Source organism: Marmota flaviventris, chromosome 1 (assembly GCF_047511675.1).
Source record: "Marmota flaviventris isolate mMarFla1 chromosome 1, mMarFla1.hap1, whole genome shotgun sequence".
Lineage (NCBI taxonomy): Eukaryota > Metazoa > Chordata > Mammalia > Rodentia > Sciuridae > Marmota > Marmota flaviventris.
This window is the reverse complement of record NC_092498.1, coordinates 151,944,722-152,088,900: the sequence shown is the minus strand read 5'-3', so window position 1 is coordinate 152,088,900 and position 144,179 is coordinate 151,944,722. Positions and strand designations below refer to the sequence as shown.

The following is a 144,179-nucleotide window of genomic DNA, read 5'->3' as shown; positions in this document are numbered from 1 at the left end:
ATTTTTCTCTTCCAATCCCATAATAAAAATAATCATCTTAGAAATTCTTGTGTCTTGAGGTAGCTGAAAAGACTAGGCTTAGATAAAAAAGCTTAAGAGATTTTACAGAAAGTGTCTTCCATCCATTTGCATTATAGGAATCACAATTTCCAGGTATTTGCAGTTGTGTAGGAGTTAAGACCAGAAGGAAACTCAGAAGTGTACCCTCTCCCTGCTCACATTCTAGCACTGCTGCTTTATGCTATTTCACTTTTGGCAAGTTAATCTCTATGATTCCATTTGCTTATGCATACAGTGTTTGAGAATTGAACTAAGTAATATTATAGATCTTTACACAATGGTACCTAGTAAGTTTTCAGTAAACATCAGCTATTATTTTTAGTAGATAACAGAAAACATTGTCATACTTGCTAAAAGCACATTTCTTGACATCAGGAATGGACAACTTTGGTGCTTTTTGATCTAGAGAAAGGAGTATTGGAATGACTGTTTCTAGGTCAATAGATATTCAAGTTTGCAATGATATCTAGTTCAGAGATCTGAATAAAAACTAAATATGGAAAAAATAGTTTTCCACATATTAGAATTTTAGTTTTTCTTTTATGCTACCTAGATTCCACCAAGCAATAAGATTTTTGTTGGTAATCAAGTTTATTTCAAAAAACAAAAAATACAAACAAATAAACAAACTACAGATTAACAAAATGGGGTAAAAATATTAAAAGAGAAAGGAGCCATTGTTCACAAAGAACTTTTGTCTGATATTTAAAATAAGTGAACACTATGAAAAGCATAAATGTGGCTTTTAATCTGTTAACATGGACATATAGTTTTTCCAAAATCATTTTTTATTTTTATTTTTAAATTCCACTTGCAAGTTTTAGCATTAGATGTTCTATTTAAAAAATGAGGTGTAGGGCTCTTTCTACATAAGGTTACCTTTGAATTTTCTTTATCTTTTATCATTTACTCAAATTGTTCTGAACACTAGGAACTTCCAGCCTTTTCTGATATTTGCTCATCTCTTGGCCTGCTATGAATTTAAGTCTTTGATCCTCATGAGAATTAATATGCTGATAAATCAAAAGACATGGTGGTTTCCATATCAATGGCATGATAAAATTTGATAGAAATTGTCAAAAAACAGTTTTTCTGATACTTTTTAAAAGTAGATTACAATTAATCTTCCCAGAGATAAAAGATGATTGTCTCAACTCTATTCTTTCTATTTTATTTTTTTTGCCAATATATAGGGGGGAAAGGTAAATGAAATCATAAGAAGTGAAATTGAAAGTATCTTACACTTGTAAATGTTACCAAATCTTGCAACCATGAAGTTGAAAAGTACAATACATTTATCTAATTAAGTTAAAGTATTTTAAAACATCTACCATAAAATCTATTTGTAAACATCTTAATAAATCATGGTAATTAGCCAACTGCTTAAGACTTTCAAAAGTAACAAAGTTGCAAATGATTCATGAATTTTTATAACCACAGTAAATTTCAATTAGGTATTTAATCCAAATGTACTACTCAACATACAGAAAACTAAAATAGGTAGGTTAAAAAAATTAAAAACAAAGCTGCCATAAACAGAAGCATGAGGATGAAAATGTTCTTCAAATATTTCAAAAGTCTACTTGGGCCTAGATATTCAAGCATGTTACAACTTACTCTGCTAGACACTGAATATAAACACCTTGAGATATTCTTTGACCATGATTATTGGCTAATGTCCCGTTATAACAAACAGAGAGGTTCCTGTAAATTTTAAGAAATGATATATCAAGAATTACTGTTTGGTTTTTATCTTTCTAGACATAATAACTCAAAGATTTAAAGCAATAAAACTAATGGATATGTGGACAGTAAGCTATGGGGATGAAATTTTAGAAGCCAACATCAATTCCTTTGGGTGGGGCTGGCCCACATGAACTACATGGACACTTTAGGTAATAACTGTTACTTCTTCTATATTTGCCTGACTTCACTGCTGTGATAATGTCAAGAAAAAAGAGAAAAGATTCAATCAAATTTTGTTGCTATAACTTTTTGAAACATTTTATTCTATTTCAATACCTTTTAACCACATCCCCCAAAATACTTAAGCACCTTATGTTTATCTTATAGCCCTTTTTATTAAAATCTATGAAACTCATGTGTCAACATGGGAAATTTACTTACTTGGGTTTCAACAGTGCTTGTAAAAGGGTTTAAAGTGCAAAAACAACTTGAATGAAGAAAAATTTTTAGAAATATAAACATGAAATTAGTGTGGTAGGATCTCTAGAAAACTGCCTCCACTGAATCCTATATTTCTAATGAATTGTTGCTTTACACATTGAGATTTTAGGATCTCGTCAGTCATTTCAACCTACTGTTGAACCCTGATGCAAAGAAAAGACCACCAACTCCAATTTTAAATCAAATTAAAGCAAGCTTGCATTTGTGTACACAAAGAGAGCTGATCAGTGACTGTCTCCCCTAACATGGGCTAGAGACCAGCACCCCAGCTTTCCAGGAACAAGATTTCATAGCACAAAAAGTTGTAAAGGGGGGTGTCTTGAGAACTTACAGATAACAGGATTTTGACAAGCACAATACAAGGGCAGATAGTAGGTTAATGATCTACACTGCATAATATTTTAAGGTAGGGAGAAAATTCATATCCCAAAATCTGAATTTATGAGGCACAACTAAGTTTTTAGAGAGGTTTGTTATCTGGTCAGGGAAAGCCAGGCATGAGTGAGAAACTCAAACAACTTGTCATGAAACATTAATTTCTGTTTTACTATAAATTACTCTGATTTCATGACTATGTAATGAGATGGTTCCCAATCTTGAGATGGAATTAGGCTGGATTCATCATTACAAGGACAGACCTTCACTGAGGCAAATTTTATAAAATATTATTAAGTTTAAATAGTAGTTTATACTATTTACATTTTAACAAATTGTTTTTAATATATAAATAAAATCAATATTATGAAATACTCAATTTTCTTAATTGTATCTCTAGTTTTGATTTGGTATATATGAAATGTACGAGTGAAAATCAAATCTAGATTTTGGTTGGAAAGAAATTTCTCAAGTCATTGCTATATGAGATTGTGAAGAATGTATAAATACTGAATATATATATATATATATATATATATTTTTTCCTGTCCTGGGGATTGAACCCAAGGCCTTGTGCATGCAAGGCAAGTACTGTACCAACTGAGCTATATCCCAAGCCCTCATATTCTTATTCTGAATTTGTTTAGTTTGAACTTTCTGGCCCAGGGTGAGCATATGAAAAATCTTACCTATAATTTTGACAAGCTATGCCCAAACTCAAGTGTTCATATACACTTAAAGAGTTAGTGTTCATCACATACACTTGGGAATTTTTATTCTTCTTTTCTTCCCATTACAATCAAACTACCTGGGCAAAGTCCTGGAGTCAGATAACTATAAAAATCCAAACTGTTAGTCTTCTAATAAAGAACAGACTTGCCATTAAGTATTGTAATGCACTACTGATGTACCACATTATTTATTTATTTATTTATTTATTTATTTATTTATTTATTTATTTATTTTGTTTTACTTAATAGTTCAACTTTCATTAAATGGAGAACCATAAATTTAAAACTGGGACTGTGTGAACCAAAAGATCATAATGTAGCATGCAATCATGCACAATCACAAAGTGTAACTAGTTCATGACTTCATGTATAGCTACTCTTACTGTAAATGAAGTTTGTCTTTCAATAGGAACAGTGGAAAATGATACATTAAATTTGTGGTTGCTGTCTGTGTCAAGGGTTTCTGTAAGAGGCCACTAGATGCTAGTATATAAGCATCCCTCGAAAGCACTGTGGATTTTGTTCCAGTCTAGTGCAATAAGGTGAATACTAAATTAAAGTGAGTCCCACATTTGTTTGGTTTTTCTTTGGATAAAAAATACATTTACAATATATTGTAGTGCATTAATTATACAGACATTATGTCTTAGAAAAGTGTGTACATTGATTTAAAAAAAATCTTTATTGCTAAAAGTAGCAGTGATCATCTTAGCTGTTTGAAAAATGGAGCTGATAGATTTGCTTGAGACAGGTTTTACAAAAGTCCATATAGGAAATATATGCAATATTTGAGAAGGACAATAAAATAGATTGCAATAAAATGAGACATCTCAGTACTGAAGAAGGCCCAGCTATATCCAGAGAAGCACAGTCAGAATTAACTAGGTTGTACTTAGAAAATAAACACCCTTCCAATTTATAAAATTGGGACTAAAAAGAAATCTAATGAAAGTTAAATGGCAAAGAATATAACTACGCCATTTACTGTTTCTACTGGTTTTTTTTGTTGTTGTTGTTGTTTTTGTTTTTGTTTTTTGACACTGTGGCTTTTCTGACCCTAAAGGGCATAACTTCTTAGGCTGTTTTGTGCATGAGTGTGTGTTTGTGTGCATGTGTGTTTGTTTGCACATTAGGAGTTGGAACTCTGATTGAACCCAGGAGCATTCTACAACTGACCCACAACAGAACTATATCTCTAGCCCTTTTTAAAATTATATTTTGAGGCATGGTCTCTCTAAATGGTGCATGCTGGACTCAAGCTTGTGATCCTCCTGCCTCAGTCCCTTTAGTCCCTTTGATTACAGACTTGTAACACTGCATACAGGGCATGCTTTTCTAGAGAAAGCTAAATCCTAGAGAGTCATCATATTTCCAGCATCTTTACCTTTATCAAATTAACTTATATAGGTCCCACATCACCAATCTCTCCCCTATTGGGATCCCACACTCTTAGTTCACTATCCAAATGCCCTAATTACACCAGGTCCAAGTGCCAGAGAACATGTGATTGCCCTTATCCCCTAAAGCCAATTAAAATTATTAATAATTTCATACTAATCCCAAACCTGCTTTTGCTGACTCATCTTTTCTTTCTGCATAAATAAAATAAAGTCATTTTTCCATGTTTTCCCTTACATTCCATGCTCTCTGCCTTCAGACAAATGCTGGTGCTTCCCACATTCCCTGGTACAACTGTTTGGAAAAAACTGTAGCAGTCTGTGAGAGTCAAATTTCTTTCTGTGAGTCTTACTATACTGGATTAAAACAAACTGAAGGTATACTTCCAATGAGACCAAACTTGGATTCTCAAAAGAACCAGGGCAATTACATCCATAGCTTGAACCCCTGGGCCTGGGTCATTAGGGAAGCCTGTCCTCTATTTTCTGTTAACACATTCCCTTTTAGTGCTGAGGAACAGGAAAGACTGCCAGAGGTGGGTAGAGGAAGGCTGCAGGAACTCGGAAGGAGGAATTGTGCAAGCACTATTCCTGTTGCACACATTCTCTTCTGTCATGTCTACAAACTTGGGATACAGAAGAGGCACAGGAGCAGAAAAAAAGCCAACAACAGTCTGGAGAAGGGCTAGACTTGGACACAAGAATCAAATGCTAGTTCTTGTCTCACCTACTCAGTTACCTTCCCAATGAGCACTTTTTATATATGTATCTTTTTTAAGTTTTAGGTGGATACAATACTTTTTATTTTATTGTTATGTGGTGCAAAAATCAAACCCAGTGCCTCATGTGTGCCAGGTTAGCACTCTTATGACTGAGCCACAACATCACCCCCCACCCCCCATCAATGAACACTTTACAGCATCAAAAAATGCAGGTCATTTTCTTTTCTAGTTGTCCTTACAACCATATTAGCCTAACCACGAAAAAAAAAAATAGCCTGTCACAACTTTATGATGCCTCATCCTATGGATTGCTGTTATTGGGGCCTGTGACCAGAACTCTGCTACCCCCAGGACTAAGAACTGTGGGGAAAAGGCCAGCCTGCCATGCACAGGAACTAGGACCTGTAAAATTCTAAAAGATTTTTCTACTATAGTTCCATGGGAATTTCTCTCTAATCAATACCCCTGCTGCATATCCCTTCCTGGACACCACAGTAAAATTAGCCTCAGCACTCTGACACTTTAGGGTTTCTGATGAGACTCAGAAAAGCTGATAACTTGGCTGAAGGGTACCACTGGGATGCCAGTAGGAAACTCTCTCACCATCTAGTGATTATGAGGTGCAAGTACGGGTTTCTGCACACCATGACATAGGATCTTCCATGTAAGAAAAAAATGTCCCTTCCAATAGTAGTCACAGCACAGTGACATGGCTTTAAGAGATTTTTAAACAACAGATTAGCCAATGCTTCCACCTCTGGAATAGAAATAAATGTCAACATTTTCAGGCTGGTTGAGGATCTTAAAAGGTACACTGCAACAGGATTTTCTGGACTTCTAGGCACTAGAGAACACAGTGTGTAGCACTTTGGATCTCAGCATCTGTCTATCTAGACTGGACCTAGACAACCTTGGAAGCCTGTCTGCCTGGGGTGTCTATCAATGAGGCCAGCATTAAACGTTTTTTTCAAATTGGTGAAAAAGATCCTGCCCTTGAAGGAAAGACCAAAACAGATTGTCAGCTCCAATTGTGAACCTGGAGGGATTATAAAAATTAGAATCCCTGTGACTGCTACTGTAGATCTGGACTGTGGCTTGAGAATCTGTATTGCTATAAAGTTCTTCAGTGAAACTCATGTTGGTCTGTGACCTATCTTTAAAAGATTCCCAACTAGAGTGTGACTTAGGCCATACATGCTGCTTTATCTTTAAAGAGACAGAAAGATGTGAGTTGTGAGAACATGAGATTTAAGGGAATAATTCTATGCAGTGAGCCCATTGTGGTGATTCTCACATGCTTTTTTTTCAAGAAGCAACTTGCATGCATCTCTGCCTGGCCTCAGTACACAGGGCATGTCACATACCTCAGGAAACTCTCTGTTTTCTGTAGGAGAAATACAGGCCTGGAATAATGTTGATAAGGGAAACCCAAGTGATCTTGAAAGGCGAGACTTCTATGATCCTTTCTATGGAGCAGATTTTGAAACTCAGGAACATAAAGATAATTCCCTCTAATCATAAAATCTGTAAAATTTTATGATTAAGAATCTAATGAGAATCAGTCTACAAGGGCCAAAGTGACCGAGAGTGGTTATGGCAGTGAGGACTTGACAGTCTGAAATCATACAGCTATCAGTCAAAAGCCAATATGTGGTCATGAGTGGGACTCTGGAAATTTTCTGGGACCCTTAAATAAAACTGGAGTTCAGAAGACTCACACAGACTCTCTCATTTCTGAGAGAGTTCCCACTCTTTCCTTTAAGAGTATCCCTTTCCCTTGTTCTATACCTTAAATAAACACATGCCTGCTATTCTGAGTGACATAGCTGAAATCTTCTGACTTGATCACAGGAATCAGGGTTTGAAGGAAAGTCTGCACTGCCCCAGTTTCCCAGAAGTCACAAGGCCTGTGACACTAATTTAAGACATTTACATGGTCTTTATTGATATTGCTCCAGATACACTGTCAAGATTTCTGCAACTTCAGTCTAAAGCTATTTCAGGAAATCCAAAGATAGATAGTGTTAGAATAGGCATAAATGCCAGGACTGTCTTTTCCTTCACACACTCTAGTAGATAGGTTTACCAGGAGAAAAAGTTGAATCTTTTCCTGAGCATCAAGGGCCCTTGTTCTCCACTGCAACATGCTAATGTTCAGTGATGCCAGATACTCATCCTCCGCATTCCCCAAGGCCAGGTTTTATATGTCTTCACAAGATAGATATAAATTTCTATTTGTTTTATGCAAAGATTTGCATGTGAAGTTTTCTATGTAAGAGATTTAAAAACACAAATGGAAAGTCTCTGCACCATACAACCAGCATAGTTTTTCATAAGGTAGTCACTGACAGCCTGCAGTCTCCAGAATAATGTGTTAATGGTTTCTTGGTCCAATAAGCAAACTGTGCTTTCAGCCAACCAAACATGAGCAGTGTTCTGAGCTCCTCCCTCCACCTTGTTTACCCAATCAAAGAGCAACTACATTTGGCCAATCAGAAATGATCATTGCTCTGACACTCCACCAATAAGAATCCACAACTAGTTATATTATCTGTTTATTCACTTATTTGCCTCTGTTGATGTGGTTTTTAATATGCTTTGCCGATATAGTGAAAAGTGATTTTCCTGAAACTAGAAAGAAATTGTTACAGATGTATGCCTCCTGACAAAAATGTTATTTATAATAAAGAAAAAAAGCAAGCACTTTCACAGTTGATATAACAATTGCACACCATAGGCATAGTGTCTGTATCCCATGGGAATGTTTTATTTTAAAATCCCAAAGGGAAAAAAATACAATCTCCCTTGGATTATATTCATCTTTATACCAGGCCAGTAGCAAAACATAATTTTTTTACCTTCTTTGCATAAAGATGAGCTCATGAAGGCAGAAGCAAGTCTCTAGAGCTGTTTAAAACCATGATCCAACTTGTGACCAGTATTAGGTTATTTTCAGGCTTTTTATGGACATATAATTTTTTTCTTACATTTTTTTGTTATCCAGGCAGTATATTTGTGAAACCAGGGCAAAGAACAAGTAGCTGATGATCAAAAAAAAAAAAAAAAAAAAAAAAAAAGAAAAGAAAAAAGAAAGAAATGGGTAGATAGTAACTCCAACATCTGGTGGAGAGAACGGATCACATTTTCAACACAAGTATTCGCCCCCTGGGTGGCTCTCTTCCTACTCTTTTGGTCACTTTGGTCACATAGGCAAAATAAAAGAAGGAGGGGACATAAAAAGAAAGAAAACCTAAAATATATAAAAGGACACAATGACCCCACTTTTTCAGGCATAAGTTCTGGACTTCCTTATCTACAGAGCAGTATCTCACTCTTTCTCTTGATCTCTCTGTCTCTGTCTGTTTATCTCTTTCTTTCTCTCACTCTATGTGTGTGTGTGTGTGTGTCTATGTGTGTGTGTTGTATTCTTTAAATAAAACTTGTTTTCTTCTCTCAGCATTTCTTGGGTATTCAATCATTAACACAGGGGGACCCAATTCTGATTTTCAAGACCAGTTTCAATTGTACATAATGCTGAGATTTGTACTTACATATTTGTTCTTGCACACAATATAACAATGCAGTTTGGCTAATATCACTCCCCAGCACTTTCTCACTGTTATAGATTGGAGGCTAGGTGTCTCCCAAAAGCCCATGTATGAAACAATGCAAGAATGTTCAGAAGAGAAATGATTGGGTTTTAGGAGTCTTAATCCAATCAGAAAATTAATCCCCTGATAGAGATTCACTAAGCTGTAACTGAAGGTGGACAGGGTATGGCCAGAGGAGGTGTGTACTGGGGGGCATGGCTTTTCAGGTCAGGTCTTTCATTCACAGCAATGAAAAAGGTGATTAAAACACCCCCTCCCTCCCTACTGCCCACCCCTTTGTCTCTTTCCTCTACTGACCTTCCTTTGATTTTTAGAAGAACTATCCCCTGCTTTGTTTTCCTTTTTTCTCTCTAGTTTCCATATATCACATATGACACTTAACTTTCTGTGTTTGGCTTAGTTCACTTAATATGATGATCAATAGTTTCATCCATTTTTCCTCAAAGACATAATTTCAGTTTTCTTAAGGTGAATAAAACTCCATTGTGTATATATACCACATTTTCTTTATCCATGCATTCATTGATGGACAACTAGGCTGCTTTTATTGTTTGACTATTGTGAACTGTGCTGCTATAAATGTGGGTATATATGTACCAATGTAGCATGATGACTTTTGTTCATAAGAATCAATAGTGCAGAGTGGTGTAGCTGAGTCATATAGTGTTTCCATGCCTAGGCTTTCAAGGAGCCTTCATATTCATTTCCATAGTGGTGGTGTTAACTTACATTTCCCCAAAAAAGTATAAAAGTGTTTTTTTTTCCTCCACGTTCTTGGCAACATGTATTATTTGTATTCTTAATGGCTGCCATACTGACTGATGTGAGATGAAATCTCATGATGTTGAACAATTGTTCATATATTTGGCCACATTTGAATTTCTTCTTTTGAGAAGTCTGTTTAGTTCATTTTCCCAATTATTGTTTGATTTTTTTTTTTTAGATTCATTATTCTGTTGTTTCTTGTTAGCATTTTCTTGTCCCTCCATTACTACAGAAAAAGAGAAAACAATAGGTGAGTTAATACTCCTGGTTTCAATTGACAGAAAAGCAACCCAAACTAATATAGGTAATGGTTGTGTGTGTATGGGGGTACTTTTACAAGTAAACCCTGAGGGTATTTGTGAATGCAGGCACAGCTGGTATCAGTGATCTCATGGCTTCATTTTTCAGTGCACATTCCATTTTTTGACCACCCCTGTATCTTTAAGATGAAAGTAAGGTTTTCATGCTCACTTTCTATGAGTAATTTGCGGCCTCTGTAATAATTTGTCTGGACCAGCCCAAGCCAAGTTGGCGAGCTAAGTGCCTCCTTATGTATGAGAGTTCAATGATTTGACTCCTTAGGCTTGGTCACTTGCCCCCTCTTACCCCATATGGAGTGAAATGAAGAGGGGAGGATACCAGAAAACTCAGGAGCTAATTCTGGAAGACAAAATAACAATAATATTAATACTGAAGAGAGATAAAAACCTTTGGGCAGACACACTCTGACTTGAAGGGGAACAGCTGTGTTCACCAGAAACCTGGGAAGCCTCCATCTGAAGCATCTGCATCTTCATCTGAGGCAGAGTCTCAGGCTCAGCTTGGAGAATTAGAGCTAGCAGGTCAAACCACAACACAAATAAACTCTATGCTCCTCTTCCACAAGCAATTTTTTTAGGCATTCCTACAGTCTCCCTTGAACACTGAGAGCAAGATGAGAGAAGTCCCAACTCTTCCCAATGAGGAGTCTAGAAGGTTGTATTCCAAATGTGACTTCATTACCAGGCTCCTGGTCTTGGCCACTGAATTCAGCTCATAGAACTGTCCAAGAAATTAGGGACCAGGACATCCTGACTTCACAGATGAGGAGACCAGGGCTGAGAGGGAGTTAAACTCCCTGCCCAAGACCACTGGCCTTCAAAGTGGTATAGCCAGAATATGAAGCCAAGTCCACCCTACAAAGATGGGTTTTGAATCAGTTTTCAGCTTCCAGCGCACTGCTTGTCTCCTTCAGGTACAAGAAAATTCTTAGAGACCTAAAGGAGGAATAAGGGGGAGCAGGAAGGATGAAGGCACCCTGAGAGAAAGAAATCCTCACAGAGACCCTGCACCAATCAGTAATTTGCCAAGTTTGGAAGAATTCCTGTCTACTCACGTCTTCTAGGCATTTCCATATTTATTCCCATGTCACATTTGTAATTTTGGCACATGTATTATTATTTGTTTGGTCACTTTTCTTAACTTGATTTGCCTGTTAAACTTCCAAAAGTGTATTTAAAACCTCAACTATTTATAGCAATTATCAATCAAATGAGTACTAATTGCCTCAAATAAAATTAATTTCTAGCCAGGCATGGTGGCACAGAAATAGTCCTTGTACACACTCAGAGCTCAGAGCTGCCTGGAACACTGTAGTGGCTGATGCTATTAATCATTACTCAGAAGTATATTGTCTTTAAATTCAAGTGTATATTCTACCACACAAATCATCAAACATAAAGAATTAATGCAAAAATGTGTTGGGTGTGCTGGAGCACCCTACCTAGCATTTAATCACAGTAATTTAACACTACAAGCAAATGAAACAATCCTAGGGCATCCACAAGCCCCAAAAGACCTCTGATGATATGCAAGTTCTCTTAGCCAAAGAGCAGACATTGTTATTGTCCTGTGATTCTTTTGGCCAATGGTTGCATGTCAGGAAATGGTGGAGTTATTTGCAAAATAAGGAAAATCTAGAATCAGCTTTCCTGGACTGAAAATGAAAGACAAATATTGTTTTTCTTGAAAAAAGAGAGACACTTGAGCTGATCTTAACAATAAGTCTTCTCTGTATTTGTGACTTTTTTCATCATTGAAACATAGGGAGCAAGACAGCACATTTAGCTCCCATTTGAAACAGATAAGCTCTGTTTGCATAAAAGCATGCAGGTTGGGTTGAGCAGTTCATGATGCTGTTTTAACACTAGGTAAAATTATTCATTTATTTAATTATTTTTCTCTTTAAAAAAAAAACCCAGAGTATTCAGCTATAATTAAAAATGAACATCTGGGCACTGCCTTTGCAGGTTTTGTAGGAAGTCAGGTGAGTGCCTAGTGCATGGAATCCACGTGACTGGCCTGAAATCAGGGCAACCACCCTGGTTGACCTTGGTTTGTGCAAGTCTCTCATCATGTGGCCATTGCATGTATTTCTCACTAGTGAGCTATGGGTCCCAGGTGTCCAGTTGGGTTTTACACTGTCTGAGCTCTCTGATTCATATCTTCTGTAATGATTGCCATTTTCTGCCTGTAGCTAGAATGCATGCTTAAGATGTTGATTAACCTCAGTTGAAAAAAAATAAGGTTCTAATGCTTCCATTTAGGTCCAAGTCTTCTCCAGGCACCTGCCAGGCCTGCTGTGAGCCTCCACCAAAATGGGCAGGAATTCATTGACAAATTTTCTTTTTTTTAAAGAGTTTCTTCCTTTTTTGAGAGAGAGAGAGAGAGAGAGAGAGAGAGAGAGAGAGAGAGGGAAAATTTTAATATTTATTTTTTAGTTTTCGGCAGACACAACATCTTTGTTTGTATATGGTGCTGAGGAACGAACCCGGCTGCACGCATGCCAGGCAAGTGCACTACCGCTTGAGCCACATCCCCAGCCCTCATTGACAAATTTACAAGAGGCTGAAACACCATACCTGTATGCATAATTTTGGATTGATTAGCATTAACACAAGTGACACAAACATGACAAAGGTGAGCGATGGGAAGAAAACCTCTCATTGGCAAGCTTTTCTTTCTTCAGTATTCAGCATCAGAGTCCATCAGTGAAACACCTTATTATAGTTAAAGCTTCATCCCGGGGTTTCATAAACTGACTTCCAGACCACTTATGTATAATCAAATCAAGCCTTTATTGAAGCACACCAGTGGTGGCTGACCAGAACATAAAGCTGTTCCCCTGATCAGCCCTGAACAATTGCAAGGGTGCTCCTTATAAGCCTGAAAAATGCAAAAGGGATATTTGGGGGTCTAGCCAAGGCAAGCAAGCCAGGTTACAGAAGAGGAAGAGTGCAGTCAAGTGATGGGAATCCTAACCAATCACAGTTAGCCCAGTAAACCCAGTTACAGAAACAGAGCCCCATTACTCTAGTTACAGAAACAATGCCCCATTAGGGAGTTCCGTGTTCTTAAAGGTTTCTATAGCAAAAGGAAAAGAACATCTTGCCCTAGTTATGACCCTTCTACTTGGCATGGTTGTTTTACAGAATGGAGTCACAAAAGAAAATGGAGTCACATTTGCTTTTACTGTCACAACCTGGAATGACTTATTTGGGGGGCAGAAAATGGTGGTTGGCTAAAGCAAGAGTCTGGGATACTTAGGCTTTATTCACCATATCAATTTTCTCTCAGAAGCCTATAACCTTATCATGTGCACTCATATCACCACATGCCCAAATACAATATGTCAACTCTTTCTCATCTGAAATCTATATTCCATTCACTGAATTTTCATGGTACTGCCAGTAATTATATGTCCTACCTTAATTTTCTTTTTATTTACAACCTCCCTCTATTAAAAAAAATTCTGCTGCATGCTTCTATACACAATGTGGCGGTACTTTAAATCTCTCTAGATCAGCCTGTTCTCTAGTTAATAAACCTTAATTAAATTTCTCACATATTCAATATTAACTAATATTTTGATATGTAAAGTGGTGTTGAGACAAACTCTAGCTGGTGTTTGCCCTTGACATAAACTGTGAAAGATATGGAAAATAAGTCCAAGCACATTTTCCCTAAGTTTTTGTCATTTAAAATTATAGGACTCAGCCAGAGCAAAGGAACACAAAAGGAACAAGTACCTGACTGGTCCCTGACCCCCCACACTAATGAGTCTGTTGACCCCAATATGATAAGCCCCAAGGAACATCATTTTCACATTTCTGTCCCATGATAATGACTCAGCAAGACCCCAATACAATAAACCCCAGGAATTACCTTCACAACCTAAAGAAAACCTACAGAGGGGTAGGAGATGTGGCTCAAGTGGTAGCATGCTTGTCTGGCATGCATGAGGTACTGGGTTTGATCCTCAGCACTATAAAAATAAAATAAAGATCTTGTGTCCACCTAAAACTAAAAAAAAAAAATAAAATAAAAGTTAAAAAAGAAAGTCTACAAAACCCAGACCCTTTATATTATGCCAAAAAGCAACTCTTAGCAAATACAAAGAAGTAGAGATACTACCATGCATTTTATCAGATCCTAATGGAATGAAATTGGAAATTAATGACAAAATAAAAAATAAAAATTTCTCCATCACCTGGAGACTAAACAATATGCTACTGAATGAACAATGGGTCACAGAAGACATCAAGGAGGAGATTTAAAATTTCTTAGAGGTAAATGAGAACATAGGCACAACATATCAAAATCTCTCAGCCATTATTAAATCAGTACTAAGAGAAAAATTGATTGCATGGAGTTCATTCCTTAAAAGAAGAAAAAGTCAACAAATAAATGACCTCACACTACATCTCAAAGCCCTAGGTGTGTGTGTATGTGGGAGGGGGGGATCAGCATCAAAAGCAGTAGAAGGCAAGAAATAATTAAAATTACAGCTGAAATCAATAAAATTGAAATTAAAAAATTGAAAAAATTGACAACAAAAAGTTGGTTCTTTGAAAAAATAAATAAAATTGACAGACCCTTAGCCCCACTAACAAAGAGAAGGAAAGAGAGAACTCAAATTACCAGCATACATGATGAAAAAGGTAATATTGCAACAGACACTAGAGAAATACAGAGGATAATTAGAAATTATTTTGAAATCTTATACTCCAATAAAATAGAAGACATTGAAAGCATAGATAAATTTCTTAAGTCATACAATTTGCCCAGATTGAGTCAGGAAGATATACACAATTTAAATTGACCAATATCAAGTGAGGAAATAGAAGAAGCCATCAAAAGCTTACCAACCAAGAAAAGCCCAGGACTGGATGAATACACAACTGAGTTCTACAAGACCTTTAAAGAGGAACTAATACCAACATTCTTCAATTTATTTCAGGAAAAAGAGACAGTAATTCCAAACTCATTCTATGAGGCCAATATCACCCTGATCCCAAAACTAGGCAAAGACACATCAAAGAAAGAAAACTTGAGACCAATATCTCTAAGAAACACAAATTCAAAAATTCTCAATAAAGTTCTGGCAAATTGAGTACAAAAACATATCAAAAAGATTGTGCACCATGAACATGTGGGATTCATCCCAGGGATGCAAGGTTGGTTCAACATAAGGAAATCAATAAATGTAATTCATCACACCAATAGACTTAAATATAAGAATCATATGAGCATCTCAATAGGTGCAAAAAAAAAAAAACATTTGACAAAATAAAGCCACATATTTTTTTTTAATTTTTTATTAGTTGTTCAAAACATTACAAAGTTCTTGACATATCATATTTCATACATTTGATTCAAGCGGATTATGAACTCCAATTTTTACCCTATATATATAATGCAGATTCACATCAGTTACATATCCACTTCTTTACCTACTGCCATACTAGTGTATGTTGTATTCTGCTGCCTTTCCTAACCTCTACTATCCTCCCTCCCCTCCCCTTCCCTCCCCTCCCTTCCCCTCCCTTTCCGTCTTCTCTCCCTACCCCATCTACTGTAATTCATTTCCCTCTCTTGTTTTTTTCCCCCTTTCCCCTCACTTCCTCTTATATGTAATTTGTATAACAATGAGGGTCTCCTTCCTTTACCATGAAATTTCCCTTCTCTCTCTCTTTCCCTCCCGCCTCTCATCCCTGTTTAGTGGTGATCTTCTCATGCTCTTCCTCTCTATTCTGTTCTTAGTTGTTCTTCTTATATCAAAGAAGACATTTGGCATTTATTTTTTAGGGATTGTAAAGCCACATATTTTGAACATACAGTTTATGTTCAAAACCCTATAAAAACTAGGGATAACAAAAACATATCTCAACATTGTAAAGGCTATCTATGCTAAGCCTCAGGCCAACACCATTCTAAATGAAGCAAAATTGAAGGCATTTCCTCAAAACTGGAACAAGACAGGATGCCTGCTTTCACTACTTCTATTCAACATAGTTCTTGAAACACTGGCCAAAGCAATTAGGTAGTCAAAAAAATAAAAGGGATATGCATAGGAAAAAAAGAACTTAAATTAGCACTATTTGCTGATGATATGATTCTATACCTAGAATACCCAAAAAAATCCACCAGAAAACTTCTAGAACTACTACATAAATTCATCAAAGTAGCAGGATATAAAATCAACATCCATAAATCAAGGGCATTTCTGTATGTCAGTGACAAAGCCTCCGAGAAGGAAATGAAGAAAACTACTCCATTCACAGAGAACATAGACATAACAATAATCTAAAAAAAAAAGATACTTGGGAATCAACTTAATAAAAGATGTGAAAGACCTATACAATGAAAAATACAGAACCCTAAAGAGAGAAATCAAAGAAGACCTTAGAAGATGGAAAGGTCTACCTTGCTCTTGCATAGGCAGAATTAATATTATCAAAATGACCATAATACCAAAAGCACTATACAGATTTAATGCAATTCTGATCAAAATCTCAATGACATTTCTCATAGAAATAGAAAAAGCAATCATGTAATTCATCTTAAAAGCTTATAGATGAATGTTCCAAAAAATAAAAGACCCAAAATAGCTAAAGCATCTCTTACCAGGAAGAGTGAAGCAGTTGGCACCACTATACCAGAACTTAAATTATATCACAGAGCAATAGAAAAAAAACAGCATGGTATTGACACCAAAACACACTGGTAAACCAATGGTACAGAAGAGAGGACACAGAGACTAGCCCACAAAACTATCATTATATTAGGCAAAGGTGCCAAAAACATGCACTTTAGAAAAGGTAGTATCTTCAGCAAATGGTGCTGGGAAAACTGGAAATCTATATGCAACAAAATGAAATTAAACCCGTATCTCTCATCATGCACAAAACTTAACTCAAAATGGATCAAGGATCTAGGAATTAAACCAGAGACTCTGAGTCTAATAAGAAATAAAAATAGTAGGCCCTAATCTTCATCATGTGGGATTAGGCCCCAACTTCCTTAATAAGACTTCTATAGAATAAGAATTAAAACCAAGAATCAATAAACAGGATGGAATCAAACTAAAAATTTTCTTCTCAGCAAAAGAAACAATCTGTGAGGTGAACAGAGAGCCTACATTCTGGGAGCAAATTTTTACCCCTCACATATCAGATAGAGCACTAATCTCTAGAGTATATAACAAACTCAAAAAACTAAGCACCAAAAAAACAAATAGCCAATCAACAAATGGGCCAAGGACCTGAGAAGACACTTCTCAGAAGAGGATATACAATCAATCAACAAATATATGAAAAAAATGCTCATCATCTCTAGCAATCAGAGAAATGCAAATCAAAACTACTCTAAGATATCCTCTTACTCCAGTCAGAAGACAAACAACAATAAGTGTTGGAGAGGATGTGGGAAAAAAGGTACACTCATACATTGCTGGTGGGACTGCAAATTAGTACAGCCATTATGGGATGTAGTAAGGAGATTCCTTAGAGATATGAGAATGCAACCACTATTTGACCCAGCTATGCCTCTCCAGCATACTACAGGGACATAGCCACTTCAATGTTTATAACAACACAATTTACAATAGCTAAACTGTGGAGCCAACCTAGATGCCCTTCAGTGGATGCACTGATAAAAAAAGTGGCATATATACACAATGGAATTTTAATCAGCCTTAAAAGACAATAAAATTATGGTATTTGCAGGTAAATGGAAATATAATGTGAAGTGAAATTAGCCAATCCCCCCCCACAAAAAAAATGCCAAATGTTTTTTCAGATATAAGGAGGCTGACTCATAGTGGGGTAGGGAGGGGGAGTATGAGAGGATTAGATAAATTCTAGATAGGAAAGAAAGGTGGGAGGGAAAGAGAGGAGGCAATGGATTAGCAAGGGTTGTGAAGTGTGATATACATCATTATCCAAAGTACACATATGAAAATTTGAATTGGATGTCAACTTACTTTATATATAAAGAGAGAGATGAAAACTTGTGGTATATATGTGTAATAATAATTGTAATGCAAAAAAACCCCACCATAGTACATGTATAAAGGCATGAATTGGCATAAACATACTCTATATACAAAGCTATGAAAAATTGTATTCTATATGTAGTATATGTAATAAGAATTGGAATGAATTCCACTGTCATATATTTTTAAAAAATCAAATAAATAAATAAATACTTAAAAGCTTATAGATGAATGTTCAAAAAAAAAAGAATCCTGATCCTTGCCTCAACCCACCAACTTTTCCTGTCCCAAAAATAGTAGCCTCACCAGTGTTCCACCCATTGACTCTACTGCTAAATACTGACTAAACTAAAACTTGCTGATCCCAGATTTTCTTCCCTTCATGTGCCTTTTTCATGTGTGTTTCATTTGTCCTAACTGTTGAAACCAGGATTTCCTGGATACTGGAATTTGAGCCCCAAGATCACACAGATAAATGAGAATGTTCTATATGTGTTTTACTATGTAATTTATAGGACTGTATTTATATACATATATCACAAATTATGCTTTTATGAATAATTTTTACTTTCCATGTCTGATGTGTATAAGAAATGTTGCAAGAGTTCTGTGATCTGGTAGAGGTCTTTTTGCTTTGGAATCAGACATAGCTAATCCTGAATCCCAGTCCACCTGCTTATTAGTTGTGGGAGTTTGTTCAGAGGAGGAAACAGATACTACAGCCTGGCTATTATGGCTAAGCCCAAATTGCCAAATAGGTTTGTATTTTGTGTGTTTAAACAATTGAGTCAAGGCTGGGGGAGATTACAGGCTATGTGTCCCTAATCTACTGGGACCTATTTTTTTTTTCAATGGAAAAAAGCAAGCAAACAAACAAACAAACAAAACTTCATAACCAGTATGAAGTTGGAAAGAATAATCTGTTTGGGGACACTTCCTGTTTGGAGTTTCCTCCTCTCACTCAGGGCATTGTTTCTCATACTTTTGGGGCCTGAGAAGAAATATTCATAGAAAGCATCATCTGTCAACTCTAGCATATAAAGAGAGAGACCAAGCCCTTTAAGTCCCTAACACCAGGTTACCATAGCTCTCAAAACTGGAATGTGGGGGCTGGAGATGTGGCTGAAGTGGTAGCGCACTCGACTGGCATGCGTGTGGCCCGGGTTCGATCCTCAGCACCACATACAAACAAAGATGTTGTGTCCGCCGAATACTAAAAAATAAATATTAAAAAAATTGACTGTCTCTCTCTCTCTCTTTAAAAAAAACTGGAATGTGGGTAGTGAACTGAGAGAATGTGGGTACTGTGATGAAGACAGTCAAACTTGAGTGTGTAGTATTTTATTAGTAACAAAAAATTATTCTAGATAGGCTGTTAATATAAGTTTCTTTTTATGTTGTTAATGTGACTATTAGAAATATTTAAATTATCATTGTGCATTATGTGTTGTTTTCAGTGCAAATTTTTGCTTTAGGGGATTTCTTCCTAGTTCAATGATCAATCTCTCCCCTAACAAGAACAGAGAACATTCAGTCATGTTGGTACATGCCTGTAATCCCAGCAGCTCAGGAGGCTGAGACAGAAGGATCACAAGTTCAAATCCAGACTCAGCAAAAGCGAGATGCTAAGGAACACCGCAACACCGTGTCTTTAACTAAAATTAAAAAAAAAAAAATTAAAAGAGGGGGTGCTAGGGATGTGGCTCAGTGAAAAGTTCCTCTGAGTTCAATCTCTGGTACCTAAATAAATAAATAAACAAATAAACAGGAACAGAGAGCAGAAAAACGTTAAATGAAATTTTATAATAATTGTCATTATGTTATGTTTATTCCTGAATAATATGCAGGCATATATAATCTATAAATTGAAATTACCTTGTATGAAAGGTTAAATGCAAATGCTCTGCTATTTGCGCTAGATCTTATTTCTGGAAGAAAATATTGCCTTAAAATAGGAATAGCCTGAGGCTCTGGGGTGCAATTCCCAGACCTCAAAGGAAAAAAAAATGCAACAAACAACTTGTCATAACCCTATTCATGCCTGCATTGGATACTATTCCCTGTCACTTAAAAAGAAGGCTCACTGGCCTCACATTTTAGGGGCAATGTCCAATCAGCAACACTTAGTGAGAACAGTCCCATCTTGTGTGATGCCAGAGAGAAAGAGCAGGCTTCCTCAATCACTGTTTTTCTACTGAGTCTACCATTTCTGCCATTCAGCTCTGGACTTCACTCTCATTTTTTGGAGTCCAGGGTTGCTTTGCTGTGCAGTTGCTGAACCTTCCTTGGGAGCAGGACTCATTCCTGAGCACCAGGAAATGGTGAGTGTGCAGTGTCCTGGGAAAGAAGGCTGTAGGAGGAATACTTTTGGAACTGCAAAAGTGGCTCTGGTGGGAACAGAAGCTAACACATGGGACTTTGAGGAGTCTCTGGAGACTGCACACCTAAGCCCTCCAATGGGACAGTATGCCCTCAGTTCTATTGGCCATCCAAGTGGGGAGCATGTCAGTGGAAGAGACTCCTCACTGCCTTATCCTCAAAAAAACATCCTCAGTCCCTGCCTAAAATACTATCTGGTGAGTGTGTACCTGTAGCCCAGTGTATTCCCAGATGCTGGCGATTAACAGATGGGATGATTATTATAATCAAATCTCCACAGGCCTTTTTCCTGTGGGTGAGGAGCTGTGGTCTAGAGAGACCTCACATTATCCCGAGATAGCTAATTTTCATTTTTTATCTTGTTTCCTTGCTTTCTTTTTCTTTTGATTTTTAACTTGTTTATTATTTATTTATTTGGTTAATGGAAGTTGAACCAAGGGTTACTTTACTGAGCTATATCCCTGGTGTTTTTATTTTTATTTTGGGACTGGTTCCAGCTAAGTTGCTGAGATTGAACTTGTTATGTTTGATTTATCCAGACTTTTCTATTGCAATTAAGTATATAATCTTTACATACATATGGATTTATATGTGGATTTTGTTTATATTGTGATGCTTTCATGATTATTGTAATAGTATAATTTTGCAATATGCATAAATGCCAGGTAATTATAAGTACTTCTTTTGCTCTTATAATTGAAAATTTTTTTAGCTAAAGTTTTATATATATATTTGTGTGTGCGTGTCATTGTGTTGTGTGGATTTATTAGAACTTTATGCTTAGGTTCCTTATTTCATTTAAAGTAAAGCATGTTGAATTTTTTATTATTGCATTATAGTTATACGTAATGTTCAGGTTTTTTTAACATAACCATACAAACATGAAATATAATTTGCTCCATTTCACTTCTCTGCCATTTATTTATAGATTTTTAAAATTACTTCTTTATAGAATACACATAAATATAGACTTAACTGTATATATTCATATATGTACATGTAATTTTGGTGAAATGTATTGTAGGTTAATTTGGGAGAAATTGTCATCTTTGTAATGATGTTTTATCATCTACACATGGGATGTGTACTTGAGTCTTTTATTTGCTTCTGATTATTTATATTATTTCATAAGTTCTATATATTTTTTCTAAACACGTATACATGTAAATACCACATGCAATGGAACTTATGTAAAAGTTATATATAGTGTTTATACTAATTTTTAATTGGATATACTATGATTGAAAATGTGATTTGACCTAGTGACCATTTTTCTCAAAGATTATCATTTGTCTCTTCTAAGATGTACATTCTTTTGAATTATTCCCCTGGATTTTAGTTGTTTAGATGCATACTGTTGTATTCTTACAAATTATCATGGTCACACATGCTGTAATTTTAGTAAATCCGTGATGGCTAGTATCATGAATCTTCAATAGCACAATAGTTTTCACAAATAGATAACTTAAACTCCTCTTGAGTTTATGAGTATTCATTTGTTTTATATCTTCATCAGTACTACTTAATTTTGTCTATGATGGTGGCTTATTTTATATTCTGTAATTTCTAATGATGTTGAATTTTTTATGATAAATAAACACTTAGATATCTCCTTTATAAATGGGCAGTTCAAGGCTCTTGCCTGCATTTTTTTTTTTTTTTTTTTGTGTGTGTGTGTGTGTGTGTGGATTCTGGCTACAAGGAGAAGAAAATAGATCCAAATATGCAGATGGAGTTTGATTTCAAGCAAAAAAAGTTTTTACTCATATATATATATATATATATATATATATATATATATATATATATTCCTTTTTTTTCCTCAGAATATATTATAGGTTTCTTATCTCTATTGTAAGTGGAGGTTATTTCAAATTGAATTCTAGGGATTTTCTTTGAAATTACAATAAAAAATAATTAAGGAAAATCTCTCTACCCTATTGCTTCAGTAAAATGAATATATTTTTTTCAAAATCATGTTAATTATATTTTTGAATGACACAGTCACTAAAATATCCACTCCTCTTCCTTGAGCATGTGTGTGTGTGTGTGTGTGTGTGTGTGTGTGTGTATGTGTGTGAATATTTTTGATAGTGAATCATACATTCTACTATCTTAATTTTGGAATTTAATACAAAATTATATGGGATAAGATTTGGCAAATTCTAGGAATATTCATATATAATTTATTGCTTAATAATATGTTGTGGAGATAGCAACTAAAACACATTGATTTTTAAAAATAGTACATAATTTTTTTTCAAATTCTAATAAGCCCTTTAGATTAATTTCTTTACTGAGTCACTCAAGATCTCTGATGTGTTTTTTGCACCCTGTAATCTTCAAGAATGTAGCATCCTATGGAATCTGGCTTGAAAGCTCTGTTTCTAAAGAGTTCTTTTACATGAAAGAATAAAACACATTTGTGTTTTTCTTGGAATGCCTTCTCTATGAACTCTATTCAAAATGAAGAGAAAATAATATTTCTCCAGACTGACACCCCTGTGTCAGGAGAATATCAGCATTTGAGGGGCCCTCAAGGGATTTTATACAGTTCTATCTCTGGGTAGTTCTTTGTGTGCTGCTGAATTGCCATTTAGTGTCCAGAAACCCATGTTTTCTAATCTCTACAAGGAGAAAAATTTTAGAGGACACAGATAATTAATGCTCTTCATGGAAGCTATTAATACCTGTAGTGCAATAGTACACAACTGATAAGGCACCTGGAAGACACTGTGTGGATTGTTTAGTCATTATCTGCCACTCTAATAAATTTTCTCTTAAAAGCTTGTAATAATCTTTTCACTATAGACATCCATGTTATTTACATTTGCAAATGTAAAATGTTGAATCTTCCTTTTCTGAATTCCAGATTCTAGTTCTCTTGGGATTCAAGGTGGTGCAAATAATTATGTTTCTCTTTGTCCTCCTTTTACACTGTGTTCCCAATAAAATTATTCTCTGCTTTATGCCTCTATTGCTCTTGTTTAGCTAAGTTTAGAAAATGACATAGAAACGAATTATATGCTGATTTGTAAAGAAGGGTTGAGAATACCTTTGACTGATATCTCTCCTTGATAGAAACTGAACCAGAACTTTGCTGGGTCCTTGAAAGGGAGCCTCACAACCAATCGGGTGTATGAAAAAGTTTTGTTTATGTATTATATATATTATATATGTGCTTGTTATATATTTAATATATATATATATATTATATACACACACACACATAGAGAGAGAGAGAAAGAGAGAGAGAGAAGTAGGGAAAAGTAAATCTCTAGTCTGCATTTTAAAATTAATATGTATTCTAATTTGTTACACATGATAGCAGAATGCATTTCAATTCATAGTACTCAGAGCACAATTCTTCATTTCTCTCATTGTACACAAAGTAGAGTCACGCCACTAGTGTCTTCATACCTGTACTTAGGTAATGATATCCATCTTGTTCCACCATCTTTCATACCCCCATACACTCTTCATTCTCCTCTCTTCCCTTTGCCCTATCCAAAGTTTCTCCATTTTCCCCATGCTCCTTCCTCCTTCACCCATTATGGATCAGCATTCACTTAGCAGAGAAAATATTCAGCCTTTGGCTTTTGGGGATTTGCTTACTTCACTTAGCATAATGTTCTCCAACTTCATTCATTTACCAGTAAATGCCATGATTTTTTCTCTTCTAATGCTGAGTAACATTCCATTGTGTCTATATATCAGTTTCTTTATCCATTCATCTAATAAAGGGCATCTAGTTTGGTTCTACAATTAGCTAATGTGAATTGTGCTGCTATAAACATTGATGTGGCTGCTTCACTGTAGTATGCCATTTTTAAATCCTTTGGGTATAAACCAAAGAGTGGGATAGCTGAGCCAAATGGTGGTTCCATTTCAAGTTTTCTAAGAAATTTCCATACTGCTTTCCAAATAGGTTGCACCAATTTGTAGTCCCACTAGCAACATAAGAGTAAGCCTTTTTCCCCACATTCTCACCAACACTTATTGTTGCTTGTATACTTAATATCTGACATTCCAAATGAAGTAAGACGAAATTGTAGTTTTTATTTGCGTTTCTAATTGCTAGAGATGCTGAACATTTTTTTTCATATATTTGTTGAGCCTTTGTGTAACTTTTAAGAAGTGTCTCTTCAGTTCTTTAGCCCATTTATTGATTGGGTTACTTTTTTTTTTTTTTTTTTTTTTTTTTTTGGTGTTAAGGTTTTTGAGTTCTTTTACCCTGGAGATCAGTGCTCTATCTGATGTCTGTGTGGTAAAAATTTGCTCTCATCCTATAGGCTCTCTCTTCACTTCACTGATGGTTTCTTATGCTGAGAAGAAGTGTTTAAGTTTGAATCCATCCTATTCATTGATTTCTAATCTTATTTCTTTTGTTTTAGAAGGCTTCTTAAAGAAGTCAGGTCCTAATGTGACATGACATTGGATTACTTTTTCTTCTATTAGTGCAGGGTCTTTTGGCTAATTCCTAGGTCCTTGATTCACTTTGAATTGAGTCGTGTGCATGGTGAGAGATAGGGACTTAATTTGTTTTTTCTGTATATTGATTTCCAGTTTCCCCCAGCATCATTTGTTGAAGAGACTATCTTTTCTCCAATATATTTTTGACTTGCTTGCATTTCTTTTAGGTAAAGAATAGAACTCCTTCCAATATTTCTTCTCAGGTCCAAATAAGAGGAGATGCTGCCTTGAGCAAGAACAGAAATCTTTTATTAGAAAGCTTTTATAGTATGAATTTTTCTGGCCAAATGCTGGCAATGGTCCATTCTATTCCAGATACCCAAGAGTAAGCAAAATATATATCTTATTTATATATTTTATATAAATACATATTTATTATATTTTTATTTTATATACGTATATATTAGTAGTGTGTGTACACTTTCTCTCTCACACCACTTTTTTTGATAAATGTTAACAAGTTCTGAAATAATAAGAACAGTTGTTTGTGTCACATTGTGTAGTGGAGGTGTTTGGGCTTCTAAATTTGACACTTTTTTTTTGGTACTGGGATTGAACCCAGGAACATTTAACCACTGAGATTCATCCAAGCACTTTTTATAAGTGGCAGGATCTTGCTAAGTTGCTGAGGCTGGCTTTGAACTTGCAATCCTCCTGCCTCAGCTTTCCAAGCTGCTGGGATTGCAGTTGTGTGTCATCATATCTAGCAACACAATTTATTTTGATTCCAATTCTAAATAAGTCCACTTGCTCATTAAGGGGCATTTGTCAAAGAAAGAAAAAAAAGTCATAGACTGGCCATTAGGTCTAAGGCCAAATACAAAATAAAAAGTTAACCTTAATGCATTTAAATAATAGACTCAAATATATGAATCTGAAGACATAGACCCAAAGTCCTAGAACTTCGTCTTCTTTTGCTTGTTGTTTGATATCTGTATTGAAAGGTCTGTGGCCAGCATTTGGTGAGGGGAAAAAAAGAATATTTTTGGAAACTTTCTGTTTAAATCTCCCTGCCCCCACTCAGGGCAGTGTCACTTCTGTTTTGGATCTGAGAAAAAAAAATATTGGTAAATAATTGTGTCTATCATCTGTAGCATAAAAATGAGTTGTCAGGGCCTCATCTTATAAGGTCAGGGAAATGGTAGCTGTCAAATATAAAATGTGGGTCTGTGAACTGAGATATTCTGGATGCTTAACATGGTTTTCAGGGTTCTATTTCAAAAATAAATATAATTCATTAGTATATGTAAAATAAAATGGTAATATCACATGGTAATATTCTCATGGATATTTTAGACTACATTATTAAACAGAATTTCTACTATTTTTATGTGAATACTAGAAAAGTGTTAATTACATTTGCACTTCAAATAGTATTATCATCATTGGATATTGCTGCCTTAAGGTATTCCTTCCCACTTAAATGTTCAATCTGCTTCTGCAAAAGGGTCCACAGATTAGGTCAAAAATCTTAAAGTCCAGTTTCAGAAACTTGAAATTATCCCAGTTTTCTTCCTGTTTACAATGGAATGAATACTGAAGATAAAAAATTAAATGAAACACCTCATTCTTAAGCAACCAATGGTAGCAAAAGGAAAGGGATTGAGAAAATAGCTGAAGCAAAATTAAAATAAAAAATACATCAAAACTTATGAAATGCAGTAGGGAAAAAAAAAAAAACAGATATCAGCACAGTAAAATTTTACAAGGATGAAGAAAACTCGCATCAACTAACAACACACCTCAAGGAGAAAAGAGTCCAGAAAAGACAAAATAAGCAAAAAGATTGAAAAAAAAAAAAATGAACACTAGAGCAGAAATACCCAGTGTAGAGGAGAGATATTGACCAAACTACATGATCAGTTTTTAAAAAGATCAATAAAAATGACAGAGGATTACCAGGACCATGGCCAGTGACACCTCTTCACATGTTCCTGCCACCAGGTTAGAGTGGGATAGAATCTAAGTGCAGAGGTGAGGGGCTGAGGGAGGCCAAGTGGAGTGCAGGCACACTTGTCAGAGGAAAGGCTTCAGGGTCACAAGAGGCCAGGCACTCCCACACCCAGCACTGCAAAATGAAGGAGACTCAGGATCACCTGAGAACATCACTTTGACTGAGTGACAGCCATTCCTAACCACTTTTCTTTTCTCCTCCTATTCAAGGCTGCTTCCTTAGGTCACATGAGTCATTAAAATTATTCCTGGATGGTTGGAAACATATCCCCTTCATGTACCACAGCCACAACCTGCCACAACAGGAACCTCAGCATGTGAAAATATGGTCCTCACCAACCCACTGCACCAAGGTAAGAAAGGGAGAGTAAACTCCTGCATGAAGGCCCATAGGAGACTTCTGTGACTCCTTTATTTTGGATTTGTTTTCCCTTATGAAGCCCACACACAGGCTGCAGCAAAGGGAAGCTGGGTATGATGGGATTCCCTTCAGAGCACAGCCTTGCTCTTACCAGAATAAACTACAAGCTCAGCCCTCCTCACCTCTCCTGGGATCTGAGGCTATTCTCAGGCCTCAGGATGGATAATACAGAGCAGGGTATTCAAACTACATACAGATTTTAAATATTAAGGTGGAGTACTAACATCACCCCATGAATGGAATGTCCAGTAAGGAGAAACAGACTTACTGCAAAAAGCCTCAGAATGCTAATGGAAAGCCAGAGTTGGGCACCTCCCATAGAGCCAGGCCCATCCCACCATGCATCTTCTTGCTCTGCCCCCTTCTTGGGACCTTGTTCTCACCAGAATCCAGACAGTAGATGGTAAAGAGGTATTGCAGAGGTGGGGCAGGGTGTGGAGGGAGTTTTCACAGGAGCTGGGGAGGTCACAGGAGTCTCCATAGAGCAGGTGATGACAGAACAAAAGCCTGATGTATGGGCCACCTGAAGCCCAGGGGCCACAGATGGCTCTGAAGAGGGTCAAGACCCAGTGAAGGCCCTGAGGCTAGAGCAAAATTGTACTGGGAAAAGGAGAAAGGTCTGTGTGGCTAGAGGTGAGTGAGTAGAGAAGTCACAGGAGATGAGAGCAGAGGCCCTGGGGTACAAAATTCACCAGGACCCACGTCTTTCCACACCCTTCTCCCAAGCCTAACAAGCAGTGTAGACTGAGCTGGGGTTGTGGCTCAAAGGTAGAGTGCTCACCTAGCATGCTTGAGGCACTGGGTTTGATCCTTAGCACCACATAAAAATTAAATAATCAAGGGAGGGGGCAGGGGGTTAGCAATAATGGAGGAATGTGATGGACATCATTATCGAAAGTACATGTATGAAGACATGAACATACTTTCTTGAAAAATTATTCTATATGTGTAATAAGAATTGTGATGCATTCCACTGTCATGAATTTAAAAAATAAAACCAATTGAAAAAATTAAATAAACATATTGTGTCCACCTATAAATAAAAAAATACATTTTAAAAAACGATCAGTGTAGACTAATTTCCTTGACCATCTAATAATTTAAAAATTTATATAATATTTAATAAATTATATAATAAATTATATAATAATATTATGTGATTTTTTTCTTTATTCTTTAAAATATAAAACTTACCAATGTCATAATTTATTATACACTTTCAAGATGTGTGAAGGTGTCCACCTAAGCCCCCAAGTACAGGATTACCCTACTTGAGATGCTGAAGACCACAGGAAAAGTTGTCTGGGAAGTTCAGGAGGTCATAGGTGGACCATGGATGTGAAAAGGCCTCTTAAACATCCCAGCATGGTGGGCTTGTGTGTGTGTGTGTGTGTGTGTGTGTGTGTGTGTGTGTGTATGGTGCTTGAGATTAAACCTGGTGCCTTGTGCATTTGAGGCAAGCACTTTACCAGCTGAGCTATATCCCCAGCCCCTCAGCATAGTACTGAGAATATCATTAGACATGGAACTCTAAGGTTTATTGGAGAGGTCTCTTGAAAATGGAGACTTAAATGATGTCAAAGTCAAGAGAGAAATAATAGGGAGAGACAGAGAGCACAGACAGGGTGAGAAGAGTTACAAGGCTCAAATGGAAGGCTGTCCTACATTCACAGAAGAGGGTGTGGGGCTCACCAGCAGAGGCATTGCCAAGTTAATCAGGAAGGAGACAAAATGAAAGCAAGGAGATTTTTCAGATAGGTAGGATGTCCTCAGAGCTAAGAAAAAAGAAGAAGTCATCAACTGGGTAATATGCTATGGACAAAAAAAGAGATATGAAGACAATACATTTAAAATGGATTTAGAAATGCTGAGATCACAAAGACTATGAAAATTAAACCATCAGCTTAGGCTGGGGAGAAAGCTTGATTGGAAGAGATTACTCCAGAATTAGAAGATAGTGTATAAACAAGTTTTCAGCAGGTAAACAGATTAACAGGGTGGGCCTTGAGAGAGAGGAAGACAGGTTGGACAGGATCTCTTTCTTTTACTAATACAAGAACAATCCACCCTCTTTTAACTAATTCTTCTTCTTCCCTATGTAGCTGGGTTTCACCTCTCTGGAGACTGAGATTCCACATTTCTTAATTTGCTTTTCTCCCTGGTGCTTTCTAGCTTCTTCATTCAGCCTCATAGTCTCTCTTTGCAACTCCCTCACCATATTCTACCTTGCTCTTTATGCTTTGAATATAGTCCTTGCAGCTCTGCTGCTGCAACTTGCTTTGTTGTTGTTTTTAATGGACATATTTTTCTTCCTCTCTCTCTGCTTCTCCCTGATTTCAGGAGAAATAGGGTTACTTTCCTCCCCATCCTAGGCATAGTCACTTGTCCCTGAATACACACCCACCATAGGAATGAAGTAATCCAGACTATGGGCATTACACCAGGATATCTCAGAAATGATTATTTCCCAAATTGGCAAGTGAATTAAAACTCCAGACAGAGAACACAGCTAATGTAGACTTGAGTCACCACTTTAAAAAACCCCTCTTCCTGAAAACAGGCAGAATCACAGCTTTTAACACGGAAGTCTCCTGTGTTTCTCCTTTGCTACCAAGACAATAAACCCTTTTTCTTCTTCTTAAAAACTATGTTCTTGTTATTGGATTGGTGTTAGGGAAAATGACCCAGCCTTCAGCAACAGCCCCAGTTCTTTAACACTGTAAACATTCCCCCTCAGATACCAATATATGTCTAGATGTTGTTTGGTCTGTATATTGTCTCCCTTAAGATAAATGCTTTTAGTGAAAAAGGAGAAATAAATATTATGTAAGCACCTCACAGAGATGGTCACAGCATGTGCCTAAATAGATGAGAGAAATTCATTTAGAAAAATAAATAAATAAATCTGGAGTAGGGTTAAGATGTATTTGATGCTATTTAACAACTTTTTCTAACAGCTCAGCTTAACCGAATATTATTGAAAGTTTACTCATTTTGTTACCAAGAGCTTGGTCCTTGTTCTCAATATCAATTTAATAATAAGGTTTTGAGAAATAAGAAAAAAGAAATTTCATTGCTTTGTTAGCAAAGGAGAATCACAAGGGACTCCTATCCAGAGGCTGTGAGTCTGCCAAACAGGGAATACAGAAAGCTTTTTGTCTTTCCTTTTTTTTTTTAATGTTGTATTTGTTCTTCTTAGTTTTTTGGATAGTGAAGCTAAATTTAAAGATAGATAGTTAGTGTGGTCCGGTAAATCAGGTCTACTATGGGTCCAATAAAGAAAATGGAGACCATATAAAAAATGGAGTCCACAAAGGAAATGGAGTTAGATCTGAGCCAGTGAAACCAGAACTACACCTGGGGAATTAAAATGTTAATGTCCCCAAGGCCCCAGCCTGTCCAAAAGAACTGTTAATGTAGTAGTTCCCAGCAAAACAGGGAGATGCTAATCAAACCACCCTAGGCACTTCCAACCCAGATCACTCACCCCACCCCATCAGTTCACCTGTTTCCCACCTCTTGGCCTTCCCACCTGCATCCCCCATCACACGGGGAGAAAGATAGAGGGAAATAAAGAACAGAAATGTGGGAGGACAAAAGAAGACCTTAGATATAAAATAAGGAAGACCTCCTCTTTTCATGGATTCTGTCTTTCAGGTCCCCTTCTTCCTACGGGAGGAAGTCTTTTCTGCTATTCTTTAATAAAGCCTTCCACTTTCCACTCTACACTTGCCTCAGAGTGCTTCTCAGGTGTTATACTTCAGTATTCAGGGAAGCAAGGGCTCCTCACTGTAAACAGCAGTAATAATAGTAGAATGTATTTTGACATAGAAAACAGATGGCTTACTGGGGCTGTAGCTCAGAGGCAGAGTGCTTGCCTAGCATTCATGGGAACTGTATTTGATCCTCAGTACCACACAGAAATAAACAAATAAAAATAAAGGCATTTTGTTCATCTACAAATACAAATAAGTTTTTTAAAAAAACAGAGGGCTTCGAAAGAAGCTATTTAAAGACTACATTCCAGTTGTGCCTTGTGTTAAACCATGCAACAAATAAATAACCACCGACTCCAATTTAAATCTAATAAAAGCAAGCTTGTAAATTCTGACTGGCTGGGGCTGTCTCTCCCGAAACCCGTGGGAATAGAAGACAGCACCCTGGCTCTCTAGGAGCACAGTTTTACAGCACAAAAATTGTATAAAAGGGGTTGTCTTTAGAACTTACAGATATCAGGATTTTGACAAGCATAATACAAAGGCAGGTAGTTCCTTGATTGTCTAAATTGGGGTGTCTTTAGAACTTACAGATAACAGGATTTTGACAAGCATAATACAAAGGCAGGTAGTAGTTAATTGTCTAAATTGTTCAGCACTCAGGCAGTAAATTTAGATTCCAACATCAGAATTTATGAGGCACCACTAAGGATTCAGAGAGGGTTGTTATCTAGTCAGGGAAAACCAGGCATAAGTGAGTTCAAGGCATGGTCAGGCATTCCAAACAAGATTAGAAATCACAGTAATTTTTAGTAAAGCAGAAATTAACTTTTCATGCCTTTGTGATGAGATGCCTCCCAATCTTAAGAGAGAATTACACTGGTTTTATCACCCTGCCAAACACACCAATAACAAGGACATGGTTTTTGAGAAAAAATAAAAAAAGTTTATTGCTTTGCTAGCAAAGGAGAAACATAGGTGACTTCTGTATCAAAAGCTGTGATTCTTTCTACAGGAAAAGAGGGCTTTTAAAGTGGTGACTCAAAGGGGATCCCTGGTGAGGCCTTATGGAGTATTAATATTCACTTATTAATTTGGGAGATAGTCACCTCTATTTCTTTCTGATGACAGATTCTTCTCTTGGACAGATAACTCAAGGTAATCTTGGTTTTTGCCCCCAGGTTAGGGAGGGAGAGAGGAAAAAGTGGAAAAGAAAAAACATATGGTGGGGGGGGACTGGGATTTTGGTTCAATGGTAGAGTGCTTGCCTAGCATGTGAAAGGCCCTGGGTTGACCCTTAGCACCATATAAAAATAAATAAATTATTGTGTCCAAAATAAATAAAAGTATTGTGTCGAACTACAACTAAAAAAACCATATTAAATAACATCAACAACAACAGCCCAATGAACATCACCGCAGAGGAGCCAATCATCAGCTGGCAGCTGGAAGTTTGCTGGCAGCTGGAAGTTTGCTGGAGCACCTTTGGCTGTGGCTCTCAACATCTCCCCCTCTCTGTTTAAACAACAAGCATGTGGCTTAGGGACCATGGCTGCCTTAGGTTGTCCAATACTACATATGGTCCTTACCTATCATTGGATGAGCCCTCAAAGTGTCAGCCTCCTGTCTTAGGTTGGTACCATTGCAATTGGATCTTACCCGTCATAGACTACCGGTCTGGCATACAGCCACACCTGTGGATAGGTCTTTGTACTGCAGGGGGGTGAGGTTGTTTGACTCACCTCTGTTGGCACCCAAATTTTTGCTGAAAGACCATCACAAGCAGAAGGGAGGAGGATACACCAAGCCAATTAATGGCTCCTTTTGGAAAAACTGTACCACCGATGACACTGTCAGCAAAAATACCCCAAAACTACCACAAGTTGCTGCACCAACAGATACTTTACAATGCATACAAGTGATACATAGTCCAGGCACGTTCTGCAAGCAGTTCAGTGATAGCTATTGCAGAAGTTGTAGATTGGTTTTATCTTTGTCTTCACCAGCTCTGGGATGAAGATAGGAATTCTGGCAATAATGGCTAAGGGAAAAATTATGTAACATTCCAGAAGACACTGAAAGAAAACAATTTTCTGAACAATTTGCATTATCTTGAACAGAATTATGAATTATAATGAAAAGGAAAGGTGAAAGTAAACAAACAGATCTGTTAACCTTGTTTTTGTTCACATATTAAAACAATCCTTAACAGCTGTTTACCCAATTTAAATTAAACCATTTAAATCACGTGAATAAAAAAAAATATTTGGATCCATTTTTTCATGAGTGCTCATCATATATGATATATGGACATCAGTACATACAAACATACAACACAAAATATAAGTGTGCACACAAAATATAATACATACAACACATAACATAATAGTAAAGGCCTTATAACTTTTTACAGGTGAAATCTCCATGGCAATGTTTAAAAACTATAGTCGAAAAATAGAACTGATCAGCAAAACATTAACGTAGGTCTGTGTGAGCTCAAAAAACAAAATAGAACTTCATGATGTGTGAAAGGACAATAATAAAATAGATACTGAAAAAAGCATCCTGGTTCTGTCGCAGATGTAAGGATAGCCAAACTGGAGCTCTGGGTATCAGCTGTTTTGGATTTGAGCCAAATCATCTTCTTTTTGGTCTGTAGAAATCGCTTTAGTTAATCTCTCTGGAATCCAAATCGGCTGCTGTTCTCCCTGTGGAAACATACAAACAGACCCCCAACTCCAGACAATCACTGGGTCAGGACCTTAGTTAATCTCTCTGGAATCCAAATCGGCTGCTGTTCTCCCTGTGGAAACACACAAACAGACCCCTGACTCCAGACAATTACTGGGTCAGGACCTTTCCATTGTCCTGTTAGAATATCCTTCCAAAGTACCTTGGGCTTATGTACATTTTTGGACATATATGCCTTTCCACAGCACTAAGCCCTGATGAATTCAAATTTAAAAAGTTTAGAGTAAAAAGGATTATTTTAAGTTTATCTTTGGGGAATATATACCTCTTCCCAATTCCCTCTTTTTACTTTAATAAGTACATTTTAATAGTTTGATGAGCTCTTTCAACTATGCCTTGTCCCTGTGGATTGTATGGGATTCCTGTTATATGAGTAATGCCAAATGATGAGCAAAATTGTTTAAAAGAGGTAGAAGTATAACCAGGGGCATTATCTGTTTTTAACTGTTTTGGAACGCCCACAATGTCAAAATTTTGTAAGCAATGAGCTATAATATCTTTAGTTTTTTATCTGGCATGAAGGGAGCCTATCAAAAATCTGGAAGAAGTATCAACTGTAACATGCAAATATTTTAATTTTCCAAATTCTTGCAAGTGTGTGACGTCCATCTGCCAAATATGGTTAGGTATCAGTTCTCTAGGCTTGACTCCAAGATTAACTTGTGGTAAAAAGGTCACACAATTTTGACATTGTTTTATTATTTGTCTAGCTTGTTCCTTAGTTATTTTAAAATGCTTTTGTAAAGTATTAGCATTGACATGGAACTATTTATGAAAATTTGTAGCTTCTTCTAGTGTAGAGAAAATATATATGTCATGTGTAGTTTTATCTGCTAAATCATTGCCCAAACTAAGAGCTCCAGGCAATCCTGTGTGTGCCCTGATATGTCCTATAAAGAATGGATCTTTCCTGTCCCAGATTAGACTTTGTATAGTGGAAAGCAAAGAGAAAACAGTAGAGGAAGGGGAAATCCTACCAGCAACTTCAAGGGATATTATAGCATTAACAATATACTGACTATTGGAAAATAAATTAAATATAGAATCTTTAAACATCACAAAAGCTTGTAATACTGCATTAAGCTCTACCTTTTGAGCTGATTGTTTGGGTACTAAAAATGTAAAAGTTTGATCAGGTGTAACTATTGCTGCTGTACCATTATTTGACCCATCAGTGAATATATTTGGAGCATTCATGATAGGTGTTTTTCTTCCATTTTTCGAAAAATTACAGGATGCGATGACCAAAAAGACAATAAAGGATTTGATGGTAAGTCGTTATCAAATGAAACATTAGATTTGCACACGATTATTGCCCAAGTATTTAGCTCATTAGCTAACTCATCAATTTGATCCATAGTATATGGAGTAATAATTTCATTGGGAGAAATTCCAAACACTCCCTTTGCTGCTTTTATTCCTTTGAGTATTAATTGTCCTACTGCCTCAGGATATCTAGTAAGAATAGTATTAGGAGAATAAGTAAATGTATCCATAATAATGGACCTTCTTGCCAAAATACCCCTGTAGGAATATTTTTGTTGGTAGTACAATAAATAATAAAGGCAAACTTATATCAATTCAATCCAAATGCATATTTTCCATATATGTTTCAATGATTTTTAGTGTCTTTCTTGCATCATGCGTTAACATTCGGGGTGAATTTGGATCTGATGAACCTATAAGGATATCAAATAAAGGTCCCAACTCTCCTGTTGGTATACCTAGATAAGGGCTTATCCAATTTGTGTCTCCTAATAACTTTTGAAAGTCGTTAAGTGATTTGAGTTGATCTACTCGTATTTGAATTTTTGGTGGACGGACCATGGTTGAGGATAATAGAACTCCTAAATAATTAATTGGAAAATTTAATTGTACTTTATCTATTGCTATCTCTAGATTATAATTTTTTAATAAGTTTGTAAGTGTGGAATAACATTCTAGCAATGTGTTTTTATCTTTGTGTGCTAATAATACATCATCCATATAGTGAAATATTTGTACTTCAGGATTTTGATTTCTAAGTGGCTGGATTACTTTGTTAACATAAATTTGACACATAGTTGGGCTGTTAGCCATCCCTTGAAGGTAGTACTTTCCATTCATATCTCTGATCAGGACCTTCATGATTCAATGCAGGGATAGTAAATGCAAAACATGGAGTATCCTCAGGATGAATCGGAATTGGAAAAAAACAATCTTTAATATCTATAACTAAAACATACCAGGTTTTTGGCAAAGCAGACAATTGAGGAATCCCCGATTGCGCAGGTCCCATAATAACCATCTCATTATTAATGGCTCTAAAATCTTGCAATAATCTCCATTTACCAGATTTCTTTTTGATGACAAAAGTGGGAGTATTATGGGGAGATACAGAAGGTTGTATATGTCCTTCTGCTAATTATTGTTTGACCAGGTCATGGGCTGCTTGTATCTTTTCTTTAGTCAGGGGCCACTGAGGAACCTATACTGGTTTTTCTGATTTCCAAGTAATTTTTATTGTCTCAGTGACCCCTTCTGAAAATCTAATCCATGTCTCTCTGTTCCTTCATCTATTTGTATTGGTGCTGCTATACCTTGTTCTTGTTCTTCTAATCTTTTTACTATCCTAAAACCTTGTCTAGCCATAATAGTGGGCACAATTGGATTGATGTTATTTGTTAATGTTACTCCTAATTGATCTAGGACATCTCGTCCCCATAAATTTATGGGAAGATGATCCAATACATATGGCTGTATAGTTCCTTCACATCCTTGAGGATCCTTCCAATCTAAAACCATTGCACTCCTATGGGGATTAGTTGCCACTCCTGGGCCTCGAAGCATCTGAATGGCTTGTTGTAATGGCCAATGTTTTGCCCATTGTTGATGAGAGATGATGCTAAGGTCTGCACCTGTATCCAGTAGTCCATTAAATTCATGTCCTTGAGTATTTAGTTTTAGCATGGGGCAAGAATCTAAATTTAAAGAAAGCATAGCTCAATCTACACCTGTGGAGCCTAATCCCCTGGAACCTCTTTCTACAGTACGATTGGAAAATTTATCATGTAAGCTGGGTATTATAAGTAACTGTGCTATTCTATCTCCTGGTGAAATTACTGATACACACTTTGGAGAACTGGCTATAATTTTTTTATTTCACCTTTATAAACGGGATCAATTACCCCAGGACTTATCATAAGTCCTTTTAGAGTAGAAGAACTGCGTCCCAATAATAAGCCTACTGTTCCTTTGGAAAGAGGTCCTTTTACCCCTGTGGGAATGATTTGAACTCCCATCTCTGGAGTTAGTACTGTTCTGGCTGAGGTGCAGATGTCCAATCCTGCACTTCCTCTGGTTTGTCTAGTGAGGGATCTAGTGGACAATGTGTCCTAGGCACTACCCTGATGGGGTTGCTGGGTTCCTCCAGTGCCCTGTATATCTGTGGTCTTGGGCCCCGGAGCATTGGGTCCCCCTGTCCATTTTTTGGCAATGGAGCCTGATGCCTTTCTCCATGATATCGTGGATGGACACCTGGTCCTTGTTCGTTTTTTGATAAAGGAGTACACTCTATGGTGGTTTGAGAACGGCATTCATTACCCCAATGTCTCCCTCTATGGCATCGTGGGCAAATACCTGGTATTCTACTCCTTTGATACCTAGTTTTATTAAACCCTCCTCCTATGGGGCAATTCCTTTCAAAATGTCCTGTTTGTTCACAATTATAGCATGTTTTTGGCCTGGCATCTAAAACCTGTTGAACTGCAGCTGCCAAGACTTGCCCTTGTTCATTAATGTCTCTACATAATTTAATATATGTGTTTAAATCTTCATGTTTCCATGGTCTAATGACTTCTCTGCACCAACGATTCACTTGCTCATAAGCCAGTTTGTTTATTAATGGCATTCCTTGTTCTGTATTCCCAAAAACTCTGGTAGCTGTTTGAATAAGCCTATCTACAAATTCAGCGTAGGGTTCATTAGCTCCTTGTATTACCTTAGATAATTGACCTTGTAAACTTCCAAGTCCTTGCAAAGTCTTCCATGCCCTAACTGCATCTGCAGCAATTTGTGAGTATATGGCAGGATCATATGCAATTTGTTGCTGCTGATCCTCATAAGGTCCCTTTCCTAACAACATATCTAGATTTCTCTGAGGATAACCAGCTGCTGCATTTCGCCTAGCCGTCTCCTTGCAAAATTCCTCATTGGCAACCTTCCATAACAGGTATTGTCCTCCATTTAGCACAGCTTTACACATACTAGCCCAATCTGCTGGTGTCATGTTCAAGTTGGTAATGGATTCGACCATGCTTACAGTGAAGGGTGCTTGAGGACCATAGGTTGTTACAGCCTCTTTTAGCTGATTCACTGTTTTGAAATCTAAAGCATGGTGAATTTGCTGCCCTCCTGCCTGCTCAAATACAGGGCATGTTAATATATGAGATCCTGTCTCAGGATCCCATCTATCAACTATGGGGATTGGGGGCCTCCCTCCACCATGCGGCCTGCGCAATGGTTTCATTAATGAGGTTCTTGGCATAAAAGTTAGCTAGAAGAGATCGAAATAAAACACACAGGCTCAGTTACCTTACTTCTATTGCCAGGTCCGAGACGGCTCCCCTCTCTGGCTCCAACCTCTAACCGCCCAGCAGGGCAGCAAGGATTACTCAGGGCTAGCAGGAGAGAGAGAGAGTGAACACGCCAGGGAGTAGCCTTTTATTGGGGAACAAGAAATTCAGGGGATAATTCCATCCAATGAAGGTTGAGGGGGGACTGCACTCCAAGGTCAGGGTCAGTGATTGGGCCCCCGGGGTCAGTGGTCAGTCACACCCCCACACGGACGGGTTCTCTCATTAGGAAAGGGCCGGGAAAATTCCGACACAGCCAGAAGCCTCAGACCCTTAACGGGAGCCGCCCAGTCACGTGTCAGGATGGCTTCCCACACCTCCCAACATATGGAGGTGGCGCTGTTGGTTGGTCACTTACGCCCTCTTGTTATAGAAAGGTGTCAGTAGCAGTCTCCTGTTGTACCTTTTCCCCTGATGGCTTTCTCTGCTCTAAATTTTCTTCTGCTATCTGACTAGCTCAAGAGACCTTCTCTTGAATTTTTTCCTCTGTCTGACTAGCTCGAGAGACCTTCCCTTTTACTTGAATCTTTTCCTCTGTCTGAATAACTTGAGAGACCTTCTCTTTTACTTGAATCAATATGTCTTCTCCTTCCTCTACCATTGTCTGAACTGAACGCTTTGGACTAAGCAAACAAGATACGAACGTCCACAATGGCAATGTGCCAACTGGCAGAGTCCCTGGGCTTTTCTTTTCTATTCTTTTTAAATCTTAACCATGATGGTTCCATTATTTAACAACTCCTCCTTAAAAAGCAATGGGCTACATTTTTGTATAGTATCAACGTATGCCCTGACTATTCTTGATTTTACTGAGATGCCTCCTTCCTGTAACAATTTACTTAATAGTCTTTCGGGTTTTGATCCCATATTTCTACTATAACTATAATACAACCCAACAAGATAACGCCAAGCAAAACTGAAACAGAGTGAAACAACAAAAAATCATTATAAAAGCCTTTCTATCCTCCTGAAATGTCCATCCGTCCTTTCTCCCTATCTGTTCCTCAGACGCAAATAGTTTTTCCTCAGATGTGAGCGATTTTTCTTCCTTCTTACATATCTCCAGGGACAGGCAATTTAAAACAAAAATGAAACAAAACAAAAGAAGAATCTTAAAATCACTACCCATCCTCTCGCCCTGCCCTCAGGGGTGAGCAGTTTACCTTATCATTTACCCTCAGTCATTCCCCATGCAGGACACCAAAAGCTGCATTCTGGCTGGGCACAATTCAGGAGCCACTTATCAAGCAGAAATGAACTTTATTTTTAGAACACACATGCCACACCACACGACCTCTTCAGGAATTCCCTCAGAGCCCAACTGCCACCACTGGCTTCCCACAAGCCTCTCAACTCCCCCACTCCTCCTGCTCTTGAGGCCGATTGCATGGGTCGCCTGGGCAGAGCCAAAAAAGTCCCCCAATGAGCAGCTCCGTGGTCTGAAAGGGCGGGGAAATAGCCCAATGAACATCACCGCAGAGGAGCAAATCAGCTGGCAGCGGGAAGTTTGCTGGCAGCTGGAAGTTTGCTGGGGCCCCTTCAGCTGTAGCTCTCAACATCCCACAGGAGACTTCTATGACTCCTTTATTTTGGATTTGTTTTGCTTTATGAAGCCCACACACAGGCTGCAGCAGTAGGAAGCTGGGTGTGATGGGCTCCCCTTCAGGGCACAGCCTAGCTTTTACCAGAATGAACTACAAGCACAGCCCTAATCATCTCCCCTGGGATCTGATGCTATTCTCAAGCCTCAGGATGGGTGATACAGAGCAGGGTACTCAAGCTACACACAGACCTTAAATAATATTAAGGTGGAGTACATCACCCCATGCATGTAATGTCCAGTAAGGAGAAACAGACTTATGGCAAAAAGCCTCAGAATGCTAATGGAAAGCCAGAGTTGGGCACCTCCCAGAGAGCCAGGCCCATCCCACCTTACTCTGCCACCTTCTTGGGACCTTGTTTTCACAGAATCCAGACAGTGGGTGGTGAAGAGGTGTTGCAGAGGTGGGGCAGGGTGTAGTGGGAATTTTCACAGGAGCTGGGGAGATCACAGGAGTCTCCATGGAGCAGATGATGACAGAACAAAAGCCTGATGTATGGGCCACCTGAAGCCCAGGTGCCACAGATGGCTCTGAAGAGGAACAAGACCCAATGAAGGTCCTGATGCTGGAGCAAAGTTGTACTGGGAAAAGGAGAGAGGCCTGTGTGGCTAGAGGTGAGTGAGTAGAGAAGTCACAGGAAATGAGAGCAGAGACCCTGGGGTAGAAAACTGATCAGGACCCAAGTCTTTCCACACCTTACTCCCAAGCCTAAAGAGCAGTGTAGACTGAGCAGGGGTTGTGGCTCAAAGGTAAAGTGCTCACCTAGCATGCATGAGGCACTGGGTTTGATACTTAGCACCACATAAAAATTAAATAAACAAGGGAGGGGGCAGGGGGTTAGCAATAACGAAGGAATGTGATAGACATCATTATCCAAAGTACATGTATGAAGACATGAACATACTTTATATACAAACAGGTATGAAAAATTCTTCTATATGTGTAATAAGAATTATGATGCATTCCACTGTCATGATTTTAAAAAATAAAACCAATTGAAAAAATTAAAAAAAAAATATTGTGTCCACCTATAAATAAAAAATACATTTTAAAAAACAATCAGTGTAGACTAATTTCCTTGACCATCTAATAATTTATATGCTATTTATATAACATTTAGTAAATTATATAATAATTTATATAATATTATTAGGTGTTTTTTCTTTATTCTTTAAAATATAAAACTTACCAATGTCATAATTTATTATACACTTTCAAGATGTTTAAAGGTGTCCACCTAAGCCCCCAAGTACAGGATTACCCTACTTGAGATGCTGAAGACCACAGGAAAAGTTGTCTGGGAAGTTGAGCAGGTGATGGACCATGGGTGTAAAAAGGCCTCTTAAACATCCAAGCATGGTGGGCTTTTTTTTTTTTTTTTTTGTGTGTGTGTGTGTGTGTGTGTGTGTGTGTGTGTGTGTGTGGTGTTTGGGATTAAACCTGGTGTCTTCTGTATTTGAGGCAAGCACTTTACCAGCTGAGCCATATCCTCAGCCCCTCAGCATAGTATTGAGAATATAACTAGACATGGAACTCTAAGGTTTATTGGAGAGGCCTCTTGAAAATGGAGACTTAAATGATGTCAAAGTCAAGAAAGAAATAATAGGGAGAGACAGAGAGCACAGACAGGGTGAGAAGAGTTGCAAGGCTCAAATGGAAGGCTGTCCTACATTCACAGAAGAGGATGTGGGGCCCACCAGCAGAGGAATTGCCAAGTTATTCAGGAAGGAGACAAAATGAAAGCAAGGAGATTTTTTTAGATAGGTAGGATGTCCTCAGAGCTAAGAAAAAAGTAGGAGACATCAACTGGGTAATATGCTATGGAAAGAAAAAGAGATATGAAGACAAGACATATAAGATGGATTTAGAAATGCTGAGATCACAAAGACTATGAAAATTAAACCATCAGCTTAGGCTTTGGGAAAAAGCTTGATTGGAAGAGATTACTCCAGAATTAGAAGACAGTGTATAAGCAAGTTTTCAGCAGGTAAACAGATTAACAGGGTGGGCCTTGAGAGAGAGGAAGGCAGGTTGGACAGGATCTCTTTCCTTTACTAATACAAGAACAATCCACCCTCTTTTAACTACTCCTTCCCTACATAGCTGGGTTTCGCCTCTCTGAAGACTGAGATTCCACATTTCTTAATTTGCTTTTCTCCCTGGTGCTTTCTAGCTTCTTCTTTCACCCTCACAGTCTCTCTTTGCAAATCCCTTACCATATTCTACCTTGCACTTTATGCTTTGAATATGGCCTTGCTGCTCTGCTGCTGCAACTTGTTTTGTTGTTGTTGTTTTCAATGGACATATCTATTATAGGGAGAAATGTAATTAATAGAGTATTTTATTTTTCACAGACAGAAGAATAGAAAGCAAAAGCAGGCTTTATTTTGCATGTGTATAAATGATCAATACCAGTATCTTTTGATAATGACCAAAGTAATTCTGGTGGGAATACTCACAGTACAGAGAGGAAGGATGTCACACTATCTTCATTCACACTGAGTGGAAGAGGGGTTGGCAGGGGCATGACCACAGGTCCTGCTACAGCCAGGGGCAAAGGCACATCTAATTCAGGCAGCAGTGAGAACACAGTGAGAGAGGAAGGTGGGTTGGACAGGATCTCTTTCCTTTACTATTTCAAGAACAAGCCACTCTCTTTTAACTGCTCTGACATTCAACACACAATACCCTCTCTACTTCACCAAAATGCATGTGGGGTTTTACCAGTAATGACCAGTTCTCTGACAGAATCCTCTCTTGTAACTCATGGTTCCAAAAACCCCCTTCTTGAGTTCAAATAATCTTTAGGATGGCTCTTCCATCCACCTGTTTCTCTGTAACCTGTACCACTTTCTTCATAATAACCCCAGAAACAAAAGTACAATATTACCCTGATGGTTGTGAACCCCTCTGGCAAATTAACAGGACCTATTAGGGGGTTCCAAATTCTTCAGGAGATTTGCATACCTAGTGGGGACAGCATTGTAGAACACTCTCTGCCTGTGGCATCTGATGCTATCTCTACATCATGACTGCCAGATATTAATATTGTTGGGTGTGTGGGAGACTCCCCCTTCCTCCGAGAACATCATGGAATCCCTTACCCCTCCTCCTCCTTTCCAAAGGGTTCCAAGCAGAAATGCACCAAATTCAAAGGTTTCCTCAACCAATCCCCACAGGACAGTGTCCGCTTGCAGTTCCTGAGTCATCCTGCCAATCAGCACCCCCCACGTTGCCTAGGTAACCCTTCTTAAGCCCAAGCTTGGAAGCTCTCTCTCTCTCTCTCTCTCTCTCTCTCTCTGCTCTATGCCCTCTTCCTGTCTGCCCTCTGCTCTCTTCCTCTTCATTCTCTCCTCCCTCTGCTCTCTTCCCTCTTCCGCTCCTCTCCTCTCCTTCCTCTCCTCCTCTCTTCTCTGTTCTCTGCCTCTCCTTTGGGCAGCCCCTCAATAAAATCTCTTGGTCGAATCTCCATCTCAGGTGAGTCACTCGCCTTTCAAATATAAAAATAGAATGTTATTTTTGCAGGTAACACAGAAACCTTTTGCTGATGGGGAAAAATTCATGCATATTTAGGTGGCAGGGGTTGAAGTAGTACTACTCATTGCTAAGTAGCAATTGGTGCATTCAGTGTAAAGCAAACAAACAAAACAAAACAAAAAAACCCACCACAATTCAGGAAAATGAAGGAGGGTGACACTCAACACGAGTTCAGTCCTTGACAAAAGGAGTGTATCCACTTCTGGGTAAGAGAGCTATATTGTTAGAGCAATAATATAAACATGTATAAGGCTCATAGACAGCAGTTTCGCAATTTCCTTCCTTATCTCTATTCTCTTTCTTTATCCCAGCTGGGTTCCTGCTCATTTTGCTTCCCTCTTCTCTCCTGCTTTTCTCCCTTTCTCCCCTCTATTCCTTCTCTCCACCTGATCTTACCCATTCTTGCAACATTATTCACCTATTGTCAGTCTTTCTCTCCATTCTCCTGATTGTTCCCAAACTCCATATATTTCTCCCTCTTTCTTCTTCATCCACATTCTCCCTTTGTCCTGCCTGTTATAGGCCCCTGTCCTCATGCTCAAGACACCCACATCCCTAGGCCTCCTTCCTGAAGTGCTTGTCCCTGGGCTCCTTTTGCCACCTGTTACCTTTCTTCTTGTCCGAGCACCACAGTTGCTGTATGCTATTCCTTCAAGTAATACATCCTCTCCTCTCTCTCTGCCTGAGATCTCTCTTCTTTCCTTCTTCAAATATAATTATAGAATGCTACTTTTGCAGGTAACACAGAAACCTTCACCTCTCTGGAGACTGAGATTCCACATTTCTTAATTTGCTTTTCTCCCTGGTGCTTTCTAGCTTCTTCATTCAGCCTCATAGTCTCTCTTTGCAACTCCCTCACCATATTCTACCTTGCACTTTATGCTTTGAATATAGTCCTTGCAGCTCTGCTGCTGCAACTTGCTTTGTTGTTGTTTTTAATGGACATATTTTTCTTCCTCTCTCTCTGCTCCACCCTGATTTCAGGAGAAATAGGGTTTCTTTCCTCCCCATCCTAGGCAGAGTCACTTGTCCCTGAATACACATCCCCCATAAAAATGAAGTAATCCAGACTATGGGCATGACACCAGAAAATCTCAGAAATGATTATCTCCCAAATTGGCAAGTGAATTAAAACTCCAGACAGAGAACAAAGGTAAGGTAGACTTTGAGTAACCACTTAAAAAAAAAACCCTTTTTCTGAAAACAGGCAGAATCACAACTTTTGAGACAGGAGTCTCCTGTGTTTCTCCTTTGCTACCAAATCAATAAACCTTTTCCCTTTTTCCTAAAAACTATGTTCTTGTTATTGGATTGGTGTTAGGGAAAATGACCCAGCCTTCAGCAACAGCCCCAGTTCTTTAACACGGTAAATATTCCCCCTCAGATACCAAGATATGTCTAGATGTTATTTGGTCTGTATATTATCTCCCTTAAAATAAATGCTTTTAGTGAAAAAGGAGAAATAAATATTATGTAAGCATCTCACAGAGATGCCTAAATGGATGACAGAAATTCATTTAGAAAAATAAATAAATAAATCTGGAGTAGGGTTAAGATATATTTGATGCCATTTAGTAACCTTTTCTAACAGCTTAGCATAACCAAATGTTATTGAAAGTTTAGTCATTGTGTTACCAAGAGCGTGGTCCTTGTCCTCAATACCAATTCAATAATAAGGTTTGGAGAAATAGGAAAAAAGAAATTTTATTGCTTTGTTAGCAAAGGAGAATCACAAGGGACTCCTATCCCAGACGCTGTGAGTCTGCCAAACAGGGAATACAGAAAGCTTTTTGTCTTTCCTTTTTTTTTAATGTTGTATTTGTTCTTCTTAGTTTTTTTTTTGATAGTGAACCTAAATTTAAAGATAGATAGTTAGTGTGGTCCGGTAAATCAGGTCTACTATGGGTCCAATAAAGAAAATGGAGACCATATAAAAGATGGAGTCTATAAAGAAAATGGAGTTAGATCTGAGCCAGAGAAACCAGAACTACACCTGGGGAATTAAAATTTAATGTCCCCAGGGCCCCAGCCTGTCCAAAAGAACTGTTAATGTAGTAGTTCCCAGCAAAACAGGGAGATGTTAATCAAACCACCCTAGGCACTTCCAACCCAGATCACTCACCCCACCCCATCAGTTCACCTGTTTCCCACCTCTTGGCCTTCCCCCTGCATCCCCCATCACATGGGGGGAAAGATAGAGGGAAATAAAGAACAGAAATGTGGGAGGACAAAAGAAGACCTTAGATATAAAATAAGGAAGACCTCCTCTTTTCATGGATTCTGTCTTTCAGGTCCCCTTCTTCCTACGGGAGGAAGTCTTTTCTGCTATTCTTTAATAAAGCCTTCCACTTTCCACTCTACACTTGCCTCAGAGTGCTTCTCAGGTGTTATACTTCAGTATTCAGGGAAGCAAGGGCTCATCACTGTAAATTTCAGTAATAATAATTGAATGTACCACATAGAAATAAACAAATAAAAATAAGGGCATTTTGTTCATCTACAAATACAAATAATTTTAAAAAAAGAAAACAGAGGGCTTTTAAAGAAGCTATTTAAAGACTACATTCCAGCTGTGCCTTGTGTTAAACCATGACACAAAGAAATAACCACTGACTCCAATTTAAATCCAAATAAAAGCAAGCTTGGAAATTCTGATTGGCTGGGGCTGTCTCTCCCGAAACCCCTGGGAATAGAAGACTCTCTAGAAGCGCAGTTTTACAGCACAAAAATTGTGCAAAAGGGGTTGTCTTTAGAACTTACAGATAACAGGACTTTGACAAGCATAATACAAAAGCAGGTAGTAGGTTAATTGTCTAAATTGTTCAGCACTTAGGGAGTAAATTTAGATTCCAACATCAGAATTTATGAGGCACCAAAGGATTCAGAGAGGGTTGTTATCTGGTCAGGGAAAACCAGGTATAAGTGAGTTGAAGGCATGGTCAGGCATTCCAAGCAAGTTTAGAAATCAAAGTAATTTTTAGTAAAGCAGAAATTAACTTTTCATGCCTTTGTGATGAGATGCCTCCCAATCTTAAGAGAGAATTAGGCTGGTTTCATCACCCTGCCAGATACATCAATAACAAGGACATGGTTTTTGAGAAAAAAGAAAAAAGGTTTATTGCTTTGCTAGCAAAGGAGAAACATAGGTGACTTCTGTCTCAAAAGCTGTGATTCTGTCCAGCTACAGGAAAAGAGGGCTTTTAAAGTGGTGACTCAAAGGGGATCCCTGGTGAGGCCTTATGGAGTATTAATATTCACTTATTAATTTGGGAGATAGTCACCTCCAGCTTCTTTCTGGTGACAGACTATTCTCTTGGACAGATAACTCAAGGTAATCTCGGTTTTTGCCCCCAGGTTAGAGAGGGAGATAGGAAAAAGTGGAAAAGAAAAAACATATGGTGGGGAGGCTGGGGTTTTGCCTCAATAGTAGAGTGCTTGGCCCTGGGTTGACCCTTAGCACCATATAAAAATATATGGTGCAAAGCCCTGGGTTGACCCTTAGCACCATATAAAAATAAATAAATAAAATAATGGTATTGTGTCCAACTACAACTAGAAAATGCATATTAAATAACAAAAAAAAAAAAAAAAAAAAAACCATCCCTTTAAGCAACTGGGCCTATATTCAACAAGTGAAGTGGGCCACTGTTCCCAAATATATAGAGCAAGACTAGCTTCAGGGCATCAGCTTGGCCCACTCAAATAGCCCAAAATATATGCATTGCTACACAATTCTTGATTTTCTCAACAGACTTAATGTTTAAGTTGATCTTCACCTTAATCCAATTTCAAGCGTGTAGCTGGGAAATTCCAGCAGGTCTTTCTAAACTTTATGATATTCTTAATTACTGCTACATTGGGAGTTACTATGTAGAAAAGCAGGTTTTTCAGTAGAAAAGCACTCTCAGCAGGGACACTCAATGGCTTCATTTTCCAGAATTCAAAATGCTGCACTTTAGTAATTAGCTTCATGGGGCTCTCCCTGTGCTCTTCTCCAAACAGGGGAGGGAAAAAAACACCCCCCCCCCCCGCCCAGAAAACCCATTTGCTATCTGTAGTGAGGGAGCTGCTCTTTTCTCTTTGAGCTCCTCAATGAAGTTTTCCAAATGAGAAACAAGCTTTCCTGCAGCTCTGGGCATTTGGTAATGCTACTTGGTGATTTTCTGTGAAAGCAAATTCTTTAAATCATTAGAAGCATAATAGACCAAGTGACCAGTATGCTTACAAGTTGCTCCAGAGCTCAATAAACTTTGCAAAGAGTACATCTGAATTACACCCATGCTCAGCAGGAAATCAGTGAGTAAACAAGTTAACCCTTTCTGCTTCAGTGTGGGTGTTGAATTGTGGGTGTTGAATCCAGCTGACATTCTCTGTCCTGTTATATCTGCTGTTGTGACCCAGAGTGCCAGCAAATGATTCTCTGGAGCCAACAGGTTCTCAGAAGAGTTGCTGCAAGCTTGGGTTGGCAGAAAAATTGGAGGAGGATATTTGAGCTGAGGAGGGAGCATCATCCCTGAAGCACAGACATCTGGGATGCTGTCAGCATTCTGGCTGGCTCTGCAGCTGCAGCTCACCCTCTACACAAAAAGATGAAATTTTGTTAACCAACCTGATTGCAGAAACAGGCTGAGGTAATGTGGCCAAGTCTGAGATAAAGAACATTCTAAGACAAGGCTCAGAAAATGCTTCCTGATTGGTCGGCTTTTGCTACAACAAGCAACACCATCGTTTGGAAATCTGTGACAAGCAATGTCATCTTTTGGAAATCTTTGACACCATAAAAATATTCCCATTGAGACAGCTTAAGAGAGATCAAGCAACACCAGATTCCCAATCAACTCAACAAGTGTCTATAACTAAGCAAGATCCTGTCTCTAAATAAATAAAAAAATTTGAAAAGACTAGGGATATGTCTCGATGGTTAGGTGCCTCTTGGTTCAATTATTGCCACCCAAAATAAACCTCTTAGGTGAGACATTTGACATGCAGAACATGCAGGGCACAGGTCCTTCTGACCAGTGTCCACCAGCAGTTATTCCCTGTTTCTTCTTCACTTGGCCCCTGGTGATGACTAATTCAGTTTTCTTTCATTTATTTGCTTGTTCTGCAAATAGCATACAAATTCACAGGTAAAATATCTGGCATTTTTTTCTCTGATTGTTTTCCCTTAGTGTACTGTTTCCCAGCTACTTCTCCACTCCATAATTACAGGGTGTGACCAGGGTGTATCTCAGATGTAAGGTGGTTTCCTAGCAGGCCGGAGGCCCTGAGTTCAGTTCCCACACTGCAAAATAATATTGCTAAATAATATTTCATTGCAGATATTCCAATTTTCTATTCTCCATTTATCTTATGTCATTTTATACTTTGACTCTTATAAATCATTATGTTATAAATACTAACGTGCAAATGAGAACTCATCTGAGCACATGTTCTTCATTTATTTATGGCACACCTTTAGGAGAGAGTGTGTGGTGTTTTAGTAATTCATTATTTTCTCTAGAAACCACTAAGGGATTTCCACAGTGATTGCATCATTTTCTATTGTTGTCCAAGAGGTCTGGAGTTTCCAACTTTCCACAATCTTGACATTTTTTTTTTCTTTTTCCTTTATTTAAGGGTTTTTTGAAAAACAAAACTTGACAATTATTTGTTCTTAGGACCCAAAAGAATGACCTTTGGAGAGACAAAGGTCACTCCTTTTATAATTTATGACATGGAACACATAAGATTTGTGGCAGAAGACCTTAGTCTGGGGTAGGACAAAACAAATAAAATCTGTAGGGGAAATATAAGTTATAGGAGATTAGCTGGAGAGTAGGGCGAATGTTGACTTAGCAGTCTGAATAATTTTCCATGCTCTGGGATGTATATAGTTTCCCTGTATAAGGGTTCCTTGATCTGAGGTGATTCTGGAGGGGACAGAGTGGCACTAAACTCTAAGAGCCTGAGACGAGAGGAGGCTAGGCTGTGGACTCAACAGGCCTCTTAAGAAAATTGACAAGCCTCATTGAGTGATAAAAGTGGGTTCAAACAGATCTTTCAAAAACATACAAACCCAAACCTGCTATAATTGTTTTCAGTTTCCTTTTTATTCTGCACAGAATTTTTAAAGTAAAATTTATTTCTCTGTGTGTGTGTGTGTGTACTTGAACATTAGATTATGTTTTTTTTTTATTTTTAATTTTTATAGTTTTAACTGTTATATTTAGTTACAGAATCATTCTGAGTTAATTATTTACATAATCTCATGTAAAATCCAATATCACCCTTTTGCATGAAAATATGCAATTTTACTATCTTCTATATGGTAAAGACTATTGTCTCTTGAATTAACCTGAGAACCTTGTCAAAAATAAATTTCCCAGAGCTGGGCCTGGTGATGCACTCCTGTAATCCCAGTGGCTTGGGAGGTTGAAGCAAGAGCACCATGTGTTCAAAGCCAGGCTTAGCAACTTAGTGAGGCTCTAAGGAACTCAGTTAGACCTTGTCTCTAAATGAAATTTAAGAAAAAGGCTGGGGATGTGGCTCAGTGGTTAAGTGCCCCTGGGTCCAATTCCTGGCGCACACACACACACACACACACACACAAAAAAAAAAAAAAAAAATTACCAGAGGTATGTAGCTAATTTTTACACTACACTAACTATTTTCTTCCACTGATAAATTTCATTTTTTGTTTGTTTGTTTTTTAACAAGGGATTCAACCCAGGGGCACTTAGCCACTTAGCCACATTGCAAGCAATTTTTACATTTTATTTTGAGACAGTGTCTTGATAAATTCCTTAGGACCTCACTATATTGCTGAGTCTGGTCTCAAACTTCAAATCAGTAGACTTTCAAGCGGATTACCCACCATGTGGGTGAGCCTCATTTTATCAGTTGAAGACCCTAATGACAAGCCAATTTCATTTCTCTGGAGAACTTCAGCTAAGTGAGTCAGATAACATTCACATATAAAAGGGAACATTTGGGGCTGAAGTTCTAGCTCTGTGGTGGAGCACTTGTCTATCATGTTAGAAGCACTGGGTTTGATTCTCAGCTCCAAACATAAATAATTGTTCAAGAAAATAAAGGTTAATCCAACACTCAAAAAAAAAAAATTCTTAAAAAAGGGAACATTTGTAGTTTTAATAAACTTGGTTTTCTATTTTTCCATGTAAAAAGAAATTAAAGATTTTTCATAATGAATTGCATTTTCTTCCAGAAACTTTTCCACTTTTAACTTGGCTCTGCTACTTCAGCTTACTTTTTTCAATACATGCAGGGTTTTTGTTGTTACTGTTATTATTAAAACCATAAAAACTCAACTATCATGTTGGAAAAATTCACATGTTCCACAGATGGCATACCTATTTCTTGGCTCTTTCAAATGGTTATGATTTCAAATATAATCTTCTCAACTCATTTTTTTTTTTCTTCTCAGGCTCCAGAAGGATAATAATTGCTAAGCAATGACAACAAGTTTGACAGCAGGTCATGGAATTGAATTCATTCTTCTCAGTGCTAAGAGCTCTGCCCATTCCAGTTCTTTTATTAAATAACTTTTTTTCTGAAAACACATCTATCCAAAAGCATTTTTATTATTTGTTTAAAAGAAACAGCTGAATTCTGTACTGACAAAAAGACATTTGGGGCCAAAGTTGTGGCTCAGTGGCAGAGCACTTACCTAACATGCATGAGGCACCGAGGTCAATCCCTGGCACCACATAAAAATAAACAAATAAAATAAAGGTATTGTGTCCATCTACAACTAAAAATATTTACAAATAAAATAATTTTAAAAATAAATAAAAAACAATATGGAATTAGGCTCTGGATTACTTTCTAATGAATTACTTTTTTAATGGATTCACAGGGGTCTGTTCAGGCCACACACACACACACACACACACACGATGCATACTGAAAAATAGTTTGTATAAACTGTTTTTTTTTTTTTGGTGTGTGTATAGGATAGTATATGTGTGTGTGTGTGTGTGTGTGTGTGTGTGTGTGTGTGTGTATATATATATATATATATATATATATATATATATATATATATACTGATACATACACATATGTACTTTAAGAATATTTATTATAAAATTGCCTTATAAAGTATAAATATACTAAATATTCCTTATTAATAATTATATCTTCCAGAAGGTGCCGTAATACAAGCCTGTAACCCGAGCAACTCAGGAGGCTAAGGCAAGAGCATTGATAGTTCAAAACTAGCCTCAGCAAAAGTGAGGCACTAAGCAACTCATTGACACTCTGTCTGTAAATAAAATATGAAACAGGACTGAGGATGTGTGTCAGGGGTCAAGTGCCCCTAAGTTCAATCTCCAGTAGCCCCCCAAAATTGTATTTCTATATCTGAAAAGTAGTATGCAATAATTTTTGAGAATGAGGTGAGATCTTTATTGTACTGATTATTTCACACATAAAGTATATTTAAAGCATTTAGTTTGAAAATATATCTTAACTTCATTATGTTTTAATACTTCTAGCTACTGCTAAATTGCAGAAGAAAACTGCCTTCCACATTGGTACTCTACCTGGTTACAAGGAAATTACTAATGATTAAATTTTCATTTTAATTCCTAGTGGGTAAATGCTGTGACATTTGACTCTTAAATTAACCTGAATGCTGCTGGTAGATTGTGCATAGGGATTCATATTCCACTAACCTCAATATATTTGGTGGCATTAAGATTATATCAATGGAATTTGCAAAATTTTTCTTCAGAAGGTCAGATCATAAATACTTTAGGCTTTGTCAACCAGAAATTCTCTATGATCATAGCCTGAAATCTACAATACATAATAAGTGTATGCCAGTTGACATTCCAGTAAAACTATGTTTCCAGGAGATAGAGGTGTAACTCAGCAGTAGAGTACTTGTCTAGCATTTATGAAGCCCAGGATACAATCTCAGCACTGCAAAACAACAACAACAATAATGCAAACACTTCATTTGAAAAACAGGCTATGGTGCTATCTTTGACCCATAACCCCTTATTTAACAGTCTTCATGTTAAAACCAATGTCTACTACTGCAGGGAATCTTCAGTGGTTTCTTGCATGCATGCAATTTTTCTTTATACAATACACTTTATTATGCATCACACCACTTGTCTACAAGGACTTTGTATACAATTATGTTTATGAAATAATTTTATTTTCTGAATTTACCTTTATTTGTTTTATTATTGTTACTTAAGTCACCATTTCAATATGAAAAATTACTTTGCATATATTTAATAGAAAACAATAACCAAAAATTAGAGGATTTTTATGCAGCATGAAGAAACAGCTCTTGAAGCTTATTCTTGGTGTTATTTTTAAGTATGAGGAAACTGATAATTAGCTTATCTGATAAATCAAGAAGAAATGTTCAAGGAACCTTGTTTTACTTTAGATTAATTTTTTAAAAATTTATTACTTTATATTTTTTTAGTTTTTTTTTTTGTTCTATATATGCAACTTCAAAATGCTCTAAACCTATGATCATTTTGTAAAAATTGAAAAATGAATTAAAGAAGAACAAAGGCACAACATTCTCCATTATGTCACTTAGATATCATGTCCTTCAAAGCATGGTCTGTTCTCCCTTAAAAATACATTCTCCTTTTCTTTTTGGTGATATGGATCTAACACAGGTCATGCTCTATCATTAAGCCATATCCCAGGCCCTACACTTATTCCTGAAAACACTCATGATTTTCTTCCTACACACCTTAAAGAATTCTTATTCCCAAAATTACCACTAATTTTCAAATTAGCACATCTAAATGTAATGTCATGCACTGAATTTTACAATTACTCATGGAGCAATGAAATATTTCCACTTTAAAAACAAGAAGGTCCAACCTGCTGAAGAGAGTTTAGACTCTGCACAAACAATTATACAAAATGGCTCTCTTTTCCACAACCTCACTTAAATATACACACAGCCCCCAAATTTATCTAATTAGTTGTAGTAAAACTAATGAAAACTGGGAATAGAGAGCAAAACAAAGAACAGCCTCACTGAATGGAGAAGAAAAGCTGTTATCTTTCCTGCAGATGAGCTTTTCCCCAAACTTGAAACACTATTGTATGATCAGAAGAAATTGCCCAATTCTCAGATTTTTTTTTTTCGGGGGGGGGGGTCAGAGAAAAGAGGAGATTGCAACTCCAACATTCTGGATTTTACTTTGGATAATTAGGCACACTGAGAAAGAGGAAGAACCATTGAATACCAGGTGGAGGAAGAAGTTATACACTTCTGAGAGAAACACACAGCTCTCTGCCTGGAAAGCTAAGTGTCCAGAGAAAATAAATCCACAGAAAGGTCACAGAAGCCCTTAAATACATAAATGATTTAACTGGTGAAATTTTCCCCCTGTATGAAGCCACTCAGGAGAGAGACTGAAATTCTCAGCCACAGAAAAATTTGTTTAAGGAGCACTCCAATAAAAAGAAGAAAACAGAGCTATGCTATCCTTTAAAAATTGAAAGACCTGGAAAATAAGACTACTTAGTTTTTCTGTTGAGAAATAAAGAATGACAAAATGTAAGTATTCTGACAGTGGAATTGTACAGGGAAGTGTTCCTCTGGTGAGCAAATTCATGGGGGGTAACTGGCACTCTTTACCCATGCTTGGAATTCTCAGCAGTTTCTCTGTGAAGCTAGAAAGATAACTAAAACATGTTCAATATCTATTTACTATGGTAATGCCATTCAAGAAGAGGTTCTGTGTTTTATCACCCAGAACTCTGAGCACCTGGGATTAAAGTAAAACAAAATATTAATGTATTCATTGAACCGATGATCCAATGTAATTTTTTGGGATACATAAAAGAGGCCGCTTGAAGAGCCAGCCATTCTTTCTTTCTTTTCCTGCCTCTACATCTTGTGTCAGTGTCCCCCTTTATTTTTCTTACAACAAAAACACTGCAGTTTTAAAAGTATTCTGAAATACTAATAATAATGAAAGAAAAATGACTTAGTAAATCTAATTATTGGGGATAAATCTATCAAACATATAATTGAAAATACAAGTGATTATTAAATTTGTGGATGTCAATCACCCTTACTCACAGTACTGGGAATATAATCTAGGGATTTTCCACCCCCGAGCTGTACATACAGTCTTTTTTAAATGAAAAGTTTTAATTTTGAGAAGCTAAAGTACCCAGGCTGTCTTCAAATGTGGGATTCTCCTGCTGCCTTCCACTTCCAAAGTGCTGGAATTATGAGCAAGAGCCACTTTGCCCAGCTTCTCAATATCAAATCAAGGGAAAAAAAGAAGGCAAGTGAAACTATAATACTAGTAATAAGAAAGAATAATAACCATAGCCCAGTTAAAAAAAATTATCAAACAAAAAGGCCAGAGAATTGACATGTGCATTTTCTCCAAGAGACTTCACTTGGAAGACTGAATCAGAAGGATCGCAAATTCAGGGCCAATTGCAGTAATGTAAGAGGACCCTAAGCAACCTAATGAGATTCTGTGTCACATTGAAATATGAAAAAAACATCAGGATGGTGTTTGGCAGAAGAGTACCCCTCAGTTCAATGTCCTATACTAATAAGTAAATTAATAAAAAAATCAGAAAAGATGACATCAGTGATTAATAGCACTTCATTTGAGAACCAAGAAGAAGGACTATTCTTTAAATAAATGTCATACTGCTAAAAGTAACTCAGTAGGTGACAAATATGAATGAATGAATTATCATATCAGCAAATGTACTGTCAGCTACTATTAGAAATACAAGCATATTACATAAGTTAATAGCTGGGTCCTAGCTAACTTTACGAACCAGATCATTAGATTCTAAGATTTTAAAAATACTCTGGACTACAGGAGCCTAACATGAATATCTTAGGGTTTCATTCTATTAATTATAAAAAATGAATATGAAAATCTCAAAAATGGCACGAAAATAGCAAAAATGAATGGAAGTGAAAAAAATCTAATTAGAACATTTGTAAAAAGAATCAACAAATAAGAAAAATACATTCTAGATGTACAAATCCAGAAGTTAAAGATATCCCTTTCAGAGAATTCATGTCTAATAAATAGTTTAAAGAGTAATATAGATGAAGGAACACTTTAGTAAGTATTTCTAATTAAAACAGCAATGAAAGTTGAAAGAATGAGTACCACTTCTGCAAAACAGTGGAAAGAACTGTTTTTAGATGGCACAACACTTATTTTTCAATTAAAATCATAAACCTGAAGCATGCCAGCTATTGCTGTTTATATTCAAATGTAATTAAATTAAAATTCACTATTCAAATCTACTTAAATAGAATACAGAAATATTTAAGAAAGGAAAAGATAAATTACATATTTACTAGAAATGATGAAAAGTACTTTATTATCAATTTTGAAATTATTCACTTAGAAAACCAGAGATATTGGAGAAATAAACATCAATATCTTAAAATTGCAATGAGATATCAATAAAAGTTAAATGTGGAGAACAATAACTTTATTCATATTAGGGATTGGGGAGCAATGAATTTTGGTGGCTATAGTCCAAAATCTGTTATACACAATGAGTGTGAACATATTTCAAATTATTATTAGAGTCATGGTAGAGTGATTGCCTACCATGACTGCACATAGATATCCCTGAGGTTGATGTCTAGCAGCAATAAGCTACACTGAAAAGCCAAAATGGTGATAGCATTTACAATATGTCCATGATTTGGATTGTCCTACAGATATTGATTTCCTCATTCTCGCACTACATCTAAGTTCCTGCTTATGCAGCAAATCATTTTAAAGCCACCTTATTTGCATCTCTTACTCATTTGGGGTACATGTTCTGATTTTCAAAATAAAAGGAGCAAATGTTAAAAGGTTTAGATTTTTCTTTCAAAATCTATTAAAGTCTTCTTCATTGTTACCATTTTTATTTTAGCCAAACACTTCAGGAATTACTTTTCCAAGTCTAGAAAACATGAAATGAGCTATTGCCACACACCAAATAGATCCATTATATTTGGAACCATCCACCTAAAGCTTGCCCAGGCCAATTAGAGTAGTCAGACACAGGAGGGCTTAAGCCTTTCTCAGGAGACTTTAAGGCTTTTTCTGTTTTCTTCTACCACTTTTCTTCAGTTATTGAGGAAAATATAATTTATTACACCTCAGATAGGTCTGCCCTGTTGCAAAAACAGGGAAACTATTCTTTTATCTTGTGGTTTGATATTGCTCCTTTAACAACACTACCTGATTCAGATGAAATTTTAAGACAGACTTTAATAGGAGTTCAAACAAATTAATCATTTTATTTAGTTTTTTATTTATTCAAATTAGATATACCTGACAGTAGAAAGCACTTTGACACATCATACACATGTGGAGTATAACTTCTCATTTTTTAAGTCGTACCTGATGAAGAATTGCACTGGTCACGTAATCATATGTACACACAAGGTAATAATGTCTTATTGATTCTACTATCCTTTCAATCCTCATACTCTCTCCCCTCCCTTAACAAACAAATGAATCTTTCCCATCATCACTTTTCTGACAATGTACATTATCTTTTAACTGACTGTTTCCATTTTTATTTAAGCACATGGATTTTATTAAGACTACACATTCAATTGTTAATCGCTTCTGCAAACACCCTCACAGACACTTTCTAAAATAATACCTTGCAATATATTATGACATTTCTTAACATAGTCACATTGATTCATAAAAGCACCAAATTATAAACTGAATCATAGCAATAGGGTAATATATGTTGTATTGTTTTCCTGGAACTGACATAACAGAAGACCACAAACAAGATGGTTCAAAACAACAGAAGTTTATTTTTTCACATTTAAATTGAACAAAAGTAGAGAAGAAAGGTGTTAGGCCAGAGTAGTTCTTTCTGGATTTCCTGAGGGTGTATCTGTCCAATGCCTCTCTCCTAGCTTCTGGTTACTTCCAGCAGTTATTCATGTTTCCTGGCTTGTTGTTGCACCATTCCAATTTTTGTCTTTGCTTTCTCTGGCCTTCTCTGAAACTTTAAGTATGTCACCTCCTCTTCTTATAACAATACCAACCTTTGAACTTAAGGTCAATTGTTATTCATTTTGATCTACTTTAAAATGAAATTAACACTGGTAAACACCTAAGAAAGGTTGTTCATTGCTCCTTATTGGAACTATATCCACTTTAATCAGAATTGGCAGGCCATTCAAGATACATTTGTTAGTTTAACAAAAGTTCTTTAGCTAAATAAGTATCACAGGATTTCTCATAGAAAATAGGTATCTTATCAAAGAGAATGTTTGTTTAATCAAATAAAGTCTTCATGTCTGGACCAAATAAATATTATGTCACGAAAATTATGAACTAACTTATCTTGATGAATCTATTTCTTGCTAGGATCAGGCATGAGGTAATCTAATAAAGTTGACCTTCAGTGGGCCTGGGGTTATGGCTCAGTGGTAGAGCACTCCCCTCACATGTATAAGGCTCTGGGTTTGATCCTAAGCACCACATAAAAATAAATAAAATAAAGTTCTTGTGTCTAACTACAATATATATATATATAACATTTACAACCCAGGTTCTCACTGTAAAGTGGGATGAGAGATACCTAAAGTATAAAGTTAATCTTCAGTGGATGTTAAAATATTAAAATTTCTACTTCAATATATAAAAATCTAGGGCTTATTTTTATATCTCTATGACCTTCTTATAAGTCTTCTAATTTCACCATAAATACTAAAAGAAAAAAAATTATAATTATCTGATTTAAGCAAATTATATTCTCCATTAAGTTTGATTAAAATGTGTAAAAGTATTAAGAGATGCAAGAGTATTATTTACTCAATAGTATGTTTTACTCTTACATAGAACATTTAGTCAAGTGTAACACTGTGATGTCTGTCATTTAATGACAGGATTCAATACATGATTGTTAACATATAAGGAAATATTCACTTATAATAACATACTGTATACATAAGGTAAATATAGGTGAAAAATGCACTATAAACTGGCATGATGGTCCATTCTTGTATACAAGTAAATTGGGAAGCTGAGAAGTTTTAGAAGTTTAAATTCAGCCTCAGCAACTTAGTGTTGTTTCAAGCAACTTAGCAAGACCAGTCTCAAAATTTGAAAAAGTGAGGAGAGGGCTTAGGAATGTGGCCCAGTATTTAAAAATCCCTAAATTTAAACTTCAGTACAAAAAAGTAAAGTTTAAAACATTAAAATTCAGTATAAAACATCAAAAATAGCTTTTTTAAAAAATTTGTTATGAGATTTACTTTTTTAGAGAGAGAGAGAGAGAATTTTTTAATATTTATTTTTTAGTTTTCAATGTTCACAACATCTTTATTTGTATGTGGTGCTGAGGATCGAACCCAGTGCCACAGGCATGCCAGGCGAGAGCGCTACCACTTGAGCCACATCCTCAGCCCCAAAATAGATTTTTTATAATTGTTTTCTCCAATATTCAAAAGTGAGAATAGTTAGTAATCTTTGATTTAGAAAAAAAATTTATACACTTTCAAAACTGAGGTTTCTGCGCTATGCATGTATAATAATTATGATTGTTATTTCTACCAAATAACTGGATAATGTTTAATAAATTTAAGAAAAAGTTAAAGATAACTACTCATTTTCTATATTTAAATTAGTTCTTTCACTGATCCTCATATACATCAAGGTGTAATGTATAGGTAATGACTTTACTATACTCTCACATTTGTCAAGGTGTTTATTGTAAATGTTTTGTTGTTATATAAGGCATTCATTTTGGACAAAATATGTTCAATGTTCACTCTGGTATGAGATTTAAAATGTTCAATGAATTGAAAATTTGAATAAGTTTTAGAAATATTATTTAACTATTTAGGATTTCTGGGCACAATGAATTCCCTAAAAATCAGTAGCGTTTAAGAAACATGCGGCTTTGAAACATTTGTTTTTCCCATTTGTATTCTCTCTAACCCGTATGTATCCTCAGGTGCTGAGTATTGGTGAATCAATTATGGAGGCATTGTCACATTGTCAATTTTCACATTTCAAAAATTTCTCTCTGCTGTGATGATTGTGGAGAGGATTAAATGTTGACCCATCCTTAAAGAAATGGTACAAAGGTCTTATTTGTAGAGCTTCTCTCCAGTGTGTTTTCTTGAATGTCTAGTAATGTGTGATATATAATTAAAAATGTTTCTACATTCTCTACATTTGTAGTCTTCTTTGCAGAATAAATAGCCTAGTAGTGGTGAAAAAGTTTTGATTTCTTATTAAAAGCTTTGCAAAATTGTTTCCATTTGTAGGGGTTCTTTTCTGTATAAATTTTGTGGTTAATAAGGTTTGATTTTTCTTTAAAAGCATTATCACTTTCTTCATATTTTTAAGGTTTCTCACCAGAGTGTCTTCTGCTGTGGTAAATAAAGTTTTATTTTTGATTAAAAGCTTAGCCACATTATTTACATTTGGAGGGCTACTCTCCAGTGTGTGTTCTTCTGTGGCAAGGAAGGCTTGTTTTTTGACTAAAGGCTTTGCCACATTCTTTTCATTTGTAGGCCTTCTCTCTAGTTTGAGTTCTGTTGTGGCAAAAAAGGCCAGATTTTTGATTAAAAGCTTTGCCACACTTTTTACATTTGTAGGGCTTCTCTCCAGTGTGACTTCCGTTGTGGCAAATAAGGCCTGCTTTTTGACTAAAAGCTTTTTCCACATTCTTTACATTTGTAGGGCTTCTCTTCAGTGTGAGTTCTCCTGTGGCGAATAAGATGTGTTTTTTGAGTAAAAGCTTTTCCACATTCTTTACATTTGTAGGGCTTCTCTCCAGTGTGAGTTCTGCTGTGGGAAACAAGGTGAATTTTTTGAGTAAAAGCTTTGCCACATTCTTTACATTTGTAGGGCTTCTCTCCTGTGTGAGTTCTTCTGTGACAAATAAGATTTGATATTTGAGTAAAAACTTTGTCACATACTTTGCATTTGTAGGCCTTCTCTTCAGTGTGAGTTCTGTTGTGACAAATAAGGTTTGTTTTTTGACTAAAAGTTTTGCCACATTCTTTACATTTGTAGACCGTCTCTCTAGTGTGATTTCCGTTGTGGCAAATAAGGCCAGATTTTTGATTAAAAGCTTTGCCACACTCTTTACATTTGTAGAGCTTCTCTCCAGTGTGAGTTCTATTGTGGTAAATAAGGCCTGTTTTTTGACTAAAGGCTTTTCCACATTCCTTACATTTGTAGGGCTTCTCTCCAGTGTGAGTTCTCCTGTGGCGAATAAGGCCGGTTTTTTGACTAAAAGCTTTCCCACATTCTTTACATTTGTAGGGCTTCTCTCCAGTGTGAGTTCTGTTGTGGTGAATAAGGTGTGTTTTTTGAGTAAAAGCTTTGCCACATTCATTGCATTTGTAGGGCTTCTCTCCTGTGTGAGTTCTGCTGTGGCAAATAAGGTGTGATATTTGAGTAAAAACTTTGTCACATACTTTGCATTTGTAGGCCTTCTCTTCAGTGTGAGTTCTTTTGTGACAAATAAGGCTTGTTTTGTGACTAAAAGCTTTGCCACACTCTTTACATTTGTAGGCCTTCTCTCCAGTGTGAGTTCCGTTGTGGCAAATAAGGCTGGCTTTTTGACTAAAAGCTTTTCCACATTCTTTACATTTGTAGGGCTTCACTCCAGTATGAGTTCTGTTGTGGCAAATAAGGCCTGCTTTTTTATTAAAAGCTTTTCCACATTCTTTACATTTGTAGGGCTTCTCTCCAGTGTGAGTTCTGTTGTGGCAAATAAGGTGTGTTTTTTGACTAAAAGCTTTTCCACATTCTTTACATTTGTAGGGCTTCTCTCCAGTGTGAATTCTATTGTGGCAAATAAGGTGTGTTTTTTGACTAAAAGCTTTTCCACATTCTTTACATTTGTAGGGCTTCTCTCCAGTGTGAGTTCTGTTGTGGCAAATAAGGGTTGATATTTGAGTAAAAACTTTGTCACATACTTTGCATTTGTGAGCCTTCTGTCTAGTGTGAGTTCTGCTGTGGTGAATTAGGTGTATTTTTGGACTAAAAGCTTTGCCACATTCTTCACTTTCTTTGTAGGGATTCTCTCCAGTATGAGTTCTTCTATGGCATATAAGGGTTGATATTTGAGTAAAAGCTTTACCACATACTTTACATTTGTAGGTCTTCTTTTTAGTGTGAATTCTGCTTTGCTTAATAAAGATTGATTTTTCTTCAAAAACTTTATCACATTCTGCCCATTGGTAGGACATCTCTCCAGCATGGGTTCTTCTGTGGTAAATAAGACTTTTTTTTTTACTAAAAGCTTTGCCACATTGTTTATATTTGTAGGGCTTCTCTCCAGTATAAATTCTTTGGAGGTGAACAAGGCCTGATTTTTGATACAATTCCTGATGTTTACTCTCATTTATAGTTTTCCATATTTTCTTTTCTTGTAAATAGTCAAGATAAAAATTTCTGTATTTCCCACTTATCACTTTATGAAATATATGTTTTATGCCCGTTTCTGGTGAATATTCTTCGGTGTGATAAGGAGTCATGTCTGAAGTAAACAAAAAATTTTAAAAAAATTACATACTAGACTGGGATAAATATATTTGCATACACAACATGAAGTTAAGGTAAAATAAGTACATCAGGAGTGTAGCAGATTAGTAAATCCAAAGTTATCAACAATCCAGAAATATATCAGTTCAATAAAAATGTATAGACAAAATTACCTTGGGAATATTACCCAAATTTTTGAAGAGACCACAGTATCCAAGAGTAATACATCACTAAGTAGAGTAATACAATAGAGAGAAGGAAAGTATGTTACTTTTATCATCCATAGACTTTTGTCCTCCATAAGGTAGCATTCTGTATTTAGTAAATATCTACCAGTTACCTTCACTCTCAGTAGAATAAGGAAAATGTAAAACATATATAAACATCTGTGGCTTTTTTAAAGAGTGTCTGAAAACTGGTTTTTATCTACCATGACATAGAGACATAAAAATAACTGATAGATTTTGGGTGATAATACCATAAATATTCAACAAGGGTAAAGTGGTTATGGACTCTTAAAAAGAAATATGAACAAAAATTTTACTAAGAAATATATACATATATGTCTATAAAATTTTCCCTAAAACATATTTAAAAGACTAAAGAAACCTTGCATAGCCTATGGCCATAATACTTGGATGAAATCAAAATATGGCAATCAAGAATAATAAATTGATTTTTATAGTTTTAAATTTGTGTGATATGATGATTTCTTTTAATGAAATACAACTTTATGTATTTACTACACATATTATGGTATCTTATACTATTTATACAAGGTAAAATGACTAAAATGATTCAACACATGCATTATTTTATATAATTATCAGTTTTGCACTTAAAAGGTATTGTATTCCTTCTATTAGTATTTATGAAGAACATAATACACACTACACTCACCATGTGGTAAACAAAACTCTTGACCTTCTTATGCCCACTAAAATAAAAAATATGGAGACTTTGACTAACAATGTCAGCCCTACACAAAACACAGTACCTGGTGAGTAAAATTTTACTCATTACATTTTTGACTTCCACATGTGAATCAAAAGCTCCTACAACTGACTCTCTGCCTGCCATATTTTACTTAATGCAAAGTCCTGCATATATATCTTATAACACTTTAAGAGACAAAATATTTTATATAACTAAATAATAATAGTATATAAGTACAATATTTATACTCATTTAATCATTGATAGGCACATACAGTGAGTCCCTGTCTTGAATATAAAGAACAATGTTTGCACTAAACACAAAAGCAGAGGTATCTCTTCAATTGGCTGATTTAATTGTTCATGGATACATATTTAGTGCTGGCATTTCTGGATCTTTAGGTCATCCAACTTTTTTTTTTTTTTTTTTTTTTTTTTTTTTAATGTGTGGTGCTTGGGATTAAGCCCCAAAGTTCTATATCACTTAACTACAACATAAGTCTTGGACAAGAGCATTTGTGTTGCATTCTGGCAAAGAATTTTTTGACACTTTGCCCATATCATGAGACTCTCTTTCAGGATAACTTTAATGTTGATGGACTAATTATCCTAGTGGAGGATATTTCAAGGCAGCACAATATTCAATAGGTGGCCTAGGTGTTTCTGAAAGATTTTAATAAGGTTTATTTGAAAATCAGAAGCAGAAAGCAGAGCAAAATTTTTTTTTAAGTTTTGCAATATGGCCATAAAAATATATGTAAAGTGAAGTTTTATTTCTGAAGAGATTAATGTTGTTTAAAAACAGGAGGCTAATATCGTGCTCAGAGAACCTAGAAAATGTGCTTTGAGGACAACCCAGCAATCAGCAAGGCCACACCCACTGAAGGACAAAGAGTGTAGAATTGAAAACACCTTTATGAGACCATGAGATATAATTATACAAGCACGGAATATATCTTACTCTAATTATGACTTCATTCTTGTGGGTCTACATGATAGTGGGATTCACTATATATTTATATGTGTACATTAAAAAATTTTGCCAGGGGGCTGGGGATGTGACTCAAGTGGTAGCGCGCTCGCCTTGCATGCGTGCAGCCCAGGTTCGATCCTCAGCACCACATACCAACAGAGATATTGTGTCCGCTGAAAACTAAAAACTAAAAATATTAAAATTCTCTCTCTCCATCTCAAAAAAAAATTGCCATATCATCTTTCATACATTTGATTCAAGTGGGTTATGAACTCCCATTTTTGCCCCAAATACAAGTTGCAGAATCACATCGGTTACACATCCACATTTTTACATAATACCATATTAATGACTGTTGTATTCTGCTACATGAGCTTTGTAATGTTTTGAACAAACAATAAAAAAAAGAAAAAAAAGAAAACTATCAACTGCTTTGTTTTTGCCATTTGATAGAGGAAAATCAATAACAACAACCATGTGAGTTATACTGAAACTGGAGAGAAGCAGAGATGACTGTGAAGGGAATGCATCCTCCCTGCATCTCCCAGAAAATACATTCTGCTTTTACCTGTAGTGGGTGTGCAGCCATTTTGTTGTTCTATTTTTGTGAGACTTCCCAGTATCCTTATAATAAAATTTTCTTTTCTTTAAAAAAAAAAAAAAATTGCCAGATTCATTCCACTTTCTTTTTCCTAACCCTCCTCCCTTCCCTTAATTTCTCTTTTTCTAATCTACTGAATTTCTATTCCCCTATTTATTGTGGATTACATTCCACCTATCAGCAAATATATTTGACTTTGGTTTTGTGGGACTGTCTTATTTCTCTTAGCACGATGATTTCCACATCCATCCATTTACTGGCAAATATCATAAATTCATCTTAAGAGCCCAGTAATACTCCATTGTGTATATATGCCACATTTTATATATCTATCTATCTGTTGTATATGTGTTTCATAGTTTGTGTATGCTGAAAACATATACTGTAATTTTATGTGGAAATACCTTTAAACATGGGATTTGTTCTAAAAATAAATATATTGACTACTTCACAAATAAGAAAAAATAAAAATAAAAAAGACCTTTGGAGAACTGTACTGCACAGGGATGCTGAAATGAATCTCAGGATTCGTTTCAACATGCTCAGCTGCCCAGGCATTCAAAAGTCCTTTGCAGCTGTGGTCCAAGAACACATAGCTATTGCTGCACAAGCTGGGAAACAGACCTTGGCCTCACCGATAGGCTTTGTTTTCTGAAGGAATGCAGGATACTGGAGTTAAAGGACCCTAGAGCTTCCATCAAGATTTCCAAACAAACCCTTGAAGGTCAAGAAAAACATACCAGGGTGAAAATCTTGCAAGTATGACAGATGAAAGTGTGAGAAGGGAGGCAGTGCTGCAGTGGAATTGTTCCAGATTTAGCGTGGCACATGGAATATGTACCAATGAAAACTATTGGCTGCGGACAAAGCCAGCCTAAGGGAGAGGCATATAAGCTGCAACAAACAAAGTCACAGGGGTGGGGTACCTGAGTTCTTTCGAGAGCACATTTCATTGCCAATGTACCCCAGATGCTAGATTTGGTGCTACTAGACCTAATGTTTTCCCCAACTGGATTTAGGTCTTATTTTGATCACATTCCTTTTATCTATGTCTATATCCATGTCTTTTGGAGTTGGATTTTGTACACTGTGACATTATATATTGGATGTGTATATTTTGCTTTTGATTTTTAAAAGGCCTCATGGCCAAGAATTCACCTCCAGTCTCCAAGTATGCTTTGAACTTGAACTTTTGGGGAATCCTGGAAGTATTCTTACTTTGGGGACTCTTGAAGGTGGGCAAAATGTTTTGCTTTGTTATGATGCAAATTAGCATTAGGAGGGTTAGAAAAGGAGTATTATGGTTTAGATATAGTTTGTGCTCCAAAGAATCCCCTGTTAATACAGAAATACTAAGAGATAAAATTGTTAGATTATAAAAACTATAACCTAATCAGTGCATTAATGCAGTTGATGGTTTGATAATTTGAGAGTACTACTGTACTGGATAGTAACCTTAGATACATGGAGCCTGATTAAAGTAAGTGTGTCACTAGGGGCATACTCTAGGAATTATATATTTTGTTCCTGGCTTTGCCTGCTCACCCTGTGCTTCCTGGCTGTCATTAGGTAAGCAGATTTTCAGCACAATGTACTTCCACCCAGATATTCTGATTCACTCTAGGTCCAGAGAAATAGAGCCAGCCCATTATAGACTGAAGCTTTAAATCCATGAGCCCAAAGAAACTTTCATTTCTCTAAATTGTTAATTAGGCTGTAAGCCACAGCATTAAAAAAAGCTAACAAATACAACAGTCTTCATACAGTGCACCTGAGTTATGACAAAAGTGGCACTTAGCAGTATGGAGCCATCCATCTATGATCTGCTCTGCCTGAAACTCAGTATTATTCACTCTTCCAAGTTCATCATTTTCAGAGCAAGGCCTAAATTTCTCTCCCAACGTATTCACAGAGAAACTTTGAAGATAAACTGTTTCACAGCTGGCATAAAGTTTGGCCCATTATTTTTGCCAAGCCCCACACCAAGAACCTGCCTACAGCAAACTTTTTATGAAATCAAGACACGTTTTTGTGGCACAACTGAAACTGGCTCTTATATCAAAGAAAACATTTGTGGTCAATGTTCCCAGAAAAAAGTCAGGTAAAAGGGAATTGCCTAGATATATTTGCTCAAGATAAGGACACTGTGATTGGGGGAAAATATTCTGGAAATATTTCTAAGGACATACCAATAGTTGAACAAACCAAATTTTTCTTCCTACCTTGGTAGTATTAGGAGGCTTGCATGTATCATATATATAAATTTCCAGAAGGTGTATTTATTGTACTCAGCTACACTGCCTCTCTTCTACTCACCGAAAGGGTTTTCTAATATGATAATTAGGGTTTTCTAATATGACATGTTACTTGGAGATTAAAATGTTTACTAGTTAAAGTTTCTGTGAGTATCCATAAAACATATAGAATAACTGGGGTGAATTGATGCCTTACTTTGATGACAAGCAGAAAGAATATGTTTTTTGCTCACTACATCAAAGGAAACTAGTCTGATAGGTAAAAGAAAGGAAGGGATATTCTTTTTTAAAAAATTGTTTATGAAGGCATCATAATTATACATATTAATTAGGTTTATTTTGACAAAAGCATACATGCAAGGAATTGGATTTCAAGTTCCATCTGTTCTTTTTTTTTCTTTCTCCCCCAATTCTTTCCCCTCAACTCTGTTAAATTTCCCTTTCTTCTACATGTGCATAAGAAATTCCCTTAGTATCTTTATATGTGTATATAACATGATTTTGTTAAATTCATCTTTTTATGTTTCTCTTTCCCTTCCTCCCCATCATCTTCCTACATCTACTACAATAATCTTTCATATATCATGATGATATCCAGTCCTCTTTCCCACCACTGTCTTTCAATTATTTTGCTCCAGCTTCTGCATGTGAGAAAAAACATATGTCTGCCTGTTTTCTGAGTTAGCATGATTTTCTCCATTTCCATCCATTTACTGGCAAAGGCCATTATTTCTTTCTTTATAGCTGAGTACAACTTCATTGTGAATATATACACCACATTTTCTTAATCCACTTGTCTGTTGATGGGATCTGGGTTGATTCTACAATTTGGCTGTTTGAATGTGGTCCTACAAACATTATAGTGGCTGTAAAGTTATAGTTTGCTCATTTTAGATCTTTTGAATAAACACCTCTCTGGACAAATTCCTAGTTTTTTCAGGAATCTACATATTGATTTCCAGCTGTTATAATTTTCAGTCCCACCAACAATGTAAGAATGTATCTTTTTCCCCATGTACTTGCTGGCATTTATTATTATTTATGTTCTTTATTAATTGACATTCTGAATGGAGTGAGATGAATTTTTTGTGTAATTTTGATTTGCACTTCCCTAATTGCTAGAGATGCTGAACATTTCATATATTTTTTGGCCATTTGTGTTTCTTGTTTTGTGATGTTTATGTTTATTTATTTTATCCATTTATTGATTGGACTATTTGTTTTATGTTTGGCATTGAAATTTTTGACTTTATATATTATGCATATTAGTCCTTTGTCAAAGGAGTAGCTGGCAAAGATTTTCTCCCATTCCATAACCTCCCCCCTTTAATCATTTCCTTTACTGTGCAAAGGCTTTTTAATTTGGTGACATCCATCTTATTGATTTTTGGTTTTACATTGTGGGCTTTAGGGGTTTTGTTGAGGAAGTCAGTGCCTGCAACTTTGTGATGCAGTGTTAACCCTTTCTCTTCTAGAAGTTTCAATGTTTCTTACCTTATTTCTAAGTATTTGATCCATTTTGATATGAGTTTTGTGCAGGATGAAAGATAGGAATATAAGTTGATTCCTCTACATATACATATCCATTTTTTCACAATGCCTTTAATATAAAGTCTCTATGTTCTCCAACTCAAGTATCAGATGGCTGTAAGTGTTCAGCTTTGTCACCATATTCTATTCTATTCTATTCCATTCCATTCCATTGGTCTTTATGTCTACTTTGATGCTAGTACCATGATGTTGTGGCTAATATAGCTCTGCAGTATAATTTGCAAAAGATACTGTGATGCCTCCTGAATCACTTTTCTTGCTCAGAATTGATTTGGCTATTATGGATCATTTATTCTTCCAAACAAAGTGTAGGACCTTTTTTTCCTAATTCTTTGAAGCTTTTCATTGTATTTTGATGGGGATTTTCAGAGAAGGAAATTTATTTGGTGCTCATCATTTCAGAGGCCTCAGTCCATAGACAGCTCATTTTATTACTCTTTGCCCAAAGTATGCCAGAAGATCATAATAAATAGATGTGGTACAAGAAATTTCCTCAGGACATAACCACAAGGAAGAGGGGAGGAGAGAGCATTTCTTACCACAAACAAAATATAAATTCCAAAATCATGCCCTCAATGACCCCCCTTCTCTAGCCACATCTTAAAATGCCTACAATTACCCAGCTAATCCCTATTAGAATATTAATGCACTGATTATGTTAAGAATCTCATATCCCAATCATTTCACATATAAACTTTCTTGCATTTTGTCATGCATGAGCTTTTGGGGAACACCTCACATCTAAATCATAACACTGTTTATGTCAAGGTATTCTTTCTGCCTCATTATACACAGTGAGTTTCTGTGTGTCACAACATACATGCTTCTATGTGGATTTTTAATTGTAATTATCTACTCTGACTTTTTTATTCTCCTAAGGAGATTTCTATTATGATAATCAACCAGTTCCTGGCTGATTGAATGTATCTTACCCAGAATTACTCTCATTTTCCAAAAAGTACACAAAATTACCTGGTTGAATTTATGTGTTGCTTGGCAGCTCTTCATGAAGAACATTTTTTTCCATCAGTATATTCAAGAAACACAGTCTGGCAGATAACTGTCATGCAATAAATCTATTTAAAATTGTGCATTGGCATAGATTTAGAGGATTCATCGTGGGTTACCATGGGTCTTGAAAGAATCATGAATATTTATATGGAGATATTCATGAGAGCTTATTAGGTCTGTGTAGTACAACTTAGCCCTGAGGTAAGAACCAAGATGCACAATTTAACAAAAGAGGTGAAAGATCTTTACAATGAAACTACACAACTAAAGAAAGAAATTGAAGAAGAACTTTAAAGATGGGAAGACTTCCCATGCTTTTGCATAGGCAGAATTGGCATTGTCAAAATGGCCATACTACTAAAAACATTATAACATAATTAATGAATTTCCTATTAAAATCTTAATGACATTCTTCATAGAAACAGCAACTATAAAATTCATTTGGAGCCTGGGGATGTGGCTCAATGGTAGAGTGCTTGCCTAGCGCATGTGAGGCCCTCTGTTCAATCCTCAGTACCACATTAAAAATAAATGAATAAAATAAAGCTATAAAAAAGTTACCTCATTAATTTTTTTATTTGGAAAAATAAGAGACCTAGAATAGCCAAAACAATCTTTAGCAAGAAAAGTGAAGCAAGTGCTGGAGATATGGCTGAAGTGGTGCTTACCTGGCATGCGTGAGGCACTGGGTTCTATCCTCAGCACCACATAAAAAATAAAATAAAGATATTGTGACCACTTAAAAAATTTAAAAAAATAAATATTTTTTTAAAAAAAGAAAAGAAAAGTGAAGCAGAAGGCATCACAAAACCAGACCTTAAAATTATACTACAGGGCCACAGTAACAAACACCAGAATGGCATTGGCAGCAAAACAGATACATACAAAGAATAGAAGACACAGAGAAAAATCCACATAAATACAGTTACCTTATACTAGACAAAGGTGTCAGAAACATACATTGGACAAAAGATAACCTCTTCAACAAATGGTACTGGGAAAACTGAAAATCCATATGTAGCAAAATGAATTTAACCTCTATCTCTCACCCTGCACAAAAATCAACTCAAAGTGGATCAAAGACATAGGCACTAGAACACAGTGCCACATAGGAAAAAAAAGTAGTCCCAGATCTACATCATGTCAGCTTAGGAACTAACTTCTTATCAAGACTCCTAAAGCACAAGAAATATTATCAAGAATCAGTAAATGAGATGGAATCAAACTAAAAATATTTTTTTCATAGCAAAGGAGAAAAGAACATGAACAGAATGATGACAGAATGGGAGAAAATATTTCCACCTGAAACTCTGGTAAAGCACTAATCTCCAGGATATATAAAGAACTCAAAAAATTTAACACCAAGAAACTAAATAATCCAGTCATTAAGAGGACTAAGGAGCTGAACAAGACACTTCACAGAAGAAGAAATACAACTAATCAACAAATTTATAAATATATGTACAAGATCTTTAGAAATTAAAGAAATGCAAATCAAAAATACATTGAGATTTCATCTCACCCCAGTCAGAATGGCAATTTTTAGGAATACAAGCAACAATAAATTTTGGCAAAGATGTGTGGTAAAAGGTACACTCATACATTGCTGGTGCAATGCAAACTTTGGAAAGTTATATGGAGATTCCTCCAAAAAACTTGGAATGGAACCATCATTTTACCCTTCTTGGTATGTACTCAAAGAACTTAAAATCAGCATTAACAATGACAGAACCACGTCAAGTCAATGTATACAGCAGCTCAACTAATTGAGGTGTTCTTCAACAGATGAACAGATAAAAAAAATTGTGAGATTCAATACCCACACAAACCCATTAAATTATATTCATGCCCTGGATGATTTGAAAATTCCCCAAATTCAGGGTTTCCACCTTTAGCTAAATCATTGCGACATCAAGAATTATTGTTATTAGATGAATTCTAGATAGGAAAGATGGGTGGGAGGGAAAAGGAGGGGGCAGGAGATTAGCAAGGATGGTAAAATGTGATGGACATCATTATCCAAAGTACATGTATGAAGACTTAAATTGGGTGTCAACATACTTTATATAAAAACAGATATATGAATATTTGTGGTTTATATGTCTAATAAGAATTATAATGCAAAAAAGTACGTGTATAGAGGCATGAATTGGTGTGAACATACTTTACATACAAAGATATGAAAAATTATGCTCTATATGTGTAATAAGAATTCTAATGCATTCTGCTGTCATGTATTTAAAAAAAATAAAATCAATAAAATTTAAAAAAATATTCTTATACTGGAAAAACTTGAGCTGCAAGGCCAGAAACATATGGTATAAATTATAATCAGACTTAGATAAATGGAAAATGCACAGATGTATTTCTTCCATGTGAAGTTCCTGAAATGGAGTAAGAAAAATAATTACAGAGTATTCCAGAGGACATACTTATGACTGTCAATGTCAAAGTCCTTCTCTTGCCTCAGAACCCTTGATGGTCTTGTTCCTATCAAAATGTATAATTTTCCTGGGAGTGTATTCGACATACATAGCTATTTTTGCTAATTTATACTCACCAAAAAGTTTCATGTTAGACAATTAAGTTCCTTGGTGAGTGGAATATTCCTTGCTCATAATTTCTGTCAATTTCCTAAAAACACACAGAATTAATCTGATATATCTATTCTCTGCCACACTTCAGCAAGAAGTTTTCTGTCCCTCAGTACATTTAGGGAAGTTAATATAACAAATAACAGACATGTAAGGAACATCTTTAATATTGTGGATTGGCAAGAATGCAGAGAACTCAGTTCAGGATACTATATAACCTGACATATACATGAATATATAACAGTTTACCCATCTATTGAGAGCAGGTGAGCTGATGTATATGTATCCTGTTATTGAACAAAATATCCTTAAATGAAGCATTATTGTGTGGCACATAAATATATATCAGATAAGCTAATAGTCTGTTGTTAAGAAAATTTTTATACATTCAACATTAGGCTTGGGAGAGTAGTTTCTGCTGACTACTATAGAGTCTTGTAGATTTTTGAAATTTGATAAGAATACCATTCAAACTTCTGGTTTGACATTAAACAATATGCATTATAAAATCATATGTTTATTAATTATTATTCTTGCTTATCATTTGGTTTAATCTGGTCTGGAGTAAACCACTTGCAAACTTCCAATTGTTCTCTTGATCTACTCATGTAGGATGAGCTCAATCTCCAACTAACACATTGTGACAATCTAAGTGAAAAATTTTGTGTGAGGGGTGTTTATTAAATACATGTGCAAAGGTTTCTTTCTGAGGAAGGATGACAGCTAATCCTCTATGTTCTGCCATAAGAGTTGAACAAAATATAGATGTTCATAAGAAAAGCCGTTCAGAAAATGCATAAAACTACTTGGCACCATGAGTCTCTTATTGCTTTGGTTGTTGAGACTGTTTTAAATTCTGAGCAAAGGGACAAATTTTTCAATAGGCCTTTCTAAGGATAGGTATTATGGGGAAGCCTAATATTAATCTTTCTTCTTCACAGGAAGTAGTACAGCTTTGTTAGAACATATTAAAAAAAAGTTAGGGATGACCAAGGAGTACATCTTACTCCCTGTACTTACCAATAAGAATGGTGTGCTCTGCTGTTGCTTTTCTGAGTAGTTTAGTTCTAGTATTGGGATGCTGGAGTATGACAAACTGCACACAGTATAAGTTTTGATGACGAAATTATAGAATACACACACACACACACACACACACACATATATAAGACAGAGAGACAGAGAGAGAGAGAGAGACTTAGAGATTATATATATAATATATATATATATATATATATATATATATATATATATATATATATATAATATATCTTGGAGATTTTGAGTATATATTCTACTTATAAGTTTTGATGACCAAATTATAGAATACACACACACACACACACATGTATATATATATCTTGGACATTTTGAGTATATATTCTACTTATATCAAACTTACACAGCCTCTACTACACATTTGTGTAATGTTTTAAAATTCAGAAACCAAAAAGTAAATGTCTATTAACTTCATTCTGGAGGATTAGACTTTGCTGGATCCTGCCCAGTAAAATCCATGCAGAGATGTGATGCAGGAAGTCTTCAGAAACCTAGGTAAGATTAGCGTTGTGTGTGTGTGTGTGTGTGTGTGTGTGTGTGTGTGTGTGTGTGTGTTAGTGCATGCATTTACACACGCGTGTGTGAGCACTAGGGATTGAACCCAGGGCCTTGGGCATGTGAGGCAAACATTCAACAAATTGATCTGTATCCCCAGTCTAGAATAACATTTATTTACAAAATCAAATACTTTAGGAAATATATCCAGCTTGATGTCATTGTCTAGTGCATCAAATCCCATATTTTTTATAATTTTTAATAATTCATAATGATTCTCTTGGTTTTTCAGTTTAGGAAATCAGAGGATCCGAACATTAATGATCTGAACAATATCTTGTGAAAAGTCTAAAGTAATCTGTACTTGTAAGAGGCAGTTTTCCTTGAGAAAATCTTAGCACACCAGGTAATATTAGAAACGAGCAAACAAACCAAATAAGCACAATTTGAAATATTTATTCCTAGAAGTTTTTTTTTAATATATAACCAGAAAGATATACTTCAATGTAATATAGATGTTTAGTGTTTTAAATACAGTAGATTCGCAAACACTACTAAGAAAGTGTATTAATGGATACCACTTTTTTTGTAACTATTGGGAAGCAGTCAGTCAACTAATCAGTGCATTTCCTTTCAAACAATTTAGAAATGACATACAGACTTCCCCTTATATTGGTAATAATGTAAGTAAAATTCTATTAATACAAAAACATTAAAAACAACAATAAAACTGTAATTTTCTGAGAAATCATGATTGAGGCACTTTTAAAATAAAAATGATAATGTGTTGGACTGGGGATATAGCTCGGTTGGTAGAGTGCTTGACTCACATTAACAAGGCATTAGGTTCAGTCTCCAGTACACACACACACACACACACACACACACACACACACACATTTATATATATATATATATATAAATGTGTGTGTGTGTGTGTGTGTGTGTGTGTGTGTGTGTGTTTAAACCTCAAACTTAAAAAGAAAAATACATGTGAATACAGTATTTATGGAAAAGTCTTCTTGCCATCTATTACTCAATAGGCACATTGTAACTGACTCTGGCAAGAAGCCATATGAAAGATAAGAGTGTGGATAGAAGTCACAAGAACTTCTCCAAATGATCATAGACAAGGTAAGGCACAATGGTAATTCATTTAGAAATGAATGCTACATAGGGAAGAGTTCAATTTTTCAAGAACTTTCAAAAACATGATCTCTTGATCTCACTGGAGAGAATCTTTATGGATATAATCAATGTGGTAAAGCCTTCACTTATTACAGTTTTATTTATATTCATAAAAATTTATATTAAAGACAATCCCTATAAAGTAAACAATATAGAAATGCTTTTACTTATTCTAGCTCCATTAGAAAACATGAAAAAATTCATATTTGAAAGAAGCACTATGAATGGAAACAATGTGGTAAAGCCTTGGCTTATTAAAATTCCACTCAAAACCATGACCAAGCCAAGTGCAGTGATGCATGCCTATAATCCCAGATGTTTGTGAGGCTAAGAAAGGAGGATCAGAATTTCAAAGACAGCTTAAGCAATTTAGTGAGACCTTGTCCCTAAATAAAATAGGGAAAATAGGGTTGGAGATGTGGCTCAGTGGTTCAGCACCCCTGGGTTGAAACTCTGGTACCAACAACAAAACAACAACAAAAAATCTATAAATTTATCCTAGAGGAAAGCCTTATGAGTGTAAGCAATGTGTTAAACAATACACCTTCCAAGGTTATATCTCAATTACCCACCTTTTCTGCTTAGTAGAGAAGGCAGGGACAACAAAGTCAAATAAAACAAAAGAAATGTTCATATGTATAAATACCTGAGGAGTGGGTGATTTCCACTATTATCCTTTGTGTTCCCTATCAGTTGGAGGACTGTAGCCCTTTAGATTTTTTTCTCACAGCAGAAAAAAAGTTCATCTTAATTCAAACAGGAATCTGTAAATTTCATCAATTTTGACCTTTCCTCCTAAAGTTGTTGTCTCCTTGAACAGAACCATTGGCTGTGGGTCAAATTTCCAGCACCTGAGCCTTTGGGGGACACTTTAGATTCAACCTATACCTCTTTATTTACATAAAAAAAAAAAAAAAAAAACCTCATGCAAGAAGTCTCTGTGTAAACAGTGTGGAATAGAATTCAACTTCTCCAATTTTATTCAAAAATACTAAATGATTTTTATACGTTACTAATTACTGAAATAATAGTAATTGCATTGACATAAGAAATTGGTAAACTAATAAGTCTCAGATTTGAAAATTCAATGCCCTTAAGTCAAGAACAGGTTCAACCAGATTAAAATGAGGTGTTTCTTCAAATAACAAATATTAAAGGAAAAGGGTAATATTGTTAGTTAAAAAGTAGCCACCTAAGTCAAACAATGGAAACATAAAACTGTGAAGCATCAAGAGTATAAGTGTGAATATAATAAAAGGCAAATTCATTTAAAAATGATCTCTTGAAAAACACTGAACTTCCAGACAGACTATGTTGGAATTTTGAATCTATCACTTGCCTCAATGTGAGCCTGGGTAAGAGTTTAAACTTCTTTGAAATGTGGATAATGTTGCACCCATCCTACAGGATTTCTTTGAGAATTAAGGTACATGAAGCATTTATAACAACTTATCATGTAAGCACTCTATAACACCACTAAAAGCAATGTGTTGTAATATATGTTTGGCATATTATGATAGCATTATTAAAATGGTCTACAAAGACAAAGTCTTAACACTGATATGCTATGAAAATACTTAATAAGGAAGTAACTTGAAATGATGACTTTCTTATTTTAAGGCCTGTTATGGTGATTTGGATGTGATGAGTCCCACAGTAGCTCATATGTGAAACAATGAAAGAAGGTTCAGGAGCAAAATGATTGGATTGTAAGAGTCTTAACCCAGTGCTTTAATCTTGGGTTACGGATTAGTGATTTAATTCTCTGATAGGGATTAACCGAATGGTAACTGAAGTAGTATGGTGTGGCTGGAGGAGGTGGGAATTAGGGCATGACTTTAGGTATACAGCTTATCTGGCTAATGGGATCTGCCTACTTCCTGATCACCATGATGTGAGCTGATTCCCTCTGCCATACTCTTCTGCCATAATGTTCAGCCTCACCTCAAGCCCTGTGGAATAAAGCTGGCCTTTTATGGACTAAGACCTCTTAAACTATGAGCTCTCAAATAAATGTTCCTCCTCTACAATTGTTCTGGTGGGGCCTTTTAGTCACAGTAGGGGAAAAGCTGACTAAAACAGAAATTGGCACCAAGAAGTGGGGTCATTGCTGTGCTTAACCTGACTATGTGGTTCAGAAGATTTTTGAGCTCCTGGAATTGGTGGGAGGAATTTTGAGAAGCTTAGCAATGTATGTTGGAAATGCTTAAGTGGAGCTTCAAGGCAAATTCTGGTGGGAGCTCATAAGACCAGAATGTCAATAAGATCACAGTCAGTGAAGACAGGGCTCAAGAGGTTTCAGGAAAGGAGGGCTGTAGTAGAATTTGGAGTAGAGGCCATTTGTGTTATGCTCCTTGTGAGAAGTTGATTTTTTTTTTTTTTTTTGGCCCATGTCCAGAGACTTATTGAGGCTTATTTTAGAAGCAATGAACTTCTTATTCTGGTGCAAGAAATGTCTAGGCAACATAGCAATCAGGAGGTGGCATGGACATTGCTTTAGCCAAATTTATTGTGATAATCTGAGCAGAAAGCAGAGCAAACATTTGGAAAAATTGAATTAGAAAGCCCTGTGTAAAACTAGTCCTAGGAAGTTTTTTCAATATGCTCAGCCTCCCAGATCCTCAGAGGCTGCTGCAGCCAGGGACTCTGAAGCCTTTGCTAATGCTCAAAATGGTGGCAAACCTTGGCCTCAACCACAAGGTGCTTGTTCTGCAGATATGCAGAATGCTGGAGTTAGGGATCATGGATGTTTCAACCAAGATTTTAAAAGAAGGCCAAGAAGGCCAAAGTGCAGCAGGGTAGAGTCACAGTGGGCTTCCCCTTGAGAGGTCAAAGTTTAAAGACATAAAGAGGAAGGTAAAGTTGCAGTCTAGAACCAGGAGATTAAGAAATGTCAGGAATGTGAGACATTGTTCTAGGAAAGCTACACGAATTGAGCAGAGACAAGCCAACAAAAAGGCCACTTGGGCTGCAACTAACAAGGCCAGAGGGTTGGAGGTGCATATGCCCTTTGAAGAGAACATTAACAAGTCATGAGCCCAAGGTTCTGGATGTGGAGTTATAGGACTTGCTTGCCCTTCTGGATTTTGGTCTTGCTTTAGTCTTATCCCTTCTTTCTAGGCCCCTAATTTTGTGAATGAAAATGTTTATACCATTATATATTAGATACTTGTAGATTGCTATTACATTTCTAGGAGCTCTCAATGCAAGATTTTCTTGAGCCTCAGAGAAGACTTTGGATTTGAACTCTGAGAATCATGGAACTGTTGAGATTGTGGAGACTTGTGGAAAGGGATAAAATGTATTTTGCATTATGACATGGTTTTGAGCTCTTGGGGGCCAGGAGTGGAATGCTTTGGTTTGGATGTGATGTGTCCCCCAAAAGCTCACATGTGAGACAATACAAGAAGGTTCAGAAATGAAATGATTTGGTTTTAAGAGTCTTAGCCCAGTGATTTAATCCTCTGATAGGGATTAACTGAGTGGTACCTGAAGTGGTATGGTACAACTGGAGGAGGTAGAAATTGGGGAATGGCTTTGGGTATATAGATTTTTCTATCTGTTTTTTGATCATCATGATGTAAGCTGCTTTGCTCTACCACACTCTCCCACCATGATGTTTAGCCTCACCTCAAGCCCCATGGAATGGAGCCAGCCTTCTATGGACTAAGACCTCAGAAACCATGAACCCTGAAATAAACTTGCCTCTTCCATGATTGGACTGGATGGGTTCTTTAGTCATAGTAGTGAAAAATCTAACTAAAACAAGGTCATAGTTTTTAAGTAATCTAGGTACATTGTAAGAATTAAATTAGGTGAATATAAATGTTTACAAGTTAATAATTAATTTACCCTTCTGTTACAAGTAATTGAAACTTATATAAGTTATTTCTGAGTTAAAATACTGAGTTTTAATTGTTAAAAATGAGGATAAAATCACCTAATATTGACTTTTTAAAAATTTTATAAAAATATATTTTATTTTATTATTACAATACAGAATGAAATGGCACCTTATAAATTTCTGATCTTTGTAGGATTGTAGCTGTGTCACTTAATTGCTAGTGTGAGTATAGGTTAATATGTCACTTCACTGCTGTTTGAACTATAACTTTTTAAGCATGGCTTTGCTTGAAATATGGCTTCTAGAAATGTAAGCTTGCAGATATCTTGAGAAATTACTCCATGTGGTAATGACCACTTCCAGTTATCACTTGCAGATTTTTCTCTGCCTTTGTTCTGCTGATGTAAACTGTTTATTGCAAGAACTTGCACTCATAGTTTTTGGTCATGAATTCAAACACACCAATGTTGTAATGGTTAAGAAAGGATGTCAATTTTTTTTTTTCTATAAAAGCCCTGTGCAACCTCAGCTTGGGACCCAGAATTTCAGAGCTCATCTGGGTCTTCTGATGAAATAATCCTGAGTTTTCCTACCATATCAGTTGTGCTTGTGCCCTTGCTGAATGTGATTTCCCCAGCATACATGTTCTCTTTCATATTTAAAAAAAAAAAAAAAAAAGATTGACCTAAGAAAGCATATATTTCTCTGATTCATATAATATGTATTCAATTGTTGGTATAAGTCAAATACTTTAAATATTGCCAATTTTATAGGTTTTTACCATAGAGTTGATAAATCAAAATTTCTTAAGGTATATATAATTTCACATACTAATTATATAAAAAAAATTATAGGTGTTATGGTAAAACATTTATTAAAGAGATTAACTCATAACTTATGGACAAAAATAATAAAACAGTTTAGCTTTTCATAATGTGGATGAAAAAAAATATTAAATAGCCAGGCATGGTGGTCTCAGCAGTTGGCAAGGCACTAAGCAACTCAGTGAGACCCTGTCTATGAATAAAATAGAAAATACAAAAATAAAATAATAAGGCTGGGGATGTGTATTAGTGGTCAAGTGCCCCTGAGTTAAATCCCTGGTACCAAAAATAAATAAATAGAAATAATAATAAAGAAAAGAGAAACAATGAGTAGGAGGGAAATTTAAATATATCTCTAAGTATAAGGATGTTTCTGTAATGAAAGTTTACATTTATAAAGTTGACTTTTGTATGAGAATGTAGAAATCAAAGTAGAAGGAAGGAAACATGCAATTTGAAAAGACAATGAAACACAGGCCTTCAGAAGTTTCAGAAAGTTTTTGTTGCATCCTACCCCATCATATGACCAGAAATGTATCAGGGAAGAATTCTTTTCATGGTAAGTTCCAGAGGGACCTTCCATAAACCCCTTCACTTGGAGTCACCGCTGGAAGGATTTTTCTGCTCACTGATATAGCTGAAACTAGGGTGGAAGTAGATCCAGATGCATCATGTGCAAGTGTTGGATCATGCTGCTCAGGTAGAGTTGGGTTTGGAGGTGCACAGAATTCAAGAGTTACAAGGCATGGCAGCTTCTGTTTGAATTACAAAGGAAAGCATGGGAGTAAAGAACAAACACTTGTACCAGTGTCTGAACTCCTTCAGGAACCCCACATGGGAAAATTCCCTAAGAGGCTGTAGTGAAGTTACCAGAAAAACATTGCCTGGGTATCAATTTTCTGCACCATGTTTGAAAATCACTGATATTAGCATAAGGCCCTCAATTTCAGCCACTGAAACTAGCAAAGTTCCAGGACTTGAGTTCTCCAAGGCCTTGGGAGAGTACACCTCACCAGAATATACACTCGACGGTGGTCATGGGGATTTGGGATTTAATCTCTACCACTCTGAATTTCTTTCTTACTTGAGACTGGCTCCTTTCTTTCACTTCTTTATTTCTTCATTTTGAAATAGGAATGTGTGTCCTGTATCATCATATTTTAGAAGTATGGAACTTTTTTTTTATATATAAAATAGGCCCAAACATGAAAGAGTATTCCTTAAATTTCAAAAGAGACATGATTAAACTTTTTAAACAAAATCTATCAACCAATAATTTTATACCTGGAAAAATTTGCTTCATATTTCTACATTGAGAAGTTTAGGGTAAGTAAAAAAAAACTCCTTTTGAAATGCTAATAGAGCCATCAAGCTTAAATAAAATAATTAAATAGAGTATCTTAACCTATATACAGCTAGGCAGGTAAATATACAGTCTAATCTTACAAATAAGTATAAAACAATTCTTATGATGTTGAATGACACTGTAAATATCCATTTTCTATTGCTATAAGAAATACCCAAGAGTGCATAATTTATAATGAAAAAAAAAAGTAATTTACTCAGAATTTTGGAGGCTGAAAGTCCAAAATCAATGGGTGCCATCAGCCTGATGTGACTACAAACTTTGCTACATATCATATCATAGTGTATGGAATCATGCTGGTAACATGGAAAGGAGAAAAAAATCATATGGAAAGACATGAAACCAGAGGTGAGAGAGGGGCAAATATATAGTAGGGTGTCTATAGCTATTGATAATGTATTACACATTCAAAGGAAAGAAAGCATTCTCAATTTTCTCCTCATACAAATAAAAAATATTTGAGGTGACAAACATGCTAAAAATACTGCTTTAATTGTATAATACAAGCATGTGTATGTAATTACATACATGTGGACATGCTCAATTTGGAAGATCAGATGCAAGAGAAACTTAAAGACACTACCTTAACATGAGATACAATTTAATTTAGTGATAATATGGAATCAAGAAAAAAAACGTGAAATTGATAGGCATACAAGAGAAGAAAATACACTTACAAATCAGGGAAACATCAACACCTGAAGTCAACTAGCTGCTAACTATCAAGGCAGATTTTCAGAGCCCTAACTGGGAAGTGCCAGCCACATCATCCTCTCCATGGCCATGACTTTGAAATCTTCCCAATAAGGATACTTAAATAAAAGATAAAATTCAGAGAACTCTATTCTAAAAACCTGTGTAATCTAGTGATCCCCTCAAGTACACTTCACAGCATTATTAAGATGTTTCATCAAGGATGTGCAAAGGTCATGGCAGGCACATGGACTACGGAAATCTTTCATGTTTTCTTTATTTTTTCTTGGAAACTATGTTTTTTTTTTTTATTTTTTTTAAATTAAGGTGGTCATTAACTAAATAGAATGGGATACTTTTTAAACTGATAATGATAAAGATGTTTTTTGCTTTTTCTTCACTCCTGGGAAAATGCTTCTAATAAATCAAGGCAATATAATGCAGATGTTCCTTCAAACTAAACATCTTATTATGGTTTCTGGAAGTTATACTAACTCTCTCTGAAATCACACACTCATCATATTTAGAATATATCTGTTTTGATTCTTTATTTGTTCTAATTAGTTACACATGGTAGCAAAATCTGTTTCAATTCATTGTACACAAATAGAGCACAAATTTTCATTTCTTTGTTACAGAATGTAGAGTCGAACTAAATATGAAGCCATACATATACCTAGGGTAATGATGATCATCTCATTCCACCATCGTTCCTGTCTCCATACTCCTCTCCATTTCTCCTTCCCCTTTACCCAAAGTTCTCTCATTCTCACCAGCCAACCCTCAATACAGATCAACATCCACTTATCACAGACAACATTTAGCGTTTGGTTTCTTGGGATAGGCTTCTTTAATGCTTGGCTTCTTACATGTAAATTATTTTTTAAAGTTTCCTGTCCAGGATGACAAGGAGTAGAGATTAACAAAAAAGGTAGAGAAGCATAGCTGTGACAATTATGTAGCTGAAAATAATAATCAAGAACCACAAACACTATTTCTGTTTCAAAGGTTCTCAATATTTTTTGCATTATTTTTATTTCTCAATTTAAATTTAATTAATATTCCTGAGGGTTTTATTGACCAAAGGATTAACACATGGAGAAAATATAGGATAAATTTTAGTGTTTTTACTTTTTGAACAAGACTCATACATAGTCTAGTGGATTATTTGAATAAGAATTTTGTTTTTGTGTGGTAGCATGTTTTCCTTTCCCTCTAAGACCTGAAAGTAACAACAATAATAATCCAGACCTATTAGGATTAAATTGTACAGCTTTGTGAGCTCATGTCATGCCATGTATCTTATACTCTAAAAAACAAAATAAGCAATACAAATTATAAGTAGAATAAAAGTTATCTAAATATCAAAAAATATCTAGTGAAATGAATTACGTAGGAGTTTCAATTACTCTATGCATGAGACTCTTGTGTTACAACCATTATTTTACATGTTATTGGTTAGAGTTCCTTCCCTTGTGCCTGTCTAAGACCAAATAGGTAGTACCATATTGGGCTCTCATTCTAAAGTCAATCTAGTCAATCTTCTGAGTTTATTCTTATAGACTTCATGAAAAACTGAATGCTTTATTCAGTATTTTTGGTTACCAGACATTCCTATTGCCAGAATGGGCTATTGCACTAAAGAGTACATGGATACCAGTGAAAGCATCAGTGACCCTCCTTTCCACAGAATACGAATTTGTGACTCCTAGTTTCTGAGGTTTTCATAATCCCAGGAGAATTGTGACTCTCCAGACATGCAGTGGCCTCTAAATCCTTAATTTTTCCATAATTACAAGGAGTAGAAATGCATAACAATCTGACTTATACAAATTGTATTCCCCAAATAAGTGAGTTTAAGTTTTCGAGAATAATTAGTAGAGATGTTATATCACTATTTAGTATGCTTTACTGTTATATAGAATCTTTGGTAAAATGGAATGCCTTGATAGTAACATGATTCAATACATGACAGGGATTAGCAAGCTAACATTCACTTTTATTTAGTAACAAATTCCACAATAACATGGATATACTAAAAATTTATAATTAGCAGGGTATGATGGCAGAAGCCTATTACGCAGTGATCAAGGAGGCTTCAGGAAAGATAGTCGAGGTTTCAAGAGCAGCCTCAGCAACTTACCAAGGCCATAAGGAAATGTGTCTCAAAAAAAAAAAAAAAAAATTAAAGACTGGGGACATCACTTAATGGCTAAGCTACCCTGAGTTCTCTCCACATTACAAAAAAGAAAAAAAAAATTAACATTATAAAATCTCAAAAAAAAAAAAATTACAGGTTAAAAATTATAAGCATAGGTCTTCCTCTGATGTAATAGAGCATAAAAAAATAGGTTTACTCCAATTTCCAGAAGTGAAGACACTTAATCATCTTTAATTTATAATTAATTTATTCTCAATCAAAAATGAAATATCTGCATTATTTCTACCACATTAGCTAATGCTATTTATAAATTTTCAGCAAAAGTTAAATACAATTTCCCATTTTCTATGCTTAAATGCTTTCTCTTACGAATTCTTAAGGAAATCAAAATATAAGGACTTGATAAGACTTTACTTTTTTAACATTTTTCAAGGTTTTAGTATTTATGGTGAATATTTTGCTGTTATCTATATATAGGCATATATTTTGGAAAAAAAATGTCTTCCAAATTTGATAAAGAATGAGGTTTTAGATGAAGAAAGTTTCAATTTAAATATGAGGTTGGATATTTTTTAAAATTTTTTTAGAGTTTCTATGCACTATGAAGTCCCTCGTGTTTAGTAAAGTTTTGGAAATGGAGAAAAATTTGTTTCATTCTTTCCACTTGTACCAACTCTCACCAGTATGAATTCTCAGGGGCTGAGTAAGATATGAACAACTGTTAAAGATTTTTGTCTTTATTATTTTTATTTATTTTTTAATTAGTAAAGGTAAAATTTCTCTGCTGATTCCTCTGATGTGGTATATGGTTGAACCATCCAAAATGTATTTGAACAATATTCTCATTTATAGAGCTTATCTCCCCTACAAATTCTTTGATGTTTAATAAGTGATCTTTCAATTTTTGCTACATGTGTAGTGCTTCTCTGCAGTATGAAGTTTCAGGAGTTTGATAATGTTTGAACAACTTCTAAAAGCTTTGCCATGTTCTTTACACTTGAAGGGCTTTTCTCCAGTATGAATTCTCCAGAGATTAATAAAAACTGATTTTTTTTGCATTATACTCCTTATGACATTTATAGCACAATTTTTCATATCTCTATACAACGTATGTTCTCGCCAATTTATGCCAATATACATGTACTTTTAACTTGCATTACAATTTTAATACACATATATATACCAAAATTTTTCATATCTCCATTTGTATAAAAGGTATGTTGATACCCAATTCACGTCTTCATACATGTACTTTGTATAATGATGACAATCACATTCTACCATCCTTGCTAATCCCTTCCACCCCTCTTCCCTATCTAGAATTAATCTAATCCTCCCATGTTCTCCCTCACTACTCCACTATGAGCCACCCCCCTTATATCAGAGAAAACATTCAGCATTTGTTTTTCCTGGGGAGGGGACTGCCTGACTTCACTTAGCATTATCTTCTCCACTGCCATGCATTTACCTGCAAATGCCAAGATTTTATTCTTTTTTAATGCTGAGTAATATTCCATTGTAAATAAATGCCACATTTTTTTTAACCATTCATCCACTGAAGGACATCTAGGTTGGCTCCACAGTTTAGCTATTGTGAATTCTGCTGCTATAAACATTGAAGTGGCTGTGTCCCTGTAGTATGCAATTTTTTAAGTCATTTGGGTATAGTCCAAGAAGAGGAATAGCTGGATCAAATGGTGGTTCCATTCCCAGATTTCCAAAGAATCTCCATACTGCTTTCCAAATTGGCTGCATCAATTTGCAGTCCCACCAGCAGTTTATGAGTGTACCTTTTTCCCTAATCCTCACCAACACTTTTTGTTGTCTTCATGATAGGTGCGATTCTGACTGAGGTGAGATGACGTTTCACTTTTTTTTTTTTTTTTTTTTAGTTTGATTTGTATTTCTCTGATTGCTAGAGATAATTAGCATCTTTTCATATATTTGTTGATTGATTGCATATCCTCTTCTGAGAAGTGTCTGTTCAGGTCCTTGGCCAATTTATCGATGGGTTTTTGTTGTTTTTGTTGCTTATCTTCCTGAATTCTTTATTATACCCTAGAGATTAATGCTCTATTTGATGTGTGAGGGGTAAAAATTTTTTTCCCAGAATGTAGGCTCTGTGTTCACCTCACAGATTGTTTCTATTGCTGAGAAAAACATTTTTTAGTTTGAATCCATCCCATTTATTGATTCTTAATTTTCATTCTTTTGCTATAGGAGTCTCATAAAGAAAGATAGGGCCTAATCCCACGTGATGAAGATTAGGATCTACTTTTTCTTCTATTAGATGCAGACTCTCTGGTTTAATTCCTAGGTCCTTGTTCCATTATAAGTTAAGTTTTGTGCATAGTGAGAGACAGGGATTCAATTTCATTTTGTTGCATATGGATTTCAAGTTTTCACAGCACCATTTGTTCAAGATGCTATCTTTTGTACAGTGCATTTTTGGCACCTTTGTCTAATATAAGATAATTGTAATTTTGTGGGTTAGTTTCTGTGTCCTCTATTCTGTACCATTGGTCTACCTGCCTGTTTTGGAGCCAGTACTAAGCTATTTTTGTAACTATTGCTCTGTAGTTTAATTTAAGGTCTGGTATAGCGATACCACCTGCTTATTCTGAATTTCAGGATTGTGTTTTCTATTTCTATGAGGAATGCCATTGGGATTTTGATCAGAATTGTATTGAACCTGTATAGTGCTTTGGTTAGAATGGTCATTTTGATAACATTAATTCTGCCTATCCATGAGCAAGGAAGATCTTTCCATCTAAGGTCTTCTTCTATTTCTCTGTTTAGGGTTCTGTAGTTTTCATTGTATAGATCTTTCACCTCTTTTTTTTTTCCTTATTCCCAAGTCTCTTATTTTATTTGAGGCTATTGTGAATGGGGTAGTTTCCCTCTTGTCCTTCTCAAAGGATTTGTCTCTGATATACAGGAATGCCTTTGATTTATAGGTGTTGATTTTATATCCTGATACTTTTCTGAATCCACTTACTAGTTCTAGAAGTTTTCTGGTGGAGTTTTTGGGGTCTTCAAGGTATATAATCATGTCATCAGCAAATAGTGCTGGTTTAAGTTCTTTTCCTTTAGTTATTCCTTTAATTTCTTTTGTCTGTCTAATTGCTCTGGTCAGTGTTTCAAGAACTATGTTGAATAGAAGTGGTGAGAGAGGGCAACCCTGTCTTCTTCCAGATTTTAGAGGGAATGCCTTCAAATATTCTCTGTTAGAATGACGTTGGCCTGAGGCTTAGCGTAGATAGCCTTTACAAATGTGTTTGAACCTAAAGGGGTGTTGTATTTTGTCAAATATTTTTCTGCATCTATAAAGATGTTCATATGATTCTTATCTTTAAGTCTATTGATGTGATGAATTACACTTATTGATTCCCGTATGTTGAACCAACCTTGCATCCCTGGAATGAATCCCACTTGATCATGGTGAACAATCTTTTTGATGTTTTTGTATTCGATTTCAAAGAATTTTATTGAAAATTTTTGCATCTATGTTCATTAGAGATATTGAAAGTCTAATATTTTATTAAAAGTTCATCCAAATTGTTTTAATTCATAGATCTTCTGTCCAGTATAAACTCTCCTATGGTCAGTAAGCAAGAACCTTTCATTTAAAAAGTTGCCACTTGTGCAGCTTCTCTCCAGTATGAATTCTCTGGTGTATGATAAAGCTTGAACCATGCCTAAAAGCTTTACCACATTCTTTACATTTGTAGGGATTCTCTCCAGTATGAATTCTATGATGTTCCACAAGCACTGATCTTTGACTGAAAGATTTGCCACATTCTTTACATTTGCATGGCTTCTCTCCAGTATGAATTTTCTGGTGTCGAACAAGGTTTGATTTCTCATGAAATGTTTTGCCACATTGTTCACATTTGCAGGGCGTCTCTCCAGTATGCATTCTCTGGTGTTTGAAAATGCTTGCGTGATGCCTAAAAGCTTTGCCACATTCTGTACATTTCTAGGGCTTCTCTGCAGTATGAACTCTGTGGTGTCCAGCAAGTGCTGATCTTTGGGTAAAAGCTTTGCCACATTCTTTACATTTGTAGGGCTTCTCTCCAGTGTGGATTCTCTGGTGAATAGTAATTGATGAAAGATGCTTAAAAGCTTTGCCACATTCTGTACATTTGTAGGACTGCTCTGCAGTATGAACCCTGAGGTGTCCAGTAAGTGCTGATCTTTGGGCAAAAGCCTTGCCACATTCTTTACATTTGTAGGGCTTCTCTCCAGTGTGGATTCTCTGGTGCTTAGTTAATGCTGAATTTTGCTTAAAAGCTTTGCCACATTCTTTACATTTGTAGGGCTTCTCTCCAGTATGAATTTTCTGGTGTTGGAAAATGCATGAATATTGCCTAAAAGCCTTGCCACAGTCTTTACATTTGTAGGGATTTTCTGCAGTATGAATTCTATGGTGATTGTTAAGTAGTGATCTTTGACTAAAAACTTTGGCACATTCTTCACATGTGTAGGGTTTCTCGCCATTATGAATTCTCTGGTGTTGGACCAGATTTGATTTCTGACTAAAACATTTGCCACATTGTTCACATTTGTAGGGCTTCTTTCCACTATGAGTTCTCAGGTGTTTGATAAAGCCAGCATGATGGCTAAAAGCTTTGCCACATTCTTTACATTTGTAGGGATTCTCTCCAGTATGAATTCTATAGTGTTCAACAAGCAATGATCTATAATTAAAACCTTTGCCACATTCTTTACATTCATATGGTTTCTCTCCAGTATGGCTTATCTGGTGTTGAACAAGATTATGTTTTAGATTAAATGTTTTGCCGCACTGTTCACATTTGTAGGGCTTCTCTCCAGTATGAATCCTCCGGTGTTTGAAAAAGCTTGAAGAGTGGCTGAAAGTTTTGCCACATTCTTTACATGTGTAGGGCTTCTCTCCAGTATGAACTCTCAGGTGATAAGTAAGTATTGATCTTTGAATAAAACCTTTGCCACATTCTTTACATTTGTAGGGCTTCTTTTCAGTATGAATTTTCTGGTGTTTAGTAAGGTCTGATTTTCGATTAAAAGCATTGTTACATTCTTTACATTTGTAGGGCTTCCCTCCAGTATGTATTCTGTGATGTTCAGTTAGCAGTAATCTTTCAATTTCTTTACATCTGTGTGGTTTCTCTCCAGTACGAATTTTCTGGTGTTGAATAAAAAGAGATCTTGGATTAAAAGCTTTGCCACATACTTCACATTTGTAAGTCTTCTCTCCAGAATGATACCTTTGGTTTTGTGTAAGGGTTGAATTTTGTTGTAAGGCTTTGGAACTTTCTTTACATTTCTCAGAGCTCTCATTAACGTCAATTTTCTGGGATAGAACAACTGAGCTTTGATTAAAAGCTTGGCCACATTCTTTACATTTTCAAAATTTGTCACTGCTATGACATCTCAGGGATTGAGAAACGGTTGAAAAATTGTTAAACTTGAGACTTTCTTTACAATTACAGGGCTTCTCTTGGGCATGGATGCTCTGATGCTTGACAGGGACTAGATCTCTTCTCAGATTTTTCATATTTCCTTTCAGAGAAAATATGTGCTTCCAAAATTGCTGTGGATTTATTCTTAACAACATACAGAGTTCTTCAAAAGTAACAAGCATAAATGGAAGTATTTTCTGAGATATTAATTGTTCTTGATATCTGTTAGCAGTAAAATTTTTATTATGAACAGTCACTGATAATTGGTTTTGTTCCTTATAATATGATTTCTGAAATTCACTCTCACTTAAAATTTCCCCTAATTTTCTTGGTGGTAAATAGTCAAGGTCGCACTTCCCATATCTTCCCTTTATTACTTTTTGTAATAAATATGTTATGCCCTGTTCTGATGAAAATTCTTAAGTATGATGAGAAGTCATGGCTGAAAAAAATATAAATAAAATTGGTATTACTTAATAGACTGAGGTGAATATATTTTGCAAATGTACCATATGAAATTATAGCACTGTCAGGACATCAGCAGGAGGACAGTTTAATAAATGCAATGCCATCATTACTCCAAAAATACATAAACTAAAAGTAAAAATGTACAGACAAAATTACATTGTGAGAACTACTAAAACCATATTAGAGTCCATGTTCTTGCAAACATCCCACTTGGGCATTTCTGTTGGAAGGATGGGTGGGCTGCAAAATAAAACCTATGAAACTAAAACCATGAAATACACACAAAAGAGAAGAAATGTTTTACAAAGTTGGTGCAATGACATGTTAAGCCAATCAGAAGGCGGTGGCATCCAACAAAGATAGAGCCTGCACTTGCTGTAGTTATAGCAGTATAGATCAAAGGGAATCCATAGGTATAAGATTTCAGTGTGGGAGGATTCTTGTCTCTGTACTTTCTTCTTCACAAAATAATAGGTTATGGCTGAGGGTAGACAGTTTGTTTCGCTCTTAATGGGTCATGCCCATCACTGATGCTGTTCTGAACTGTAATGGAGCTAGGTAAGAAGCCACATAAGCCACACATTCTCAAACCAGCAGGATTTCTGCTGGGATTTCCAGACACCAGACTTTCCTGCCTAATGGCTTCAATATTGTGTTAGTTCCCACACAGCTCACAGGTGGTTTTCTACGTATCCCCCTTATATATTTTTTAAATGCAAACAATGGGCAGTTATCTCAGGTTCCTATATACTTGTTCTGAGGGCACAACAACCTATTATCATGATACAAAAAAGAGCTAGTAGCAAACACATCATTCCAAAAATATACCATGCATAATGTTTCAACATATTTCGAGATTTAAAGTATAAGGAGACTGAATACAGGCTCAGCGGCCATAGCAGAAAACCTATTTGCAGTTGTAGCCTACAAAGTCAGGCAGAGGGGCATTTATATAATGTAGAAAATCTCAGGCTGCAATTAAACACCAGAGATCTTTTAAAATACCAACTCCACTGGAAGTTAGAACATTACTAATAAAACTTCCAGGAGTCATGGCATCCTTACAGGGATGTCCTTTACCAATTCTTGGAGACCAATCCAAAATATAACCACTATTTCTAGAAACTTTATGTTGTACGGGCATGACATTTGCACATTTCACCCATTTAAGAAAGGTACAAAATTCTATTGCAGAACAATTGGAGCAGTAAGGTATTGGTAAATGTTCCATGGAAATGACTGGCTTGTTATGAGAATGTACAATTTTAATAACTGTCCTGACACATAATCTTAAGTCCCATGGGCCAGCATGATTGGCTGGTCTAGGTCCCCCATATACTCTCTTTCCCTCAAAAGATACTTTTAAACAGCCAGCATGTTTATCATGGAACCAGCATATAGGTAATTGCTCATTGTAGCCAATATAATGAAATCCAGTTACATGGATGGGTGTAATGTGAATATCTGTAAAACATCCCGTCATATCAGGATCATTAGTAAATATTGGGATGGATTCTTCAATCCACACCACCATGTGTACTATAAGTGGATATGCAAAATAGGTCCAATGAATTTCTACACGGACCCCACACACCTTCACAGTTCAATAGAGTTATCATGACCACAAACATTGTGGTTGGAGATTTAATATCTACTTTTTGTTGAACCATCTGCTCAGTCTTTTGGATAAGCTTCTTCAGTTGCTTATACACTGGCAGTTTGAGTGATGGCAGGGCCATCCATGCTCATCCTTTTCCTCCATATTAGCTTCCTATTCCTGCTGGGGTGAGGATTGACATCTCTGGTTTAAATTTTAGTCATTTGAATGTTGGCTCTAGGTCCATGTTTGATGGCACGTTTCAGTACACAAATAGGACAAAATGAATCTTCTGGGAAAATACAACCATGATCTCTACTCCCCATTATCACTGAATCTGGTCTTTGAACTGTTCTGTTTGTAAAACTTTGCACCAAACGAGGACCAACAGACCTGTTACAGTGGAAGACTTGTCTCAGCAGCACTGTGGCCTTCAGAATCACAAATTTAAAAATTTAGAACCAAAAAAATCATGATTAAGGTTATTTATTGGGGCCTTATCCCCCCCTTTTTGTGTAATTGTAGGTTAATAAATAAATGAGCCCACTCTACAATGGCGGGATCTAGAGGATTATAAGGAATGCCTGTTATATAATTAACATGAAATTGGTGACAAAACTTGAAAGAACTAGTATAAGCTAAAGCATTATCAGTTTTAATCTGTGAATGACAGTGTAATATTGCAAAAGCCCATAGGCAATGAGAAATAATATGTTGAATAGTCTATTTTTCACAGGCAGAGGCAAAGATAAATTAAGAACAAGTATTCACAATAATATGAACATAATAATTTTTGCCAAACTGAAGCATGTGAGTTACATACATTTGACATAGCTGATTTGGCAATAAAGAATGGGGATTGTCCCCTGTTGGTGAAGACAGAATATGTATCACACATCATGAATACTGGCAAACAACTTGATAAGCTTCTTCCCTACAGATTTTTTTTTAATGTAAACTAGAAGCATTCTGATGATGTAAAATGTGTGAGGCTTCTACAAAATCAAATAAAGATATTTGGTGACAAACAACAATAAGCTTTTCAATATTATCATTAACTGATGCCAAAGGATCTGGCAGCTTCTATAGAATGTGCTCTGATTGGCCAATGAAGATTTTTGATGCATTTGAATTGTCTTTTGTAAAGTATGGAACAAATGAAATGATGCTTTTGGTGGTATATCTACAACAGTAGTTGTTTCAAAATGTTTAGGAACTCCCACAATATATACACTATCACTATAAAACACTAACTGGCTCATTAGTAAAATGAAGTAAAGCAAATGAGAGTTTGAAGTTCTGCTCACTGTTGAGTAGTTTATATTGTCTGTATTATCTCAGTATGAGCACGCCTTCAGAAATCTGCTTTTCCTGAACTTGAGCAATCAGTAAATACTTCCATTGCTGTGGCTACTGGCTGAGCACATACAATTTGTTCAAAAAATAAATGAAGTTACTAGACCAAACTGAACAACATTATCATGAGAATGAAGACTTCCTACTTAACTAGGAAAATAAGCAAAAGCTATTTTCAAAGTATTGGAAGATTGCCAGAGCCAACTATGCTACTGGATAGAAAAGGAGGTTACAACAATAGAAGACTCTGATCCAATGAAATATAAGACTCATGTTCTACCTTTAATGAGTAACTGAAAAATCACAAAATATGTAATGCAGTCAAGGACTTTTGAGGAGAGTGAGGTAGCCAGATCTGGCTAAAATCCATTTTTTTTTTTCCCCTGCCTTAGTAGGTAATTACCTTTGTGCCCTTCTTGCACACACACTTATCTGAGTATTAGTTTGTAAATCATAATTTAATTGTTGCTCCAAATCACAAATGATCCTACCCAGTCAACAGTTCTAAAGTGATATATACTCCATGCATTCTGTTTATCTCTGCCTGCTCAGAACAAAATTCCATCCAATTAGACTTCCACAACAAATATCCACATCCTGAAAGGCAAGCTTTCACCAGGGTAACCCAATCAGTAGAGGGCAGGGCCTCAGTACACACTGATTCTACCAAGTTTTGAACAAAAGGTGAGTTTAGGCCATGCATGAAGCAAGCAGATTTTAACCCTTTTAATGTTTAAAAAGAACAGAAATATGAATTCATATATTTTGGTTTGGTTTACATGGATCTAACTGCCCAAAAATAGGGTATAATTTGAATCCCATTAAATTTTCACCCACTGCTTTGGTGGCTCTAAGGCCCTGTTGAAACAAGAGAAATTTTACACCATACCACACCCCACCCCCAGACTTTGCTGCCTAATGGCTTCAACAATGTTTTAGTTCAAGCACAGTCCATGGATGGCTTCCCAAAAATGGTAAACAAGACGAGTCCATTACTAAGGAATGTAATATAATTTCCATCCCTAGGGAGGGATACTGTGTTACTTGTCAAACATAGTCTTTCCTTCTTTGTAATATACCACTGTACAACTACGAAAAAAATCTACCTACTCTCTTCTCTCAGTGAAAAAAAGAGAAATGCAAAATATGTGCAAACATATGTGACTTTCTTGAAGACTCTCTAAAAACTGGTTTCTATCTTTCATGATAAGGGTCCTGGAGAAAATAGATATTTAGATGACAATAAACCATATTCAACAGAGGTCTATGGACTCTTTAAAACTATATATGGACAAAATTTTTAATTGGAAAAATACATGTCTTGAGAAGATTCACATTAAAAACAAGTTTGAGAGACAATTAAAAATATGGCATAGCCTATGTCTGTATTACACAGATGACACCCCACACATGATGATCAAGGTAAATGACTTGCTTTGGATTTTTTAATTTTTTGTTACGTACTGATTTATTTCATTGACAAATTAAACTTTATATATTACTAGATATATCATGGTATTTAAAAAAAATATATATATATATATATATATATATATATATATATATATATATATATATATATACATATATACACATACATACACCAAGTGAATGAAAACCTGTATTATTTCTTATAATAATCAGTTTTGTGCTTAGAAAACACTTGTTCATTCTATTAGCATTTATTAGGAATACAGCACAATACACTCCCTACACTCATGTGGTCCAACACAACTCTCAACCTTCTTATGACCATTAAAATAAAATACTGCAGATGTAGAACAACACTACACCAAACACAGTGCCTGGGAACATCAATTTACTCATCTGAGTTGTTTCCAAACTCAGATGCTCCTGCAACTGATTTTTTTTTGATCTGCTTTATTTCACAATAAATGACAAGATTTTTTACAACCAATAAGAACAATTCCATATTTTTTCTCATTCAGTCATTAATGCGCATATAGGTTGAGTCCATAACTTTACTATTGTAAATGATGCATGCAATAAACAGTGGAGATATAGCTTGAACATCTTGATCAAATCTCCTGTGGACATATAATTAAGATTTGCATTTCGAGTTCACAAAAACGTCTACTTTTAACTTTTATTATATATGATTCTTGAGATTAAGCCCAAAGATACTGTACCACTGAGTTATGACACAAGCCCTTTTAAAGTTTATTTTTAAACATGTTGTCACTACATTGTTGTGACTTGTCCCAAACTTGAAACACTAGTATGGCTTCTAAATTAGCTGGGATTGACAGTATGCATCACTTTGTCTATTTTTTAATAACATCCAAACTATTTACCAAAATGACTATAAAATCCATTACTGGCTGATATTCAAATGGACAAACCAATTAAAAATAATACACCACACACACACACACACAAAATGAAAACAAGGCTTAACCAATGTAACAAACTAAAGCAGCAGGAATTGAACATTAAAAAACTGAGTTATGGATTACCTGAAGTATAGAAAATAAAAATTTAAAATAAGTTTAATGAGCTAAAACAGAATACAGAAAACTGAACAAAAATCAGAGAAAAAATGTTGATACAAGCAGAAATTTTATATTTGAAAAATATAAAATTTTATATTTGAAGAAATTTTATATTTGAAGAATTTTATATTTCAAGATCAAGGGTTAATGTGCACAGCTATAATCCCAGCAATGTGGGAGACTAAGCCAGGAGCTTCTTAAGTTTGAGGCAACCCCAAGTTCATGACATCACGACAAAAAAAAAAATTTAAAAAGTTGTTTTTTTGTTTTCCTTTGTTTTTTAATGACAGGAGCTGAGAACACAATTTAGTTGTAAAATACCCAAAAAATAAAAATAAAAAAAGAAATCAGAATTTATAAATATGAGGTATAAAACCAAAATCAAAACTTAAGAAGTCCAATTATCTCCAATTAGTGGGGGAGGGGGGAACAAAAAGGTTTGTATATGTTGCTCAGTGGTTAAGTCCTCCAGGGTTCAATCTCTAGTACCTCCATAAAATTCAAAAAGACAAATACTTGAGGTCACAAAAACAAACAAACAAACAAAAAAAAAAAAAAAAAAAAAAAAAAACACGTAAATCCTAGAAAGATATTTCTATATAATTATTATGCAATTCCTTAGGAAGATTTACAATACAGAAGGGATTTCTGAATATATGTTCTTGGTTGGCATTTTTTTTTCTTTTACACCTTTGACAATATTTGATCTGTAAAAAGCAAGGAAAAATAAACATTTTTAACATATATAAATGCCTACAAAGAGCATCACCACTAGTTCTGGCCTCCAAAAATACTAAAATAATCCACTATAATGAAAAATAAATCTGCACAGCAACACAAATTACATGAAATTTTAAAGTTTTTGGGGAAAAAACATCACTTCCAAAGACAAAACACTTAATCTGGCAATACAATTTGAAAGATAAAAGCATAAAAATCAATATGAACTTGTTAGTGTATATGCAATATTAAAATAATTGTAAAATTATCAAAATTGTGAAAGTATATTAGAATAAAACAAAATTTTATACTAAATCAAATTGAATTTATTACTAGCTCAAAATACAGTGTAAATTTAATGTATTTAATGTAATCTTTTTTTAAACTTTTTTTTTGTGTTAACAGACTATATTTTGTTCATTTATTTATATGCAGTGCTGAGAATTGAACCCAGTGCCTCACACATGTGAGGCAAGCACTCTACCATTGAGCCATAACCCCAGCCCCATAATGTAATGTTTATAAAATCTCATGTGAGTTACAAAACAAATAGCCATACAATATGCAAAGGGATATGGGAAAGAAATCAAAGCATGTCAGTCTGAAAATCAATGAACCACAAATTAACTGATTAAGAAAAGTAGAATAAACAATTATAAGAAATAAAGAAACTCTGAAAGGAGTAATTCTTCACTTTTAGAAATTTGTTAGATTGTACCTGCAGTATTATAAAACACCAATCAAATCACAAAACTTGACTAATAGAACTTAATCTAAAAAATACTATTGTATGTAGTGTATAAAATGCTTTAAGTGTAAGAACACAAATAAAATGCAAAAGAATATGAGAATATCGCATACAACATTAACCAAAAGAAAAGTGGAATAAGAAAATTACAATATGGAAAACATAGTTTCAAATAACAGTTACATGGGGCAAAACAGATTTTTAATAAAGAAACTGTGACAGGTAGACTAGAAAATTATATGATGATAAAAGTAGCTAGGTGCTCTAGCACACACCTGAAAACCCAGCAGCTAAGGAAGCTGCTTAAGGAAGGTCAAACCAGCCTCACCAACTTAGAAAGGCCCCAAGCAAGTTAGGGAAATCATGTCTCAAAATAAAATATAAAAAGGACCAGAGATTTGGAGCAGTGGTTCAGCACCCTTGGCCTCAATCCCCATTACCAAAGTACATTAATTAAACTTAAAAATGAAAACTTTTTCCCCCCTTCCATTACTACAATAACAGTATGAACACTTGTAACTCACATCATACTTCCCAAATATAGAAAGCAAATATTGAAAAAATTGGATAACAAAATAGGAAATAACATTGTAGTATGAAATAACATTGTAGTACTAGGAGACACAATATCTAGCTTCTTGTAAAGTCAAACAAAACGGCAATCACCAAACAGAAAAAAAAAAAAAAAAGAAAGACTCAGAAAAACTATTTTGAACAAATTACATTTACAAAAGTAATGTTCTCAATAGCAAATGAAATATTATACTGGATAGAACAACTCAGGTTATAAAAAGTTAATATATATGAAAATATTAACATTTCCTACATATTATGGAATAAAATTAAAATCAAAAGTGAAAGAGGGACTGGGGTTGTAGCTCAGTGGTAGAGCACCCACCTTGCACCTGTGAGGCACTGGGTTAGATCCTCAGCACGACATAGAAATAAATATTGTGTCCAACTAAAAGTAAAAAAAATATTTTTTAAAAAGTGAAAGTGATGTTAGAAAATGAATAAATATTTCATAATTAGTTGATTTGGTCTTTTTCATGAATTGAAGGGCAAAATTAAAAGATATTTCTACTCCTCAAAGTTTTCTGGAAGTTCATGCAATATCTATTAAACTCCAAATGTTATTTTTCCCAAAAAGAGAAAAAAGATATTCTACAAATTGTTATGAATAACTCAAAAATATTCAAAACACAACCAAATTGGAACAATGTTCTGACTTAAAAAGCTACAATATTCAATAGTTAATACTGGCAATAAGACCACTAGGCATATAGAATTCTAAGTGAGTATGGTAGTAAACCCAAAGTTTATAGCAAATTAAGACATTTGCAATTGTTAAAATATTATTCAAAAGAGACATCATGTCAAAGCAAACAAAATATTCCTTGAAATAAGTAAATAAGAAAATTTAAAATATATAAACTACAGATATTTTTCAAGTCCAAAAGGTAGGAAATTTTGTAAGAGCTATAATAAGGAAAAACATAAAGCAGACTTTGATAAAAGAAATAAGTCACTAGAAGCTACTGACGTGGATCTGGGGTTGTGGCTCAATGATAGTGTGCTCACCAAGCATGCACGAGACACAGGGTCCGGTCTTCAGCACCACATAAAAATGAAATAAAGATATTGTGTCCACTTAAAACAAAAAGTAAATAAATAATTTTTTAAAAGAAAAACACTGAACTGTTCTACTAGTATAAATAAGATAGCTAAACTTAACAAAATGGAGAATGGTGTTTGAGATGGAGGAATATAAATAAACCTTGTTTTTATGAGATTTCATTTTTTTTTTTGAAATGTAAAATTTCTAAAGACATATTATATAACAATTTGAACTAAGTATACTTGAGATGTTGGAAATAGCAAGATTTATTTGTGGTTTTGATCACAATTAAAATTTCAAATACTATACAAAAGATAAAACATTTTCTTGTCTGTACAAAAAAAAAAAAAAAATGCCATTTTTTTCCTAAAAAGCAAGAATTGAAACCTAAGTTATTAAGGATAGCTTTTAATTTGCAATCCTCCTGCATCAGAATTCCAAGCAGATGGAATTACATGAATTTTTATTATCTATATATTGATGAATTTGTTCTAATGTGTAGCATAAAACATTTTAAAGGTAGCTTTCAAAATTTTACAGTTTTGTTCCAATTTTGTTCGCACATTGGTGCAACCACTCTAGAAAGTAGTATAGAGATTCTGAAAAAAAAAAAAAAAAAAAAAAACAACTTGGAATGGAATTTAACCTGGTTATATCACTATGTGATATATATACAAAGGAGTTAAAAATCAGCTATCACATTGACACAGACACACCAATATTTATAGCAACACAATTCAAAATAGCTAAGCTACAGAGTCAACCTAGATGTCCAATGAAAGTTATGAATAAATGAAGAAACTGTAATATATATATATATATAAATAATGAAATATAAATTGGCCATAAAGAAGAATAATTTTGTGACATTTGCTTATAAGTGGATGCATCTGGAGACCATCATCTACATTAAAGAGCCAATTAAAAAAAATAAAGATTGAATGTTCTCTGATATGTGCATGCTAACCCATAACAAGGGAGGGTGAGGAGGGGAAAAATAGAAGTTTATTGGATTAGACAAAGAATGAAGAAAGGAAGACAGAGGGCTGGGGATACAGCTCAGTTGGTAGAGTGCTTTTCTTGCATAAACAAGGACCTGAGTTCAATCCCCATCCCGCATGCACGCACGCACACACACACACACACACACACACACACACACAAAGTAGGATAGAAATAAAGGAGAATGAATCTGATTACATTCATATATACATATATAAATACAACATGGTGAATTTCAACATTGTGTACATCCACAATATTGGTTTCCCAATTAGAATAAGATGTATTCCATGCTTGTATAAAGGATCAAATGGTTTTTACTTTTCTGCATAACTAAAAATAACAAATAAAAGGAATTATTGTGGGAGAGGTTTTCAAGATGGCAGAATAGAGAGGTTGCCTTCCTGGCTGCTCTGTGGTGGGAAAACAAAAAAAGAAGACGTGCAGTTTTAACAAGATGGGTTAAAAAAAAAAAAAAAAAAATTGAGGAGTGACTTGGAGAGTTGGGGGTTGGATATTTTAAAAAATAAAAAAATTTAAAAAATCCCAGGCAACATAGCTGCTGCCACAGCCAGGCTTGAAACACCAGCCAGAGTTGTTCCGCCATGAGCACAATGGAGGGATAAGGGAATTAAAGAAGCCTGTATGGATTCTTGGGAGACCCAAAGCATATCTGGAAACAGCATTTAGATATCAACGACATTGTCCAACAAACCTGAAAGATGTAGTATCCAATATCCTGCTGAGGAAGAGTAGCTACAATCCCTCCAAGAAGCATGCAGAGGACATCATAAGGAAACATTCTGCAGCCACAGCAAAGAGGCTAGCAGCAGACAGAACCAATGCCTAGTAAATCCAAGTTTGGCCTGAAATACAGGCCCAATAAATAAACGCACACTGAATGACATATAGTGTTCTTACATGACCAGGAGAAAATCAAACATGGAGAGAGGTAGTCTCTTAACACACTACTGGTCATGTTCAGCCTCCAGACACCTCCCTCTCCAATCTGGCTCCTTACAATACTAGTGAGAGAGATGCTTCTGGTAAGGAATTTGGAAGAACAAGGGGGAAGAAATTGGAGTCTGAATCCAAGACCAGGAACTGTAGGCTCTCCATGTGAGGTATGGGACTCACAGTTGGCTCCCCATCACAAAAAGGGAATCCAAGTGAAATCCTTGGGGTATAGTCTTTCAGCCTGGACCAGTAAGTCTTGGACTCTGGAAGTGTGCTTATTTAAAATCTCCAAAACAATGGGGTTCAGTGAAGAGTCTGGAGCCTACTTCAACCTAAACACTGCCTCCAGGAATTCTGACAATTATATTACCTCTTGCACTCCAGCAATCCAGAGGTTGGAGCATTATGCTCAAGACAACACTCCAGATCACTTCAAAAGGCAGAGATTCTGAAAAAAAAAAAAAAATAAATAAATAAACAGTAGAAATCCTCAAAGTGAAGAAATCAATAAATCAAATAAAAACTCAATAGAAGAATCAGCAAAAGACTAGACCACTTGGAAGACATAAAATCAGGCAATGAGACAAAATACATAATCTTGTAAATGAAGCTAACTATGCAGAGAAGATGTTAACAAACCATGACCAGAACATCCAAAACATATGGGATGACATGAAAAGCGGAAGTTTGGAGATTTATTGAAATAAATGAAAGAGCAGAGATCTAAACCAAAAGAATACACAAATTTTTCAATAAAATAATATCAGAAAATTTCCCAACCCTAAAGAATGAAATGGAAGATCATATAGAAGAGGTTTACAGGACACTAAATGCATATAATTAAAATAGGCCCACACCAAGACATTATAATGAAAATGACTTACAGAATAAGGATAGAATTTTAAGGGCTGGGAGATAAAAATATCAGATTACATATGGAGTGGGGGGAAATTGGGATCTCAGTTGACTTCAAGCCAGACATCAAAGATAAGAGGTCCTAGGATATTAATACCACATTCTTAGGGAAAAAAAAAAATGGATTTCAATGAAGAATACTATATCCAGAAAAATTAAGCTTCAGATCAGATGATAAAATAAAAAACTTCCATGATAAACAAAAGTTAAAAAAAATTCACAACTCAAAAGCCTGCACTACACAACATTCTCAACAAAATATTCCATGAAGATAAAATGAAAAACAAACCAAAAATCAGCAATGGGAGGAATTATGCTACAGGAGTAATCAATCAAAGGAGAAATTATTTCAACTTAAAAACCAGAAATAAACCCAAGTGGCTGAGAATGCATATCATATCTAAATCATAACCTTGAATGTAAGCGGACTAAAGTCATCAATTAAAAGACATATACTGGAAGAATGGATTAAAAATGAAGATCAAACGATATGCTGTCTCCAAGAGATTCCCCTCATAAGCAAAGACATCCACAGAATAAAAGCAAAGGGATGAAAAAGAATATATCACTCACATGGATTTCCTACACAGGCAGGAGTTTCTGTCTTCATAACAGATAAAGTTAACTTCAAGCCAAAATTAATCAGGAGAGACTAAGAAATACATCTCATACTGTATAAACAAATAATACATCGACAAGACATAACACTTATTAATATCTATGGAGCATCTACACACACCAGACAAACCCTTCTCAATTTCAAGAATCAAATAGACCATAGCATACTAATACTGGGTAATTTTAGCAGACCTCTCTCACCAGAGGACATATCCTCCAAAGAATAATACAAAAAACTAAAAAGTACAATCAACAATTTAGATTTAAAAGAAATATATTGAGTATTTCATTCATTAACAAGTGATTACACTTTCTTCTTAGCAGCACATGGTTGCATCCCTAAAATAGACTGTGTAGATTCTTTTTTTTTTAATTTTTAGATTATCCATTTTATTTATAAGTGGTACTTAACATTTTAAGCCAGTGCCTCACACATGCTAAGGAAGCAATCTACCACTGAACAACAACCCCAACACCAAATAGAAGATATATTAGGCCACAAAAAATTCTAAGAAAATTTTTAAAAAATAGAGAATATACCCTGCATTCTAACAGATCATAATGGAAAAACAATTAGAAATCAATGATAAAGTAAAACAAACAAACTAACAACAACAACAATAACAACAAAAAAAAAAAAACCTGAAGCTAATCTAACATTGAACAACCAATGCAACCAATGCATAGCAGAAGAAATCAAGGGCAAAAAACAAGTTGATGACGATGTGGGGAAAAAAGGCACACTCATGCATTGCTGGTGGGACTGCAAATTGGTGCAGCCAATATGGAATGCAGTATGGAGACTCCTTGGAAAACTGGGAATAGAACCAACATTTGACCAAGGTTTCCCACTCCTTGGTCTATATCCAAAGGACTTAAAAACAGCATACTACAGGGACACATCCATATCAATGTTTATAGCAGCAAGATTCACAATAGCTTAAGTGTGGAAATAACCTAGTTGTGTCTCGGTTGATGAATGGATAAAGAAAATGTAGTATATGTACCCAATAAAATATTACTCAGCAATAAGAGAGAATAAAATCACAGCATTTGCAGATAAATGAATGAAGTTGGAGAATATAATGCTAAGTGAAGTTAGCCAATCCTAAAAAACAAATGCCAAATGTTTGCTCTAATTTAAGGATGCTAATTCATAATGCTGTGGTGGAGAAGAGGATTAGATGAAGTCTAGATAGGGCAAAGAGGAGGGAAGGAAAGGGAGGGGTGTAGGGGTAGGAAAAACAGTGAGATGAGATAGACATCATTACCCTGAGTACATCTATGAAGACATGAATGATGTGACTCTCCTTTGTGTACAACCAGAGATATGAAATTTTGAGCTCTATACGTGTTATAGAATTGTAATGCATTCTGCTGTCATATAATAAATTAAAACAAAAAAAAATGTTTTAAAAAAATAAATAAAATAGATAAACACAGCCACACTAATTAAGAGAAAGAGAACAAGTCAAATTACTAAAATTTGTGATGAAAAAGGAAATATCATGATGGACACTACTGAAACACAGATGATAATCAGAAACTACTTCAAAAAATTATAATACAATAAAATAGAAAATCTTGAAGAGGTGGACAAATTTTTAGAGACATATGACGGAACCAAACTGAATCAGGAGGACACATACAATTTAAACACATCAATTTCAACTAATAAGATAGAAGGTGCTATCAAAAAAAAAAAAAAAAAAAAAAAAGCCGAGGACCAAATGGATTATCAGCCAACTTCTACAAACCAAGTGGATTCTAAGCCAAATTCCAGCAGAAATTCAAAGAATTAACACCAACAGTCCTCAAATCATTTCATGAAAACAAAAAAAAGAGAACCGTCCAAACTCATCTCATGAAGCTCATCCTGATAACAAAAAGCAGACAAAGACACATAAAGGAAAGAAAACTGTAGACCAATATTCTTGATGAACATAGATGAAAAACTTCTCAAGAAAATCATGGCAAATCACAAATAAAAACATAATTAAAATAAGTGGAGTTCACTCCAGGGATGCAAGGCTCGTTCAACATAAGAAATCAATAAGCATAATTCATCAAAACAATAAAATTAAAGACGAGAATCGTAATTATCTCAAATGATGCATAAAAAGCATTTCACAAAATATAGCATCAACATATGTTCAAAAAAAAGCTATGAATAGTAGTTATATACTTCAACATTATAAATGCTACATATGCTATACTCAAGGACAACATCATTCTAAATGGTGAAAAAAAAAAAAAAATGAACGAATTCTCTTGAGAACTGGAACAAGACAAGGATGCCCTCTTTCACCACTTTTATTTAACATCATCCTTGAAAACCCTTCCAGAGAACTTAAGACAAAAGAAATAAATTAAATGGAAACTAACAGAAAAATAACTCAAACTATCACTATTTCCTAACAATACATTTCTATTTTCAAAAGCCCCAAAAATTATCACTGGAAAATTTAGAACTAATAAATGAATTCAGCAAAGCAGCAGGATACAGAATCAACACCCACAAATCAAACATGTTCTTGTACATCACTGATGAATCACATGAAAGAGAAACTAGAAAAACTACCACATTCACAAGAACCCTCAAATTAAAAAAAAAAAAAAAAAAAGTGTGTGTGTGTGTGTGTATATATATATATATTTGGGAATCAATCTAACAAAAAAGGTGAAAGACCCCTACAATTAAAACTACACAATACTAAAGAAAGAAATTGAAGAAGACCATGAAAGATGGAATGATCTCCCATTCTCCCATGCTCTTGGAAAGGCAGAATTCACACTGTCAAAATGGCCATACCATTAAAAGCATTATAAAGATTTAACAAAATTCCTACTAAAATACCAATGACAGTCTTCATAGAAACAGAAAAAGCAATCATAAAATTTATTTGGAAAATTAAGAGGCTCAGAATAGCCAAAGCAGCCTTTAGAAAGACAAGTGAAGCAGGAGGCATCACAATACCAGAACTTAAATGATATTACAGAGATATAGTAAAAAAACAGAATGCTATTGCACCAAAACAAACATGTAGAAAAATGGTATAGAATAAAAGACACATAAACTCACAGAATTACAATTATCTCATATTAGAAAGAAAGAACTGAAAGCATTCATTGGAGAAAAGATAGCCTCTTCAACAACTGTGCTGGAAAAACTGGAAATCCATATGTAGCAAAATGAGATTAAACCCCTATCTCTCATCCTGCACAAAAATCAACTCAAAGTGGATCAAAGACTTAGGCAATAGAATTGAGGTCCATCACCTAATAGAAGAAAAAATAGCACCAAATCTTTACCATGTCAGGTTAGGAACTGATTTCCTTAACAAGACTCCTAAACTGCAAGAAGTAAAATCAAGAATCAATAAATAGGATGGCACCAAACTAATAAGCTTCTTTACAGAAAAAAAAAAACAATGAGAACATGAATAGACAGACTACAAATTGGGAGCAATCTTTGCCACGTGTACTTCAGAATGAGCATTATCTTCAGGAAATATAAAGAACCAAACACTTAACACCAAAAGAACAAATAACCCAATCAATAAATGGAACTAAGAAATTTCACAGAAGAATTGCAATTGATCAACAAATATTTGAAAAAATGTTCAACATCTCCAGCAATTAGAGAAATGCAAATCAAAACTACACTTAGACTTCCTCTCACTTGTCAGAATAAAAACTATTAAGAGTACAAGCAACATGAATGTGGCAAAGATGTGGGGAGTAGGACTGCAAATTGGTGCAACCATTCTGGAATGCTGTGTGGAGATTCCTTAAAATAAAACTTGTAATGAAAACACAATTTGACCCAGTTATCCCACTCCTCAGTTTATACTCAAAGAACTTAAAATCGGCATTCTATAGTGATATAGCCACATCAATGTATATAGGAGCTCAATTCACAACAGCTCAATTATGGAACCAACCTAGGTGCTCTTCAACAGATGAATGGATAAAAAAAAAAATGGTACATTTACACAGTGAAATATTACTCAGCCAAAAACAAGAGTGATATATGGCTTTGCTGGTAAAAGGATACAACTGGGAAACATTATGCTAAGTGAAATAAGCCAATCCCAAAGAACCAAAGGCCAAATATTTTCTCTAGAATGCAAATAATTCACATTAAGGGGGTAGCTAGGGAAAAACAGAGGTACTTTAGATTAGATGGAGGAGATTGAAGAAAGAGGAGAGGGTAAAGGTGTAGAAAGGATAGTAGAATGAATCACTTTTATCCTAGGTGAATATATGATTATATGACTTCTGTAATTCTACATCAGGTACAAACAGAAGAATTAGAAGTTATACTCCATTTATGTATGATGTGTCAAAATGTGTTTTACTCTCATATAAAACTAATTAGAAAAAAATTTAAGTTTAAAAAAGAACAAATCAAAGTGTGAAATATGATATATCAAGAACTATGTAATGTTTTGAACAACCAACAATAAAAAAATTTAAAAAATAAATAAATAAATAAATAAAACTAGGTTTTAGATGTAAAAAAAATATTCTTCAAGTAAAGAAAATTAAATATTAATACTTATTTAGAAATCCCAAAGAAAGTTATCCTCACCCAGGAAGACCAGGTTTCTATAGTTCTCTAACATCACATCTCTGTATAAATTCTTCTGAGCAGGTTCCAGGCATTCCCATTCCTCTTCAGAGAAATCAATGGTCACATCCCTGAATGTCACTAGTTCCTGAAATAAGATAAATAATAAATAAGGAGACTAATTAATAAATAAGGAAAGTAAAGAACACACTGACCATATGATTATTCATAGTTTTTGTTAATTGACCTATTCAGTTTTATTTCTATTTTATCAACTAGTGCATTACCTTTGGCCTTATGAAAATCTCCACAAATCTGCAATCCTAAACAACAAGCCCAATGAAAACATTCAAGGCCAATTCATACACAAAGCGCTTTCTTTAGATATTGTTTTGTAAAGTCCAATAAACTAGCCAATGAAGGTTCAGAAAGGATTACAATAGACTATATCTATAAAAAATACGACTTTTAAAAAATAAGTAAGCAAAAACAAAATGCCATTAGGTATTAGTTATTTATATGTATATGTGGCTTAAATTTAGCTTCTACCAAAGTGGAAACTATCGTGTCTACACACCCTGGGCTGTGCCTAAATTTTTCATATTATTTGCCTTGATGACAAATAGTACCTTCCCTTTTAAGAATTTATTGGCTTTTTAATAAATTGCAATGGCTGAAGCCAAAATTAAAAGTATATTAGCCATCAGTAAATTCAATGTCTCTCTCTTTTTTAAAATTTTTTACAAAGTGTTAGCCTTTCAGAAAAACATTAAGAACATAGGGTAAAATTATTTCTTAGGGTACTTTTTATCCAATTAAGCTGAAAATAGTCACTTCAAATTTTAATGCAGTAACAATCATACTGAAAAAAAATGCCTAGGCCTTTAATTAATAAATACCATTTTCAGTGCAAAGGATTTGCGGGTGTATTTGTATTTCTTTCAAATTTTTAAAAAATCTCATTTCAGAACCAACACATAAGGTACAAAATAATTTTTATAGAACCTCATTTCCATGATCAACTTCATTCTTCTTTTCTGAAACACTTAAAATATTATCTGAGTATTCTTTTAGTTTAGAATTATAGTTTTTGTTTAGCTTACACACTGAAAATATGAGAAGTGTCTAAAAATATCGACAATTGGTGCACAAAAAGGAGGCAGTATATTAAGTCATTCTTTCACACTATAAATAGAACTAAGGTTAGTAAACACCAAATTTTATGTAGATAAGTATAACCTTCTTTCTGAAAGATGACAGATATCAAACTAGTTTTACAACAGTTTAATGAGGGGCATAGCGCATGTATTATAAGCTTGATTTTTTCTACAAAAACGTTTTGGGGGCTGGGGATGTGGCTCAAGCGGTAGCGGGATCGCCTGGCATGCGTGTGGCCCAGGTTCGATCCTCAGCACCACATACAAACAAAGATGTTGTGTCCTCCGAAAACTAAAAAAAATAAATAAATAAATATTAAAAAATTCTCTCTCTCTCTCTCAAAATGTTCTGGCAGCATTTTGGGGAAATAATAAATTTACTGAGAATATAACAACATATTTCTAAAGGGGGCAAGAATACTGATTATTTTCCTTAGAAGTGAAATACTTGTCATAAAATGTATGACAGTCACTTTGTAGGATTGTGTACATTTTAAAAATACTGATTAATCTGCAGGGAATTCCACATAGGCACATTTAACAAAATTTTCTCCATCTGGTAAGGTTTTCGTATAGGTGAATCCTACCATTTCAATCATTTTTTTTTTTTTTCCTTTTTGCTTCTTTATTTTCTACTTCCTCTTCTATTCATCCTTCTCTCTTCCCATACTTGCATTTGCTGCTCCCTTTTCTCTCAAAGAAGAATCAGTTATCTGATAGTCCTCAAGGAGTTTTTTCCCCCTATTTGTTTTGCAGTTTTCTTTACCACTGTTTTGATACCAATGTTGTCAGTATTATAGGCAGTTATACCAACATTGATGACAGAATCCATTGCATGGTGTGTAACCTCTCCTGCATTGTGCTCATATTTGTATCTGACAATTTGTTTCAATAACAATGATATAAGAAACTTTTAGTAGACCTAAGCGGAACATTCATTGAAGAGTGTGAGTTTAAAATATATTATGGGATTTATAAATGTTATTAAAATAACAAGCAGCAATGACAATCCTTTTTTACCATTTCAAATTTACACATATTACTCTTAAGAGTTTTTCACATATTGATTCATAACAACCAAAATAATCTGATAGTAATAATAGTATTTATTTTTTATGACATTTTCTGAAATATACACTAAATGGTACAACCTGATATTTACCAAAGTTTATTTGTCCTGTAATTCTGGGGGGTGGGGAGGATAAACATTAAGTTCAAAATAAATTAAAACAATTTTCAGAGCAAGAGTTATTATAAATAAGAAGAGTCATAGACACATGTTAAGACATAATCAAGTCAATGAAATGATATTTATTTTATGGGCACATACATAAAATTTTAACTTTCTATACATAAAAATGGATAAATTTTCATGTAAAATAATAAATTTGGTTTTTAAAAAAGTTATAAATCTATGGGGATTGAGCCTTTTTAAAAGACACTATAGAGATAATCACATTTAAACATAAAAAATAAACAAGAATTACATTTGTGAGTCTTGAACATTCTTCAATTTCCCTTGTTATTTATAATTTGTTTTGAGATCTATTTCATAATTTTCAGACATTTCAATCATATGATTGTTGTTTCCTTAACTGAAAATTCATGGAACTTTTGTGGTTTGTGTCTGGGAACTGGAAGCAAAATAAAAAGAAAGCCTACAGGTTGCAGTCGTCTTCATGACCTCCAATAATAAAGCAAACACCTCTGGTAAACAACAGGCAGAACATTCATTGTCCAAAGAGTAGCACAAAAAAGGTTATAAAGAAGAGATTCTGTATCAAATATGATGGTTTCCAAAGGTTATTTAGAAAACTCTTGACAATGTTCTTAATGAAAACAAGAAAATGTTTATCTTTAAAGAGAAAATCTGAGAGGATTTGGGCCAAGCAAATAAGGCTAAATCTGTGCAAGAGCAGATTGGTATGAAGTCTCAATTGACATAGAAGGACATATCACTGCCGTGATACCAGTGGACAAGTCAAAATATAATAAAATGTAAAGCCCAATGTCAGTCTACTCATAAAAATACATTAGTTTTATGCAATTGTTTAGCTTTACAGGTCTCTTATGCTCTAAAGTATATGTCAGTAGGCTTTCTTTAGCATTCTACAGAATGAATCTGTCCTAATTACTGCATCCTTTCAGGGCTAGCTAAGTTGTTAGGGACAATGGATGTGCATTTCTCAAGTACTTAAAGACAATGGAACATCTAAACATAAAGTAAACAAAGCATGTTTCATTTCTTCAGCAATGTTCAGTGAGCCCAAAACTCCCCAACAGAAGTCTAGAATACCAAGATTTTTTATGCTCCTTTTTCAAAAAGAAAAGTAAAATCTTGCAGGTCATGCAGTCATGGCATGAATTTACAAAAGTGTAAGAATGGAAGGGAGGCTCTCAATATAGGAGATATATATGGGTATATATAATGTAGAGTTAAATTTGACTATTGTGAGAAGCAAAGGAAGTAAAGTAGGTAAATATGCTAAACACAGATGTGAAAGATAGAAAAGGAAAACATGAAGTACTTTAGGAGGTAAATTTAATGCAGCCCCTGATCTGGGCCACACAACTGGAGACCAAGTATGTCTTCTTCCCTTGTCCTTCCCTAGGCTTCTTTCTCAGGAGTGACTGTCCACAATTCAAACCCACATCTTGAAAATAGGCCTCTAAAGAAACAAAACATGTGGTTCTTCAAAGACCTTATTTGTAGGTTCAAGATTAATTTTACTAGAAGTCATTTAGCTCAGACCTCCCTGATTCCAAATTTTATTCATATAGTTTTAAAGGAGAAAAGACCCCTTTAAATGAGTAAATACATAAAAATATTCGCATTTAGTCAGTTTTGCTTTGTTTTCTATTAGGGGTTGAAACTAGTGTCAATTTACAGATTTACCACCAAAAAATATCCACTGAAATATTATTTATTTTTCATTTGTTTGTTTGTTTAAAACGGGGACTCCATAACTAGTCAGGGCTGATTTTATATTTCAAAACATAAACAAACAAAAGCACCCATTTTCCCAGAAAATATATAATTTTGGTGCTATCTCCACAATTACAAATCATTAATATAAATCATATGTGAATAATTCTAGGATTTGCCAAGCCATATCTCACATGATTTAATGTTAGCTTAAAATGTCCAGATAATAATATATATGCCTGACTCTTACAAGGGTTCAAAGAAAAGGAACAGATTATTTAATATATCTGGAATTCACCGATTTAATTACAACACAATTTCAAAGAATTGAGTTTGTTTTTCTTCAGCCAAAATGGAAGAGATTTTTTTCTACTTACAGATAAACCATGGAATTTTATCTAAAATAAGCTACCAAATAGAGCACACATGAGAAACCACTAAAAACACTTTTGGGTAGAAGAAGGCCAAATAATATTCTTACATAATGTAAGGGCAAGTTATTTTCTAAAACTCAAGTTATAGCCAGTTGTTTTGGTTATATATTTTACATTTGAAGCTACAGAAACAAAATATACTTTACAGTTAGAGAAAAGTTAAACATGAAACAAGTTTTTTGTTGTTGCTGTTTTGGTCCCTTGTTTGTTTTTGTCTCTTTGTCTTCCTTTGTATTTCATTTTGTCCTAAGGTGACAAGCCAAGGGAAACAGTACTGAATATAACACACATGCAGGATCCAAAGGTATAGTCAAGAAAATCCTGGCATCTAAGACATTCTCTCATCCCTTTTTTTACTCACTGAAATACATTGTGGAACTTTTATATGCACAACTGTGTGTGGGTTTTGTTGGAACTTTGGGATAATCTTCCTGCATTCACAACTCAGAGAAAATTAAGATAGGAGAATACATTCTATCTGCAGTGAATTGAGACTAAGGAAAGAATACATATGGAGCAGTTACATAAGTAGATTAATTGAATAATGGGAGATGCTTCTAAGCCACAGGACAACTAATTTTTCCTGTGTCTCCGCTGCAACCCTCAGGATGTCTTCTAGGAAGATTTTATAAGGAGGCTGATAGTCTATTGACAATCCAAGTGAATGGCCCCTGTGGGTACCAAGGCTATTCAGCAAGCAGTTCTCAAATCCATGACCAGGTACAAAAATAGGACAGTGGATCAGGGCATTCGACTTAGTAAAGTTTCTCTTTCAGTAAGCTTTTCAGTTCCTATGACCTAAACAACTAAAACTAATAACTTAGAGGTGAAAATATTTATTTTAAGTCATAGTTTTAGAGAATGCAGTTTGTGGTAGGCTCATTCCTACCATGGCATAAACATCATGGAAGAAGGACATGGAGAAAAGGTGTTCAGCTTTAGAGAACCAGGCAGTAAAGAAAGACCAAATTACTGAGAGAAGGTAATCAGATTCAGGGCTACACTTGTGACCTACTTCCTCCAACCAGTTCTGTCTTTCCACAAGTCCAGTTAGACTAATATACTGAAGATATAGAGCACTCATGAAACAATGTAAAGTCTATCTTTTAACCTTCCTGCAACTGGGGACCATGATTACAACATGTGTGATTTGGGAGACATCCTAGATAAATGCATAACAGTTGTCAAAGATATTCTGATAAAGTGACCGCGCCCAAGAAAGTCAAAAGCGGGAAAGGCAGAATCCAGTGAATGCTCTCTCCTTTCTTACCATGAGAAACATTATCCTCTTTAAAACAATTATTTTTGAAAGGATCATCCATTATTCATGGGGAAATAACAATTAAAACACTATGCCAGTTTCAAATAGTGCAGGGAAAGGAAAAAAGATATTTGAGGACTTGTGGAAAGAGTTCAAAATTGAAGGCTTCAATGTCAGCTCAGTGAGCAGTCAGAATGACGGAATGGGGGTCTTCAATTTAAAATCCTGCTTCTCATATTGTGAAAGAATCAGAGAAAATGAATGAACCCTGAGGAGAAAGGAAGAACTAATGTCCTCAGTCAACAAAGCTACTCTTTGACTTTTTGTGTACTCAACACAAACTGTGGAGACATAGAAATATCCAGTAATAGCTCCTGGCAGACACTGTCCAGAAGTTTTAGCTGCTGGCTCATCTGCCACAGCATGTCCCAGAAGGGTCATAGGGTCATGAGGTCAAAGCAGTGGTCCTTGATCAGATGAATATAAAAATAATTTTAGGCAGGACACAGTCTCTCCACAGCTGATTCACCCTTTCTTCAATGAGCTACCCTCATCATTTCAGTATTCCCAGCTAAACATATTCTTAACTATCTGGCATTCTAGGTATTTCAGCATGCTTTCTAGAGTTCTGCATGACCTGCACTTCAGAAGAGGCCTCTACAGAGTTACATGGACCTCACATGCAGAGAAGACTCCAGAGTTCCAGAGGCATGATAGACAAAGTGCTGTGAGGCTGTAGAAGGATGACCCCTCATTTATGACTGCTGACCCAGTTGAACAGTTCACACCAAGAATTCATTACTAGACAGAGTTCCAGGCCCCACACAGACATAGAATAACAGTAGATGCAATTCAAACCCTGCCTGAATGATGTCAGAATAATACATCCTTAGCTGAAGCTCTTTTAAACCTGTTTCTTCTTTTCAAGGGACCTTTGCATTTTATCAGAGCTTTACCTTGGCTTTCAAGAACTGGGAGTTTTCTTACCATTCCTTTAGTGGGCTACTCCTTTATTTTCCTTTCGGACATGGAATCACCATTGTCTCTATGTCATATTACAGAGATAATATTCAAACAAGAAAAATCTGGACTCTGGACAGAACTGCAAAAGAAAGAACTGGCTACCATACAAAGGAAGGAGGTAGTAGAGGCTGGTGGCTGTACAATCAAGGCTTCTAACAATTGTTCTCTCAGTCTATTTTCATCAAAGAAAACCAAAGATTTCACAAAAGGAAAACAATTATTAAACACATAAAAATGGGAGTTGGACAGAAGCACTATTTTTAAATTAAATAAAATAACTTATTAGCTCACTTAGATAAGGAGTCTGTTTGAAACACATTTCAAAAAGAAAACTTACTCGCAGAAGAATATACATTTACACATTCCAGATTCTAATTGATGAAGAGTAGCTCCAGAAAAAGCCATTCTCTGGAGATGAGGCATGGGAATAATATGTTTTAATTCTCGGAGCTTAATATCCCCTCTGGTCGCTTAAGATTTTTTTTTTTTTTTTTTTGAGAAAATTAAGCAAGCCCAAAGAAGAAACTGATAAATTAAACTCCACTAAAATTTAAAAGTCCATGAAAAGGTAAGAGGAGGTGAAAAGAGATAATGCTACCTGAGAGAAAATATGTATATAAAAAGAGTATCAATAGAAATGAATTATCAGTGAAATATGTAAAAAAGGATAAAAGTAATAAACATACAAAATGATTAAGTAGAATAAGATCACATAGGAAAGTGCTCAATGTTGTAGGTTTACTCAGTGCTGTAGGTTATCAATAAAAAGTAATATATATTTACATGAAAAGTAAGGGTAAATGTTCCTAAGGAATAAACACACATGCATGCATGGCACCATGGCTGATATGTTTCACTAATATTTACCAGTCAATTTATGTCAATCTATTTTATATAATACACTGTTTCATGTAAAGTGTAAAATATTTATGAAACACTATTTGGAGACAAATAAAAATAACACTGTCCATATAATCAAAAGAAAATCATCAAACAATTCAAACTCCATAAGCAGTGCAATGGGTGAATAAGCTCTACAGAAGTTTACTGCAAAGAGTAACCCCCTATTATCACATATATGGTGCTCCCAATTTTATCTGTAACAACCAAGGCACTGATTTTGCATATTCCCAATTATTCTTTCATAAATAGTTTACTGGACAGCGTTTTACCCAGTGGCAAGAACAAGATAATTTTAACAAAACTTGGCTTTAATTTCCCTCCCTCCTTCTATCCCATTAAAATTGACCTGCTTCAGCCTAAGCCAAAATGTACTCTTTTTATGCCCTGTCTTAAGTATGTAGCTTTTCTTGAACTTGTGACTTTCTTGCCCTACTTCAAGTACTCAGCATTAACAGCATGTGCCACTATGCCTAGCTCGATCTAAATTCTCCAATTTTCATCAATGCCTCCAATTCTGAACTTCCTTGTGTTTTATTTGCTCCTTCCTATGGGGCAGGGGGAAATAAGTCTGCTTCATGCTTTGATCATAACCCTTGCTGTTCTATCACTGTGGCTTATTTTAAAACTAACTTTTTTCCCTTTTTCTCTATTTCCACTATGTCTTTATAGCCATAAAGAAAATGAGATTGACCTTCTTGTCATTAAACAAGCTCTCCATCCTTCAGAGCCTGTACCAAAGAAATGAAGAAATCCATGTACTCCAAATTGGTATAAATGTCAAAAATTACTGTCATGTATAATCAAAATAACAAATAAAACTAAAAAAAAAAATCTAAGAAATGACACAAACTCTCTCAGGACTACAAATTATGTAGGGCCACCTGGAGTGTACCCATTGAAATAGCCTGGTCCCCTTTACCCCTAAAAATTAAAAACACAGATTCTAAAACAGAAATCCCCTGAATTTCTCCTTTGGTAGCAAAGCAATAAAACCTCGATTTTCCTTTTTCTCTAAACTTTGTACTCATTACTGTTGTATCGGAACAAGGACCAAAACATCTGTATCAAATTTGGTGTCTAGCAGGGGACCTGAGAGTGCACCTGCTTCAATCTTCATAAGCAGGCCTGGAACTCTGTGTAATTTTGCTTCCATTATAGAGGATACAAAGTGGTTGGTTGATAAGCCTGTTGAAGCCTAATCACTGGAAAATTAGGAGATGGGATAAGATTGCCTCAAGTTGAACTGGAGGTGCTTTTCCTCTAAGTAAAGGGGAAAAAGAAAGATACCTTCCCAGAAACTACCAAGGCTCCTTTTGCTTCAGGGAATTTCTGTCTTCTCTACCTTTATGGTATGAATTGCTCCACCATTGGTTTGCTTTGGGGAAAAGGAAAATGAATGCAGTAAACTCATGACAACTAGCCACTTGATAATCTCCTTCACTTTGTGTAAGACCCTTGACTGCACACATCTGCTTTCCTTCAGATGTGCATCTTGTTCCTATTTGTGTAAACACCTTTGGCACCATTGGTGGAGAAGTCATGGTTAAGTTTAAGTATGAAACATAATTCCTGCCCCTCCTTGAGGGGAGTGTTAAGCTTTTTGAATTCCTTGTATATCCTAGAAATTAACAACATGTCCAGGTGGCAAATATTTTCTCCCATTCTGTAGATTATGTCTTCATGCTCTTTTTTTTTTTTTTGGAACACAGTGTAAAACCCAGGACTTGACAAATGCAAGACAGATGCTTTGCCACTGAGCTAATCTCAGTGTGATTGTTTCTTTTGCTGTGAAGAAGATATTTAGTTTGATGCCACCTCATTTATTCATTTTTAATATTTTTTTAGTTATACATGGACACAATATCTTTATTTTGTTTGTTTATTTTTATGTGGTGCTGAGGACCGAACCCAGTGCCTCACATGTGTCAGGCAGGTGCTCTGAGTCACAACCCCAGCCCCTATTTATTCATTTTTTTAATTATAGAGTCTTGTTCAGGAAGTCAGTTCCTGTGCCAAGGTGTTGAAGCGTTAGACCTACCTTTTCTTCTAGTAGTTGCAAGTCTTCTAGTATAATTTCTAAGTCTTTGATCCACTAAGAGTTGATTTTTGTGCTGGGTGAGAAACAGGAATTAACTTGAATTCGATTACATATAGATTCCCACTTTTCCCAAGACCATTTGCTGAAGAGGCTATCTTTTCTCCAGTGTGCATTTTCAGTACCTTTGTCTAATATGAGGTAACTTGTATGTATGTATGTATGTGTGTATGTATGTGTTTGTTTGTTTGTTTTTAGTTGTAGTTGGACACAACACCTTTTATTTATTTATTTGTATGTGGTGCTGAGGATCAAACCCAGGGCCTTGCATATGAGAGGCAAGTGTTCTACTGCTGAGCCACAACCCCAGTCCAGAGGTAACTTTTTATGCGAGTTTTTCTGTTTTCTATTCTGTTCCATTGGCATTTTTGCCTATTTTGGTGCCAATATCATGTTGTTTTTGTTACTAGAGCTCAGTAGTATAATTTAGGGCCTAGTATTGTAATACATCCTGCTTCATACTTCTCCCTAAGAATTGTTAACTATTCTAAGCCTCTAACTTTTCCAAATGAATTTTGCTGGCTGCTTTTTCTATTTATAAATGCCTTGTTTAACAGAAGTGGTAAAATGGGATATCCTTGTCAAGCCCCTCTTTTTAATGGGAATTATTTCAGTTTCTCCAGTTAGAATGATGCTGGTCTTTAATTTGTCATATATACATTTTACAATGTTGAGGAAATTTCCTTCTATCCCTAGTTTTTCCAGTATTCTATACAGGAGTGGAGGCTCTATTTTGGCAAATACATTGTCTGCAACTTGAGATAATTATGTGTTTTTCTGTCTTTAAAACTATTTATGTGATGTGTCACATTTATTGATTTCCATCTGTTGAACCAACCTTGCATCTCTGGGATAAAACCCACTTCGCCATTGTGAACTATTTTTGTAATTTGTTTTTGTATGCAATTTGCCAGTATTTTATTAAGAACGTTTTACATCTATGTTCATTGAGGATATTGGTGTGAAGTTTTCATTCCTTCATGTGACTTCATCTGGTTTTCATATCCTTTTCTATTTTGTGAAATAGTTCAAGGAGGATTGATGTTAGTCTTTAAAATGGAGAATCCACAGAGTCCTATACTTTTCATTTTTGGTAGGTTTTTGATGACTTATTAAATTTTATTATTAGAAATTTATGCTTAAATTTTCTATATCCCTCTGGTTCAATTTGATCAGATCATATGTCACTAGGAATGTGTCAATATCGCCAAGATTTTTTGGTTCACTGAAGCATAAATTTTCAAAGTACTCATTTATATTTCTGTAGTGTTTCTGGTGATATTTTCATTGTCTTTATGGGTTGTACAATTTGCATTTTTATTTAGCTGGACTAAAAATTTATGAATTTCATATTCTATCAAAGAACCAACTTTTTGATTCATTAATTTTTTTAAAATTTTTTATTTATTTTTGTTGTTGTTGTTAATGTCAATTTCAATGTGTTGGGCTCTGATTTTATTTCCCATCTAGTATTGGCACTCATACTGATTTGTTCTTCTTTACCTAGAGTCTTGAAATGTAATGTTAGATTATTTGTTTGGTGTCTTTCTGTTCATTAAATGAGCTCAATACTATGAACTTACCTCCTAGAGCCACCTTCATAGTGTCCCAGAGGTTCTGATATGTTGTAATGCTGTTCTCATTTACTGCTAAGTGTTTTTTATTTCACTCCTTATTTCTTCTCCTTTCATTTCATCAGTATGAAATGGCCTTCTTTGTCTTTTCTGATTAACTTTGGTTTGAAGTCCATGTTATCTTATATGAGGATAGGAATCCCCTACTTGTTTATGAGGACCATGTGAATGATTTTCCCCAAAATTTTTACCTTGATACTGCAGATCTCTTTCTTTTTGAGTAAGTCATTTGGAGACAACTAATTGTTGGGTCTTAATTTTTTATTCAATCTGTCTTTTTTAATTATTATTTTTATCAGAGTTTAGACCATTTACATTCAGTGGTTTTGTTGTATTTTTTTAAGTCATGCAGACTGTTTGTGCATTACTTATTGTATTAGAAATTATTCACCTACTCTCACCAAATACTTCAAAATTAAATGGAACACTTATAAATATCTGAGAGGTCAAGAAAGAAAGTATAAGATAAGTAAATAAAAAGGGCTTTGAACTAAATACTAAAAACAGCTTAAAATATCAAAATATCTTGAATGTAACAGTACTGGGAAGAATAATTATAACTTAAATTATTAGTATCACAAAGAAGCTAGAATAACAAATTATTTTTTAAATATGTAGTAGGAGAAAAAAATAAGAGTAGGTGCCAAAATATATAAAATTAAGAAAAAGAATACAGCTAAAATTTGACTAAAATAAACAAGTCTAATCAGGAAGAAAGAATAGAAAAACAAAACTTTACAGATGCAAAAAATATGTTACGGTAATATTACAACTGTATGCCAACATATGTGACAGCTTACATAACGACTCTATATTAGAAGGATTCATGTGCTGCTAAGAAAGTATATTCAGTCACTGATGGATGAAATATTATTTGTATACATACATACATATATGTCTTAAGTCTAAATTATCAATTGTATGTTTTACTTCTATAACTTTTTTATTTAGTTATTGTTTGAAGATCTATCCAGTGATGACATAGGCATGTTAAAAGTGCCAAGTATTATTGAATTGTGGTTTATTTCTTTTTATTTCTTCTTCTTTAAGTTAGCATAAACTTGTTATTTTTTAATTTGTTGTAATTAGTTATACATGACAGTAGAATGAATTTATACACTTTGATATATCTTACACAGATAGAATATAATTTCTCATTTTTCTGAGTGTACATATTGCAGAATCCTATTGATCATGTAGTCACATATATACATGTAGAAATAATGTCTGTTTCATCCTACTATCTTTCCTATCCCCACATCTCCTCCCCTCCTTCCCCATCACTTCCTCTACCTAATCTAAGGTAACACTATTCTGCCCTAGTGCCCCCCCACAGTCACACACCTTATTGTGAATTATCATCCACATATTAGAGAAAACATTTGGCGTTGGGTTTTGTGGGACTGGCTTGTTTCACTTAGCATGACATTCTCCAACTCCCATCATTTACTGGCAAATGCCATAATTTCTCTCTTCTTTAAAGCTCAGTAATATTCCATTGAGTATATATGGTACATTTTTGTTATCCATTCATCTATTGAGGGACACCTAGGTTGGTTCCATTGAGAAGGATTTGTTGGCTGTACATAGATAATCCATTGTTTGGAGTATAAATACTTATGATTGTTTTGTTGATGTTTGATTCCCTTAATACATATGAAATGGCTTTCCTTATCCCTTCTCATTAATTTTGCCCCTTTCTCATATCAGGTAAAGTCCACCTTATCTGACATGAGGATAGAAACCTTTGTCCCTTCTCATTAATTTTGTCCCTTCTCAGATAAAGTGGACTTTATCTGACATGAGCATAGAAACCCCTGCTTACTTACATGATCCATGTGAATGAAATGATTTCTTCCATTTTTCACCTTCAGTCTTTAGATGTCTTTGCCTATGAGGTGAGTCACCCAGTCTGTGTCTTTTGATGACTTTAGTCTACTTACATCCAAGGTTGTTATTGAGATGTGCTTTGTATTCACAGACATTTGGGTTTATTTCTAGTTTTTAATTTGAATTAGTTTATCCTTTTTTTTCTAATTTGTTTTATATGACAGCAGAATTCATTACAATTTATAGTACATATAGACAGCACATTTTTTCCTATCTCTGTACAAAAAGTAGAGTCACATGATTCTCCTCTTCCTACAGGTACTTAGGATAATAATGTCCATCTCATTCCACTGTCTTTCTTACCCCCCATGCACCTCCCTTCCTCCCTTTCTCTCCCTCCCCTTTGCCCTATCTAGAGTTAATCTATTCCTCCCATATACAGCCTGTTTTAAAGCTGCAGCCATGGTCAAACCTTGCAAATGCATCAAACCCACAGCAGAAAAAAAGGTGAATAAATGTAAAACAGTTCCTCTTTACCGATGCAGTCAGATAATTTCTTGACAGACTTTGTTAGCATTTTCAAACGTTAATTGTTTGACCAGAACCTCAGAAGTATTTGAATCACCAATCATCCTATTTGCTGCCTGAAAAGGGCATGCTACAAATTTCTCCTCTGGTTCCTGCCGGATCTGACTAAAATCTAAATTTTTTTTCACCTTTGGTAAATCTCTCTAGGCTTTTCTGGCATATATCTTATCATAAATCGATAAATCATAATTTAACTGTTGCTCTAAATCAGCAAATGGCCCTATTCTGGTTAACATCTCTACTGGAACATCAATGCCATGTGTGAAATTTCTTTCGGCTTATTCAGTACAAAAACCCATTCAATTTGATCAACACAATAAAAAAAAATCACCTCCAGACAGACACACTTTTGCTAGCGTGACCCAGTCATAGGTAGTAATGCCTCACTACAAATTGGTTCAATTAGGCTCTGAACAGAAGGTGAATTTGAGACATGACTGAAGCTAGAATATTTAAGCTCTATCTTAGTTTTAAAAGGAACCACAGAATGAACTCAAACACACTTGTTTTGTTTGTCTATCATCTCAAAAATTGGAAAAAGCTAGAAACCTGTAATGTCTTTTCCTTCCCCCAATTCAGTCCTAAAGACCATGTTGAAGTGAGGGGAGTATGGCTACAGCCATGTCGAGAAAGCTGAACCTCCTTCTCCTGGAGGGAAGCAGCCATATCCGAATGGCAGAAGCAGGACAACCCCATGGCAGATTACAAAACCCATTTCCAGCTCACATTCTCCACTTGACTGGGAAACTTCCGAATCCCATAGCTCAGCCTCTAGAATTCCCCCATGCGGTTCGTTCCCTTCCATCTCGGATTTCCCTTCCTGAATCTCCACTTGGGTTACTACCATCCTCTCCAGCACACACCACATCAATGAGTTTCAGTAATGCACTAGTGGCTCACTCTCTCCCAAGATCTGCTGTAAATGGAATAGCCTTAGGTCTTCCCTGAGGCTCTGTCTGAGGTTTTGATCTACAGACCCAGACCAGCATGACTTGACTCCACCCTTAGTCCAGCCACACACAGAGAAATTCTCCTTGGAGCAGAGCAAGGCTGCTTGTCATGTTCAAGGCTCTGAAATTGCATTCTACAGCCCTTCCAGTAAGTCCTCAGATGACCAGTGGTCATCCTTTCAATCTGAGGAATGACATATCTCTAAAGCAGTCCAAACTTGCTGAATATTATCTATTGCACTATAGATAATTTAGCAGAAAGGCAATCTTTAAATAGTTTTCTACCAAGGCTCTCCCAAATATGTAAATTAGGCAATTCTTCCTCACCAAACCATGGAAAGACATCACTATTTTTAGAAATTGTGTGAGCTGGGTTCTTTTGATCTATTTTCCCCTATGACTTATTAATGTCTACAAGATCATGAAATAAATCTGTCTCTCTGAAGACAATGAATTCCCCATGTTACTGATTAGCATCCCTTACTCTTCATTTACAATCTGTTCTCTTTCACAAACCAATTCATGTTACTCTGAATTTCTAAGTGTGCTTAACCAAGGCCAAACCCACCATATTCACAATGAGTACCCCATGTTGGGCTCCAATCTGTAGCCCCCATCCAGTGTGGGCTACTAAACCAAAGTCACTCGGGTGAATTTGGGGTGACACGAAAAGACCCACAGACACAGAATACCTTTCTCTGGACTTCAGGAAGGCTTCCCCAGCTCCCAGCCTCAAGCTCAAACAAAGCGGGGGGGGGGGGGGGGGGGAGGAGAAATAAATAAGAGGCTGACAAGAGGAGGGGAATGTTCAGAGGCTTGGATTTCATTTCTGGGAGAGCTATTCCATGAAACACTCTACCCAAAAAAAGGCAAAGGGTAGGGTTAAAACAGAGGTAGGTGTGACCCAACCCCACTGGGTAACACATACTTCTGGAGCTACACCTTGATTATCCAAAGTGAGGTAAAGCCCAAATGTATTTCAGGATGCAATAGCTGTTCAGTACACCTTTACTCAGGATTAAAGGTGTGTACATAGCTTCTGTGCAGAGTGGCTCCCCCACCAAAAAAGGTATCCACAGAACAAGGATTAAATTGAGCCCACAAAGAAATAGTATATCAGAGGCATTCCTTGTGCCATGGAGGGAGATAGGAAAATATGGCATTAAAAATATATATTTTTTTAAATCCCAGGTAAAACCAATAAAAACAAAAATCAGTCAAACATTAACTACTATACAACAGTCTGCTTCTTCCAGGTCACCAACAAGACTGGAACTGTCTCTCCATCCCTTCTAGTAAAAATCCAAAAGGAAAATAGATAGATAGATAGACAGACAGATAGATAAAAAATTCAACAGGTAAAACCCTTCTATTCTAGAAAACACTTCATCACCAAGTTTACGTACAAACCAGCTTAGAAATGTAGTCACCCGTTTTTTCACAAAAATTGACAGTGGGAAAAATGGAACAGGGGTCCACTTCATGTTTTGAACATAACCCTTGCTACTCTGTCACTGTGCTCTATTTTTAAAATGACTTGGTTTGTTCTGTCTTTTCTCCCACTCCCCTTTCATAACCATGGGAAGATTAACCTTCTTCCAGCACTTGCCTAATTATATCTCCTCTTCAGCCCCTGCACCATGGCAATAAAAAAACCAAGACTTCAGGGCTGGAGAGAAGGGAGGGGAGATAGGGAAAGGAAATGAATCCAAAACAATTTTTACTATGTACTTAATATGAATACACCATTGTGAATCCCACCATCATGTACATCCATAAGAATGGGGTCCTACAAGAATAAGATACATTTCATGCTTGTACAATTATATCAAAATAAATCCCACCATCATTTATAACTGAAATGAAACAATTAAAATAATGACTTCAGGGCTGGTACCAGAAGATCTATGAAATGTCTGCCTCTCAATGATACAAGTAAACAAAAATTCCTGAAAGGGCACAGCTACAGCATAGTCTTAGAATTACTTCATTAAAGGCCCATTATTCCCCAGAGCAGTTAGAAATCACAGACTCTGGGACAGGAGTCCCCTTTGTTTTTCCCTTGCTAGTAAAGAAGTAAAACTTTCTCCATTTTCTCAAAACCTTCTCTTCATATTTAGATTAGCATTGGGGACAAGGGCAGAAAGAAAGTCCTTCTCTGCTTAACCTTGGATGTATACACTTTCCCAAGATTTCAATCCACCTTTGAAGATATTTGTAAGCCAAATCTGAATTTCTCACATGACATTATAGAAATGGCCACACAACACTAAGAAATTATACCCTCAGGAAAGTCATCAAACTCCTCATTTCATCAAAATTAGAAGCACTAATTTTGGATCCTTTGGATCCCAAATTTTCCAGTGCTCAATACCCCCCCCCCCATCCACACACACAGACACACACACACACACACACACACACACACACACACACACACTGGCCTTAGTTTATAACTTTTTTAGATAAAATCCAGCTGTATCTTGCCACTTAAGAAACACTTTTATATCTTTCAAATACTATTGATATAATACATTTCATGAAAAACTGAGGCTGAAATTAGTGAACATCTGCTGTTTAAGTTGACAAGCCCAGAGAGGGACACCACTGATTGCAACAAAAACATGTCTAAATCAGGTTATCCTATCAAAAGGGAAATTGTCTCAAGACATTTGGCTCATTTAAGGACTGGATGACCTTCTCCAGTAAGAGGCACTGAGTTGTGCCCTTGTATCTGCATGAAGTGAGTTTTGCCTTGGAACACCTGTAAGAATTAACTGGGATAATCTTTTTAGTTCTTTGGAATAGTTTCATCTTCTTTCACAACTCTGAACACCCGGTTACAAGGATGATCTTTGTCTTTTCCTTCAATACTAGAATCAAAGTGACTGACCAACAATGGGTCTGCAAGGAATAGGAAAAAAAAAGTTGTGAAAAGATAATTTTAATGTCTAATCTAGGATCAACTTAGATGAAACCTATAATATAACATTCCTGTGTTACCCAGGGTAACCAGTTGCTAGCACAAGAGGCTCCATTCCCCAACCTCAAGATGCTCTGCATGAGGAGTTGGCTACACAGGGGCAGATATCCTCTAAGAACTCTTAAGAAACATGGCAACTGTGGGTACCATGCAGGTCTTAAAGGCAGGACCAGGAAAAATATGGCAGTGACTGAGGACCTTTCACCCTATCATGTTTCCAAAAGGAAAACTCAACAAAAAGACATTGTGATATGATATCTGTGCCTCAGGAGGATAAATGAAGAGGTACAAAGGTGTTTTACATATAAGTGTTCAATAACTATTCTCTGCTTTCCTGTTATGAGAATGATCATAAACAGCAACAAAAGATCTTTTTCAAAATGCCATGAATAACCAAGTGAAAACTGAATTAAAATATTCTGTTAGTTGAAATGTAGCATGGGTAAGCATTAATAACATAGTGAAATAGATGCAGGAAGAAAGCATTTAGAAAGACTACATTTTCCATAATATGGCAAACACAGTACAAAACAGATAGGTGATCTCTAGGTAGAAAAGAGTGACAAGCCATGCTTCAAACCATAGCTACTCCAAATATGAATCCCTTACATGAATCAGGATTCTTCTGTAATGACCCTCCCTATTTTCATGACCCATTCTGAGTCAGTGTAAGGTACAGGCAAGGGACTACACAAAGAGGACTGCAAATCACACAATCAGAGCCAATCAGGCACAGGACAATACAAGCAGGGCCCAAGTTGCTAGTCCACTCCCACCATGTGGACCAGAGAAGACAAAATATTGAGCTATATCTGTGTTGAAATGAAATTCAGTTGACTACCTGACCTTAGAAAATCCCAGGTCCCCACAGTTTGTTCTAGCTGTTTCCAACCAACCCTTGTCCCTCGTTGCAGAATACCTAAGCCCACAGACTTACCATTTTCTGGATTCTGCAACCTCTCTACAAATCAGCCATCACATGAACAGCAGATTGACAGAGACAATGACAAAACCACCCAGATATCAAGGAACCTGAAGATGAATTCAGAGCTTTGCTTAAGCCATAGACAAAAATATTTTAGATCATGAAGTCTACCCTCTATTATCTATCTGTGCCTCTCATTGGAAAGTTCTCATCCTATAAAACTGGAGTTAGAAAGGCTCCAGGCTCAGATTCCTCTAGCCCTGAGTGGCAAGAGAAGAAATTCAAACTCTGGTTGCAGAGCAAAAGATTGAAAGGTTCTTAGCTACAACTTTTTTCACAAAGAGTTTTCTACCTTGAATAGCTGACTTTGAAAAGGGTATATATATTTGAATTTTACCTCGAATGTAAATTTATATCAGTTTACCAATAATAATATCAATAATGCATATTTACAAATAGTGAGAATTACTTTAACATATAATAAATAATAATAGTGAGTATAATTTTAAATTTTCAGGTTTTATAACTTTCATGTTCTGGTTGAATATTTGTGTGTGTGTGTGTGTGTGTGTGGAGAGAGAGAGAGAGAGAGAGAGAGAGAGAGAGAGACAGAGACATTGATTACAGGCATGAACAACTACACCCAGATCATCCTCTTATAATTTGAAGAGGCAGCTTGATCTCTGCAAAGGAGAAAGGTCAGTACAACATCACTGTCCATGAAAACCAAATATGAGCTATGTATGTAACCTTGAAATTTTAGTGGTCACATAGTCCCTGAAAAAACTTATGATAATTTATTTAATCCAACAAATCTGAAAATTTTTCATTTTAATACATGGCCAATTTAAAATTATTAATTAATTGTACATATTTTCAGCACTAACCTTTCACAAGTCCCTCTGTGTGTTAAATTTCAACATTTCAAAACTGGCCAGCCACATTCAGGTGTGCCACACCCTCAGTGACAAGATGCTGCCATATTGCATATGCAGATCTGAGATCTCTCATGCCGGAGACCAGAATAGTGAATAACCTGATTTTTTTTTTTTTTTTTTCTTTTGATCAGGTGAGAAAACATGACTTTCCTTCCAAGATCTCTTTTGGCCCAAGTGGGGAAGAGATGGTGCCCTGAAAAAAGTAAGTCACCAAAGGTAGAATGCTGTTTCCCAACTTCTGTTCATCAGTGGCACCTCCTCTTACAGACATCAGACAGTGAACAATGGGTGATGTGGTCTAAGAAAGAATGAATCCCATGTGGACTTCAGATCTGTCCTCACCTTAGACACCATTTTTTTTTTTTTATATGAAGGGAATAGACTAAAGACAAACTTCTTATTTTGCATTTTACCCTTAACTCTAACCTTAGGCTATGGTTGTTTCATCCTTTGATGTGCAGTCTTGGAGACTTTAAGCACTGTTAACATGTTTTCATGTCTCTATGCATTTCTATGTACTCAAATGATCTAACAAGAGAGTAAATATTAAATCAGAAGAACAGGAACATGGTACCTATTACATGTCTGCTGCCTGTCAGTTAATTTGAAATCGGCATGCCATTATTACTGGCATCCTGGTTGCAATGTGTTTCTTGCACAGCTACTAAGCCTAACAAGCCACCACCAAGTTTTTAGACTATAATTAAAACAATTTAGGCTCAGTTTATCTAGGCTATTCCTCTAATGTCTGCCAGGCTCCATCAGGAATATATTCTGTTGCTTGATTTTGTATTTTTTGGAGAGAGTTGACTGTCCGCTGGGGCACTTTTTTACTCCACTCCATGAGATCTTATTGTTCATGGAGTTGTTGGGAGTTTGAAAGGGAAAAGCAGAAGCTTTCAAAACATTTAAGACCTAAACATAGAACTGGTACACTGTTCCCACCAGCAGATTACCACAGGAGTTAAAGCCCTGGTGGCCAGATCCAACCACACCAGCTTGCGTGCGACCCAGGCTCACAGTAGGCCCGAGTCCACCCCTCCACCCAAGGGGCAGACACCCACAGGAGCCAGCCTCTGGCACACAACCGCCTCTTCCAACCAGCAGACTACCGCAGGAGTCCAGGCACAGCCCAGATCTGTCCACACCAACTTGCGCAGGACCCGGGTCCACAGTAGGTCTGAGTCTGCCTGCCCTCTACCTGAGAGCTTAAGCCTAACCCACTTCAATCTTGGGACACTGCAGTCATCACCACAGCTTTCCCACCCAGTAGTCCCTAACTTTCTGACAGCAGACAGGGCCCAGAATCTGATGCATCTCAGAGCAGGCATCCCAAAGGGAGTGTGAGGCCACCCTTTCAGCCCCATCTCTGGAAGACACTGCTTCCATCTTGGGGTACCTTAACTATTACCTCAAGTTACCTCGGCTATTGCAGCCATCACCTTCGGGGGGGGGGGGGGGAACTACTCAGAAATTCCTGAAATAAAGGATACAATAAATCAAATAAATAACTCAATAGAAAACATAACCAAGAGACTAGATCACTTGGAAGAAGCAATGTCAGATAATGAAGACAAAGTATAAAATCTGGAAAATAAAGTTGATCACACAGTGAAGATGGTAAGAAACAATGAACAGAACATCCAAGAATTATGGGACAGCATCAAAAGAACAAATCTAAGAGTTATTGGGATAGAGGAAGGCAGAGTGTTTCAAACCAAATGAATGCATAATCTCTTCAATGGGATACCAGAAAATTTCCCAAGCATGAAGAATGAATTGGAAAACCAAATACAAGAGGCTTACAGGACACTAAATGTACAAAATTACAAGAGATCTACACCAAGGCACATGATAATGAAAATGCCTAGCATACAGAATAAGGATAAAATCTTAAAAGCCCCAAGAGAGAGGAATCAGATCACATATAGGAGGAGATCAATTTGTATGTCAGCAGATTTTTCAAACCAGACCTTCCAAGCCAAGAGATTGTGGAACAACATAAACCAAGATCTGAAAGAAAATGGATGCCAACCAAGAATCTAATCCAGCAAAACTAAGCTTTAGAGTTGATGATGAAATAAAAAACCTTCCATGATAAATAAAAATTAAAAGAATCTACAACTAGAAAATCTACACTACAGAACATCCTCAGCAAAATATTCCAAGAAGAGGAAATGAAAAATAATGATAAAAATCAGCAGAGGGAGGTATTACACTAAAGGAAAATCTAATCAAAGGAGAATAAAGTGTGTTAAACGCCAAAAATAAACAAAAATGTCTGGGAATACAAATCACGTCTCAATAATATCCATTAACGTCAATGGCCTAAACTCACCACTAAAAAGACATAGACTAGATTGGATTTAAAAAAAAAAAAAACAGGCCCAACAATATGCTGCTTCCAAGAGACTCATATCTCATAGAAAAAGACATCCACAGACTGAAGGTGAAAGATTGAGAAAAATCATACCACTCACATGGACTGCGAAAGCAAGCAGCATTTCCATTCTCGTATCAAATAAAATAGACATCAAGCTAAAGTAATCAAAAAATAAATAAAAAGGACACTACCTACTGCTCAAGGGAACCATACACCAACAAGATAAATATATATGCCAAACAATAAATATATATGCCCCAAACAATCTATGTTCATCAAACAAACTCTTCTCAAGTTTGAGAGTCAAATAGACCACAACACAATAATTTTGGGTGACTTAAGCACACCTCTTTCATCACTAGATAGATCTTCCACACAAAAGCTGAACAAAAAAACTACAGAACTCAATAATATAATCAATAACTTAGACTTAACTGATATATATAAAATATATCCCTCAATGAGAGAATACACTTTCTTCTCGGCAGCACAGGAATCCTTCTCTAAAACAGACCACATACTATGCCACAAAGCAAGTCTTAGCAAATAAAAAAAGTAGAGATACTACCCTGCATTCTATCAGATCATAATGGAATGAAATTAGCAATCAATAATAAAATGAGAAACAAAATCCACTCCAACACCTGGAGACTAAATAATATGGCACCGAATGACCATTTGGTTGCAGAAGACATCAATGAGGAGATTTAATAAATTTTAGAGGTGAATGAGAACACAGATACAACATATTGAAATCTCTGAGACACTATGAAAGCAGTTCTAAGAGAAAAGTTCATTGCATGGAGTTAATTCCTTAAAAGAAAAAGTCAACAAATAAGTGACTTAACATTATATCTCAAAGCCCTAGAAAAAGAAGAACAAATCAATACCAAAAGCAATAGAAGACAGGAAAAAACTAAAATCAGGGCTGAAATCAATGAAATTGAAAAAAAAAAAAAAAAGAAACAATTGAAAAAAAATGACAGAACAAAAAGTTGGTTCTTTGAAAAAATAAATGAAATTGACAAACCCTTAGCCATGCTAACAAAGAAAGGGGAAGAGAAAACTCAATTACTAACATACCTGATGAAACAGAAAATATAACAGACACTACAGAAATACAGAAGATAATTAGAAATTATTTTGAAAACTTGTACTCCAATAAAATAGAAAATGTCGAAGGCATCAACAAATTAGTCATATAATTTGCCCAAATTGAATCAGGATGAATAACACAATTTAAACAGATCAATTTCAAGTGATGCCATCAAAAGTCTGTCAAACAAGAAAAGCCCAGGACCAAATGGATACACAGTTGAGTTCTACAAGACCTTTAAAGAAGAACTAATACTAATACTCTTCAATTTATTTCAGGAAACAGAAAATGAGGGAGCACTTCCAAACTCACTCTATGAGGCCAATATCACCCTGATTCCAAAACCAAGCAAAGACACATCAAAAACAGAAAACTTTTAGACCAATATCTCTAATGAACATAGATGCAAAATTTTTCAATAAAATTCTGGTAAATCAAATTCAAAAAGAGATCATGTACCACGATCAAGTGGGATTTGCCCGAGGGATGCAAGGTTGGTTCAACTTACGGAAATCAAGAAATGTAATTCACCACATGAATAGACTTAAAGATAGAATCATATTTGTTATGGGCCAGGCTATCTGGGCAATGACCAAACAGACTCCAATTTATCCTGAGACTCCATATCATGTAAGAAATGCTTCTCGGATGGGAAAGCCTCAACTCTGTACCCATTGATAGTTACCTGGCATAACATACTTGGCAACACAAAACAGCAAATCTTATATAATGTAAAATTGTTCTCTTTACTTTCCATATTTCCTGGGAAATGTACCTTGTCAGAGATTAATTGTCTAGACGTTAGTAACCATTCTCCAACTTTTACTCAACTAGGGTCATTTCAACCCACTTCCTTTCTGCTTGCTTGCTGCTATGGCAACCTGGAAAGTCCTGTGGGAAATACCATGTACCCATTGTGTTCTCTTGTTAACTGCCCAATACAGCTTCTGTACTTGATGGCTAAACCCCTAAACATACCTTTTGTGGTTTTTTGGCTTACATATGAGGCCAACTGAGGGCGGGCCCATCACTGTATCTTTTTCTTTGAGAGCAGAGTGTTCACTGCTGGCCAGCAATAAAGGCTTAATTAGAATGGCAATGTGTGGTCTCAGAGTTATTTAAATGTCTCGGTATCTGTATGAAAATATGATCATCTCAATAGACACATAAAAAGCATTTGGGTAAAATATAGCACTCCTTTAAGTTCAAAACACTAGAAAAATTAGGGGTAACAGGAACATATCTCACCATCATAAAGGCTATTTATGCTAAAACCCAGGCCAACATCATTCTAAATGGAGAAAAACTGAAAGCATTCCCTCTAAAAACTGGAACAAGACAGGAATGCCCTCTTTCACCACTTTTTTTTTAACATAGTTCCTGAAACACTGGCCAGAGCAATTTGACAGATGAAAGCAATTAAAGGAATACACATATGAAAAAAAAAAAAATCAAATTGGCAATATTTTGTGATATGATTCTATACCTAGAAGACCCACAAAATTCCACCAGAAAACTTCTAGAACTTGTAAATGAATTCAGCAAAGTAGCAGGATATAAAATCAACACCCATAAATCAAAGGCATTTCTTTATATTGGTGATGATTGGCTCACAGCGGCCCAAGCAAACTTCCAGCTGCCAGCTGATTGGCTCCTCTGCGGTGATGCTCATTGGGCTGTTTCCCGCCCTTTCAGACCATGGAGCTGCTCATTGGGGGACTTCTTTTGGCTCCGCCCACGCGACCCAGCCAATCAGCCTCAAGAGCAGGAGGAGTGGGGGGTTGAGAGGCTTGTGGGAAGCCGGTGGTGGCAGTTGGGCTCTGAGCTTGCGTGGTGGTTGTGTGTGTTCTAAAAATAAAGTTGGTTTCTGCTTGATAAGTGGCTCATGAATTGTTCCCAGCCAGACTGCAGCATTAAACCCTGGAATAATGTGAATAAATAAAAGCTTAAGAAAAAAAAACTTAGTTTTTTTAAAATTTCTTATCATGGGTAAAATTGGAAAGTGTGTTTACTGCACTTCATATATATGCAATATTTTAATTCCTTTTTGGTATTTGTAAGCTATTTATCATTTTTAACCTAGACTAACAGAAAACACTGTACCTGACACAACCTCTTAAAGTGAAAGCAAGTACCCAAAACAGATCTGCTGGGGAAACATTTCCTCCAGCTACAATATAACCCAACACCTGAGTATTGTGGAAGTCATCATTTGATTTTAACAGTGACAAGTACACTGGGAACCAAGCTTTTAATGTGTTAACCTTTGTGGAAGACCTATACAAACCACAGCACTTGCATTACCTAATTTCTATCCTTTGCACACAGTCATCTTTGAGAGACATTATTTTTTTCATTGAACTCAATTCACACTTTCTGAGATTACAATATTGACATGGCACTGTAGTTTGTACTCTGCTCATGATGAGCATCAGTGTGGGAAAGGTTTTACTGGGAAATATTTCAATACAAAAGAAAGTCAAACTAGGTATGATGGTGCATATTGTAATCCCAGCAACTCAGGAGGCTGAGGCAGGAGAAATGCAGGTTAGACACCAGTGTCAACAACTTAGTGAAAATCTGTCTCACAATTAAAACAAAAACTGAAAGCGCTGAATATACAACTCAGTGGAAAAGCATATTTGGGCTCATACCTGTATTGAAAACTAAATAAATAAAAACAAGGCCACTTACCAAAGGGGGCCAAAATGAAATGAATAGATAACATTTCTTCCTCCACCAGGGTTAGGCCTTATATAAATGCCTTAGAATATTAAAATCCATAAGAGTAAACATGTCCTACTTTAAAGAAAAAAACAAATTGTTGCTGTTATTCTAACATACTTTACTTTGGGCAAATCAATCACATTTGTCATTTGCATTGATATATGATGTGCACACAAAAAATACACACAGACTTAAGTATTCATGTGAAGATTCATAAATGTTCACACAGTAAACACTTTTGCATAACAAAGGAATAAAATCAGTCTTGATCAGAATACACCAATAATCAGTTCCTTCTATAATAATCCAATAAGCAACCAAGATTTTAAGAACTAGTATACATCAACTAATTACATTGATACAAATGTTTTATTACATAAAATTTTAAAAATATGTAAAATAAAGTGAATAGTACAATATGCATCTAGATTCAACATCTGCTAATTATCTGCTATTTTTACTTTATCTATGTCCCTACCTGCTTCCCATCCAAACCCCACTTTGGGTATGTTCAGATGGACACATATTTAATCTGACAAATATTAACTGTGCAGTTTTGACAAGTACACCAAAAAAATTTTATTGCTGTTAAGCATAGAATATTTACAATATTCCAAGAAAATCATTCAAAATACATGAGTTTTGGTACATCTGTTTCAGGACACAATATTTGGGACATTAAGCAAGAGTGTGTGATTCAATAATATCCTCCTTTGTATTTCTCAGCAGTGTTTTATTGGGTAAATGCATGGCAATTTGTTCATCTACACCAGTATTGAAAAACATCTGAGTTATTTCCCATTTTGCACTATTAGGATTACATGGCCTACGTACATTCTTAAACAAATACCTGTTGTAAACTTTTTAATTTCTTTACTCAGGATTTAAATGTGGTAGATTTTGATTTTTACTAGATGTTCTAAGGATTACAATATGCATCTTAACATATTACAATTTGTATAACTACTACACTATCAAAATAAGGGAAATATATGAACAATTTGGACTGTTTTTATTTTTTTCAAGAAATGTTTTGTATTTGTGCATTATAATTTTCACAATACAGTTATCATCTTTGCTTTAAATAATTATAGGTTTTCAAAAAAACAAGAGAAAATATATAATGGATATTTAAAAGAACTCAAATTGAGCTAGGCAATGTACTATTTTCATTTATTACACCCACAACTTTTATACTCAGTGAATACAATAGTTATGAGTATAATTATTTGTAATATGAATAATATGTGCATTAATATAGAATATTCTATAAGCTTTTCACTTATAAAAAAGTTTAAAAAACAACATTTGTGGGGCTATGGTTGTAGGTAAATAGTGCAGCACTTGTTTGGTATGTGAAAGACCCTGTTTGATTACACAAAAATAAGTGCAACAGTTTGCAGTGAGACCATGATAACGTACTGATATTCTAAACGATATCTGGGGAATTTAATCTATATCATCTTTATGGAAAAAACAAAAATTCAATGAGTTTCTCTTTTTGCCACGTGTAACAGAAACTATGTTCTTTAAAATGTGAAGATTCTATTGGCATTATTCTCATTAAAAATTCTTATTAATTTCTAATATCATTCATTTAAAACAGGACTTATCATATCCCTTAGTGATCACAGTGAATCTGATAATCTTAAGCATAATATTTATTTGAAGCTTTGTTAAGAGATTAACAGAATACAATTTAAAAATAGAGCAAGAGAAAAATCTTGAAGTCTAGAAATTAGCCATACACCTGAGGACAATTTATTTTTGACAGGGTTGTCAAGATAATTTAATAAAGAACACTTTCTTCCACAAATAAGGTTAAGATGGATGCTTATTTACAAGCAAAAAGTGAGACTGCTGTACAATAATTATCGCAAAGTGAACCACAGACCTAATTTTAATGCCAAAACTATAAAACTTTATACAAAAGCCAAATTAAATATTCATGAATTTAGATTTGGCAATGGAGCCTTTGGCTGTAAAAATAAATTCAACAAAAATGTTTAATCTCTACTAAAATAAAAGTCCTGTGCATAATATTATATTACCAGGGAAGTAAAAAGACAATTTTAACCCTTTTTTCTTGTTTTTGAAAAGTTGTGTCAACAAATTTGTAGCCTGAGCTGAAGGCCAGTTATTTCCCCTTTTTGAAAATATGATTAGAGCCATGCACACAACACTTCTGTTTCAGGCTTTCACACTGCAGTGCCCATATGCATCCTCCATATAAACACAAATGCCAGAGACCACACTGTTAGGGACAACTTGCACATTCCAGAGTCACCCAAATTTTTTCACTTATTCAATCAATGTGGTTCCATAAACTTTTGTTGATCTGATATAAACTGAAATGTACAAACTGTGTCTTAGGGAACTAGTCTTTGATAACCATGGACTGCATAAGCCCTCTGTGTTCCTTCATATCACGACATTTCTCTTCAGAGCCATATGTAACAGATTGTTTGATCTTTTATCTGCCTAAATGTTGTTGTTTTGTGCTATAAACAAAAAATATTAAAATTTACCAAAACCTAAAACTGGGAATAAGTGAAACAAAACAAAACAAAATCAAAGCTATGGAAAATTGAAAATTCCATACACCTTTGGGAAGATGCAAAAATGGTACAAGTAGTGTGGAAAGCACCTTCATGTATTATAAGTAATAAATATATAAATAATTATAAAATAATAAATAATGAATTGAAAAATAAATCAGAATTCACTTCAGATATGTGCAAAAATAACTCAAAACATAGTTAGAAAACAATTTGTATACGAATATTTATAGTTCAATTATTCAAAATAACCAAAGGTGCTGGGCTGGGGCCATGTTCAGGTGCTAGAGTGCTTAATTCACATGCACAAGGGCCTGTGTTCAATCCCTAGCACCACACGCATGCGAACACACACACACACACACACACACTCACACACAAAATGTAATAATAACCAAAGGTGCAAACAACCCAAATATCTAATAGCAGATTCACTGATAACTGTCACTTATGGTGGTACAACCTACAATCCCAGGAACTCTAGAGGGTAAAAGTGGAAATCACAAGTTTAAGCAAGTTTATGGAATCCCTGCCTCAAAATGGGAAAGAAAGAAAAAAAAAAAAAGGTCTGGAAATGTTGGTCAATACAGTAGTAGAGTGCACCTGGATTTATCCAAAGTACTGCAAATGACACAATAAAAACCACAACTGATAACTAAAATTTAGTATGTCCACAAACAATTTTATTCATCAATACGTTAATTAGAATATGCTAAAATATATAGCAAAAATAGCCTTGAAAGTATCATGTTAAGGGAAATAAATTAGAGGAACTTGCCACATATTGCATAGGTCAAATTATTTTAAATTTTATGACAAAGCAAATGCATTGAAAAAAAATGTGTGTCAGTCATTTCAGGCCATGAGGGAAGAAGAAAATGGAAATGGGTGTTGGAAGGCACTGGTTGTTGTGTGTGTGTGTGTGTGTGTGTGTGTATGTCAGGAACTAGATAGTTCTCATTGTTTTCCAACACTGTGAATACACTAAATGGTACTAAATTTTACCCTTAAAAAGAGTTATAAAAGTAAATTTAATTTTATGCATATTTTACCAGAAAAGTAGAAGACATAAGTTTGTACAGGAGGCAGAAAACAGTCAAATCCACTGCCAATAAAAAAGGGCAAACAATACTACCAAAATTGTTTCCTATTAAAATCCCAGTGGCATTCTTCATAGAACAAGAAAAAGCAATCATGAAATTCATTTTGAAAATTAAGAGGCCCAGAGTAGTTACAACAATACTTAGCAAAAAGAGTGAAGAAGAAGGCATCACAATACCAGACCTTAACTATACTACATAGCAATAGTAACAAAAATGACATGGTATTGGCACGAAAATAAGACATGTAGACCAATGGTACAGAATAGAAGACACAAAGAGAATCCCACATAAACACCTTATCTCATACTAGACAAACACAGCTACTCAACAAATGGTGAAAGGAAAACTGGAAATCCATATGTAGCAAAATGAAATTCTACCTTTATGTCCTACTCTGCACAAAGACCAACTCAGAGTGTATCCAAGACCCAGGGACTAGAAAAGAGACCATGCATGCACCTAATAGAAGAAAAACGAGGTTCAACTCTTCACCAGGTCAGCTTAGGAATTGACTTCCTTAACAAGACCCCTAAAGTACAAGAAGTAAAACCAATAATCAATAAATGGAATACATTCAAACTAAAAACTGCTTCTCAGCAAAAGAAATTAATCTCCAGGATATATAAAGAACTCAAAAAACTTAACACCAAAAAAAAAAAAAACAATAAATGGGCTAAGGAACCTGACAGACACTTCATAGAAGAAATATCATCAATCAACAAACATAAGGGGAAAAGGTTCCACATCTCTAGCAATTAGAGAAATGCAAATAAAAACTATTCTAAGATCTCCTCGTACTCCAGTCAGAATGGCAATTATGAAGAATACAAGCAATAATAAGTGTTGGTGAGGATGGGGAGGAAAGGGTACACTTATACATTGCTGGTGGGACTGCAAATTGGCCAACCACTATGGAAAGCAGAATGGAGATTTCTCAGAAAACTTGGAATGGAACCACCATTTGACCCAGCTATCCCACTCCTTGGTTTGCACCCAAAGGACTTTAAATCACGATACTACAGTGAAACAGCCACATCAATGTTTAGAGAAACTCAATTCACAATAGGTAAACTATGGAAACAACCTAGATGACCCTCAACAGATGAATAGTAAAAAGAAAAAAAAAAAAAAAGGTGCACATACACACTGGAATATTATTCAGCCTTAAAGAAGAATGAAATTATGGCATTTATAGATATATGAATGAAGTTGGAGAAATCATGTTAAGTGAAATAAGCCAAACCCCAAAAAAACAAAAGCCAAATGTTTTCTCTGATAAGCAAATGATGATCCATCAAGGGAGGGGGGGATGCAGAAATTTTGAATTTTGCAGAGAGGAGTTAGGGGAGGAAAAATGGTGTGGGTATGGGAAGGATGATGGAATTAGACAGACATATTACCCTATACACATGTATGATTACCCTACTTTTGTGACTCTGCACCATGTACAGCAAGAGGAATGAAAACCTGTGCTCCATTTTTGTACAATGTGTCAATTCTAAAATGAATTCTACTTTCATGTATAACTAATAAGAAGAAATTGTGAAAAGAGACACACAAAAATGCAAGTGATATTTTCTAAATGAAAATTCTTTTTCATACTAAAAAAAAATTACATTAATATGCCATGGCTATATATATTTGATCATTAGTGAGTGTTTCTTCTTATGACTCATTTTTTTGTATCAGAAAAACATGTCTGAATAGTCATGAATATTGGATATCTGTCAATTGTTCCCTAAATACATAACTAAATGTAACTTAAACTATATTTTCATATATTCACATTTATATACATAGTAGCACAATTCACAAAAGCCAAATTATTGAAACAGTTCAGATGCCCATCAACAGATGAATGCATTAGTGCATTAGAAAATCAATCAATCTCTCTCTCTCTCTCTCTCTCTCTCTCTCTCTCACACACACACACACACACACACACACACATGCGTGCGTGCACACACACAGTTTTACATGGCCATAAAGAAATTTTAAATTATGGCATTTGCCAGTAAATGGATGGAAATGGAGAATATTATGCTAAGTAAAACAAATTAGATTTAAAAAAAATCAAGGGTCAAATGTTTTATCTCATATGTGTCAGCAAGAGCAAAACTAGGAAAATGGGATTGGATATCATAAATATACAGGGGAGATTAGAAAGATTGAGAAAAGGAGGGACAGGAATGGAGAAAAACGTGGACAGAATTGAACAAAATGTTATGTGCATATATGAATTACATATAAAAAGTTATATATGTAAATTACTTATTTTATGTATATATAAAATACCAATGAAAAATAAATAAATGAAGGAAAGGAAGATTAGTAAATTAGACTAAGGAGAATATTAGGAGGAAAGATGGAAAGGAAAAGAAGATAATGAGGATTAAAAGGGAGAAAATCAAATTGAATCATGTATGATTTTGGAAAGTAAACACAATTAATATGTATAGCTATAATGTTGTCATTAGAAAAATTCCTTGTTTTAGTTGTTGTTGTTGTTGTTGTTATTTTGGTAGTGGTAGGAATTACACCAAGGTTACCTCACAAGGAAGGAAACCTCTATACCACTGAGTCATAAACCCGACATAAATGTATATTTCTAATCTTTATTTATTTTTGGAAGATCATCTCTTGTCACTCTTTCTCATATTTATCGTTTTATTCTTTTAAGCCATTTATTATTAAAATAATCTTTTCTCATATCTTAAGTAATATTCTATTATTATCATCATTATCATCACTATTTTCTTGAAACATGTTAAGAATTCCATGTGTCCAGCCAAAACTTTGTACTATTTTGCATTTATGTCTTGTACAATCACTTGCATATCTAATCCAAAACCAAACCTTATTTCTCTGATGATCAATGGCATCAATCTCACCAAATATTCAGTCCTCTGGACTTTACAGTCTCCTCGCTCTTGCATTGGCTCCAGCTTAGGATTGATAATACTCTAATCTAGCTAGAGCATAAGCCCTTCATTTGTATCTACCACACACTACACAAAACCTTGTGCTGGGATAAACAAACAAAAAAAATGCTGTCATCTGACATTCCCATATTCATACATAAGCAATTGAACAAGTCACCTCCATGAGAAATAAACCACGTTGACAAACAATAAAAGGAAAACACAACCCTGACAAATAAGTGGAGAACAAAGAAAATATCTGACAAGTTATTTTTAGATTGTCCTTACAAATATGCAGATACATGCTCATGACAAAATCCAATTTAGATAGCCAGCTTTCTATCTATAATTTTATTACCAACTCCACTTTTTCAAAGTCCAACTATCACAGGTTTGCCACAGCTTTTATTCCAAGTTCACTATGATCATATGAAACTGATTAAACATGACCAAATTTACCTTTCAATTACAAAATCAGACCTAATTTTTTAGAAAAAAATATGGCCTGCAGCTAAAGCATACTACATACAAAATTGACTTAACAAGTACTTATAAAATATTTCGATTTACAGTAGGTGACCACACTTTATTTTAACTTGCTCATGGAACTCTCTCCAAAGTAGGTCATATTGAAGGCCACAAAGGAAGTCCTAACAGAGAAAAATGTGCAACCAATGCTTTGTATCTTATCAGGTCATTATTGCCTGAAATCAGAAGCAAGAAAAATTAAAGACACTATACAATCACATGGCGATTGAATAAGATACTTTTGAGTGTATGTTATAAAATAAATGAAGAGAGAAATTTTTAAAATCTTAGAATCAAACAATAGAAATAGTATATACCAGAATTCTGGGACACCATGAAGGAAGTTCTAAAAAAAGAAAATGCAGTTATGAGTTCCTACATAAAATACCAGAAAGACACAAACAAAATAACTTAGTAATACATCTGTTAGTCTTATAAAGACAAAATCAAATTATTCTCCAACTGAGTATAAGGAAAGAATAAAGATAAGAGATGAAATAGAGAATAAAAAGAGTACAAAGGATTGATGAAGAAACTAGTTGGTTCTTTGAAAAAATAAAAGAAATGAATAAACCTTAGACAAACAAATCATAGGAAAGAGAAATTTATAAAATTAGAGATGAAAGAAGCAATATCACTACAGAGGCCAATGCAATTGAAAGGATTATCAGGGACTATTTAGAAAACTCATATGCTAATATATTGGAAAATCTGGAAGAAATGATTAAATTTCAAGGTATGCATGACCTACCAAAATTTAACAAGTGCATATTGAAAACATAAAATAACAATAAAATTCAATGCAGCTGGGCACAATGGCACATGCCTGTAATCCCAGCAGCTAGGGAGGCAGATGCAGGAGGATCATGAGTTCAAAGCCAGCCTCAGCAATTTAGCAAAGCACTAAGCAACTCAGTGAGACCCTGTCTCTAATAAAATACAAAATAGGGCTAGGGATATGGCTCAGTGGTTGAGTGCCCCCGAGTTCAAACCCCAGTACATCCCCACCCCGCAAATAAAAAGTAATGCAGATAAAGCAATAATACCAAGCCTTTCAACACAGAATCTCCTGGACAAGATGACTTCAATACTAACTTTTACCAGAATATTAGGAGGAATTAACACAGTGCTCCTCAAGTTATTTCTTGAACTAGAAAAATAAGGAACACTCCCCAATTCATTCTATGAAGCCAGTATCATCATGATTTTAAAAACCAGGCAGAAGACCAGCTGTGTTGCATACCTATAATTCCAAACTGTGTTGCATACCTATAATCCCAAAAATTTGGGAGGCTGAGCCAGGAAGATCACAAGTTCAAAGCCAGCCTCAGTAATTTAGAAAGACCTTGTGTTTTAGTTAGTAGCTATTTAACCACTGTGACTAAAATAATGAGCACATTTATACAGGATGAAGAGTTTATTTGAGGGCTCCCAGTCTTAGCGGTTTTCGTCCAAAGAAGGCCAGTTTCATTCCTCAGGGCTTAAGGTGAAGCAGAGCATCATGGTGGAAAGAAAGAGTGTGGCAGAGGAAAACAGCTCACATGGCGATGAGAAAATAGAGAGAAAAACTCCACTTACCAGACACAAATATATACCCCAAAGCCCTGACCCCAATGCACTATTCCCTCCAGTGACAACTCAGTTAATCCCATGCAAGAATTAATTCACTGATAGGGTTAAGGCTTTCACAATCCAATCAGTTCCTCTCTGAACCTTCTTGCATTGTCTCACATATGAGCATTTGGGGAACACCTCACATCAAAACCTTAATACCAAGTCTCAAAATAAAATTAAAAGAACTGGGATTGTATCTCGGAGTTGAATGGTCCTGGGTTTAATCCCCAGTACTACCAAACAAAAACCAAAGCAAAATAAGAACACTTCTTGAGGGAAGAAAATGTCAAACCAAATTAACTAATGAACTTAGATGAAAATCCCCTCAATGTGATAACAAACCAAACCATATTTAATACACATTACAAAGATCATACCGCATGATAAAGTTGTTTTTATTGCAGAACTGCAACAAACTCAAATCAATATACATATAATACACCACATAAATACAACCAAATATAAAATTCACATGATCATCTCAATAGATGCAAAAAAAAAAAAAAAAAGCCTTTGACATAAATTCAATATCACATCCGGATATACAACCTGAAGAAACTGTGAAGAGAAGGAATTTGTTTCAACATCAAAGGCTACATAACAAATCTAATGCCAACTTTCTACTGAATAGGGAAGAGCTGAATGCGGTGCCTTTAAATGATGAAAAATAGAAAGGACACCCACCTCCACAACTCCTGTACAATAAATACTCAAATTTAGCTGGAGCTTTTGGAAAGAGGCAAAAATTAAAGGGTTACAAATAGGAAAGAAAGAAGTCAAATTATATGTCTACAGATGACATAAGGTTAAACTTAGAAAATCCTAATGTTTCCACCAGAAGATTCCTACTGGTGATAAACAAATGCATCAAAGTTACAGAATAAAGAAATGTATGAAAATCAATAACTTTTCCTACAATAATGAATCTGTTGAGAAATAAAGAATTCATTTTATTGCAAATAACTTAAAAATGCTTAGCAATAAGTCTAACAAAAGGAGACATTTCCATGAGAAAAATTACAAAACACTGAAAACATTAAAACCATCTACATATAAACTAAAGCCATCTACATTAAATAAACTAAATAAACTAAAGTCATCTATAGACTGAATAAAGCCATCAGATTACTTAAAGTCACCTACAGATTCGATATAATCTTGATCAAAATAACAATGATATTATTCTCATAACTAGAAGAAAAAAAAAAAAAAAAACCCTCAGTCTCATATGGAATAATGAAACACCCAGAATAGCAAGCAATCTGTAAACTGTAAACCCGAAAACCTCAAAACATCTGACTTCAATTTATGCCACAGAGCCATAATAGCGAAAGCAGTGTGTTTCTGGAACAAAAACAGAGACAATTAAGCAAAACAGGAGCTACAGAGACCTAGAAATGTTTCACCATCTAATTAATGATAAAGATCCCCAAATATGCTTTGGAGAGAAGTCCTTTTTACACAATATGTAAATATCAACCCAAAATGTATTTAAGGCTTGAAAATGAGCCCAACTATTTAAAAACTTCTATAAGAAAACCTAAGGGTGGGGCTGGGGATGTGGTTCAAGTGGTAGCAAGCTTGCCTAGCATGCTTGTGGCCTGGGTTTGATCCTCAGCACCACATATAAATAAAGATGTTGTGTCCGCAGAAAACTAAAAATAAATAAATAAATAAATATTTAAAAATTCTCTTTCTCTCTTTAAAAAAAAAAAAAACCTAAGGATGACCTCAAAACATTTAGCAGTAGGAGCAACCTCCTCAAAACTACTCCTATATCTCAAGAAATAATATCAAGAACAAACACATGGCATCAAAATAAAAATGCTTCTGCTTGGCAAAGAAAAAAAAATTAACAGCATTAAGAGACAACACACTGAATGAGAGAAATTCTTTGTCATTTTTTAATCTGGCAAATGTTTAATATTAAATATATGATGAATTTTAAAAATCTCAACATGAAAAGAAAACCAAATTATCCATTCATTATTTTTGCAAATAAAGGAAACAGAAACCTCTCAAAAAAAAGTCCAAATGGCCAACAATTATGTGAAAAACTTTCAACATCTTTAGCAAACAGGGAAATAAATGCAAATCCAAACAGAATGCTTGTACAATTATGTTAGGAAAATCATTACGAAGATTTATACCCTTTCTGATTCAAATGTATGATATGTCAAGATCATTGTACTGTCATGTGTAACTAATCAAAACAAATAAAAAAATCATAATGCAAAAATAAATAAATTTTAAATAAATAAAGATGCATAAAGTTCTGACATTCATCCACAAACTTAAAATAAATATGAATTTAGCCAAGAAACTTAATGATTGGAGCAAAAGAAGTACTTCGCCTTACTTGACATCCATGCATATTATGAAACTATACCTATACTTACAAAAAGAAAGTAAAGAAAAAAAATGAAGTAAAAATGCAAACTAGCTAGCTCAGGAAGAAGCGAGTTCCCTATATCCTACACCTCCTCTCCCGCGGGAAACCCGCAGGTGGAGACTGGATGAAGATAATCGTGCCCCCAGTCAGCCACCACCATCTGGGAAGACACTGGCTGCAGGCACAAGGCGGCCAGATAGGGTTAGAACCGGGAGCTGAGGGTGCCCTTGGGGGGGGGGGGGGGGGGGAAGGCTGTTCGCGGTTCTGCCCCGGGCACACTCGCCATCTGGAGGGCCAGTGGGACTGAGGGGGGGTACTGGGATTGAGGGCCAGTGGGACTGAGGGGGGGTACTGGGAAGGCTCAAGCCTGCAGAGCAGAGCGAGATTGCCTGGAGTCGCGTCGGCCGGCTCCCGTTCCCACCACAGCCACGGTTCCAACAGTCTCTGCTTCCCCTCCCGCTGCCGCCCGCCGCCCGCCTCCCTCTCAGGCTCCGGATGCCACGCCACACTCACCATTTCCCCGTGCTCAGAAGCCAAGCCTACGACCCAGGGATCTTCAGCACCCGCAGAGCACCGCAACCGGGGACTCCAATCGTGAAAGACGACCCTACAGCTGAACAGCAGGAATGGCGGACACGGGAGAAAAGGACCCAACGAGATTGAGGTAGCCCGCCCCCTTCTCGCTGGCTGCACACAGGATTGGACAGTTGTCACGAAGTGCTCCTGATTGGACAGGGCTTCGTAGGGTGCCCACCCACCCCCCCACCCCCCAGTATGAGCCTTCTTTTTGAGTGACAGGTATATGTCCAATCCAGGCATGAATAAGGCTACAATGGCAGGTTCTTGGTTGCATCGTGGTTTGTTTTGTTTGTTTGTTTGTTTGTTTGTTTGTTTGTTTGTTTTGGGGGGGTCTTTTTTGGTTAGGGGGCGGGGTTTGTTTTGTTTTCTTTCGAGGTCTGGGAATTGCACCCCAGAGCCTCCAACCAGCATAACATTTTCATTTAACCTTG

At 35.5% G+C, this 144,179-nt stretch overlaps 2 protein-coding genes across 2 annotated transcripts; both read right to left on the bottom strand.

Moving 5' to 3' along the window:
* Positions 1 to 57,399: 57,399 nt before the first annotated feature.
* LOC139707239 (zinc finger protein 420-like) lies at positions 57,400 to 143,812 on the bottom strand. The gene is given in 5 exon segments (XM_071617693.1): positions 57,400 to 60,283; positions 60,285 to 62,116; positions 100,465 to 100,542; positions 106,222 to 106,348; positions 143,683 to 143,812. Coding segments are annotated over 5 exon segments (2,196 nt in total). The 5' UTR covers positions 143,686 to 143,812; the 3' UTR covers positions 57,400 to 60,127.
* On the bottom strand, positions 82,042 to 91,322 carry LOC139702822 (zinc finger protein 420-like). Its single transcript, XM_071605236.1, has 2 exons — positions 91,178 to 91,322; positions 82,042 to 89,050 (listed from the first exon to the last, which is right to left on the bottom strand). Exons 1-2 carry the CDS (start codon positions 91,320 to 91,322, stop codon positions 87,651 to 87,653), a joined length of 1,545 nt encoding a protein of 514 aa, XP_071461337.1. The 3' UTR covers positions 82,042 to 87,650.
* Positions 143,813 to 144,179: the final 367 nt, after the last annotated feature.

What these genes read in the sequence shown, in the direction of transcription:
- LOC139702822 (XM_071605236.1), bottom strand. Translation starts at nt 91,322, where the DNA reads ATGGCCCTGCCATCACTCAAACTGCCAGTGTATAAGCAACTGAAGAAG. An exon ending in AACTCTATTGAACTGTGAAG is followed by an intron (nt 89,051 to 91,177) that starts GTGTGTGGGGTC and finishes GAAAATGTAAAG; the next exon opens with AATGTGGCCAAGCTTTTAAT.